Source organism: Tursiops truncatus, chromosome 19, assembly GCF_011762595.2.
Source record: "Tursiops truncatus isolate mTurTru1 chromosome 19, mTurTru1.mat.Y, whole genome shotgun sequence".
In the NCBI taxonomy this organism is placed as follows: domain Eukaryota; kingdom Metazoa; phylum Chordata; class Mammalia; order Artiodactyla; family Delphinidae; genus Tursiops; species Tursiops truncatus.
The window spans coordinates 47,427,531-47,548,912 of record NC_047052.1 but is presented as its reverse complement, the minus strand read 5'-3'; the positions used below and the strand labels follow the sequence as shown (position 1 = coordinate 47,548,912).

Genomic DNA, 121,382 nt, shown 5'->3' with positions numbered 1-121,382 from the left:
CTCCACCCTACTCATCATTTAGGTCATAGCTCAGATGTTTCCTTCTCCAGGAAGCCTTCCCTGATTCTCCTGGCTGAGTCAGATGCTCCCTCTGAGCTTCCCATCCCAGCCTTGATCACTCTGCCTGCTCCTTCCCCATCACGGCTTTGACTACTCTAGGTCATCCGTGTGTTTGATGGGTGTGTTTCCCGTGCTGGGCGGGAGCCCCAGGAGGCAGGGGTTGGGCTATTTCCATCACTACTGAGTGCTTGGCACACAGCAAATGGCCTGTAGGCAAACTAGGTGTTGAGGGAATAAATTGATAAGAAAGACGCTGAGGATGGGGCGATGGTGAACGACAGGCATAGAACTTTTCATCATTTACATCTCACCTAAGGTGTCTCCTCCTTCAGGAAGCTCTCCCTGATCCCTGGTGGGCTTCCGCAGTCCCCTGAGCTCCCCGACTACAGGACCACTCCCTGACCACTCTAGGCTGTCACTGTGTGGTACAGGTCATTTCCTCCCTTAAACCTCTCTGGAACTAGGCATCCAGTCCCTCTGGTTCCCATCTCTTCAGGACCTGGGTGTCCCATCCCAGGATTCCTTAAGGATCCAGATGTGCTCCTGAAACCCCGGAATGCAAACACTCCTTGGGGACCCGCGGTGTTCCTTGGCCTCTACCTCCAGGTGTGAGGCATCTAGATTCTTGGATCATTTCATCCCTTAGCCCCTCTGCAAACTGTCCCCTTACTGGGGCCAGCTTCACGGGCATGTGACTAGTGCAGTTGACAGGTCCCATGTTCAGAAGAGCCCTCTCGGCTTTAATTATCTGTGATTGCCATCCGGAAATTCTTAATTTTGTATTTGAATTTGTGTTTTGTAAGTGAAGTCTGAAGGGTGTGGAGCTTGAGCTGGGGGGACTGGAGCCTCAGCTCAAATGAGGTCCCACACCTGCCATCTCCCACCTCCCCGGAATAGGTTCTGTCTGCCTTCCCCTCCCTGCCTCTGCCCTGTGACTTCCGCCATCCTCCAGCCCCGACAAGGGCCTGAGTGCTCACGGGAAATCCAGGCACTTGTGCCTCTTGGCATCTCAGGTGGGGCACAGTGGCGGGCGGCTGGTGGAAGGGGAACCCAGCAACCAGTTTGCTTTAGTTGTGGGGCAGGGTCTCTAGACACCTGTAAGAGTCTGTGCTCGCCCCACCAGTATCCCTGTGCCTGAGGGAACATGACATTAGACACCGTATGGGGTCAAGAGAGATGCAGGAAGAACGGAAAAGAGCATTTCTCCTTTAGTACATTTCATGACACTCCTTCCTGCCTTTTGAACCAGGTCTCCATATTTTCATTTTGCACTGAGCCCCGCAAATTATGTAGCCAGCCCGGGCCCTGACCCCATCCCTTCTCTGACGCATCCCAGACATCACATCCCAGAAGGAGTGGGTCTGAGGCAGGCTGGGAACATCACTGGGCTCAGAGCCTGCCCTTCCCCAGGGGACACGAAACCCATAGTGGAAATAGCCCCAGGCTTGTCTGAGGCCCTGGCATGAACTCCAGGGCTGGGGACCAGGTGCCTCCACACTGACTCCTCTGTTCATCTCTCTGGGGAACCAATTCTAAACCTCTTTGCAGTGACCCCTGTGGAGGGGAGCTGGGGAGAGTCACAGAGTAGGTTTAAGTAGAGGTCCGGTATTTAAACCTCCCTCTGCTCTTTGGTCCTGGGCCAGGTTTGGGGTGGGGGGGCGGCGGTTGGTGTCAGCACCCGGGATTCGGCAGGCCTGAGCAAGAGGAGACTCTCCACCCTGGGTCCCACTCCCTCCCAAGACACCAGATCTTCTGGTCTGGCCAGTTGGGGTTCCTCCCTGAAACTCTCCCACACGGCTGGGACCTGAAGGGCCTCCTGAGTGCACAATAATAATAGAATTGTAGCCCTGCCTCGCTCCATCCCTCTGGAGACAGGGGGTTTCAGACCTGTTTGGCAAAGGAGGCAGCTGAAGTTCAGAGAGGGAGATGGAGTTGCTTGAGGTCACACAGCAAGAGGATGGCAGAGGCAGGAGTAAAATTTCAGTCTGTCTGACTCCAGACTTAATACTTTGTCCACTGCCTCACTCCACCATGAAAGACTCTCCTCCCTTTATTATAAAACAGACACCTCAGAGGCTCAGAGAGGTGAAGACACTTAGTGGGTCACACAGCAAACCATAAGTGAGGCTGGGATTCCAAGGCTGGGAGGCAGGGAGGTAGGGGGAAGTGTTGAATGACTTCACAGCCACTCACTTTCTCTCTCTGAGCTTCAGCATGATGACAAGCAACCCAACCTAGGTGACTGAGGTGCTAGTCATTATTGGCGAGGGGGGTGCCCCATGGGGTCCGGAGAACAGATAAAACCTTTATGAACACAGCCGCTATTTTTCCGGCCATAGGTAAATCTTATCTGTGAGTCAGGAGAAACAAAGCAAGGCTAAAGCTGTAGTTTAAATAATAATATAATATAAATAATACATAACATTGGGTTGGCCAAAAAGTTCATTCGGATTTTTGTAACCTCTTACAGAGAACCCAGACGAACTTTTTGGCCAACCCAATACAAGCAATCACTTCTATTAGCTTATATATGTGGAAGCTTAGTCATTCTGTGGTTTGCACAGTGTTCTTGTTTTTTCCTGTGTTCAGACACAGAAGGCAGTGGTCCTGATTGTGTCTCACTCCATCGTGGTCACAGTGTGGCCCCGTATGTGTTGGTGCAGGGGTGTAACAGAGCACCCAGACATCGCTGTGAGCCGCCAGCCAACTCCCAGCCATCAGAGGCTCTTGTTCCCTTACCTGGGAGACTGCCCTGCTCCCTCCCCGGTCTCCTGGCCTTCTCTTGCCCCTTCTACTCTTTTCCTTTTTTACTGAGGCCACAATGGCACTCCTCCCCCACCCTTTTCTTTTGGTAAGAATCGTGTACCTTCAGTGAAGTGCATAAATGTAAAATGTACAGCGTACAGCTCGTCGATTCTTAACATGTTTGCAGTTACATGTGTAACTACCACCCAGATGAAGATAGTAGGGGTTCCTTCCTATTACTCCTTTGGGGCAATGCCCTCCCCAAAGTAACTCCTATTTTGATTTCTATCACCACTGATTAGCTTTGCCTGTTCTAGAACTTCATAGAAATGGAGTCACATGGTATCTTCTACTTGTTTAAGGCTTTTTGAGCTCAACATAAAGTTGGGGGTTTTTTTAAGATTTTTTTTTTGATGTGGACCATTTTTAAAGTCTTTATTGAATTTGTTACAGTATTGCTTCTGTTTTTTGTTTGTTTGTTTTTTAGCCGCGAGGCATGTGGGATCTTAGCTCCCCAACCAGGGATTGAACCTGAACCCCCTGCATTGGAAGGCAAAGTCCTAACCACTGGACTGTCAGGGAACTCCCAACATAAAGTTTTTGAGACTCACGTTGGCACCCAGGCCAGTAGTTGGCCCGTTTTCATTGCTGCATAATTCCCTGGGATTAGTGAATTCATTTCTTGATAAGTTTTTGCATCGTTTGCCAGATTGATAGCTTAAAAAGCAAATCTGATTGTGTCTCGGAGCTGATTTAGACCCCGTGAAACATTCTCCATCTTTCTCAGAATTAATTCAAACCTCTCCTCAGGGCCTGGAATGGCCTCTTTTGCCTCAGTTTCCCCCTCACTCCTGAGCTCCAGGTACAGGAGCTCCAGGTACACTGCTCTCCTCTCTGTGTTCGAAGGGTCCATGCTGCTTCCAGCCGAGGTCTCTGCACGTGCTGACCCCTCTGCTTTGCAATGTGCTCTGCCCCCATCCCGACCTGCTTCACTGGCTAAACCTCCAAGTCTTTAAGATCGTAAGGCACCTGGATGATTTACATCCTCAGGGACGCTTCATTGACCAGCCCCCACTTTTAGACGCCACACCTCCTTGTAGCTCCCTACACTTCTTCCTTCGTTGTCCTCGCTGTAAATAACAATTTGTATGATTATTGGATTAATATCTGTCTCCCCCGTCAGACTGTGAGCTCTGTGAAGACCAGCACTGGTTCTGTTTAGTCTCCAGCATCACCCGGCCCAAAGCCTGCACTCACTCAGCATTTACTGAGTGTTGAATGTTGAGTAGACCCTCTGTGTGAGCCTTATATCCTCTCCCCACCGCCACAAACACACAGACTTTCTCCTGGGAACTGCCAGGGAACCTTGACTCCCGCCCTTTCAATCCTTGGCAGTGGTGGCTGACGCATCCGGGGGCGGGTGTCGCGCCCCACAGCTGAGGCTGATTTGGCCTGGTTGGGCAAGGCCAGGGTTGCCTGGGGCGAGGTTACTCATCCTGGGCTCACGTAAGAGGACCCGGGTTGGGAGGCGGCACAGCTAGAGTGGAAGCCGAGAGAGCAGGACGGAACCATGGACCCCGCCAGGAAAGCAGGCTCCCGGGTAGCGATCTGGGCAACGGGCTGGCTGCTGCTGCTGCCTCCGCTGCTGCTTCTAGAAGGTGAGTCTGCTGCCGGAAGGGGGCGGAGGGGATAGAGTGGGAGCTCTAGGGAGGGTTCCCCCACCCCATACAGAGCGGGCTCGTGGGAAGGATCTCCCATCCTGGGCAGAGGGGTCGGGGGAGGGGGTGGGCTGCGGGAAGGTTCCCTACCCTGGGCAGAGGGGACTGTGGGAAAATTTCTTCCATCCTAAGCAGACGGGGGGCTGTGGGAAGGGATCCCTCACCGAGCTGACTTGACTGTGGGTAAAATTCTCCCATCCTGAGTGGAGAACTGTAGGAAGAAGTCCCCCCACCCCCGTCTATGGCAGGGATCCCCCACCTTGGGCATAAAGGGCTGTGGGAAAGATGCTCCCACTGCAGGCATAGGACGTTTGACGGAAAGGGTCACAATGTATCTCCTGGCCTCAGACTTGCGGCTAGGTTTTCCTTACGCCGCCCTGGAAAAGGGTGTGCAATAGGATTGCACAGGGACAGAGGGAGTGGGAACGACTATTTCTCCTTTGGGGGAGGAGGCTTCAGTAGGGATAGCTCAGTTCTACCTGCCTCTGTACCCCCAGGAGCGCAGGCCCTGGAGTGTTACAGCTGCGTGCAGAAAGCCGATGACGGATGCTCTCCGCAGAAGACTAAGACGGTGAAGTGCGCGCCAGGCATGGACGTCTGCACAGAGGCCGTAGGGGCGGTGGAGTCTAGTGAGTGGGGCCTCCGGGCCCTTGCGTACTCCTTTACGCTCCTCCATCTGGGCCCCTCCTCCTTATGGTCCCGCCCCTCCCTCTGAATTTGGCCACACCCCCTTGAACGCAGCCCCATCCTTCCCTTTCAGCCTGGCGTGGGCCCTTCAACACAACCACGCCATTAGGGCTTAGAGGGATGAGGACGGAGAGTTGCGCATGGGTGGCGTGAACTGGGAGAACCCTGATCTGGGACCTCGTCTCCTTCAAGGGCACACCCTATCCATCTGCCCTGGACCACTGAGATCTCCCTACCCACTTCTGTCCCTGCCAGAATCCTCTCCACCCCAGCCTCCCCCATCCAATGGGGCCCTTGGAGATGGAGATCCCTCTAGAGGTCGTCTCCTAAAATCCCTAGGCTGAGGCTCCGCCCCTCGGACCCGCCCCTGTCTGCGGCCACGGCTCCTAGGAGGCCCCATCCGTCTCTGATCCTGTGCCTTTTTTGTCGGTCTCAGCTCCTTCTGATGCTGCTTCCTGCGGTTCCGACTCCCTATGGTCGTGCTCCGTCTTAGCTCCACTCTTGGCCCTCCCGCGTCGATTGTGTCCAGTGTCTATCAGCCTGTCTGTCCCCTCAGACTCCTCTCTTTCAGGTTCCGCCCCTCGGTCTGTTGTTCTTTCCCCTCGGATCGGCTCTTTCTGAGGCCCTCGCCCTCCCACCCTGGCCTATTCTCTGGTGCCGGTCTATTCCAGGCCCCGCCCCTCTGACCCCGCCCCCTCTCCTCTCCGCAGTCCACGGGCAATTCTCGGTGGCAGTGCGGGGCTGCGGTTCGGGACTCCCGGGCAAGAATGATCGCGGACTGGACCTTTACGGGATTCTGGCTTTCGTCCAGCTGCATCAGTGCTCCCAGGACCGCTGCAACGCGAAGCTCAACCTCACCTCGCGAGCACTCATCCCCGCAGGTCGGTGGGGGCAGGGCCGCAAGCTCAGGGACGGAGCCACGTCTGGGCTGAGCGGCTAGGGGCGGTCGCAAGGGGAAGGCGGGAGAACTCCGTAGGGGCTGGGGGCGGGGCCACGCCCTGGGGCGGGATTATAGGCTGAGCTGAGTGTCCGTCGAGGGGCGGAGACGTGGTCTGGAGGGACGCGGAGCAGGGCTGTGCTTCCTGAACCCTCTCGACCCCTTCCTTCCTCCCCGCCCCTCTCGCAGGCAATGAGAGTGACTACGAGCCTAATGGGGTCGAGTGCTACAGCTGCGTGGGGCTGAGCCGCAAGGAGTGCCAGGGTACGGCGCCGCCCGTCGTGAGGTGCTACAACGCCAGCGACCACTTGTACAAGGGCTGTTTCGACGGCAACGTCACCTTGACGGCAGGTGAGTGAGCTCGAAGCACCGGGCCTTCACAGGTTGTGGTAGCCTTTCTGAGGCCTCATGGGTGGTAGGTAGACCTTTACGCAAAGGGTTCCCCCACCTCAGCGCATTCTGGGAACTGAAGGCCTAAGTTCGTGGCTTGTCCTAGAGCATCTTGAGAAATGCAGTCCTATTCCCAGTATAGCACGGGAATAGGAATGCTTTTGTCCTAGAGTTTTTGGGGAAATACAATTTTCATAGAGGCCTGCCAGGTGCAGAATGGGAGGATGTACAATGGGAAATGTATTTAAGCCTCCAAGCTTCTGCCCAGGCATCGTGGGTAGTGTAGTTCTGACTCCTTAAAACTGAAGGGTTAGTGTCCCCACTTGTCCCAAAGTATTAGGAGAGATGTAGTTCAGCCTCCTGGCCTCTGCTTCAGGGAACCATGGGAGATGTTCTTCAAATTCCATCCTCTGCCAGGTGTATTATGGCAAATGTAATTCTGACTCTAAGACTGAATTTTGGTGGGGGTGGTGTGAGGGGTGGGGGGAGAGAGAGGGAGGCAATGGTCTTCTGCTCTTTCCTCCTGTGAGAGGTGTTGTATCCCAGTTCAAACCTTTCTTCCAAGGCATTGTGGGACTTGTAGTTCATTCTACACATTTTTCCTCTCAAAGTACTATGGGAAATGTGGTCCACCGTGTGCCAAAGACAGTGGGACAGTGTTTCTCAAAGTGGGGCCCTAATTGAGACTTTGGGTTTAATGGATGCAGAGTCCTTCTGTCCCCTGTTTTGGGTCTTCTTGCTCTTGTCTTGCCCCTAAGTTTCATTCTGGCTGTGCCTACCCCCTCCCTCCAACCACGGACCTACCTGTGTCTCCCTCCTGCAGCTAATGTGACTGTATCCTTGCCTGTCCGGGGCTGCGTCCAGGATGAATCCTGCACCCGGGATTCAGCGACAGGCCCAGGGTTCACGCTCAGCGGCTCCTGCTGCCAGGGGTCCCGCTGTAACTCGGACCTCCGCAACAAGACCTATTTTTCCTCTAAATTCCCGCCCCTTGTCCTGCTGCCCCGTCCTCCGTCCACCACTCTGGCTGCAAACAACTCTGTCAGTACTTCTGCCCCAACCCTGGCCTCCACTTCCACCACCAAACCCACCCCAGCCCCGTCCTCCACTTCCACCACCAAACCCACCCCAGCCCCAGCCAGCCAGACTTCTCCAAAAGAGGTCGAACCTGAGACCTCCCAGGTGGAGGAATCTACCTCGGCTGGAGGTACTAGTGGCCACCAAGACCGTAGAAATATTGGGCAGTACCCCATAAAAGATGGGCCCCCTAATAAAGGCTCTGCAGCTCCTTCAGTGGGGTGGGTGGCTCTTCTGTTGGCTGTGGCTACTGTCACCTTACTATGAACTTCTCTACCTCTTGCCCTACTTCCTTGGCCATGGGTACCCTCCCTTCCCATTACCCCCTCTTCCACCACTGGACTGGGCTGGCCCAGCCCCTGTTCTCCCTAGCTTTTGCTGCACTGGTTTGCGGCTTTGGGACAGAAAGTTACCATTGTATATATCCTGCCAGGGTGTTCCAGCTTTTTGAGGGCAGCAACTGTATCCCCCTCATCTTTGTCTCTCCCTGGTCTTCTCCTGGTGCCTAGGTCAGAGGGAAGTCAGAGCTGTCCCAGGGAAGGTGGGAGAGACAGTGATAAGCTTCGTATTCGCTTTCTCACAGTCAACCTGGAATAGGATAGATGGGGTCTGAGGGCTCTGCCTCCTGCCCCTGAATCTTTGTGGGAATCATTTTTTGGCATCTTCTTTGTCTTCTTTTATAGACTGTGAGCTCCTCAAGGGCAGGGACCGTGCCTTACGCCTCAGTGTGGTCAATGTCTGGCACATAAGGCTTCAATAAAAGTTTAATTACTTTGTATAGTGTTTTAAAGGAGTTATTTCTACCTCATTGCTGACCTACCTCAGTATAACCTACCTGAGATATTTCTACCTCCTGAAGCTGAGCTAGGGTGGGAATGCCAAGACTGAAACGGAGAAACTGAGATCCGGAGTCGCAGCCCCGAGGGACGTTGGTTTTGAACACTTTTCACCTCCTGAGGTTTAGCCGTGCTTATGGGTGATCCCACTGGTGAGGGGGAGACTGGGTGAGACCGGGTGAGACCATATGAAGGGGTGAATGGTACTCTTAGCAATGTTTGGGAGCAGAGGGGAGCTTTGTTTCACAGGTTTGTACACGGTCCTCAGGCCCCACCAACTTTGCCGCCGGTTTTTTTTTCTTTTAAATAAATGTATTTATTTATTTTTATTTATTTTTGGCTGTGTTGGGTCTTCGTTGCTGTGCGTGGGCTTTCTCTTGTGGCGAACGGAGGCTACTCTTCGCTGCGGTGCACGGGCTTCTTACTGTGGTGGCTTCTCTTGTTGCGGAGCACGGGCTCTAGGCGCGCGGGCTTGAGTAGTTGTGGCACGTGGGCTCAGTAGTTGTGGCTCACAGGCTCTAGAGCGCAGGCTCAGTCGTTGTGGCACACGGGCTTAGTTGCTCTGCGGCATGTGGCATCTTCCCAGACCAGGGCTGGAACCCATGTCCCCTGCATTGGCAGGCGGATTCTTAACCACTGAGCCACAAGGGAAGCCCCTCATCAATCTGGTTTCTTAAGAATCATTGTACAACACGGGGAATATAGCCAATATTTTTTTAGTAACTGTAAATGGAAAGTAACCTTTAAAAATTGTATATAAAAAAATAGCCTAGCTTAATGATTAAAAAAAAAAAAAAGAATCATTCAGTGGCCTGGCCCCGGCATCCCACCTGTCCAGAGGGCTTGTGGGTGCCGCTGTCCACTTTTGCTTCCTCTTGGGGACTTCGGGCCTGAGTCCCACCACCATCTCCTCCAATCAGATGAAAGCTTGGGCGCCCAGGGAGGAAAAGCCTGGCTTAGGAAGACCCTGGCAGGCTTCGGGACTGCTTGATGGAGGGGAACCAGGTGTGCAGAATGGTGAGATAATAGTAATACTGGGAATTCGCTGGTGGTCCAGTGGTTAGGACTCCCCGCTTTCACTGCTGTGGCCTGGGTTCAATCCCTGGTCCAGAAAATACAATCCTGGAAGCCACGTGGCACGGCCAAAAAAAAAAAAAAAAAAGTAATACTGCTGATATTACCATTCATAGTAGGGAGTAGTGTGAGTTAATAATAAAATAACAGTAAATAGTGATTATAGTAACAAAATAGGGAATAAGAGCCTGAGCAACAAACAATATCAGTATCAGTAATAGTAACTATAGTTATGGGAATGTTAATCATTTAAAAGAGTCTTACCAGATGACCGGCTTGGGCTAAGGTTGTTTGCACCCATCATTTCACTTAATTTTCCATTTAAATTCTCAGATGGGATGATTGGGAAAACGCAGGCTCAGAATGGTAAAGTAATTTAACCCACAGCAAGTATAAATTTATTATGTGCCAGATACTGGTTTAAATGCTGTACTTGGATTAACATATTTAATCTACACAACCATCCTATGAGTTAAGTATTAATCATCCGCTTTTTATAAAGATGACAAAACCAGGCCCAGAGAGGTTGAGTAACTTGCCTCGGGTCACCCAGCTAATAAGCAACGGAGTCCAAATTGGAACCCAGGCAGACCGGCCTTATAGAGCATGAACAAGAGGGCTGTAACTTTCCCCTCAGCTTAACTAAACTTTAGATAGACTTGTCCCTGCCTCTAAAGTACTGTCCTCCCTCTCACCCTGGTCCCTGACAGAATCCAGATGACCTAACCACAGATGCCCTGGACCTCCTGTTTCTTAGAGCATTTACTTTAGAAAACTTGTCATTGTAAATTCTTTCTCTGCTCTTTTGAGATGTATATAAATCTGTTTAAAAGCCTCTTGCCAGTTTTACAAGCCAGGAAATGTGTTTCACAAGGACCTGGGAGCTATCTCTTTGAAATATAAACATCAAAGGAGATAGCACCTCTATCTCCCGGTTTCCCTAGAAGCCTGACTTCAATGGGGACCTTTCTCCAAGTTGTGAAACTACCCTTGTCCGGAAGATGCAGGAAAGTTTCCTTTTCCTTCAGGTGAAGCCAATTCGCAAACATGACCTACTACCCCCTCAACCCCCACCCCAGTTCTTTTTTTAAAAAAAATTATTTATTTTATTTATTTATTTTTGGCTGCGTTGGGTCTTCGTTGCTGTGCATGGGCTTTCTCGTTGTTGTGAGCGGGGGCTACTCTTCATTGCGGTGTGCGGGCTTCTCATTATGGTGGCTTCTCTTGCTGCGGAGCACGGGCTCTAGGTGCACGGGTGTCAGTAGCTGTGGCACGCAGGCTCAGCAGCTGTGGCTCACAGGCTCCAGAGCGCAGGCTCAGCAGCTGTGGCGCATGGGCTTAGCTGCTCCGCGTTATATGGGATCCTCCCAGACCAGGGCTCAAACCCGTGTCCCCTGTATTGGCAGGCGAACTCTTAACCATTGCGCCACCAGGGAAGCCCCCCACCCCAGTTCTTAAAAACCCAACTGCCTTGTGTTTCAGCTGCATTGAGTTCAGACTGAGTTCTGGCCTCTGTCTCTTTTTGGAACACTTTGAATGAAGACTTCTTGCCTGTCCAACTTGTCCCGTGCAGTTTTTGCTTTGACAAGCAGGACCTGCTAACCAGCGTGTTAACACTCTTCAGAGGTAACTCCGAGTCTGTTTTTTGCCATCTTGGTGGCGTAGGTCAGAGGACTCCGGGGTTTCTGAGGGTGTTGAGGCTGGAAATCCTCCTTTTATCACCTGTCACTCCGTGCGGGTGTTTTCTCATCTTTGGAGGAGGTGCCAAAGTGGGGAAGCAGGTGAGGAAGGATGATATTTTTTTGGAAAGGAAAATCAGCTCTTATACAGATACAAGATGAACACGTGTCAAAGATTTCATTTCACTCATTTATGAATGAGGGGACCCATACAATGTTACAGCCAGTCCAAAGGAGAATTCCAAGAACACACACAGGTAGGAGCTCGGGAATGCTGAAATAAATTTATGAGTGGCTGTTGAACTGGTCAATAACCACAGGGAAATAATCAACTGTATTCCGCCAGGCAGGAATTTTTTGCATTGCTCTCAGTTTACCATCGGTTTAGTATTACTATCATAGTTTAAGACAGTGAAAGGTGGAGCTAACCCAGAAGGGTGTGCGAGACAGGACACCCAGTAATCCCTTCTGCCCATTACAAAGGCTTTTACCTCTGAAAGCCCCCGGTGTGTTGTGAAGGCCCCGACACAGTCTGTCCTGACACGGTGCCCTGTGAGTTGGGGTGGGGCATGTTGCGAGCACAGATGAGGGACGGAGGAAAGATGCCTTCCAGGTGTGGGTCCCATATTGCTGGTGGTACCCCTCTCACCTCCACATCCATGTAGCCGCCTGATGTTGTCCATTTCAGAGACTATGTTAGTTTCCTCGGGCTGTGGTAGCAAAGTATCACAAACTGGGTGGCTTAAGACGTCAGAAATTTATTGACTCATCGTTTGGGAGGCCGGAAGTCCGAAATCAAGGTGTTGGTAGGGCCATACTCCCTTCAAAGCCTCTAGGGGAGAACCCTGTCTTGCCGCTTCCAGCTTCTGGTAGCCCCGGGCGTTCCTTGGCTTCTTCTTCAATCTCCAGTCTCTGCCTTCTTCTTCACATGGGAGCTCTCCCTGTCTGTGTCCAAATTTCCCTCTTTTTCTGAGGTCATATTAGATATTAGTCATCTTAACTTGATAAAATATGCAAAGACCTTATTGCCAAATAAGGTCACATTCATAGGTCCTGGGGGGTTGGGACTTCAACATACCTCTTTTGAGGGGGGCACAGTTTCCCTCATAACAAAGACACAGTGTAGAATAGAGACTGAGAGGCCAGACTTGTGTCAGACATGTTTAAATCTCAGCTGTGTAACTACTCTATACCTTGTTTTATTCTGAGTGAAACTGAGCTGGGAAATTCTCTCGAAGTCCCAGTTTCCTTATCTCTTAAATGGGGATAATAGTTCCTGCCTTTAGGACTCTTCTGAGACTTGAACTTGTTCATGTAAGTCAAGTACAGTGCCTGGCATATAGTAAGTGCTCAGAATATAGGGAACCAGCAAGATAGTACAGTTAATTCAAAAGCTTGTGGATGAGATGAAGTATATTTAGTCATCGAAAGCAAGAATGCTGAAATAAGATTGAAAACTGAGATTCAAAATGAATTCTGGTCTTACAGGGTGATAAAACCTTAATTTCTGGGGCTTTACTGTTTACTGGGCAGAAATCATTCCATCAGAAAGCATTTGCCTCTTTACCAGACAAAAACCATTTGCAGCTTACCAATCTTCTTATCATTTGCAAAGTTAATATCTAAACTTTATAGAGTTTGGGCCCTAATCAATAATAAATAGTAAGACATATTCCTGTTACCCCCAGAGGATCAGATAATCCCCGAGTGGGTCTGTTATATGTGGTTCCCCTTTTATTTTATTTCTAAGTTTTAGATCATCATGGCCTAACAGAAGTATATTGCAAAACATTTAAATTACATATGTAATTAAAAATTTTTTAGTGTTCACATCAAACAGGTAAAAAGAGAAGAAGCAATGAATTTTAATAAAATATTTTAATGCAAGTATTATTTAAATTTCTAGTCAGTATGAAAGCGTTATTCGTGAGATATTTTGGGGGGAGTTGTACTAAGTCTTTGGAGTCCCATGTGTATTTTATGCTTACATTACATTTCAATTCACACTAGTCACGTCTCCAGTGCTCAATATCTAAAGCTTCAGAACTTTGTATAAATGGAAATATACTGTATACTGTACTCTTTTGTGTAAGGCTTCTTTCACTCAACAGAATGCGGTGGGTTTTTTTGATAAACTTACTTATGTATTTATTATTTAATTTTGGCTGCGTTGGGTCTTTGTTGGTGCGTGCGGGCTTTCTCTGGTTGTTGTGAGCAGGGGCTACTCTTTGTTGCGGTGCACGGGGTTCTCATTGCGGTGGCTTCTCTGGTTGTGGAGCACGGACTCTAGGCGCGGGCTTCAGTAGTTGTGGCTCGTGTGCTTCAGTAGTTGTGGCTCGCGGGCTCTAGAGCGCAGGCTCAGTAGTTGTGGCGCACAAGCTTAGTTGCTCCGTGGCATGTGGGATCTTCCTGGACCAGGGCTCAAACCCGTGTCCCCTGCATTGGCAGGCGGGTTCTTTACCACTGCACCACGAGGGAAGTCCTGAAATGTGGTATTATCCCAGTTTGTTCATTCATTCTTCTATTGATGGACACCTGTTTCCAGTTTGGGGCTATCATGAATAAAGCTGGTATGACTATTCTTGTATACTTGTTTTTATGAACATAGGCTTTCATTGCATAAACACTAGGAGTGGAATTACTGTGTCAAAGAATGGGGGAATATTTAGTTTAATAAGAAACCAGCAGACCCTTTTCAAAATTGGTTATCCTATTTCACTGTCCTACACTATTTTACTAAAATTAGAATTCCTGTTACTCTGTGTTGTCATCAACGTATTGTGTTGTCAGTAGGTCTTTTTTTTTTAAAGTTGTACTTATTTATTAGAATTTTTAAAATTATTTATTTTTGGCTGCATTGGGTCTTCGTTGCTGCGCGCGGGCTTTCTCTAGTTGTGGCGAGTGGGGGCTACTCTTCCTTGTGATGCACGGGCTTCTCATTGCAGTGGCTTCTCTTGTTGTGGAGCACGGGCTCTAGGCATGTGGGCTTCAGTAGTTGTGGCACGTGGTCTCAGTAGTTGTGGCTCGCGGGCTCTAGAGCGCAGGCTCAGCAGTTGTGGCGCACGGGCTTAGTTGCTCCTCGGCATGTGGGATCTTCCCGGACCAGGGCTCAAACCCGTGTCCCCTGCATTGGCAGGCAAATTCTTAACCACTGTGCCAGCAGGGAAGTCCCAATAGGTCTTTTAAATTTTATCCATTCTGGTAGGTGTGTTGTGGTACCTAATTGTGGTTTTAATATGCATTTCCCTGAAGTCTAATCTTTTTTGTTTTGTCTTTTTTTTATTTTGGCCGTGCTCCATGGCCTGCGGGAACTTAGTTCCCTGACCAGGGATGGAACTCACGCCCCCTGCAGTGGAAGCACGGAGTCTTAACCACTGGACCACCAGGGAAGTCCCTAATCATTCAGAGTAATTTTTCACTAGTGTGGTATCCAGTGGGATAATGGGAGGAGCTTTGTGGAGCATTGAGAAGGGATGAAATAGGAAAGCAGGCAAGTATATGGACCCAAAAAGTCTAGGCTGATTTCTAGGCAGAATTAAGGGCTCACTGGAGGTTATATACCACAGATTTAAAGTCAGACTTTTCATCAGGGTTGTGTGATTTTCCTCCAGTGTCAGAGGGAAATCAAAATGGAGCTGGTATTGCTAAGAGAGCTCTCTGGAGCCAGGAGGACGTTAAGGAAGTGTGACTTGTGCACATCTCAGCCTGGGTGAAATCTGATCTTTTGATCAGATCACCTGCCAGAAACTCAAGGTACTTATCAGACCCTACCCTAAAATGACTCGTGGCAGTCTATCTACTTATTGGACTCCTGCCCTAAAACACCTTGTGATTCCTTAAGGACAAACATTTTCTGACTCTCATTAGAGTCCATCACAATTCTCACCAGGCAACTTTTTTTTTAAATTAATTAATTAATTTATTTCCTTTTGGCTGCACACGGGCTTTCTCTAGTTGTGGCGAGCGGGGGCTGCTCTTCTTGCGGTGCGTGGGCTTCTACTTGTGGTGGCTTCTCTTGTTGCGGAGCAGGGGCTCTAGGTGTGCGGGCTTAGTAGTTGTGGCTAACGGGCTCCAGAGCTCAGTCTCAGTAGTGGCACAGGGGCTTAGTTGCTCTGCAGCATGTGGGATCTTCCCGGACCAGGGCTCGAACCCGTGTCCCTTGCATTGGCAGGTGGGTTCTTAACCACTGCGCCACCAGGGAAGTCCCTCACCAGGCAACTTTCAACAGCCTCGTGGCTTTTTATCTTTATGAGCCCCTGACTTTTTCTCTTCCTTGGAACACTCTTTTGGGGTTACCTGAACCTGCGTCTCCCAAATCGCCATTCTTAAGACCCCCAATAAACTCTTTTCTTATTTGCAGCCTCCTGCATTCTTTTTTTTTGGTTGACACCAGCTCTGGTCACTTACATCACTCTGGTACAAGCATTGAGTGGGTAGAAAGTTGGATACTGGCAGATTGCCTTTCTAATAGGACAAAGCCAGGGACTTGAGAGTATATGGCAAAAGGTGTGATTACAATGACGAAGAGTGGAATTTAAGGTCGGAGGTTGGAAGGACCTGAGTGATATGACAAAATTCATTCATTTATTCATTTAACACATTTTCATTTAATACTTAACTATGGGTCAGGCATCATGCTGAGTGATGGGGAGATGGCTTTGAACAAGAAGTCATGGTTTATCTGAAGAAGAATATATATACGTGTGTATCTGAATCACTTTGCTGCACACCTGAAACCATCACAACACTGTAAATCAACTATGCTTCAATTTAAGAAAAAGAATGCCAGAATAAATCCAAACGTGTGTGTGTATATATATTATATATATAAATAAATAAAAAATATATTATACATAAAAAAATATATATATAAGGGTATTCCCTGGTGGTCCAGTGGTTAGGGCTCTGTGCTCTCACTGCCGAGTGCCCAGGTTCGATTACTGATCGGGGAACTAGGATCTCACAAGCCACACGGCACAGCCAAAAAAAAAAAAAGTCATGGAGGCAACATGGTTGAGTGGTTAAGAGCTTGGATTCTGGAACACACTGCTTGCATTCAAATCTTGGTCCTGCCAGCTATCACCAGGATAACTTGGGCAAGTTATTCAACTTCTCTGTGCCTCGGTTTCCCCATCTTTAAAACAGAAGTGAGTTAGAAATAAGGACATACTCAAAGAATGATGCGGGTGTGTCAGAGAGACACAGGAAGACATCTTAAAGAGGCTTCCTATGACCAAATCTGGAACAAGTTGAAGCTCAGATTAAATAATAATAGTAAAGGATTATAACCCATTGAATAAAACAAGAATCCGTGACTACAAACTGATAGAAAATCAATGAAAATAAATAAAAAGGAGAGAGCGCATTCTTAGAGTAAAAACTTAATGAATGATGTGGAAGGAATGATGGAATCAAAACATCACCATTTGGCAACCTTTATAATGGTAATTAATTCAGGTAAGATTCAGTCATAGATGCTGTGATATTGTGATTTATAGTAAGAAACATATTTGGTCTTCATCCTGGTTTCTGGCACAGAGCTCCTAAAGCCCTTGGAAATTTCCTAAGTGATGAGTGTTAAAGGTGTCTTGATACTCATAACAAACCCCTTTCAACCACACCTGAGTTTATGCTTAGGAGGTGACTTTTGGAAAACACCTAAGGATGGGGGATGGTTGCCTGGGGGATCAACCATGTAGTTAGAGGGTTGGAATTTTCAGCCACTCCCCAAGCCCCACCTCCCAGGAGGGGAGAGGGGCTGGAGGTTGAAATCAATCACCAGCGGCCAGTGATTTAATCAATGGTGTCTATGTAATGAAGCCTCCACCAAAATCCCCAAAAAGATGGGGTTCAGAGAGCTTCCGGGTTGGTGAACACATGGAGGTATTGGGAGGGTGGCACATCTGGAAGCTCCCCACCCCCTCCCGGTACCTTGCCCTGTGCATCTCCTCCATCTAGCTGTTTCTGAGTTACATCTTTTTGTAATAAACCAGTAATCCATTAAGTAAAATGTCTCTCTGAGTTCTTTGAATTGCTCAAGCAAATTAATCAACAGAGCGGGTTGTGGGAACCTCTGAGCTATAGCCGGTCAGTCAGAAGCACAGGTGACAAACTGGACTTGTGATTGGCATCTGCAGGTGGCGGGCAGGGGTAGGACTGAGTCTATAACCTGTGGAATCTGATGCTATCTCCCAGTAGATAGTGTCAGAATTAAGTTAATTGCTTGGTGGTGTTGGAGGGACCATACATCCATACACGTTAAAACTAGTGGGTTCAAGTTTGAGGAGTAACAGGATATTTCCCTGGTCACAAATTATCTCTCCACAAGATACTTATTAATTACACAGGGGGAAATAGTGACAAAAATAGGAAAAACCTGGCAGCCACCACTTTCACTAAGTGATCAAAGTTAACATCAGTAGTAAGGGAGCAAACAGACATCACGGGCCTCTTGACATGATGCACTGAGAAAGGACACAGCATCGCTTCCGTGGTCTTGGGCAAAATGTGCACAATCTGAATCTAATCACGAGGAAACATCAGCTAAACCCAAACGGAGGGACATTCTACAAAGTAACCGGCCTCTGCTCTGCAGAAATATCGCTGTCATGGGACACAAAGAATGATGGAGGCTCTGTTACAGAAGAAAGATTTAAAGAGACTTGGAAACCGAATGCACTGCGTGAACAAGGAGTTTCTTTTGCTACAAGAGACGTTACTTAAGCAGTTGACAAAAATCTCAAGAAGGTCCAGAAACTAGACACTTTATGTTTGATGTTAATTTCCTGATTTACATAAATGTACAGTGATTATGGAAGAGAATGTCTTTGTTTTTAGGAAATACACACTGATGTATAATTTAGAGGGAGAGTGGTCACCTGCCAGCCTCTTACTCTCAAACTGTTCAGGAGAGAAAAAATATTTCTATAGAGATAGAAAGAAATGTGGTAAAATGTTAACTTTGGGGAACCTGGTTGAAGGGTATATAGGAATTCTTTGTGTCATTTCTGCAGCTTCTTGATAAGCCTGAAATTATGTCAAACACTTCAAAAAGAAAAATAACAGAAACTAGTAATATTATACTAGGCTAAAAGTAAATGAATAATAACATACCTGCCTCAGAGTAGTTGTGAAGATTAAAAGGAGCATATATATCTATATATCTCTCTCAGGATAGTACCTAATTTTTTATTTTGTGCTTTTGCGGTGTTTATAATCTCAAAACGAAACTAGACAAGAATGGGGGGAGAATTGCACCATCAGACAACACATGTCGGTCTGAATGTCAAGTGCAACAGAGCACTGACCTTGGCCATTGGTCTTGTGCTCATCTTTCCGGTAACTGTTGCATCCTAGCCAAAAACATTCTTTATTATAGTAAGATAATGCCACTTTGGAGAGTCTCAAAGATGATATACTAAGGGAAAGACGACAAAAGCGTGCACTCTGTATGATTCCATTTATATGAATTTCAGGAAGAAGCAAAACTAGCCTCAAAGTAGTGCTTATATCTGTGGCATGGGTGTGGGTGGTGCACAGTCTTGACCGTGAAAAGATATGAGGGAGTCGTCTGGGGTGTAATAAATACTTTATATCTTGATTCATGAAGTCATTACTCAGGTGAATAGAAATATAAATAATGTGTAGGAAATTTATATAACTTTACACTTGATTCATGTACTTTGTTGTATGTCTGTTGCTCTTCAGTAAACATTTTTTTAAATAAAAAAAATGAGCTAGGGCTTCCCTGGTGGCGCAGTGGTTGAGAGTCCGCCTACCGATGCAGGGGACACGGATTCGTGCCCCGGTCCAGGAAGATCCCACGTGCCGCGGAGCGGCTGGGCCCGTGAGCCATGGCCGCTGAGCCTGCGTGTCCGGAGCCTGTGCTGCGCAACGGGAGACGCCACAACAGTGAGAGGCCCGCGTACCGCAAAAAAAAAAAAAAAAAAAAGAGCTAATATCTATAAAACAGGTAAGACAGTACCTGGCATCTAGGAAGTACTCACTAAACGTTATTATTTCTCGTATGATTATGTCTCTGATACCTTACAAAGAGTAGATATTTGCCAGATAAATGCTTGCTCAGTTTTTAAAAGCAACCATTGTTTCTATGTGCCAAGCACCATGGGAAGCACTTTCCAGGCACAGCTGAGTATTCAGAGCACTTTTTCTTGTAAAATAGTATTAGCATTTTGCTTTCCAACATTTATTATGAAAAATTTCACACCTACAGACAGGTTGGAAAGATCATGCAAAGCACATCCATTTGCCCACCACTTATTTTTTATTTTATTTTATATTTTTATTGAAGAATAGTTGATTCACAATGTCGTGTTAGTTTCAGGTATACAGCAGAGTGATTCAGTTTTTTTAAAATATATATATATATATATATATTTTTTTTTCAGATCCTCTTACCTTATAGATTATTACAAAATATTGAGTATAGTTCCCTGTGCTATACACGGGATCCTTGTTGGTTATCTATTTTATATATAGTAGTGTGTATATGTATATGTTAATCCCAAACTCCTAAGTTATCCCTCTTTCCCCCCACTTTCCCGCCTTTGGTAACCATAAGTTTGTTGTCTATGTCTGTGAGTCTATTTCTGTTTAGTAAATAAGTTCATTTGTATCATTTTTTCAGATTCCACATATAAGCCATATATATCATATGATATTTGTTTTTCTCTGTCTGACTTGCTTTACTCGGTACGATAATCTCTAGGTCCATCCATGTTGCTGCAAATGGCATTATTTCATTCTTTTTTATGACCGAGTAATATTCCAGTGTGTGTGTCTCTGTGTGTGTGTGTGTGTGTGTGTGTGTGTGTGTGTGTGTATCACATCTTTTTTTAAAATTGTTCACTTTATTTATTTATTTATTTATTTTGCGGTACGCGGGCCTCGCACTGTTGTGGCCTCTCCCGTTGCGGAGCGCAGGCTCGGGACGCGCAGGCTCAGCGGCCATGGCTCACGGCCCCAGCCGCTCCACGGCATGTGGGGTCTTCCCGGACCGGGGCACGAACCCGTGTCCCCTGCATCGGCAGGCGGACTCTCAACCGCTGCGCCACCAGGGAAGCCCTATTTATTTTTTAAATTTAATTTTATGTATTTAGTTTTGGCTGTGTTGGGTCTTTGTTGCTACACGCAGGCTTTCTCTAGCTGCGGTGAGCGGGGGCTACTCTTCGTTGCAGTGCGTGGACTTCTCACTGCAGTGGCTTCTCTTGTTGCGGAGCACAGGCTCAAGGCGTGTGGGCTTCAGTAGTTGTGGCACGTGGGCTCAGTAGTTGTGGCTCACGGGCTCTAGAGGGCAGGCTCAGTAGTTGTGGCGCATGGGCTTAGTTGCTCCGCGGCATGTGGGATCTTCCTGGACCAGGGCTCAAACCCATGTCCCCTGCATTGGCAGGCGGATTCTTAACCACGGCGCCACCAGGGAAGTGCCTATCATATCTTCTTTACCCCAGGGCTTCTTTATAAGCCCTGGGCTATTTTGCTGGAGAATTTGTCTGTCAATGGACATTTTTCCCTCCACTTAGACTCAAAAAGTTTTAACTTTTATTTATTTATTTATTTTTAACATCTTTATTAGAGTATAATTGCTTTACAATGGTGTGTCAGTTTCTGCTTTATAACAAAGTGAATCGCTTATACATATACATATTAGTTTTAACTTTTTGTGAGGCCCACTTATGGTACTCCATTTAACAGATGCAAACACTGAGGCACAAACAAGATTAAGTTGCTTCCTCAGGGTTTCCCAGAATTAGGATTTGGACCCAGGGAGTCTGACCCTAGAGGGTGCCCCCCAAAACAACTAGTTCTCATGTTAGGTTTTGGGGGACACAGATGGGAAAGCCATGCCCTAACGTCTACATTTCACCATTTAGTGCTGTGCTGTTCAGTAGGTGGCCGCCAGCCACATGTGGCTGCATACATTTAAATTTAAATCATTAAAATTAAATAAAATTTAAAATTCAATTCCTCACTGCTCCTCGAGTGCTCAGATAACCACATGTGGCCATTGTACGAACAGTTTCAGACATAAAGTTTTCCACTATTACAGCTGTCCATGGAAATAATCAATAAACAATCTATAATAGGAATAGAAAATAGTTTTTATTTCAGCCAAACTGAGGACTATATAGCCCAGGAGACAAAGATTCAAGAAGCACTTGAAAAAAAAAGAAGCACTTGAATTCTGTTTCGCTGGACTGCAAAATGCAGGAGGCTCATGAAAGCAAAAACCACAAAATTACGTAAATTATTTGTCAAGAGTCAAGACTGGAGCTGGCAAGAAGTAACGGTGCTTGTTAAGCAAGGATTGGTTGGGGTCAAAAATGGTTGCTTAGTTACAAGGGGACATCTTGAGACCATAAAGGTACAGCTGGCAGCTAGCAGACACTGTTTTGAGAACGGCTGGTGGTGTCCTTGGGTCTGATACAGTTCAGAAAATTCAAATTCTGTGATGCAGGAACATGTCTGAAATCACATCCACGATGGCCAACTGGCTCCATTTTGAATGCCTGAACCACAGTTACTCCATTTTGATTTTTAAATGCATTCTTTTCTTTCATGGTTAAAGCAGATGTACAATGGATCTTTGATAGGCCACAAAACAGGCTGTTCTAATTAGCATAATTTAAGTTAGGTTAGAAATTCCCTGGTGGTCCAGTGGTTAGGACTCTGTGCTTTCAGTCTCGAGGTCCCAGGTTTGATCCCTGGTAGGGGGACTAAGATCCCACAAGTCACACAGTGTCGCCAAAAAAAAAAAAAAAAAAAAAGTTTAAGTTAGGTCATGTATAAGCCAGAATGACTTCCCCATACTTCAATATGTGAACATTTCTCCCATCACAGCGCTGGACTCTAGTGGGTAATATGGAAAAGACCTGTAATTTCAATCCACATGGCGGTGGCGATGTTGGTGAGCATTGCGGTCAGGTTAGAGGGTGTGTCAGCAACAGATTGGGAAAAAATATAACCAGCTGGGTGTTTCCTCCCCTCACTTTTATCTTTAATCTTTTTTTAAAGGCGTTTCATCTGCCCCCATATGCCTGTTATTCTTTCCTACTCTCCACCCTCCCTCTGACCTACCATCAGCATAAATTCAATTGTTAGTCTACTGTAACCCTAATTGCTCTGATCCATATCATGATGAACTTTCCAGTGGGCTGAGTCAGAATTGTTTTTTTTTTTTTTTTTTTTTGCGGTTCGCGGGCCTCTCACTGTTGTGGCCTCTCCCGTTGCGGAGCGCAGGCTCGGGACGCGCAGGCTCAGCGGCCATGGCTCACGGGCCCGGCCGCTCCGCGGCATGTGGCATCTTCCCGGACCGGGGCACGAACCTGCGTCCCCTGCATCGGCAGGAGGACTCTCAACCACTGCGCCACCAGGGAAGCCCCAGAATTCTTTTTATGCTGGAATCAGTGTCTCTCCTTGTCTTGCTTTAGATTAGGTAAATCCACTCACAGGAAAAAGCTGAATGTGGAGTTCGGGGTGGAAAGATCTAAGTTCATAGTCTATATTTATTACCTGTGTGGATTTGGACAGGTGAGTTCACCTCCTTGAGCCACCGTGTCTCATTTGTAAAATGAGCATCATCGCATGTGCTTCCTAGTGGTAGCGTGAGAATGATGACGATTAGGTCTGTAAGAGCCCTATAGCCAGGTAGAGCGTTTAGTAATTGGTAGCTGCTGTTATTTGCAGACACTTTGTTTTCTGCTTTCTCCACCCGTAATTCTTCAGGGAAATGCATACCTTGTGTGGCACAGAATGCCCCATACAGAAGCAGTTTCTGGGGTTTCAAGCCGATGGATTAGAAATCTACAAGGTAGGAGTTCACAAGCACTGTCAGGTATCACGGCCGTGGATTGAAACACAAATTGGGACTGGTGGGCTTTCTTTTCTGCCTTGTTTATTTGAAAAATCTGACAATGCCACTTCAATGAAAACACAGTTAAATGTGTTTAAGAAAAAATCTGATAGAATGTGCTCTTGCATATAATTAAAGAATACCTAGAATATCGCAGTCCCCCCTTTTGAAACAATAGTTGTTGAGCCCTTGCAAAGCAATCTCAAGATTCTGCCCTGTCCAATAGAACCTCCTGTGACCATGGAAATGGCCTGTAGTCTATGCTGTGCAGTGTGGTCACCGAGCTCATGAGTGCATGATTAAAGGTGGTCGGTTGTGAGAAACTGAAGTTTCAATTTTGTTTAATTTGAATTAAATTTAACCAGCCATGTGTGGCTTGTGGCATCCATGTTGGACAGCAAAGCTCTTGATCCACAGACTGAGTGTTGGTGCAAGTGGAATGCTGCTTCTTATAGTTGAGTTTGATGAACAAACAGTGGTTCCTGGTTTGGGATCTAAGCATTGACATCATTTCTCCAAGTCTGTTCTTGGGGACTAGTCTCTGCTTTTCAGAATCAGCCCGGCCATGGACTGGCCATTTAGTTTCTCTGAGCCTTGGTTACCCAATGTGTCATATGAGGGATAATCATATTCCTTTTGCAAGGTGTTGTGAAGTCAGGCTGCAATTCTAAACCAGCTCCACCTTTTCCTGGCTATGTGACCTTGGGCAAATTACTTAACCTTTCTCGGCTTCAGTTTCATTAACTTTAAGATGGGAATGAAAGTTACCTTCCTCATAAGATAGTTGTGAGGATTAAGCAGTATCTATAAAGTACTTAGAACGGTGCCTGGGGCATGATACAACCTATATATGTGTTTGCTCTTGTATTATGCTCGTGAAAAGACTGGACAAAAATCGTAGGTCAGGAAATCAATTTAGTAAGTCTCCACCAGTGCTTTTGAGGTCTGTTTCTTTACTATGTCTCTTGGAATATATTTTCCTGTGTTATGTTAACCATTTATAAAACCATATTTGATATTACCTTTTTAAAAAATTGAAGTTGATTTACAAAACGTTTCAGGTATACATTTTATTTTAAAAAACTTTTTATTGAAGTATACTTGATTTACAATGTTGTGCCAGTCTCTACTGTACAGCAAAGTGACTCAATTATACACATGCATACATTCTTTTTTTAAAAAAATTTGTTTATTTTATTTATTTTTGGCTGCGTTGGGTCTTCGTTGTCGCGCGCAGGCTTTCTCTAGTTGCGGCGAGCGGGGGCTACTCTTCGTTGCAGTGAGCGGACTTCTCGTTGTCGTGGCCTCTCCTGTTGCGGAACACGGGCTCTAGGTGCGCGGGCTTCGGTAGTTGTGGCACGCGGGTTCAGTGGTTGTGGCTCACGGGCTCTAGAGCGCAGGCTCAGTAGTTGTGGCGGACACGCTTAGTTACTCCACGGCATGTAGGATCTTCCCGGACCAGGACTTGAACCCGTGTCCCCTGCATTGGCAGGCGGATTCTTAACCACTGCGCCACCAGGGAAGTCCATGTGAGTCTATTTCTGTTTTGTAAAGAAGTTCATTTGTATTATTTCTTAGGTAACACATATAAGTGATATCATGTATTTGTCTTTCTCTGTCTGACTTACTTAGTATGATCATCTCTAGGTCCATCCGCTATTATCTTTTAAAAAAATTTATTTTATTGAAGTATAGTAGATTTACCTGCTATTATCTTTTTAAGCAAGGATATGTTTTGTTTCATGATACTTCTTTCTCTGGAAAGATCTCAGAGTTACAGAAAAGTTGCAAGTACTGTACAAAGAAATTATTTTTCCTAAGCCATGTAATGAGTTGCCAATATTATGCCCCGTCACCTATGGGTGTTCAGTGTGTTTCCTACAAACAGGACTGTCTCCTACATAACCAAAGTACAACCTCAAAACTAAAAAGTATTAGCATTAAAACATTACTACCATCTAATCCTCACGCTCCATTCAAGTGTCACCAGTTGTTCCATTAACGGCTTTCACAACAAAGGTTCCAATCTAGACTCTCGCATTCCATTTTGTTGTCACGTCTCTTTTGCTTCCTTTAGTCTGGAAAAATTCTTCATTCTTCCCTTGACCTTCGTGACTCTTGTGAACATTACAGCCCAGTCCTGGGGTAGGATGGCCATGGATCTGATATCTTCTCATGAGCAGATTCTGGTCGTGCATCTTGGGCAGGAGCGTCACAAAAGTGGTGTTAGCATCTTACATCCCATCAGGATCTTCTCATTAACGGTGGTGTCTTTCAGGCTCCTCTGCTGTAAAGTTCCCCTTTTCCCCTTTGTGATTAATGTGTTTTCTGGGGAGGTCTTTTGGGGTCATGTAAATACCCTGTTCCTTGTCAGACTTTTGATTTATTCATTTATTTAGTCATGTTAGGATAGACTCATAGCGTCAAGGGATTGTAATCTATTACAGTCATTGTTAATTTTGATGTTCCAGTTGTTTCCAGTTTGACCTGTGGGAGCTCTTTCCAGCTGGCTCCTGTGTCATTTTCGCCTGTCCCCATCATTCTTTTTTTGTTTGTTTGTTTTAGGAGAAGTTAACTGATGTTTTAAAAAAAAATTTTACTGGAGTATAGTTGATTTACAACGTTGTGTTAGTGTCAGGTGTGCAGCAAAGTGAATCAGTTATACCTATACATATATCCACTCTTTTTTAGATTCTTTTCCCATATAGGCAATTATAGAGTATTGTGTAGAGTTCCCTGTGCTGTACAGTAGGTCCTTATTAGTTATGTTTTTTTATATATCCCATCATTCTTTCAACTTTTTTTCTGCTTCCTGGCACAATAAGATGTGCCAGGCTCGCCTAGTACTTTCCCTGTCCCAGTCCTGGAATTAGTCTTTACTCTGGGAAGCCCTGGGCTATTTTGCTGGAGAATGACGTTTAGAAACCAAGAGTTGGGAGTTCCATGTGGCCACTGCTATTGCCTCTTCCTGTACCCAGGCTCTCTCAGAGTGGGCAGAGGTAGGGAATGTATGTGTGTATATGTGTAGATATAGATTTACATCTATATTCCTTTTTTAAAAATTTTAACTTAAAACATACAGATGTGGGTTTATTTGCCAGTCTTTTGATGAGAAGCCTAGGCTTTTCTTTTCTTTTCTTTTTTGAAAAAATCTTTTGGCCATGCTGTGCGGCATGTGGGATCTTAGTTCCCCCACCAGGGATCGAACCTGTGGCCCCTGCATTGGAAGCGCAGAGTCTTAACCACTGGACCACCAGGGAAGTCCCCTAGGCTCTTTTTTTTTTTTTAATTTTTATTGAAACACAGTTGATACAATGTTGTATTAGTTTAATGTGTACAGCAAAGTGATTCATGTACATATATATACATTCTTTTATAAATTCTTTTCCATTATAGGTTATTACAAGATATTGACTATAGTTCCCTGTGCTATACAGTAGGTCCTTATTGGTTATCTACTCCATATATAGTAGCGTGTATATTTTAATCCCAAACTTCTAATTTATCCCTCTTCCCCCCCACCACTTCCCCTTTGGTAACCACAGGTGTGTTGTCTCTGTGAGTCTATCTCTGTTTGGTAAATAACTTCATTTGTATCATTTTTTTACATTCCACATGTAAGTGATATCATATGATATTTGTTTTTCTCTGTCTGACTTGCTTCACTCGGTATGATAATCTCTAGGTCCATCCATGTTGCTGCCAATGGCATTATTTCATTCTTTTTTACGGCTGAGTAATATTCCATCTGTGTTTTTTTCTACATCTGTCTCTCTATAGTGAAAGTCATGAGTTTACACTGATAACTCCAGTTCCAACCCAGCACTACAGGGCTTATTCTTGTTTTCTCCCTTTACATAATTGTAGCTCATCTCTCCAGCAGTGAGAAATCTGGCTCCCAGTGCCCTTAATATATTTACTTATTTATTCGATCCCCCTGAAAGTAACCAATCTCTTATGGCTGCCACTGCCTGCACCCCTGGCCCCTGAGGTGGAGGCCCTGCTCACCACATTTGGGTCCTGACACCCTATTCTGGGTCCTGTGTGGCCCCTGCTCCAACCCCTCTTCCAGACACCTACTTGCTTGTGCTCAGGAAGGGAAAGGAGAGGAAGAGATTGATGTGTTTAAAATAGAATAGATTACTGTTTTGCTCTTCCAATTTCTACTTTGAAGCTCCTAGCTATTCTTTCCTTTTCTTTCCTGTTCCTTGTTAGAAATGCCAGATTCTGCATAAGTTAAGTGTTCTTTTATTGAACTGGACATAGCTTAAAAATGTTTTCAGTGTAATGCTCACCATAACAGAGGTCACAATGAAGGAAAAGGAGGAGAAAGACGATGAAGAGCAGGAGAATATAGTTGCATAAAAAGCAACAGAGAGGGAAATGACGTAATCGCATTCCTGTATTTTTTCCAAGGTTTGATCTTTGAGGTCCCTGGTTTGTGCTTGAGAAATGGATTTCAACATGAGGCAGGGCTCGTTGGGGACAAGGAAGGTGTGACAGGGGACCTGTCACAGGGGAGGCTCTGCCCGAACTGGCCTTGCTGGTTTCTCTTCTTCCCAGGTTTGTGTTTTAAATGAAGGGCTTATTTAATTTTAATTACATAAGTAATACACGAATACCTCCCCACTGTAAAACATTCGAACAATATAGAGAGAGAGCAAAAAGCCCTTTTGAGAAACGGGAAGTCAACCAGTGACAAAGGGAGGAGTTTGGAGGGCAGTGTGGAACTATTTTTCAAAATGACAAATGCACATCACTTTTGACTTGGCAGTTTTCCTCTTCGGAATTTATCTTACAGGCATGGATCATATGGCCAGCATGAGGTGTGCCCAAGTGATATTAATTACAGTAGTGTTCGTAATGGCAATAAAACTAGGAATCACCTAAGTGTTTATTAAAAGGGGTCTGGTTAAGTTAATGATAGTACATTCAGACAGTGTGATGCTCTAAGGGCATTAAAAAAAAAACGAGGTACAGCTCTATGTATTCATCTGGAGAGAGCCTGAAGAGAATCTTAAGTGAAAAATTAAAGTAAGATGCAGAATTGTGTGCTACCATGGTGTAAAAAACATGACCCGTGTGTGAATGCTTGCATATGCCTAAAATATCGCAGGAAATCACTGTATTCTTGCTTCTGGAAAGGGAATCGGGTGGCCACGGGATGGGAGTGGGAGGAGATTTTCCCATCCCTCCTGATGCATCCTTTATATCCTTCCTGTGTGATCTTGGACAAGCCATGTGTCTTCTCTGAGCCTCAGTTTCCCCGTTTGTAAAGGGAGGGTCATGACAAGGGAGACTGGAGTTCTTATTCTGGAGCTGGCACAGCAGATGGGCCGTTAATGAGAGGCCCTACCTCCCCCCCAGTCTGGGTCTTCACAGAGAACTCACTCCAACTTTCTGCTTTATCTGACGATATAGAGACACATGCACCCCGATGTTCACAGCATCATTATTTCCAGTAATGCCAAGACATGGAAGCAACTTAAGTGCCCATTAACAGATGAATGGATAAAGAAGATGTGGTAAAAATATACAGTGAACTATTACTCAGCCATAAAAAGGACTGAAATATGCCATTTTCAGGAACATGGATGGACCTAGAAATTATTATACGAAGTGAAGTAAGTCAGACAGAGAGAGACAAATATTATATGATTTCACTTATATGTGGAATCTAAACTGTGACACAAATGAACTGATTTATGGACAGAAACAGACTCACAGACATGGAAAACAAACTTATGGTTACCAAAGGGGAAGCGGGGGGGAAGGGATAAATTGGGAGTATGGGATTAACAGATGCACACTACTACACATAAAATAGATAAACAACAAGGATATACTGTATAGCACAGGGAACTATATTCAATATCTTGTAATAAACCATAATGGAAAAGAATGGAAAAAATATAGATATATACATATATATATGTATAACTGAATCACTTTGCTGTACACCTGAAACTAACACAATATTGTAAATCAGTTACACTTAAAAAAAAAAAAAGAGTCAGTAGCATTTGCAGCCACCAGTCTGCAGTGAGATGCACAAGGGGATTTTCCTAACTCCTTGGCAATCTCTGGCGGGTGAGAGGCAAGATAACCCAGTCCTTTCCCAGGCCTCTGCATTCCCAACCACACCCCCGTGCTTGGGTCCCCCTGTGGGTCTCCCCTTCAGGAGTCTCAAGAACCATGATCGTTCTCTCCCTACGGAGACCTCTGGTGAGTGGGGAGTGGGCTCCTGTGGGCTGTCACTCACCCAGCCTAGTAAGTGACCTGTGTAGGAGCCCATCTTGGTTCTACATGGCAGGAGCTCCATCACCTGGTCCCAAATCCTGCTCCTCTGCCAGTCTGTGACTTTGGGCAAGTCCCTTCATCTCTTTGTGCCTCAGTTTCCTCATCCATAAAGTGGAAACAGTTCCTACTTCCTAGGGCTGTTGTGAAGACATCCTCATTAGCTAACGTGACTAGATCTGCTCTGTCCACTAGGGTAGCCACTAGCCCCCCACGTGGCAACTGAGCCCTTGAACTGTGGCTGGTCTCAACAGAAGCGTGCTAGCAGTGTAAACTACACACTGCATTTTGAAGACTTCGTATGAAAAATAAAAGAATGTAAACTAAATCGTTCCTGATTTTTATGTTGATCCCATTCTAAAATGATAATATTTTGGATGTGTTGGATGAAAGCATGATTAATCGCCCCCGTTTCTTTTGCCTTTTTTTAATGTGGTTACTAGAAAATGTAGAATTACACGTGAGGCTCGCATTATATTTCTGTTGGATGGCACTGGTTTAGAAAAACTTCGGGCAGCCTCACATTAGCTGCTACTCCAAGCAGCCCTCAGAGCCCATGTTTTGTCCCCACAGCTACTGATTGCTTTTCTCCACAGCTTTATCAAGGTATAATTGACAAATAAAGTTGTATACATTTAAGGTGCACAAAATGATGATTTGACATACATATACATTGTGAAATGATTGCCTCGATCAAGCTAATTAACACATCCATCACCTCCTGTAGTTACCGTGTGGGTGTGTGGGTGGTGAGAACATTTAAGATCTACTCTCTTAGCGATTTTCAAGTAAACAATACATAGTATTAACTATAGTCACCATACCATATGTTGTTAAATCCCCACAACTTGTTCATCTTATAACTAGAAGTTTGTCCCCTTTCACCAACATCTCCTCATTTTGCTTGATTGTTATTTTGATTGTGTTTTGTTGTTGTTTTTGTTTCGTTTTGTCTTTGTTTGTTTGTTTCAGCCGCACAGCATGTGGGATCCTAGTTCCCTGACCAGGGATTGAACCCGCAACCCCTGCATTGGAAGCGTGGCCTCTTAACCACTGGACCGCCGGGGAAGTCCTGGTTGGTTGGTTTTTCTTATTTTTTACTTTTATGTTTCTTTAAACTTTTTAGTTTATATTGGAGTACAGTTGATTAACAGTGTTGTGTTACTTTCAGGAGTACAACAAAGTGATTCATTTATACATATACATACATCTATTTTTTTAAATTAATTAATTAATTAATTTATGGCTGCGTTGAGTCTTAGTTACTGCGCGCGGGCTTTCTCTAGTGGCAGTGAGCAGGGGGGTGCGCAGGCTTCTCATTGCAGTGGCTTCTTTTGTTGCGGAGCACGGACTCTAGGCACGCAGGCTTCAGTAGTTGTGGCTCGCAGGCTCTAGAGCGCAGGCTCAGTAGTTGTGGCGCACAGGCTTAGTTGCTCCACGGCATGTGGGATCTTCCCGGACCAGGGCTCAAACCCGTGTCCTCTGCATTGGCAGGCGGGTTCTTAACCACTGCGCCACCACGGAAGCCCCATCTATTCTTTTTCAGAGTCTATTCCCAATTAGATTATTACAGAATACTGAGCAGAGTTCCCTGTGCTAGGTTGATTGGTTTTTTAGAATAAGAAATTTGGAGAGATCGCCAGCAGGTACAGAATTCTGTGTGACTCTTGAATATCTCTCAAATCTGTTCATGTCTTCTGTTTCTACTGCTTGAGTCCAGGCTTCCTCTTCTCTTGCCTGCTCCCTGCTGTTCTTTTTTTTTTTTAATTTAATTAATTAATTTTATTTTTGGCTGCGTTGGGTCTTTGTTGCTTCACGCGGGCTTTCTCTAGTTGCGGCGATCAGGGGCTACTCTTCATTGTGGTACACGGGCTTCTCATTGCAGTGGCTTCTCTTGTTGCGGAGCACGGGCTCTGGGTGCACAGGCTTCAGTAGTTGTGGGTCGCGGGCTCTAGAGCGCAGGCTCAGTAGTTGTGGTGCACGGGCTTAGTTGCTCTGCGGCATGTGGGATCTTCCCGGACCAGGGTTCGAACCCGTGTCCCCTACATTGGCAGGCGGATCCTTAACGCTGCGCCACCAGGGAAGTCCCCATCAGAGGACTTCTGAGAAGTGGGACGCTGTCTCTTCCGCTCTCTTCCCTTCATTTTTCTATGGGGGAGGGGGGGAACTTCCTTCTGATCCAAGACTTGACAGTTGTCATAATAATTCGTTCCTGAATGCTGCAGGGAAATGGCTGTGGTTTCTGTGGAAAGTTCCAGAGAAATTCTTATTTTCTTGGCTCCTGTAACCAATTCAACCCAGATTTCTTTGCTGAGGCCACCGTCATCAACTTTTATTTTTACATTTTCCCAAACCTTTTTAATGAAAATTTTCAAACATAGAGAAAAGCTAAACTAATTTCACAGTGAACACTCGTGTACCCATCACCTAGATTTGACCATTCCCATTTTACTCTGCTGTTTGCTTTATCACACGTCCACCCGTCTTTCCATCTCTCTGTCTATCCGTCACTCCCTCTGATTTTTCTGATGCATTTCAAAGTCAATGTCACCACTTCCCTCTCAACGCTATCGCAGGTGTAGCTCTGTGCCAGCCAGATTCCTATCGTGAATCAGAAACTTACCATCATTTAGAGGTTTCCTTGCACCCCTTCTGGGTCCGTTTCTGGGTTTCAGAAAGGAGTAGGGGAGATAGGAGTAATGCAGTGGAAAGATGGGGGCTAGACCTTGAAGGCCCTCGTAGACCATGATGAGGAGTTTAGTAGTAAGATCACTACTATTGATGATGATGATGATATACTGGATATTTTTTTGGTTGCTCTTTCAGGTCCGCTCTCCACCTTTCCCTGTCATACTCTTGGGAATAGGATCCAACCTTGGGAGGCTGATCAGTGTGGACTACCATGGGCTTTCTTGACCTCTAGTTTCCTGTGGGTTGGCCAGTGGGGACACTGACAAGAGATTGGAAGGAGGGGTGTTTATTTCCCCAACTCCCTCCCTGATACGGCGGTTGCCTCCAGCTGACTGTGTCTTTCCACCCAAGGCCACAGCTCCTGTCTGGAGGTCCACTCCACACACATCTGGGTTCTTTCAGGCCTGGGGGTAATCAAAGCTCCCATCTTTCTAGACCTGAAGTGCTGCATCACCCTTGTGGTTTCCCTGCTCACTGCTCCATCTTTGGAAATAGTCTTTTATTTTTTTTAATTGAAGTATAGTTGATTCAGAATATTGTGTAGTTTCAGATATACAGCAAAGTGATTCAGTTTTGTGTGTGTGTGTGTTTGTGTGTGTATGTGTATTTTAGATTCTTTTCCATTATAGGTTATTACAGTATTGAATATAGTTCCCTGTGCTATACCCTTAATCCCTATTGCTTATCTGCTTTATACATAGTAGTCTGTATCTGTTAATCCCATATTCCTAATTTATCCCTCTTCCCCCTCCCTTTCCCCTTTGGTAACCATAAGTTTGTTTTCTATGTCTGTGACTGTGTTTCTGTTTTGTAGATAGATTCATTTGTATTATTTTTTTAGATTCCACATATAAGTGATATCATGTAATATTTTCTTTCTCTGTCTTCACTTAGTATGATATTCTCTAGGCCCATTCATTTTGCTGCAAACGGCAATATTTCGTTTTTTTGTGGCTAATAGTAAATAATCATTTTATTAAACTCTCCCCAGTCGATCAGTTTGGATTTGCTGTTTCCTGCTTAGACTCTGAGTGAGGCAGCAGCTAACTGTACTGAGAACATCCTAAGAGACATTCTTCCAAGAGCTTTATAGGAAACAATGTATTTTTTTTAACATCTTTATTGGGGTATAATTGCTTTACAATGGTGTGTTAGTTTCTGCTTTATAACAAAGTGAATCAGTTATACATATACATATGTTCCCATATCTCTTCCCTCTTGCGTCTCCCTCCCTCCCCCGCTCCCTATCCCACCCCTCCAGGCGATCACAAAGCACCGCTGATATCCCTGTGCTATGCGGCTACTTCCCACTAGCTCTCTACCTTACGGGAAACAATGTATTTAATCCACCTGATGACCCTATGGAGAAACAGAGGTCTGGAGAGGTGGTCTCTAGCTCAGCGTTTCAGAACGAGGAAGTGGCTGAGCCAGGATTTGAACCAGCAGGAATCTGAACTGCTAAGAGTAACTAACTGGGAGCCACTGTGGGAGTTTTAAGCCAAGAAGTCAGGTTGGTGTTTCGAAAGCGCCCTCTGGTGGCCGGGAGGAGCACTGTCAGCTGAGTTAGCATCTACCCTGTCTCTGCAGAGAACTTCTATTTGGCTAATGTGTGGACAACATTCAACTAAATCCTGCACCGGAGACCCAGACAAATGGACTCTGCCTGGGTTCCAGGATGTCTTCTTGGAGGAGGTGACGTTGGAGCAGGTGACAAGTAGCAGAGGCCTGAGAGAATCCGCCTTGTTCTGGGAAGAGGGTGCAGCATTGTGTCCGGGAAAGCCCAGCGATGAGGCTGGGGAAATAGGTCAGGACTCATTTGGGAAAGTACCTTGGCTTTGGGACTTTGTCCTATAACTCACTTTGGAGCTTGCGAACCAGCAAATTTCAAAGACAAAATTAGAGGTCAGACATAGGGTGGTCAACTTTTTATTCTGCCAGTTTGGACTTAAAGAAAAAAGAGAGGGAGAGAGAGAGAGAGACCATTTTGTTCATTCTAAAAGCATTTATTGAGTACCTACTGTGTATTAAGGAATGTTCTGGGGCAGGGTCTGAGTTTGTTTTTCCCACTTTTGTACCCTCAGAGTCGAGAGTCACGGAAAGCCCCTAATAGAAGGAATGAGTAAAGTTAAAGGCATTTGCTAGGGTAAGGTCAGTGTGGGAATAAGCTGCTGGGAATGAGGTCAAGGCGTGCGAGGCTGTAGATGAGCTTGGAGATAGAAGGGAATAAATTTGGAAGTCTTCGGTCTTTAGGTTATTATCAGTTTTAAAACTAATTCATTTTATTTTTATGGTTATTTCCTGTATTCTGGGGATTTCATAAATAAAGATGAAAAAGATTTCCCTGGTGAGTCTCTTTCTTCTTAGTTGCAGCAGGGGCAACCATGCCATGGGGATTTTCCTCTTAGGGACTCCGGAACCGGGAGACACTGCATTTTGTGGGTGAAAACGCCAGCGGTAGAGTGAAAGCTGTCACTTGCTGAACACTCATCATGACCCAGGTGCTGTCCAGAGCTCTGTCCACATATTAGCTCATTTAATTGTCATGACAGTAAAATGCAAAGTCCTTACTCTCATGATCCCGTCCCTGCCCCGCTCTCACACATTACCTCCCGCCACTCATATAACCTCCTGCCTCCTGCTTCCTGCCTTTTTCACTGCAGCCTGCTTCCCATTCTTCCTACACACCAAGCTCATGTCCACCCCCAGCCCTTTGCACCGGCCATCCCCTCTGCTGGGAAAGCTCTCTCTCCATCTTTGGACGGCTTCCTCTCCTTCATTCTCATGTCGGCTGGAGCGTGACCACCTTATGAGAAACAGCATCTCTTCTTCCACACCCCCAGCCCTCCAGCCCTCTACTCCTCTGCTTTACCCCTCTTCGTAGCAGTTCTCTCTTCTGACATCCTATTGTACATGTATCTGTTTTTTATGCAACTGCCCCACATGAATGTCAGCTCCATGAGGGCGGGAACTTTGTCTCACCGTCCTTTCCTCCTCACCCAGAGCAGTAGGAGCTCAATAAACATCAGGACCCTGAGTGATGGAAACAATCTGTCGAGGTAAAACTGCTATCATCCCATTTTACAGATGAGGAGTCTAAGGCACAGGGAGGTTAAGTCACTCAGTTGACAAACGGCAGAGATGGGATTCAGATCCAAGCAGCCCAGCTTAAAGATTGGACCAGGGGCCTGCAGGTTTCCCATATCATTTAGCTTTTGCTATAATAATGCTGTGTAACAAACCACCCCGACTCTCAGTAGCATTTATTTAGCTCACGAAGTTTGTGGTGGGCAGTTTCAGGCTGGGCTTGGCTGCATGGTTTTCCTGGGCTCAGCTGTGCTTACCCACATGTCCGGGGATCTGGTGTTGGCTGATCTAGCCTGGTCTTGGCTGGGGTGGCTGGGAGACTTGGTTTTGCTCCACATGTCTGTCCTTTCCAAGAGGCTAGCCCAGGCTTGTTCTCATGGAAGCAAAAGTACAGGTAAAAACGTACCAGGCCCCTCCATTAAGACGTAGGCTGGAGATTGGCACTCTGTCATTTCCAACTCATTCTGCTGGTGAAAGCAAGTCACACAGCCAACCCAGAGTCATATAACTACAAAGTTACATGGTCAAGAGCATGGACACAGGAAGGGGTGAGGAACTGGGGCCAAAATACAATCTACCATAGTTCCCATCCGCTGAAAGATCTTGGGCTCTGCTCCCCAGCAGGAGAGGTCAGAGGCCATTTGACAGAGGGTCCGAGGGAGCTCCCGTTTCATGCTTCTTTGAAGGAGACACTCAGGGTCAGGGTGGACAGGGTTTGTGTGGGGGGAAGGGAACGAAGTAGTAGAGAGTGGATGGGGGAAGAAGCTATTGTGTGTGCATTTCTCGTTTGGGTGTGGCTGCCTAGAGGAAGCTGGCTGGAAACTTGGAAGCCATCCACGTTATCTGGTTGAGGAGTGAGTGCTTTAGTTGATCATAGTCATGGCATTATCTGATTTGAGGTTTTTCATCTAAATGGATTAATTTAGATCTATCTATTTATCAATCGATTATACCTTGGCTATGTTTTTCTGAATTTTTGTCTTTGGCTCAGTGAAGCCTTGGTTTGTAAATAATGGTGCAGATGGGGGTTTCATGCATCCTAAGATCTTTTGAGTCATTTCAAAACCTTTCCTCCTAGTTCTTGTGTAAGCTTTGGGCTTTGCAAACCCGCCTTCCATGCTGCATGCCCTGCAGAAGCCACTTAATCATCACAATAGCTCTATATAGCCAGACTACGATTATTTCCATTTGACAAGCCAGGAAGATTTAGTGGTTTCCACAAGCCAGTTTCCCAGAACTTTTGCTGCTTGTAAAAATGATTGGACCCAGATGATTCTAGAACTTCCCTGGATACAAAAAGCGAGGCTGGCTACGCTGTCACCAGCAGAATAGAGACAGCTGTCCTGGCACAGGGGCATGAGGCAGGAATTCAGACACACTCCGGTTGCAGGAGGGGGGACCCCTTCCAGGGCTCTTGTCTAACACTCGGAAATGAACTGTCCAAGGAGACACATGTGCTGACAAAGCACGAGACTTTACTGGGAAGGGGCACCTGGGCGGAGAGCAGCAGGGTAAGGGAACCCAGGAGGACTGCTCTGCCACGTGGCTTGCAGTTTCGGGTTTGATGGTAATGGGATTAGTTTCCGGGTTCTCTCTGGCCAATCACTCTGACTATAAGTCCTTCCTGGTGGAGCTCGCATCGCTCAACCAAGATGGATTCAAGCGAGGACTCTGGGAGGCTGGTAGGACATATGGACTGGAGTCTCCTCTCTCCTTTTGACCTTTCCTGAATTCTTCCGGTTGGTGGTAGCGAGTGAGTTCCGCATTCCTTACCAGGACCTCCTGTTTAAGAAACTCATGCAAATGGTTACTGTGGTGCCTGGCCAGGGTGAGCAGTTTCAGTCAGTGGTTCCCGTAACACTCCCATCTCTCCAGCACCACAGGATGTAGAATGGCAGGACTGGTCTCTCTGCAGCTGTCATTCTTACAGTAACTGTGGGTGTGTGTTTTTCCTGGTTCCTGGTCTGGAGTAACCTTCATATCCTCAGGGCTCATAGGCTTTGAGAAGCTCAAGTCCGTAAGAACAGTGATCCTTTTACAGCTCACCTGGCAAACCCAAGCTCAGTCTTCCACATTTGGTCCCTCATGGTGCATTTGGAGTGTTAATTAATTTCCCCGTGTTTTACCAATCAGAACTCAATTTTTTTTTCTTTTTTAAAATGTATTTATTTTTGGCTGCGATGGGTCTATGTTGCTGCCCTCAGGCTTTCTCTAGTTGTGGCAAGTGGGGTCTACTCTTTGTTGCGGTGCGCGGGCTTCTCATTGCGGTGGCTTCTCTTGTTGTGGAGCACAGGCTCTAGGCTGCGGGCTTCAGTAGTTGTGGCACATGGGCTCAGTAGTTGTGGTGCACGGGCTCTAGAGCACAGGCTCAGTAGTTGTGGCGCATGAGCTTAGTTGCTCTGCGGCATGTGGGTTCTTCCTGGACCAGGGCTCGAACCTGTGTCTCCTGCATTGGCAGGCGGATTCTTAACCACTGTGCCACCAGGGAAGCCCAGAACTCAGATTTTTTGGTTCTTGATCTCAGAGCACTGAGAGACACAGGTATGTCCCAGCCACTCAGAGATACTATTCTGGCCCAGAGCAAAGAACCTGGTCTAAGTGTTGGGCTTTTGCAACGCTGAAGATGCTCCCAGCTCTCCCCACTCTTATCACTGCATCCCTAAGGGCTTCTTCAGCACTGACCATCGCACCAGGAACAAATGTCCCATCACCCAGCGTGGAGCTGGAAGGACTTTATCAGCCCCACACTCTGTCACCCTCAGCCTGTGCCCATCAGCCTCCTGGGAAGGCTGCCCATTTGTTGGGACAGCCCAATGATTAGAAAGTGCTTCCAGACAGGGCCTTGAGGCAGCTGGCCTCTTGCAGCTTGAGTCCTGAGGGTCCCACATTTCCCAGCTGCCTAGGGGCAATCTTGGCACCCCCAGGCTATACCCTACTCCTGGCTTTCTGTGTCTCTCACAGTGGAGCCGGACTGCTGGGATTCAAATTCTCGCTCTGCACTAGTAAGCATGCTTTAGCATCTTACTTAGACTTTTCTGTGCCTCAGTTTCCTCATCTGTAAAATGGGGCTAGTAAAAGCACTGCCTTCACAGTGTTGTTGTGAGGAAGAGGTGAGTGGACCCATGTAAAGTGCTTCAAACCCTGCTGTGGTCGGAAGCCCTCCATAGATACTGACTGTTGATACTTTAACTATTCATAATGCATCATACTCTGCCAGGCACATTGATACTCACTCCTTCACGCTGTGAAGGGGAAAGATTCAGGGCCCAAGGTGGCTGGGTGTGAAATGCTGAGTCTTTACTTATCCATTCTACTGTTTACAGGCATTTGGATTGCTTCCAAGTTTTGGCAACGACAAATATTGCTGCTAGGAACATTCTTGTAGAGGTCCTTTGGTGGACATACCTGTGCACTCCTGTTGAGTACCTAGGCTGGGCTGGAAGTGCAGGGTTAAAGGGTATGCATATGTTTAGCTAAATACTGAGAAACAATTTTCCACGGTGCTTGGATATACTTACTGAATTTTGAGAATTCAGTATTTGAACCATGAGATTGTATTTCCTGTTTGAATAAAGAAAATTCAGACGTACAACTGCAAACACCACCAAGTTGCCCAGACATTGCTTGAATTGAGTGTATCAGTTTCCAATTGCTGCTTGTAACAAATGACCGCAAACTTAGTGGCATAAAATAACACAGGCTTACTTACAGTTCTGGAGGTCAGAAATCTTAAATAGGTCTTACTGGGCTAAAATCAAAGGCCGTCTTCCTTAAAGAGGTTCTAGAAGAGAATCCACTCCTTGCCTTTTCCAGTTTCCAGAGGCTGCCTGTATTCCTTGGCTCCTGGCCCCGTCACTCTGATTTCCGCTTCTGTTGTCACATCTCCTTCTCTGACTCTGATCCTCCTGCCTCCCTCTTATAAGGACCTAGGTAGTCACACTGGACCTTTCCTGATAATCCAGGATAATCTTTCCATCTCAAGATCCTTAATTTAATCACACCTGCAAAATCCCTTTTGCTATGTAAGGTCACATAGTCACAGGTCCCAGGGATTAGGACATGACATTTTAGGGAGGGCATTATTCTGTCTCCCACACAGAGGCACACAAGTTTGGTACCTACAGAAAGATTCGTGAAACCCTCTGGGCCACAGATTTGGACCAGCACTGGCTGTGGTGGCTATGAGTGGGCCATCAGGTTCTGGAAGAGAACATAGAAACCAGAATGGCATCTCCAGTTTAGCCAAGCTCCCCATACCCAGTTGGTCTCTGAAGAAGTGGGATGCCAGGTCTTCCCTTATTGGTTACTGAGATTTCATCTCTTAATATTATTCAATTAATGACTTTGAGCTCTTCCTTTTTGCCAGGTAATGTTCTAAGAGCTTCATGAAGACTAACTCATTTCACACGAACAGAAACAACCACACCACAAGGTATGTAGTACTATTATTTCCACTGTGTAAATGAGGATACTGGGGCACAGAGAAGTTAAGAAACATTCCCAAGGTCACACAGCTAGGAAATGACAGAGCTGGGATTCAAAACCTAGCTTTGAAAGGGCTACAGTCCTCTGTAGTGAGGCCGGCATCATTATTCAGCATTCCCACCCTAGGCCCATGCTGTCCTTTCCTGGAGCACACAACCCTCCACCACCAGTGATATTTCTAAGTGGGCAATGTCATCTTCAGCTGGTTTTCCCTCCCAGAGACTTGGTCAGAGAGGCTTGAGGGAGGAGAGAGAGCCACCTAGTGGTGAGAGTGGGAATCTAAGAACCTGGGCCCAGTTCTCCATGTGTGTACTCCACCTGACCAGTCCTGCATTCTGGCATTTCTTGTCTTGAAAGTACCAGCATACTAGTCATTTATTCTATTCTATTTATTTAAAAATTAAAAAATTTAAACTTTTTATTGCAGTATAACTTAGAGTACAAAGTGTTCAGCTTGATGCATTTCTATTTGTATACATATGTGTTCGTTCATGTCACTGCCACCTAGGTCCAGATATAGAACATTCTAATCATTCCAGAAGGTTTCCTTGTGCCCTCTTCCAGTCAGTACCACCCAGGGGTGACCACTTTCTGATTTCTCTCACCGTGAGTTGATACTTACATAAAAGGAATCATTCAATGATGTACGCTTTTGTCTTCTTTCACTCAACATTGTGTTGTGAGATTCAGTCATGTTGTTGCACGTAGCAGTATTGTTATTTTTTTAATTGCTGTGAAGGGAATTCCCTGGTGGTGGTTAGGACTCGGCGCTTTCAGTGCTGTGGCCCGGGTTCGATCCCTGGTCGGGGGAACTAAGATCCCGTGAGCGGCACGGTGCAGCCAAAACAAATATATTGCTGTGAAGCATTTCGTCTTATGACGTACCACACTTATTTACACTTATTTATGACGTGGGTTTTTTCCAGTTTTTAGCTATTATGAATAGAGCATCCTTGTCTATGGAGATATGCACTCATTTTTCTTGGGTATATACCCAGATGTGGAATTAACGAGGTCATAGGGCAAACGTATGTTAGTCTCAGTAGGTACTGCCAAACATTTTTTTCAAAGTGGGTACTGGTATTTTTCAACTCCACCATATAATTTTTTTTTTTTTTTTTGCTGAGCCATGCGGCATGCAGGATCTTAGTTTCCTGGACCAGGGATAGAACCAGTGCCCCCTGCAGTGGAAGTGCTGAGTCTTAACCCCTGGACCGCCAGGGAAGTCTCCTATTATTTCTGTCTTTTAAAATGAGTCAGGAATCTGAGTCATTTGTCTTGAGACATGCTGAGAAAATCAAAACACTGCATTCAAAGTTTGTCTTGAACAAAGTTTGCTCATTTCTGACTAGTTCCTTCCCTTGTCTGGAAAGCTGCCACGGTAATTTATTGGTGTTTTAGTTTGCATTTCCGGGGTTCCCAGGGAGGGAAATTGAGCATCTTTTCCAATCTGCTGGCACACTAGATCATTTATGGGTAATGCCATTGTCTGAAGACCTGGGTCCACCACTGGGGGCCACCACCCCAGAGGCACCCTTCACAGTGTTCTGCTCCACGGTGCGTCATTTCCATGCACCGCTGTAGACTGCAGTGCTAAGGCCCTGCCTCTCTTCCGCTAGGATAATTTTTTAAAAATTCAAACTTGCTTTCCCAAGTATCCCATCTGGATTTAGCACCTAAATTTGAACACTGGAGGAATCGTGAAGTGGCCGAGGACACCGTAGGGAAGACAATAGTGACCAAAGTCATTGGATAAATATTTACTGAGCACCTATTCTGTTCCAGGCACTGTTCCAGTCACTCGGGCTACTGCAGGGACAGAATAGACAGAAATCCCTGCTCATGTGGGACTTGTTTTCTAAGGAGGGAGACACTAAATACTGTAAAGTTTGACATATGATGGCGATGAGTGCAAAGGAGAGAAAACAGGTGGGGAAGAGGGAGTGCCTGGGTTGGGGAAGATGGTTCAGTTTTATATAGGGTGGTCAGCGAAGGTCTCCTTGAGAAGGGGACATTTGTGTGAAGACCTGAAGAAGGCATCAGAAGGAACAGCAAGTGCAAAGGTCCTGAGGTAGGAGTGTGCCTGGTGCCTTAGCAGAACAGAAAGGTCAATGTGGCTGGAGTAGACGGGGTAGAGGGGCCCAAGGCATGTGTCTTAGGGGAAGGGGTCAGAGAGAAAGGGGTTGGTATAGAGACTGTAGGACCTTGTAGACCGTTGTAAGAACTTTGACCTTGACTCTTAGCCTTTTTTTTTTTTTTTTTTTTTGCCTCGCTGCGCAGCTTGGGGGATCTTAGTTCCCCGACCAGGGATAGAACCTGGGCTCCAGCAGTGAATGTGCCAAGGCCTCACCCCTGGACCACCAGGGAATTCCCTAGACTTATTTTTAAAAAGGATCTCTCTGGCTGCTGTGTTGAGAATAAAAGGGGATTGGGGAAGAGCAAAGGTTGAAACGTAGAGACCATTGCAATAACCAAGGCAGGAAAATGTGGTGGCTTGGACCAGGGAAGTAGCAGTGGAGGTCATGAGAAATGGTCAGATTCTAGAGGAAATTTGAAGGTTCGATATGCTAATAGGGTAGGAGAGGAAGATCAAGCATAGCTCCAATGATGTGGTTTGAGTAGCACACTTAAAAAAAATCTTGCGGGGCTTCCCTGGTGGCGCAGTGGTTGGGAGTCCGCCTGCCGATGCAGGGGGCGCGGGTTCGTGCCCCGGTCCGGTAGGATCCCACGTGCCGTGGAGCGGCTGGGCCCGTGAGCCATGGCCGCTGAGCCTGCGCGTCCGGAGCCTTGCTCCACAACGGGAGGGGCCACGACAGTGAGAGGCCCGCGTACCGCAAAAAACCCCAAAAAAACAAAAAAAAACTCTTGGGGACTTACCTGGTGGCACAGGGAACAATCCACCTGGTTGAGAATCCGCTAGCCAATGCGGGGGACATGTGTTCGAGCCCTGGCCCAAGAAGATCCCACATGCCGCGGAGCAACTAAGCCCGTGCGCCACAACTACTGAGCCCGCGCACCTAGAGCCCGTGCTCCGCAGCAAGAGAAGCCACTGCCATGAGTAACTCGCGCACCACGACGAAGAGCAGCCCCCGCTCACCGCAACTAGAGAAAGCCTGTGCGCAGCAACAAAGACCCAACGCAGCCAAAAATAAATAAATAAAATAAATAAATTTATTTAAAAAAAAAAAGTAACTCTCAACTTAAAAAAAAATCTTTTATTTTGGACGATTTCAAACATATACATAAGTAGACAAAAATAGTATAGGAAACCCTATGTAGCTACCAATGAGCTTCAACAATTTTCAACTTATGGTCGATGTTATTTCTTCTATGCCCCCACCTCTCTCCATCCCATATTACATTGAAGCAAATCTCAGACTTTGTTTCATGAAATTTGTAAGTCCTTCAGTATATTTCTTCAAAAATATGTCCCCCCCTTTTTTTTGTTTTTTTAAATTGAAGTATAGTTGTATATTTTTGTTTTTTTAAATTGAAGTATAGTTACAATGTGTTAATTTCTGCTGTACAGCAAAGTGATTCAGTTGTGTATATATATATATATATATATGTATATATATATATATGCATGTTATTTTTTATATTCTTTTACATTGTGGTTTATCACAGGATATTGAATATAGTTCCCTGTGCTATACAGTAGGACCTTGTTGTTTATCCATCCTGTATATAATAGTTGCATCTGCTAATCCCAAACTCCTAATCCATCCCTTCCCAAACCCCCTCCCCCTTAGCACCTACACGTCTGTTCTCTGTGTCTGTGAGTCTGTTTCTGTTTCATAGATAGGTTCATTTGTGTCATATTTTAGATTCCACATGTAAGTGACATCACATGCTATTTGTATTTCTCTTTCTGACTTACTTCACTTAGTATGATGATCTCTAGGTCCATCTATGTTGCTGTAAATGACATTATTTCATTCTTTTTTATGGCTAATATTCCATTGTGTATATATACACCACATCTTCTTTATCCATTCATCTGTCAATGGACAGTTAGGTTTCTTCCATGTCTTGGCTATTGTAAATAGTGCTGCTATGAATTTTGGGGTGCATGTATCTTTTTGAATTACAGTTTTGTCCAGATATGTTAAGCCCCCCTTTTAAATAAACATGCCAGAAAAATATTATTATACCTGTTAACAGTTGGCTCTCACAAAGACCACAGAATGTCAGTAGTGCCACAAAGGGGAAAATTAAGTAAGGCTACTTGAGATGGATTTTTCTGTGGCCTCTCCCGTTGCGGAGCACAGGCTCCGGACGCGCAGGCTCAACGGCCATGGCTCATGGGCCCAGCTGCTCTGCGGCATGTGGGATCTTCCCGGACCGGGGCACGAACCCATGTCCCCTGCATCGGCAGGCGGACTCTCAACCACTGCGCCACCAAGGAAGCCCGAGATGGATTTTTCAAAGCAAGGAACTGGATAAGATTAAGCAACGATTATGGCACAATAATGTAGGGTTGGTGAACACAACGAAACGATAGTCTTCAAACAAGCCTTGATAAGCAAACTGTAGTGTAATAAGTGAGTTCTTTGCCTACGTGAGCAATCTGTAATCCTGAAAGGGGAGCTGTTTGCCCAGGTGAATAAACTGTTTGCTTAGATAAATTGGTTCGCATGCATTTCCGGGGGTAACTAATGAATTATTTATTTTTTTTCAGACTTATCCTTCTAGGCAAGACTTTCTTGGAACAAACCATTAAGTCATGTTGAAATGCATGGTTTCAGTTCTCATGTCTAATAGAATTTAAAATACCTCGTATGGTTAAATAGCCAATCAATGAACAGATTTCCTTACCTGTCTCATAAAAATATCTTTTCTTGTCTTTTCAAGTCAGGATCCAAGTGAGGTTTACACATTGCACTTGATTTTGTGTGTTTAAGTCTCTTTTAAGCTGTAGCTTCCTTCCTGTCTCTTTTTATTCCACTAAAATGAACTTTTGACAAAGCTAGGTCACTGTCTTTCAGAGTTCCTGCAGTCTGGATTTCACTGATCGTATCCCTGTGGTGTCATTTAACATGCTCCTTTGCCCCACAAATTCCCTTTTACTTTGTAGTTAGAACTACCGATCTAAGCTGTTCAGCCTAAATAACTATGGCAAACAGTGGGAAGCTGGCAGAGTAAGAAGCACTAGGAATCTGTCTCCCCACCTGGACAACAGTTGCACTGGCAGTGTCTGTCTGATATAACTGTTTTGGAACTCTGGAGTCTGTTGAAGGCTTAACAACTTCCAGAGGAAAGCTTGATGGTAAATTGCGGTTCATTTCAGTCAATCTCATCTCTCAGCACAGTAGCAGCTACCCATCCAACACCCCCAGCCGTGTGACAGGCTGCTATGTTGTGTTCCAGGAGCAATTTGCATGCAGCTTGTGGGAGCTAGAGGGCAGCAAGGACCCTGTCCTCCAAATGTCGGGGATCTGTGCTCTGATCACTGATGGCCGCTTTTTTTTTTTCGGTACGCGGGCCTCTCACTGTTATGGCCTCTCTCGTTGCGGAGCACAGGCTCCGGACGCGCAGGCTCAGCGGCCATGGCTCACGGGCCCAGCCGCTCCGCGGCATGTGGGATCTTCCCGGACCGGAGCACGAACCCGTGTCCCCTGCCGGACTCTCAACCACTGCGCCACCAGGGAAGCCCTGATTGCCGCCTTTGATCGCAGACAAAGAGGTGGGCAGCTGAGGTTGTTGCACCTTCCCCCATTGTTGTGAGCCCCTCTCTCTCCAGCTAAACTGACTTCCAGGCGACTTACCTGGGTGGTACCTTTTCTCCCCCGTTCATTTTTACTTTTTCCTCTTTTGAGAGCCAGACATTAAAAACAAGGACATTGAAAAACAACTACACATATGGGGAAAATTAGGAAGCAACAGTGCATATCCAAGAAGAGGCTCAGAAAAGACCTGAGAAGAACTTAAGTTTACACCTCAGGCTGATCCTCTGCACAGAGACAGCCCACAACAATCAAAACAACAACAACAACCTGAAACTTCCATGAAAACAATAAAAACAACAAACCCTGGGGGAGGGGAAGAATCTGACGTCCAGAATTACCACTTCCTTAGATTCAAATGTCCAGTGTTCAACGAAAAAAAAATCACAAGGCATACAAAGAAACAGGAAAGTATGGCCATTCAAAGGAAAAAAAAATTAACAGAAACTGTCCTTGAAAAAGACCTAATGGCAGATATATTAGACAAAGACTTTAGAACAACTGTCTTAAAATTCTCAAAGAACTAAAGGAAGATATGGAGAAAGTCAAGAAGACAATGTGTGAACAAAATGAAAATATCAATAAAGGGATAGAAAACCTAAAAAGAAACCAAAAAGAAATTCTGGAGCTGAAAGGTACAATAACTGAAGTGAAAAATTCAGTTGAGGGTTTCGAAGGCAGACTTGAGCAGGCAAAAGAAAGAATTGGTGGGCTTGAATATAAATAATGGAAATTATCACGTATGAGATACAGAAAAAAAGATTGAAGAAGTGAGCACAACCTAAGGGTCCTGTGGGATACCATCAAGGAAACCAACACACGAATCATGGGTGTCCTAGAAAACGGAGAGAGAGAGAGAGCACAGTGAGAGAATATTTGAAGAAATAATGGTTGAAAAATCCCCAAATTTCATGAAAGACATGAATATAAATATACAGAAAGTTCAACAAACTCCAGGTAACATGAACTCAGAAAGAGCCGCCCTGAGACACATTATAATCAAACTTTCAAAAGACAAAGAGAGAATCTTGAAAGCAGCAAGAGAGAAGCAAATCATCACATACAAAGGATGCTCAATAAGATATCCAGAAAATTACTCATCAGAAACTTTGGAGGCCAGAAGACAGAGGGTCAAAGGGCTGAAAGGAAAAAAACCTGTCAACTAAGAATTCTATACCCAGCAAAATTGTCCTTCAAAAGTGAGGGAGAAGTTAAGACATTCCCACATAAATGAAAGCTGAGGGAGTTCCTGACTACTAGACCTGCCTTGCAAGAAATGCTCAAGTGAGTCCTGCAGAGTAGAATTAAGACACTAGATAGTAACTTGAAGCTGTATGGAGAAATAAAGATCGCAATAAAGGTAAATACATGGGCAATTATAAAAGCTAGTATTGTAACAATGGTTTGTAACTGTGCTTTTCGTTTTCTACATGATTTAAGGAACTAGTACATTTAAAGAGAAAAACCCCAATTATTAGTAAAAGCTAGTATAACTGTAACTTTGGTTTGTAACTCTAAGTCTTGTTTTCTACCTTATTGAAGAGACTAATGCATTACAAATAATTATTCGTTTATTTAGGGGGCACACAATATTTAAAAATGTAATATTGTGACATTAATAACCTAAAGGGGGTGGGGATGGAGCTGTCAACGCACAGAGTTTTGTGTGTTATTGAAGATAAGGTGGTATAAATGCAAATTAGAGTGTTATAACTTTAGGGAGTTAAATGTAATCCCATGGTAACCACAAAGAAAACAGCTATGGAATATACACAAAAGGAAATGTGAAAGGAATTTAAACATTTTACTACAAAAAATCAACTAAACACAAAAGAGGACAGTAATGCAGGAAATGAGGGACAAAAAAGCTAAAGAGCATACAGAAAACAAATAACACAATGACGGAAGCATGTCCCTCCTTATCAGTAATTACTTTAATTGTAAATGATTAAACTCTCCAATCAAAAGATAGAGATTGGTAGAATGGGTAAAAATATATGATCCAACTGTACGCTGTCTACAAGACACTCACTTGAGATCCAAAGACACAAACAGCTTGACAGTGAAAGGATGGAAAAAGATATTTCATGCAAACACTAAACAAAAGGGAGTGGGGTGGCTATATGGTATCAGACAAAATAGACTTTAAATCAAAAGTTTGTAAGAGACAAAGAAGGACATTATATATTAATAAACGGTTTACTACAGCAAGAAGATATAAAATTATAACATATGCACACCTAATGACCAACTATCAAAATATATAAAGCAAAAACTGAAATTGAAAGGAGAAATAGTAATAGTTGGAGATTTCAGTACTCCATTCATGCTAATGGATAGAACAACTAGACAGTGGATAAGTAAGGAAATAGAGGACTTAACACACAAAAACAACTAACTCTAACAGACGTATACAGAAGGCTCTACCCAACAACAATAGAATACACATTATTCTCAAGTGTACATGGGACATTTTCCAGGATAGACCATAAGTTAGGTGGCAAATGAAGTCTCAACAGATTTAAAAGATACGTACAAAGTATTTATCTTATCTGACCATAATGGGATGAAGTTAGAAATTAATCACAAAAGGAAAACTGGAAAATTCACCAAGTTGTGGAAATTAAACAACACTTTTTTTTTTTTCAACACTTTTAAACAAGCAATAAATCGAAGAAGAAATCATGGGGAAAATTAGAAGTAGTGGAAGCAATGCTAAGGGGGAAATTTATAGCTATAAATGCTTACATTAAAAAATAAGAAAGATACTAAATCAACAATCGAACTTTACAACTTAAGGAACTAGAAAAAGAAGAGCAGACAAGCCCAAAGCTAACAGAAGGAAGGAAATAATAAATATTAGAGCAGAGATAAACAAAATAGAGAATAGAAAACAGTAGAGAAGACCAGTGAAACCAAAAGTTGGTTCTTCTAAAAGGTCAACAAAATTAACAAACCTTTACCTATATGGACTAAGAAAAAAGAGACTTAATTTATTAAAATCAGAAATGAAACTGGGGGTATTACTACCGATTCTACAGAAAGGATTATAGGAGAGGATTGTGAATAACTGTACTCTAACAAATTGGGTAACCTAGATGAAACGGACAAATTCCTATAAACACAAAACCTACCAAGACTAAATCATAAAGAAATAGAAAATTTGAAAAGACCTGTAACTAGTAAAGAGATTGAATCAGCAATAAGAAAAATCTCTCAACAAAGAAAACCCTTGACCTGATGGCTTCACTGGTCAATTCTACCAAACATTTAAAAAAGAACTAATACCAATTCTTCTCAAACTTTTACTAAAAAATTGAGGAGGAGGGAACACTTTCTAACACATTCTGTGAGACCAGCATTAATCAGATACCAAAGCCAGACAAAGATACTATAAGAAAAGAAGACTACAGGCCAATATCCTTATGAACATTGATTCAAAAATCCTCAAGAAAATGCTAGCAACATAATTTATCAGCATATTAAAAGGACTATAAACCAAGGCCAAGTACGAGATTTATTCCTAGAACGTAAGGATGGTTCACCAAATGAAAGTCAATCAATGTAATATATCACATCAACAGAATGAAAGAAAAAAAAACACACACATGATCATCTTAATTAATGCAGGAAAAGCATTTGACAGAATTCAACATCCTTTCATGATAAAACACTCAACAAACTAGGAATAGAAGGAAACTACCTCAACATAATTAAAGTCATATATGAAAAATCCACAGTGCCATAGTCAATGGTGAAAGACTGAAAGCATTTCCTGTAAGATCAGGAACAAGGCAAGAATGTCTGTTTTCACTGCTTCTATTCAATATGGTACTAGGGAAGTTCTAGCAGACCAGTTAGGCAAGAAAAAGAAATGAAAGACATCCAAATTGGAAAGGAAGAAGTAAAATTATCTCTATTTGCATATATGATCTTGTATGTAGAACACCCTAAAGATTACACACACAAAAAAAAAACCTTTCAAAAAAAAAAAAAAACTTTCAGAGCTAACAAATGAATTCAGCAAAGTAGCAGGATACAAATTCAACACACAAAAATCAGTTTCATTTCAATACGCGAACATTGAACAATCTGAAAAGGAAATTACAAAAACAATTCTATTTATAATAGCATCAAAAAGAATAAAATACTTAGGAATTAACCAAGAAAGTGAAGGATTTGTACAATGAAAATAACAGAACATCGCTGAAAGAAATTAAAGAATGCTCTTGGCATTCCTTGCCTTATAGCTGCACCACTCCAATCTCTGCCTCCATCTTCACATGGCTTTCTTCTGTGTGTGTGTGTGTGTGTGTGTGTGTGTGTGTGTGTGTGTGTGTCCTCTCCTCCCCTTATAAAGATACCAGTCATTGGATTTAGGGCCCACTGTAATATTCAGTATGACCTTATCTTAACCGATTATGTCTGCAAAGAACTTATTTCCAAATAAGGTCACATTTTGAGGTTCTGAGTAGAAAAGAATTTGGGGGGGACACTATTCAACCCCACACAGCTACCTTGAGCAACTACTAAAATCAAACTCATTTATGAATCCCTCCAGAATCACAACTTGGACTATTTGAAAGAGAGAGAGAGAGAATGCTTTTCACTGATGGGAAATATTTCTTTATGCAATAACTTTCGGTGTTCTTTCATCTGAGAGGAAAATTCCTCTCTTCTCTTACCTAAGTGCTTCTGTCACTCAACTCCTTCCCATCCTCCAAAGCTTGACAGAGTGTTTATCTCTGGCTTTGATAACGGTGCAACTCACAGGACTTTATATTTGTTTCAAGAACATAGGGCAAGGGCTGTGGAGAAGTATTTCTCTGAGGCCTGACTGGTGTTAGACACAAGAACTGATGCTTAGGGTTTTGGATTGTCCTGAACCATTGCCGAGTGCCAGATCTGTGTGTGTGTGTGTGTGTGTGTGTGTGTGTGTGTGTGTGTGATGTGTGTGACACTCTAAAATGTGCCCTCTTGCCTAAGTCTTGCCCCAGAAAATTGTGAATGCTATTCTAAATTTAAAAAGCTAAAGAGGCGGGGCTTCCCTGGTGGCGCAGTCGTTGAGAATCCGCCTGCCGATGCAGGGGACACGGGTTCGTGCCCCGGTCCGGGAAGATCCCACATGCCGCGGAGCGGCTGGGCCCGTGAGCCATGGCCGCTGAGCCTGCGCGTCCGGAGCCTGTGCTCCGCAATGGGAGAGGCCACAACAGTGAGAGGCCCGTGTACTGCAAAAAAAAAAAGCTAAAGCGGCATAACAACCAAATGCAGTGCATGGACCTAGATTGCCTTTTAGTTAAAACACAAATAAGCTTCAGAAGACATTCTTGGAACATTTGGGAATGTTCAAACAAAGATATATATTCAATGATATTATGAAACTATTGTTAACTTTTTGTTCTTTTTTAATTTGATGATTATGATAATTTTGTCCTCTCTTGCCATTTTATTTTTATAATGCTTATTGAAAGTAGTTTCTGCTACCAGGGATGGAAAACTTATTGCAAGTAACAGCCGTATTGTTTTTAAAGTAATGAAAGTGAGATGTACATTTTAATGAAACGTGTAGAGATTTGGGTTTCCAGAGACTTAATTTTCTTATATGTGATAATGGTATTGTGTCTCTATAGAAGATTGTCCTTATTCTTGGAAGATGCATGTTGAAATGTGTAGGGGTGAAAAGTCATGATGTCTAAATTTACTTTCAAGGATTCAACCACAGTACGAGTGGCAGGGTGGGGAGGAAGAGAGAGCAAGCAAATATGGCAAAAAGTTAATAATTGTTTGACCTGGGTGGGGAGTATATGGGTATGTGTTGTTCTATTCATTAAACTTTTCTATGTGTATGGAATTTTTTTTTGGCATGCAGCTTGTGGGACCTTAGTTCCCCAATCAGGGATTGAACTCGGGCTGTGAACCTAAAACTGCTCTGAAGAAAATAAAGTCTATTAAAAATTTTAAGGGGAAAAGTAGCAAAAGAGTTAGAAGTTTTGAGGACTTGATGAGTTCTCAGAGAGTGAATAGAGTTTTGATTGGAATGACCAATCACCGTTTATGAGATGAGCCCAGGTGGGCACCATACACCTCCTGATTTTATGTAGTGGGCACTGATGCCTGCCCTCCCAGGCCTGAGGATGGGGGTTGAGGCGGGAAACGTCCCTCACACATTAATAATAGAGAAGAAACACCTTGAGAACGTAAAGGTTTGTGCTTTTAGAATTTGTTAAAATGTGTTGTACATCGTTACTGAACTTGGATTTGGGTCTGCTCACCCGATGCACAGCAAAGCCAATGTACTGACACCAGGTTGTGGTGAAGGAAAGTACAGTGTTTATTTGCAGGGCACCAAGCAAGGAGAATGGGCAGCTAGTGCTCAAAAGACCCGAACTCCCTGATGATTTTCAGGCAAGGTTTGATTTTTTTTTTTTTAATTTTTAAATTTTTAAATTTTTTATTTTATTGAAGTATAGTTGATTTACAATGTTAATGTTAACTTCTTCTGTACAGCAAAGTGACTCAGTTATACATACATACATGCATATAATATTAGATATTCATTTCCATTATGGTTTGTCACAGAATACTGAATATAGTTCCCTGTGCTATACAGTAGGACCCTGTTGTTTATCCATCCTATATATAATAGTTTGCATCTGCTAATCCCAACTCCTAATCCATCCCTTCCCAAACCCCCTCCCCCTTAGCAACCAGAAGTCTGTTCTTTATATCTGTGAGTCTGTTCCTGTTTCCTAGATATGTTGATTTGTATCTTATTTTAGATTCCACATATAAGTGATATCATATGGTATTTGTCTTTCTCTTTCTGACTTCACTTAGTACGATAATCTCTAGGTCCATCCACATTGCTGCAAATGGCATTATTTCATTCTTTTTAATGGCTGAGTAGTATTCCATTGTGTGTATATATATATATATATATATATATATATACACACCACATCTTCTTTATCTGTTCAACTTTGATGGACATTTAGGTTGTTTCCATGTCTTGGCTATTGTAAATAGTGCTGCTATAAACATACGGGTGCATGTATCTTTTCAAATTATAGTTTCTTCTGGGTATATGCCCAGGAGTGGGATTGATGGATCATATGGCAACTCTATTTTTAGTTTTTTAAGGAACCTCCATACTGTTTTCCATAGTGGCTGCAACAATTTACGTTCCCACCAACAGTGTAAAAGGGTTCCCTTCTCTCCACACCCTCTCCAGCATTTGCTATTCGTAGACTTTCTAATGATGGCCATTCTGACTGGCGTGAGGTGGTACCTCATTGTAGTTTTGATTAGGCAAGGGTTTTTAAAGGCAACTTTAGGGTTGTGGGTTGCAGGGTGCCTGCTCAGCTGGTGGACATTCTTCTGATTGGTTGGTAGTGAGGTAACAGGATATTTGGGGCATCAACATCATCAACCTTCTGGTCTCAATTAGTCTGGGGTCCATGTGCTTCTAGTTAGCAGTTTCCATCTGGTGAAAGTCTGGTTTCTGTAAAAAAAACCAATAATATGCATCAGACATTGTTATCTGTGTCCTTTAGGGGGGAACTAAAACTCCTGTGACTCTGCTATATGGCTGACCTACTGTTTAAATTGTTACCAGGTTCCTGGCCCAACAGTTTTTCTTTGTTACTACATGTTCACATTTTCCTAATCATTAACTCTTGAGCCAGCCTTTTGAGACTCAGGGGCGGCCTGAAGCAAAGTCTTTTTACTTCAAGAGACAGGGGACATGGGGAGAGTCCCAAAGGGTTGCGCTTGGTTTCAGTCCCTATGAAATGGTGTTTATTGCCTCCACAGCACCCGCAAGTGCAGCACTCATTCATTTGTTTATTAGGTGTAAATTTCCCTGCTATACACCCTGAATACCCAGGTACCAATCCAGCAGTCTTTCCTCTCCAGGAGCTTATAGCCAGCTAACAAAAACAAGGCAGGTTGGGCTTCCCTGGTGGCGAAGTGGTTGAGAGTCTGCCTGCCGATGCAGGAGACACGGGTTCGTGCCCCGGTCCGGGAAGATCCCACATGCCGCGGAGCGGCTGGGCCCGTGAGCCATGGCCGCTGAGCCTGCGCGTCCGGAGCCTGTGCTCCGCAACGCGAAAGGCCACAACAGTGAGAGGCCCGCGTACTGCAAAAAAAAATAATAATAAAAAAAAAAATAAAACAAGGCAGGTGAGTATATTAAAGGTATACTTAGGATAGATTGAAGATAGAAGTTACAAGAAAAAAGAAATATAGTGATGATGAAATCACATCCCTCTGAACATAATGTTAAGAGCTAAAAACTCCACCAACAAAAAGTAGTATTAATATTTTATCTTCTTTTTGAATGTTTATGTATTATGCTTCTTCATTCTGTCCTAGTGAATTATGTCAAATTTCCTAAAGGTGGCGCCCTTGTGTTAGGAGCTTTATGTTTTGTTGCTTTTTGCTTTACTTGTGTTTCTCTTGTGTTTCACCATGACTTATGATGTTGGATGTGGATTTGGAAAAGATATTTCTTAGCAAGTTAAAGGAATATTTTGTTTCTATTTTAAGATGCTTTATTTAATAATGGGGAGTTATTTAAAGCTTATCAAATATATTTAAATAACTATTGAGATTATGTGTATGTGTGTGTATACATATGTTTTTTTTTCTTTTTTCCCCCATTCAGGAATACTTATTGAATGCCTCCTATGTGCCAGGTGCCGTTCTGAGCACGGGGGCACAGGAGTAATCAAAGCAGCCTAACCGGTAGAGGTACTTTTAGCAGAAGAATTCAAGGTATGTTTCTTAATGATAACTATCAGTGTTTTTGCACTGCCTTAAGGGTGTTCACCCACAGTTCTGCTTTGTTTTATACAGAGGGTTTTGACATAAGATTCTATTTACGTGGGCCTCTCACTGTTGTGGCCTCTCCCGTTGCGGAGCACAGGCTCCGGACGTGCAGGCTCAGCGGCCTCGGCTCACGGGTCCAGCCGCCCCGTGGCATGTGGGATCTTCCCAGACCTTGGCACGAACCCATGTCCCCTGCATGGCACGCAGACTCTCAACCACTGCGCCACCGGGAAAGCCCCAAGATGCTATTTTTTAAAAAACAATTCTACTGCTGAAAAGCAAGAACAACAACAAAAACTAGCTCGGCTACTTTACTGTGTGACCTTGGGCAAGTTATATCAACTCTCTGAGGCTTCATTTCCTTTTGTATAAAAAAGTTAATAAATAATATCTTGCTCAGAGGATTGCAGTGGGAATGAAAGGTTGAGTATTAAATGGATAATGCCTGTAAAGCTCTTGGCGTATTCCTGGCTCATTGTAAGTGTTCTGTAAATGTTAGCTGTTATCGCTGTCACTTTTAGTTCTGTGAGTCAGTGACACCAAATTAAAACTTCCCCTCAGCTGATGGAGGAAAAACTGAATCATGTTCTCTCGCGCTCCTGATTTTGTGTGATGTTTGTGTTTAATCTGTTGATGTAATTGCTAGATTTTCTAATGCTGAGCCCACATTTCTTTCCCTAGAAAAATTCAACTTGGATATGGTATAGTCATCTTTTAATATACTGTGGCATTCTCCTTTTCCAGATGATGTAATTAGTTATGCAGAAAATCCAATAGACTTTTTGTTTTTAAAGGGAGGTGGAATGAGAGAATTTGTGAAGGTGGCTTTTCTCCCTTTTGGAAACAAAAGAAAGTGAACTTCCTCCAGCTCTTTTGTCTGAATCTGGGTATTTCTCTGCATTTTGTTTCTTGGTTTAATGTCTTTCTCTACATCAAAGGCTTCTCACTAATTTAACAGAATTAGATCTCCCGAATGCCTATTGCTTCCTTCTCTGCACATTCTCTTTTGTGTCGCTTTGTTTCATTCTTTTATTAGCTGATATTTCTTGATTTCGAGTTTTTACCTTTAATCTGGTTAGAATTCTCTGCGCCAGAAGAAATCATCTTTGAAGTGTCTCTTTCCTTTCCCTCGCTTAGGGTTGCTGTCCTGTGACTTGAAGGTCCAAATTCGCTCTCCCCCACGCATCCCAAGCCTGTCTGACCACAGGTCAAGTACATACCACTGGAGAAGAAAGGATTTATTTATTGAGCACCTTATGAGCGTGTAGAATCCCCACCAATATCTTGCAAGGGGAGTTGGCTGCTCCCGTTTACAGAAGGGAAAACTGAGGCTCATGAAGGATAATTTGGGGGGGGCAGGATTGAGTTTGGAACAGATATTCTTACAGTTACATCACATTATCTCTTTAGTGGTTGGCATCTGCATGGCTTGAATCCATCCTGAAGGGTAGCATAGTATAGATTTAGGATTTGGAGTCTGATCTTCATTTTCACCTTCAGTAGCTGTTACATCCTGGGAAATTTACTTAACTTTTTCTGAACTTTTGCTCTCTTATATGTAAAACGGTGCTATTTTTAGTCCTTCCACTAAAACTTGGTGAGACTCCATTAGGTGATTCAGTGTAAAGTTCTCACCACAGTGTTGGGTACATAGTTAATATTACAGCTCTTCTCTCTCTCCCGTTTCCTTCCTCTTCCCCCTCCCTCTCCCCTTCCTCTTTCCCCTTTTCTCCATCTCCCCACTTTCCTTGCTCTCACCCTCCTCTTTCCTTTCCATCTCCTCTCCCTTCTCTCCTTCCATCACCCATCACCTCCTCTTCTCCTTTTATTCCTCATCACTAACCCCCTTTTCACTTTTTTAAAAATTTATTTATTTTTGGCTGAGTTGAGTCTTTGATGCTGCGTGCGGGCTTTCTCTAGAGCGGGAGCTACTCTTCATTGCGGTGCGCGGGCTTCTCACTGCAGTGGCTTCTCTTGCTGCAGAGCACAGGCTCTAGGCACGCGGGCTTCAGTACTTGAGGCTCACGAGCTCTAGAGCACAGGCTCAGTAGTTGTGGCGCACAGGCTTAGTGGCTCCGCGCATGTGGCATCTTCCCGGACCAGGGCTCGAACCCATGTCCGTTGCATAGGCAGGCAGATTCTTAACCGCTGTGCCACCAGGGAAGCCCCTTTTCACTTCTTTTATTTTGTGAGGCTGCTAGTTTCCTTGAATAGGAGAAATAGTTAATAGGTGCATTCCTGGAAGGATTAGGTGTGGTTGGTGTTGGGTAGAAAGGAGTAACGGTGGTGCAAGGGAGAGAACATGATCAGCTGAAACAGATCCTACGTCCAATGAAAGTATCAGTGACAGAATTGACTCAAGTTAAGGCAAGCAGCAAGGATATCTATTTCTTGTGTTAGGATAGGGGTAATAATTAACGAACAAACATGGCTTTTCCTTGAAGATAGGAATGTGTCAGGGTCCCATGCATTTGCCAAGGGAAAATGGCAAGAAGGAAACAGGGATAATGCTATAGAATTAGCTTCCCAGTTTTGCATATTTTATGTTTATAACTTTTTTATAGGAGTAACTTTTTACTCCTATAATGAGAGGACTAATGTGGAAATCCCACAGTACACACAGTGAACTTTGATCATTCAGGTTTTTTTAAATTAATTAATTAAAAATTTTTTGGCTGCATTGGTCTTCGTTGCGGTGCGCTGGCTTCTCATTGCTTGGCTTCTCTTGTTGCGGGGCATGGGCTCTAAGCACCTGGGCTTCAGTAGTTGTGGCGCACGGGCTTAGTTGCTCTGCGGCACGTGGAATCTTCCCGGACCAGGGATGGAGCCCGTGTACCCTGCATTGGCAGGCGGATTCTTCACCACTGCACCACCAGGGAAGTCCCGATCATTCAGTTTTGAAACTCACATACAACCCATAATATTTGCGTTGTCACACTAAAACATTTCTACTGTATTCCCCTCCTAAAAAAAAATCAAACACTGAAATTCCATTAACCTGAGATCCCCAATGACTCTTTTCCTAGAATCTTTGAGTGTTAAAAATAGCCTCTTGTGGAATTCCCTGGTGTGGTCCAGTAGTTAAGACACCGTGCTTTCACTGTGGAGGCCCAGGTTCAATTCCTGGTCAGGAAACTAAGATCCCACAAGGTGTGTTCTGTGGCCCAAAAAAATGAAAACAAAAACAAAACAAAGAAACACCACCTCTTGCTTTCTGTGAAAGCCTGGACTCACTGAGAAATTTATGCCAGGCCTGAGAGATAGAAATAGATGTAGAGAGAGATAGAGATGAAGGTGGGGTCTGTGGTGGGGGGAGAAAGAAAAAGGAGAGATAAGGTGGTTTTTTTCTTTCTTTTTTTAGTGCGGGGTGTGGGAACAGAAACAGTGAGAGTCATGGCAGATTCCCAATGTTAGGAGGAGGATGGAGGTCTGCAGGTTGCCAGAGAAGTGGACCGTTGATTCTATCCCTTACAGTTCAGTAGTACCCGTAGGATCATCAGGGAAATAGCCATACTGTTCTGATCATCTTCTATTCAGCCCACCTTAAACGGTATGAGAGGACCAAATAAACAACACCCAACACTGCACAATTGAGAATGATAGCAGTATATAAGCCACATATATTCACAGCCTGGGGGAGGAGGACATCGCACACCACACAGGGCCACCCAGGGGTTGCACTTAGGTGCAGAGTGAATAAGCAGGGGCTGTAGGAAGCAGGCTTTGTAGTAATGAGGAGGAGGCGTGACCTGGTTCTCTTAGTTTGATGGAAAAATCCAGTCATGAAAATTCATGAGGTTGATGCAGGGGGGGTAATATGCATATAGATGAATCCCTGGGAGATGTCTAGGACTTTCTGATTAGTATCAAGAACATCCAATCTCTAGAAGAGAAGAACTCATTGTCCTGCTGACTGAATGACAGTCCAGGCCGTGGGACACAGTGTAAGCGCCCAAGAAACTTCCTTCTATTCTTGTTTTTTAAAAGAGCTTTACTGAAGTATCATTTGCGTACTGCTCAAAAATCCACCTGTTTGGTGTATACAGAGCATTGCAGAAAGAAATTAAGAAGACCTAAATCAATGGGAAGGCGTCCCATGTTCATGGATGAGGAAACTTAACATTGTTAAGATGACAATACTCCCCACGTTGATCTTGTTATTATTTCTGCTGCTTTCTTTCTTCTCCTTCTGGTAGTCCCATGTTTGTACGTTGCTAAACCTGATAGCGTCCCACAGGTCCCTGATGCCCTGTTGAATTTTCTTCATTCTTTTTCTTTCTTTTCTTCAGATTGGTTAAACTCTATTGATCTAGCACCGAGTTCATTGATTCTTTTGCTCGCTCACATCTGTTGTTGGGCCCCTCTAGTGAGTTTTTTTAAAATTTTGTTATTATACTTTCAAACTCCAGAATTTCCATTTGGTCCTTGTGAAAAAAAAACAATTTCTAACTCTCTCTTGGTATTCTCTATTTGATAGATCAATATCATCAAACTTTCTTTTAAATTTCTGGCATGGCTTGTTTTTCGTTCTTTGAACATATTCATAATATACTCTTTGGAGTCTTTGTCTGGTAAGTCTACCATCTAAACCTCTGAAAGACAGTTTCTACTGATTGCTTTTTTTCCTGTGTAAAGTACCCTTTTCTGTTTCTTGGCATATCTCGTAACTTTTTGTTGAAATTGGACATTTTATTTTTAACTTTTAAAAATGTTGAGGTATAGTTGATGTACAATATTATATGAGTTTCATGTATACAACATAGTGATTTACAATTTTTAAAAGTTATACTTCATTCATAGTTATTATAAACTAGTGGCTATATTCCCCGTGTATACATAGTAGTTCGTGCCTCTTAATCCTCTGACCCTGTTTTGTCCTTGCCTCTCCCCACTGGTAACACTAATTTGTTCTCTGTATCTGTGAATCTGCTTCTTCTTTGTGATATTCAGTAGTGTGCTTTATTTTTTATTTTTAAAATTATTTATTTTGGCTGTGGTAAATAAATAAATTTATTTATTTATTTTGGCATCATGTGGGATCTTAGTTCCCTGACCAGGGATCGAACCCCTGCCCCCTGCAGTGGAAGTGCCAAGTCCCAACCACTGGACCGCCAGGGAATTCCCTCTTAGCTCACTTTTTTTTTAAAGGTAATGGGGACTCTTGGGATGGTGGAGTTGTTAATATATTTTAATATGTTTTCTTTCTTTATTTATTTGGTTGCGCCGGCTCTTAGTTGCGGCAGGCAGGCTCCTCAGTTGCGGCATGCATGTGCGATCTAGTTACCTGAGCAGGGATCAAACCGGGGCCTCCTGCATTGGTAGCGTGGAATCTTAACCACTGTGCCACCAGGGAAGTCCCTTAGCTCACTTTTAAATTGGGTTATTTGTCATTTTATTATTGAAGTGTAAAAGTTCTTTATATGTTCTAGATACAAGTTCCTTATCTGACACCTGACCTGCAAATACTTTTCTCCCATTCTGGCAGTTTTCATTTTCTGAAAATTAAAGCATAAATTTTGATAAGGTCCAATCTGTAAACTTCTTTTGTCATTTGTCCTTTTAGTGTTATAAATAAGAACTAATTTCTTAACCCAAGGTCTTAAAGATTTACTCATATTTTCTTCTAAGAATTTTATAATATCAGCTCTTAAAATTAAGTCTGTGACCCACTTTGACTTCACTTTTGCATATGGTGTGAAATGAGGCATCCAACTTCTTTATTTTGCACGCAGATATGCTTGTTTCACCATTTGTTGCAAAGATTATTCTTGCCCCATTGAACTATCTTGACATGTTGTTGAAGATCAACTGCAAATGTGAAGGATTAGTTCTGGACTTTCAATTAGAGTCCAGTGACCTAAAAAATAATTATAAGGTTCATTTTCTTCTTTTTTTAAATTGGAGTATTGTTGCTTTACAATGTTGTATTAGTTTCTGCTGTACAGCAAAGTTGAGTCAGCCATATGTATACATATATCCCCTCTTTTTTGGATTTCCTTCCCATTTAGGTCACCACAGATCATTGAGTAGAGTTCCCTGTGCTATACAGTAGGTTCTCATTAGTTATTTATTTTATACATAGTAGTGTATATATGTCAATCCCAATCTCCCGGCTCATCTAAGGTTCATTTTTTTTCTATAAATTATTTTCCATTTTTTCTTTGTCATAGCAGGTGATATCGAATATGTCAGTTATTCAGCATGTATTGTCTGAAATGTGCTAACTTTTTTGTTTGTTTTTGGTAGAAGCATCTCTAGAGATTGGTTTTAAATCTTTTTCTGCTTTAGTAAAAGGCTAAAGATTTATACAGTCTGAGAACCTGCCATTTCTCCCACTTCCTCCTCCATTTCTCTGCCAATGCTTTAGACCTTTCAGCATTCTTCAACTAGGAATGCACGTGTGCGTGCATTGTGCAGGCGTGTGTGTGTGTGTGTAATCTTGCCCTTTTTCAGGTGTGTAAATTCAGTGCCATGAACGAGTATGTGGGGACTTCCCTGGTGGCTCAGTGGTTAAGAATCTGCCTGCCAACACAGGGGACACGGGTTCGAGCCCTGGTCCGGGAAGATCCCACATGCTGCGGAGCAACTAAGCCCGTGTGCCACAACTACTGAGCCTGCTCTCTAAAGCCGGCCAGCCACAGCTACAGAGCCTGCGCTCTAGAGCCCGTGAGCCACAACTACTGAGCCCACGAGCCTAGAGCCCATGCTCGGCAACAAGAGAAGCCACCGCAATGAGAAATCCACGCACCGCAACGAAAAGCCAACACAGGCAAAAATAAACAAATTAATTAATTAATTAAAAAAAAAAACCAAGTATGTGAAGGCTTTGGGATTACATTTTCCCCCGGGGTAATATTTCCTTATAATCTGTTCGGAGAGTCAAAAATGGAAACTTCTTTGGAACCACGAGAGACGATTTTCTGGTCCCCATTAACTGCATAGCCCTTACAGTGTCCTGGTTTCCTTTTATTTATTTTTATTAAATTTTTTTAATTAAAAAAAATTTAATTTAAATATTTATTTTTATGTCCTGGTTTCAAGTGAGGCTCTGCGTTACTGGCTTTAAATCACAGGGGACAAATATTGTACCTCCTCCCTGCACGGTGATGAAAAGTCTGTGTATCTCTTCCCCAGATGGTGACTGAACGTCCATTGCCAGGTCCCATGGATTTATTAGATGGGCACTGGGTGTTTCTGACCAGGATAACATTTAGTGATCAGTCTTTGAGGCACGTCATTATTTCTGACACCTGTGAATTTAACCTTCTTTGAATCAGGCCCCGTTAGTGAGGGAAATGACATTCGTCTAAAATTCCTGTTTGTTTTAAAAAGGAGAGTAGTCCTTTAGAAAAATGCCAAGGATGTGTTGGATTCCGTACTTAGGACTGAGGCCAGGGCAAACGCAGTCCATCCTGTCCTCCCCAAATTACAGTTCCCCAGGGAAAATGGACAGTTTAATTGTAAGTAAAGAAAGGATGAACTGGAAAGACACGATCGGGACTCCTTACACTGGGGAGTCAGAGAATAGCTCCAGGAAGAAATAAAATCTCAGCTAAGTCGGGACAAGACAAATCTTTTATGACAAGGACCAGCCCTCTGTACCCCCTGGGACCCTCCTCCCACCCTCACCTCAAGTCCCACCACCGAGGCTTCAGCTGTCAATCAAGCCCCCAGGAAGGACAATTGTGATGTGTACTTTTTTTAAAAAAATTTTTTAACATCTTTATTAGTGTGATGTGTATTGATGTTCCATCAGGACCCCGAGGAAGGGAAGGGAAGAAAGAACATCCTGACTGATGAACCTGAGCACGCTGAGACCCTCCCATTTGATACATAGGTTTCTTTGTAGGGGGAAAAAAAAAGACCACACCTGCAGAGAAAGTGGTTTATCGATTGGATCCCCACACAGCGGGAACATGGTGGAGATGCAGGGAAAGGATTTCACCTGTCACTCAGAGCATCACCTTCACGCTTGAGATTTCTTGATTTTCTTCACTGAGGTTTCAGAGGCTTGATTGCCTCCATGGCCACGGGCGGATGCACTGGACAGTAATTGGACACAGTCTTGGGGTCAGTGTTAATGAGTCTTTGTTTTTCCAGTCAGTCCCATGGAGGGCAAAGGTCTGTTTCTCCTTTGCTCTCTGCTCTTCCCATGTCGACTCCTGCTGTCTCATGCCTGCTCCAAAGACTGTGCTGTCCTCTCTCTGCCCCTCTCTCACCTTCTCTTGCCACTAATCCTTCCCAGATCCTCTTCCTTCCATTTCTCGTCCTGCAAACTCTCTGGCTTCTTCCCTCTCAGACTCTCCTCTCTCCATCTTTTGCCTTTTGCCTTTGTCGCTTCTATTTACATCTTTTCTCCCCTCTCTCCTCTTCTTCCTCTGTGCCTCACTCTTCCTCCTGTACATATTTACCTCATCGTATCTCTCCACCTGCCTCATCCTTCCTTCTCACTGTGGCACCTGACCCCACCTCTTTATCCAGCTCTGTCTCTTCCCATCCTCCCCGGACGCTCTTACCTTTTTTATTGCTAGCAATACCTCCAAGCTCTATCCTGGTCAAAGTTTGGAGAGAGTGAGCACCAACGCCTCCAAAAAATACTCCCAGGGGCTTCCCTGGTGGCGCAGTGGTCGAGAGTCCACCTGCCGATGCAGAGGACACGGGTTCGTGCCCCGGTCCGGAAAGATCCCACATGCTGCGGAGCGGCTGGGCCCGTGAGCCATGGCCGCTGAGCCTGCGCGTCCGGAGCCTGTGCTCCGCAGCGGGAGAGGCCACAACAGTGAGAGGCCCGCGTACCGAAAAAAAGAAAAAAAACTACACCCAAGACAGTTTAATCTCCTGTATTCCATATCCCACTATTTTCTGGTTGTACCAAAACCAAACAAACAAGCAAACAAAAAACAACTAGCAAATGATTGTATGCTTTTAAAAAATTACACTTAACAAATGGGATGAGGTAGGATTCCTCTTTCTTTTTTTGTTTGCGTTGGGTCTTCGTTGCTGCGTGCGGGCTTTTCTCTGGTTGCGGCGGGCGGGAGCTACCGGTGCGCAGGCTTCTCATTGCCGTGGTTTCTCTTGTTGCAGAGCTCGGGCTCTAGGCACACGGGCTTCAGTAGTTGTGGCGCACAGGTTTAGTTGCTCTGCAAGAAGGACCAGGGCTCGAACCCGTGTTCCCCGCATTGGCAGGAGGATTCTTAACCCCCTGCGCCACCAGGGAAGCCCGGAATTCCTCTTTCTTAAAAATGTTTCTAGAGCTACTAACAACTTGCATTTACAAAGGAGTTGAAAAAAGTATTCCTCTGGACTGTACAAGAAGGGAAACAGGGACCACTGATAAGGCATGGTATGTGATATTAATCAGACTTCTTTTTCTCCTTCTTCATCAGAGCCTGGATTGTCCTTGGTTTTAGTTTCTCCACTTTCTGCAGGTAACTCTTTAGTTTCTTGGTTAGGTACTTCAGCCTGTTTTCTCGCTGTTGCCCTTTTCCCTTTTGTTTGCACTTTTTTTTTTCCTGCCACCTTTTTGATTTCCTTTCCACTTTTGCAGCACCAGGTTTAGCAGACCACCCCTCTCACCTCCTCCTGGGCTTCTCCTTCATAGTCTTGGGCATCATGGCTGTGGGGAGGGTGTGTGCCCCGTGCCTACCTGAAGGGCACGCTGAGGTCCTTCCCAAGATGGGCTGCCTGGCCACTGTGCTTCTCCCACCACCCAAGCTGCTGGGACCCTTGGCCAAGTAGGGTGGTGGGAGAACCAGATGGAGCTGCATTGGACTTGTTATTGAGTTTTTCTTCTTTTTTATTTTATTTTATTTTTTTGCTTTGCTGAGCAGCTTGTGGGTTCTTAGTTCCCTGACCAGGGATCGAACTCATGCCCCCTGCAGCAGAAGAGCAGAGTCCTAACCACTAACCGCCAGGGAAGTCCCTGTTATTGATTTTTAATGTAATTCCATGGTGGTATGAGAACATAACTTCTATGACCTGAATCCTGCCACATTTACTGTGACTAAAGTTTTGGTCCAGAATATGGCCCATCTTGATAAATGTTCCATGTATACTTGACAAGAATTTGTATTCTGCTCTTGTAGAGTGCAATGTTCTATACATGTCAGTTATGTCAGATTGGTTGATAGTGTTATCCAGTTCTATTATATACTTGCTGATCTTCTCTCTGCTTGTTCTATCAGTTACTGAGAGAAGGGAATTGAAATCCTGAACTGTAATGGAGGATTTATGTTTCACTCTGCAATTCCTTCCGTTTTTGTTTCGTAGATCTGAAATTCTGTTATTGAGGGCATCCATGTTTAATAGTTGTATCCACTTAATGAACTGACTTGTTTTTCATATGAGATGATCTTTATTCTTGATAGTGTTCTTTTTTTTTTTTTTTTTTTTTGTGGTACGCGGGCCTCTCACTGCTGTGGCCTCTCCCGTTGCGGAGCACAGGCTCCGGATGCGCAGGCTCAGCGGCCATGGCTCACGGGCCCAGCAGCTCCGCGGCATGTGGGATCTTCCCAGACCGGGGCACGAACCCATGTCCCCTGCATCGGCAGGCGGACTCTCAACCACTGCGCCACCAGGGAAGCCCTTGATAGTGTTCTTTGATGTGAATTACACTTTGTCTTATATTAAAATAGCCTTTCTAACTTTCTTTGAACTACTAGCATGGACGTGGTGAGTTTTACCTTGTTGGGTGCTGGATCTTTTTTGTCTGCCTGTACATATTATTGAGTTTTGTTATCAAATTCAGTTTAGCTATTTGGAAACAGTTGGATCCTTTCGGTCTTGCTCAGGAATTACTGCCCTTTGTTGCTTGATGTCAGGTGTCTTGAAAACAATGTATTTTGTCTAGTTTTTGTTTGTTTCATGTAGGTGGATAAATTTAGTCCCTGTTACTCCATTTGGAGCAGAAGTGGAAGTGTATCATTTTATTTTTAACCTACCTGTATCGTTGTATTTGCAATGATTATCTTGTAGACACCATATAGTTGGTTCATGTTTTAATTTTTTTATTTTTATTTTTAAAAAATATTTATTTATGTATCTTGGCTGCTCCAGGTCTTAGTTGTGGCACTCAGGATCTTTAGTTATGGCATACAAATTTCTCAGTTGTGGCATGCGGCCTCCTCAGTTGCCCGACCAGGGATTGACCCCGGGCCCCCTGCACTGGGAACATGGAGTCTTACCCACAGGACCACCAGGGAAGTCCCTATTTTTAATCTCTTCTGATGATTAGTCTTTAACAATTTAATAATTGGTCTTCCATGGTGTTTTTAGCATTGTTCTAGGGACTGTAATACTTATACTTAACTCTTCACTATCTACTTATAATCAGTATTTTGCCACTTCAAGTGAAATGTAGAAACTTTATGATCGTATAGATTCCTTTACCCTCTTTCTTTATGTTACAGTTGTTAATGGGAGAGGCATTTAATTGAGATTTCACGGTTGGTACAGTATTTCAATGGCATTGTGACAACAAAGAGGGAGACAGAAAGAAAAAGTCATTAGAGGTGAGATGGTTAAGGGTGGAGACCCAGTTACTGAGTAATAAGAGAAAGGATGGAGAGGAGGCAGTGACAAGGGTGAACTTATCAACTCAGGACAGGACTTTTTACAGGGACTGGTTGATGCTGACAACAAGGAAGGGTACCATGTGATAGAGTCTGATTCTGAAGGCATAAAATCAAAGCAGTTGGGAGTAATATTGGACTAGGACCAGAGACTCAGCTTCCTCGTGCTAAAAACGTATTGAAGGCTTCACCGGTGGTGCAGTGGTTAAGAATACTCCTGCCAATGCAGGGAACACAGGTTCGAACCCTGGTCCAGGAAGATCCTACAGGCCGCGGATCAACTAAGCCCGTGCGCCACAACTACTGAGCCTGCGCTCTAGAGCCCGCGAGCCACAACTACTGAGCCTGTGAGCCACAACTACTGAAGCCTACGTGCCTAGAGCCCGTGCTCCGCAACAAGAGAAGCCACCGCAGTGAGAAGCCCTCGTGCTGCAACGAAGAGTAGCCCCCGCTCGCCGCAACTAGAGAAAGCCTGCACACAATGAAGACCCAATGCTGCCAAAAATAAATAAAAATAAAAAAATTTAGTTTAAAAAACCACACATATTGAGATTTTGATTTTGGCTTAGGATGTGGGAGAACATGGAAGACCTTAACTTCTGCAATAACACCAAGAAATATCTGGACATTATAAAATGTCACACATTGGAAAATTAAAGAGAAATGGAAAGGGAATTCCCTGGCAGTCCAGTGGTTAGGACTCTGCACTTCCACTGCAGGGGGCACAAGTTCAGTCCCTGGTCAGGCAACTAAGATCCTACAAGCCTCAGGGTGTGGCAAAACAAACAAGTGGGGCTTCCCTGGTGGCGCAGTGGTTGAGAGTCCACCTGCCGATGCAGGGGACACGGGTTCGTGCCCCAGTCCGGGAAGATCCCACATGCCGCGGAGCGGCTGGGCCCATGAGCCATGGCCGCTGAGCCTGCGCGTCCAGAGCCTGTGCTGCGCAGTGGGAGAGGCCACAACAGTGAGAGGCCCGCGTACCTCAAAAAACAAACGAACAAACAAATGAACAGACAAACCCCCCCCAAAACAGAGAAATGGAAATGGATACAAGAAAGCCCCTCTGGTTACCATAGAAGGGAGCCCTTCATAGGTGACTGGCAAGCCATGGCAGCTTCCTGAGGCAAATCCTGGGTCAGGGAGTTGGGAGGCGGAGGAGAATATCTGTCAAAGACAGAGAGATTTTACTGTGTCCACAGGAAGCCAGTTGATTTATTGGTGACAACAGGAACAGATGGGATGGATTGGAGTCTGGCAGACCACCAAACACAAAATTAGTTTTCTCAATATAATAATTCTCTCCTCCATCTCTACTCCAATTTTATCAAGAAAAGGTAATTTTAGGTAATACTGAAAAACAGAAAAAGTGTTATCAGTTTGTGCTTTTTTTTACAGCTTCATTGAGGTATAATTGACATATAGTACACTGCATTTTTTTTTTTTTTTTTTTTTTTGCGGTACGCGGGCCTCTCACCGTTGTGGCCTCTCGCATTGCGGAGCACAGGCTCCGGACGCGCAGGCTTAGCGGCCATGGCTCACGGGCCCAGCCACTCCGCGGCATGTGGGATCTTCCCGGACCGGGGCACGAACCCGTGTCTCCTGCATTGTCAGGCGGACTGTCAACCACTGCGCCACCAGGGAAGCCCCATTCCTCTTTTTACTGAGTAGTTTTCCATCATAAAGACATGTCATAATTTATTTATTTTTACACTGTTGATGGGCATTTGAGTTGTTTCCAGTTTTTGGCTATTATAAATAAAGCTGTTATGAACATTTGTGTAAAAATCTTTGTATGGACATATGCTTCTGTTTCTTTTGGGTAGTACCTGGGAAAGGAATGGCAGAATCTTATGGCAAGTGTATGTTTAATTTTTTAAGAAATTTCCTAAGACTGGGAACAAAGCAAAGTGTCCACTCTCACTACTTTTATTCATTGTACTAGAAGTCCTAACCACTACAATAAGAAAAAAAAAGAAAGAAAAGGTCGACATGCTGGAAAGAAAAAAAAAAACTGTCCCTATTTGCACATGACATGATTGTCTACTTAGAAAATCTCATGGAGCCCACGAAAAAGCTCCTAGAACTAATAAATGAGTTTAGCCAGATTCAGCACACAAAAATCAGTTGCACTTATTTTCTATACCAGCAATGAAAAACTGAAATTTAAAAGTACCATTTACAGTAGCCCCGTAAAGGTGAAATAAGTATGACTCTAACAACATATGTTCAGGACCTGTATCCTGAAAGCTGCAAAACTAGAATTCTCATCCATTGCTAGTGGGAATAAAAAAATGATACAAGCGCTCTGGAAAACAGTTTCTCAGTTTCTCGTAAAGTTAAACACACTCTCGCCATATGACCCAGCAATCCTACTCCTAAGTATTTACCCTAGAGAAATACAATTTTATGTCTACATAAAAACTCGTACCCAAATGTTTACGGCAAACACTTGGACGCAAATGTTTACTTTATAACTGCCCCAAACTAGACACAACCCAGATGTCTTCAGTGAGTTAATGGATAAACAAACAGTGGTATGTCCATACAATGTAATAATATTTCACAATTAAAAGGAACAAGCTGTTGATATACACAACACGGATGAATCTCAGAGCCATCATGCTGAGTGAAAGTAGTTGGTTTCAAAATGTTCCATTCTGTATGATTCCATTTCTATGACTTTTTTGAAAAGACAAATCTATAGTGATCAGAGAACAGATCAGTGGTTGTCAAGGACTTGGATGGGGGGGATGTGATTACAAAGGAGTAGAACAATAGAGTTTTTGAGATGAAGAAACTGTTCTGTATTCTGACTGTAGCGTTGTTCAGTTAATTAATTAATTAATTATTTTGGCCATGCCAGAATTGTTTTTGGCCACACGTGGCTTGCAGGATCTCAGTTCCTCGACCAGGGATTGAACCCGGGCCACGGCAGTGAAGGCCCTGAATCCTAACCACTAGGCCACCAGGGAACTCCGTGCCTTGTTTAATTTACACAAGTGATATTTTGCTGCAAAGGAAATTTCTTACTTTTTAAAAAAACATAATGCAGGGCTTCCCTGATGGCGCAGTGGTTAAGAATCTGCCTGCCAATGCAGGGGATGCGGGTTCAAGCCCTGGTCCGGGAAGATCCCACAAGCTGCGGAGCAGCTAAGCCCATGTGCCACAGCTACTGAGCCCACGTGCCACAACTACTGAAGCCCACGCTCCTAGAGCCCGTGCTTCACAACAAGAGAAGCCACTGCAATGAGAAGCCCACGTACCGCAATGAAGAATAGCCCCTGCTTGCCGCAACTAGAGAAAGCCCGCGTGCAGCAGTGAAGACCCAACGCAGCCAAAATAAATAAATAAACAAAAAACCAAAAAAAACTCATCTCCCACTCTGACATCGCTGCCCCAAACGAGCATGTGCCCACCTGGCCACTATAACATCATTGACAAAAGAGAGGAATTTTCAAATTCTTTCTGCAGTGCCTGTCCTTCTTAGACTTCTACCTCTTTTCTTGTCTACTCTCTAGAACTTACTTTTTTTTTTTCACATCAGCATCTAGTTTCAGGTAATTGGCTGCAGTTGATGGTGGTTAGTTTTGTTGTTGGAGAGGGGGGTGTGTGCCCGTGTAGTGGACTTTGGTTCACTTCAATAAGCAGAAGACCCATAACCTCAAGTTGCCAGTCACATCTTATGGGTGCTGTTAAGTTGTAAAGCTGTTGGAAATAATGCCTGTCCCTGAAGTGCTGCTACCTTGACAGGGGAGATTATACGTTGTGTGGGAAACTGTAAGATACTGAAGGAAGGCTGGCAGATGTGCTGGGGCTATGCTGAGGGAGATCAGTGGGTGCCAGAGAAGTCAGAAAAGGTCTGCTGGAGTTGGCAGTGAGATGTCTAGTGGGACCCTCTGGGGTGGGTAGGTGGGAAGAGGAAATGGAATTTCAGGGAGGAAGGGACGTGAACACAGCCCTGGAGGGAGCAATGAATATCACGTGTGATGATGGAGTCTAAATCCGGGTGGGTGAAGCACACGTACGGCAGGGTGATATGATGCTATTACTGTTACCTCCCCACGCCTCCATTCTTTGTACTAATTCTCTTGTCCCTTCTCCTCCAGTCAGTCAGTAGGCCTATTACCCTAGAAATGCAAAGAGCCAGAAATACCTTCATGTTCAGCCCTGAAATTTCAGAGTAGGCTATGTAAATTGAAGTTGATGTAATTCCAAAGGCCCAACGTTTGACTTGTTAGACTTGGAATTTTTAAGTTTCAGTCTAAGAATGAAGGCTTTATGGCATGGTTGTTTTGTTTGTTGTGGGATCTCAGTTCCCCGACCAGGGATTGAACCCCAGCCCTGGGCCCTCGGCATTGAGGGCGCAGAGTCCCAATCACTGGACCGCCAGGGAATTCCTATGGCATGATTGTTGGAAAAAGAAAAAGTAGGTTTGAGAAGAATGTGTGATAGTGGTCTGTGTATGGTGGGTGATAAATTGTAGGGTCTAGGCCGCATCTCGTTCTCAAGTACCTTGGGAGAAAGCAAGTCTCTACGAAATTATCTTTTCTCCAGATCTTCAGGAATTTCATCACCTATATGGGATTCCTAGGCTGCTTTAGATTCCTGAAGGACCTCGGTGGGATTTGAGAGCAGTTGGAAGAGGCCCCGAAGTCGCTAAGAGGGATGGCAGAGCGTACAGGGCCTGCGTGGAGCCCATGAATCCCCAGACAGGGTTGAAGATTTCCCAGTGGAAGCCAGCAGGAATGGAAGCTGAGAACCCAGGCATCAGTGAGAACCTGGACATGAGCAACATGACAGGTGAAAACTAGACAGTCACCTCCTGCCCACCAGCACTATAGCAAAGCCCTGGGTGAGGAGAGTGGAAAGGAAAACAAGCCCTGAAGTGACTGAACTTAGATCTGAAATGACTGAGAAAACCCTGACACGACCGAGTTTACTCAGACTGGTTACTCCACTAGGTAGAATGAGGGATTGTTATAAACAAAATTATCATAAAAAAATAATATATTTCGAAACAAAATTATCATAAAAAGAAATAATATATTTAAATAGTTTATATTATATATTTAAAAATTAAGAAAGTCGGCACACTTGAGTTTGTGGACTGAGAAATTTGTACATGCTGCGTAAAGCTCTTTGGCAGATGACAGATATAATTTTAAAAATACCAAAACAATTCACAGGCCAAATTTTTAAAAATTATGGCTCTCCTCCATTTACTCAGGAGTGTCTTCTGCAACTGTCATCGGTGCCATTAAGAAGCCAGTGTCCTATGGGAAACAGCTACTTGGCTTTTTCGGTTCGTTTTTTGTTTTTGATTTTGTGTTTTACCCCAAATAGTATTTACCAGTCAAGGCTCTGAATGCTTGTAATTTCCCAAATTTATATGTCCCCTCATTAAGTTAAAGTTTTATTTGTTGGTGTTTCCGCTCCTTCTTTAGAGAGATTCACCAAACTGACACAATGGAGAACTGGATGCCTGGGAACAAAGATAACGTAGTAGCTGGAGTGGGCCTTTAACTCAAAGAGTTAGTAAGAACTAGAGAACTTTCTAGAAAGAACTTGGCTGGACTATACTATGATCAGACTCCCCTGTCCTTTGTGGGAGGGGTCAACAGTTTGTATTAAAAGTCTCTCCTCCCACTCCCAGTGCAGTTTATTGTATGTCAATTAAGCCTCAATAAGGCTGTTTTTTAAAAAAATGAAAAAAAGTCTGTTCCCCTTTACTCTACCTTTGCTCTATACAGCTCCTGTATCACTGGAGTATTTTACAGTAACATAGACTTTACGTATTCTTGAGTAATAAGTTAAATAAATAAGCATAAGAATGTGAAAAAAGAATCTCCCCACCCAATAGTTTTTCACCAACATTCATCAGACCCTACTGAACCCCAGGTCCCTCCTAAGTTCCTTCTGTCCACTGAGGAGGCATTAAGTAGTCAGCAGAGATGGGAAGGAATGATGTAAAGTGGGCAAGGGACAAACAGGATAGAGGGAGGTGGGGCCACTATAACTGAAGAATTTAGAGTCTGATTTTTCTCATTCTGCCACACCTCCCAGGGAAATATTAGAACCCCAAGGCAGGTGACGTTGGCCTTACAATTGGGTTGGGAGCGTTCTGGAGGAGGACAACATTAGCCTCTTGTCCAGCTAGCAAGACAAGGAAACCTATTAGAGTGAAAGGAAAAACAGACTTCAGGTCAAAACATCAGAGTTCTGGTCCTGGCTCTGCCCATAGCTATGTAAGTGTGAGAAATTCATTAAAGTTTTCGAGATCTTTGATTCCCTTTCTGCAAAATGTGTAGGTTGGAGGAGATGAATTTTAAGGGCCCTTTTAGCTCAATAATGCCACTTCTAGTTTTGAGGCATACACACATCGTGGCAGAAACTTTATTAGAAATGTCAGATGCATCCACTGGGACTGTTCTTCAGGCTTCCACCTGCCCCTCAGCTTGCTGATGACCACTCAGAAGAGATGTCCCGTGACCCGGGACCCGAAGCACCTACTCAATGGACAAGCGCTTGCAGCGACAGCGGCAGCAGTAGCTCTAACCTCCAGACTGAAGTGTGAAGCCATGTGGCCCCACTTTCAACCTTTCGGGGAGAGATAGACCTGAGTGGACACGTTTCCTTCACCCGCAGGGGCCCTATTGTAAAGATCCCAGACATCAGCCTGCAGCCATCTGCGGATGTACAGCCTTTGATCTCCAAAGGTGCACTGAGGTCTCCTGTGGAACAAGGAGGGATGGGGAGACACATAGATGTTTTAGGAAATCAGAGAGGAGTCCACGCCTCCCTCATTCCTGGAACCCTGAGTGTCAGAACCTCTTGGGCTACACTCAGATGTCTGGTTTTCCAGCCTCTGAAACGATCAGATGTTCAGTTTACCTCCAGTGACCTGAAGTTTTCCTTGATAGCATTGATTTGTATCGTTGGGGCAGGAAAGAGAAGGAGCATTCAAACAGGACCCCAAAGCCAGACAGGTTGGGCAGCGGAGGTCTGTTGACCCTCTGGGAGCTGAAGGGGGAGAGAGAGGGACAATTAAGGGCGAGTCCCACCTCTGAGTTGCCTCCCCTTGCTGGCTTCTCTTCCTCCAGTCTTTCCTGCTGATGCCTCTCTACTCAAGGACTGTTACTACCACCTCCCCACCCCTCTCCAACTGATTTCTATGCTGTCAGAACCCCATCCAACATGACTTCCGAACTCTGTGCTTAGGTGTGGAGATACAGATATGAAAAGGACACAGTTCCTGCCAGCTAGGATCACTGCCTTGAAGGAGACAGACATGTAAGTAATTAACTACCATACAATTCAGTAGGCATTGTGTCCAAGGTCTAGTGGCAAAGAAATGGAGGACCACCTAAGTACCTAAAATAATTTGGTTAGGTATTTTCCCAGAGCCGACGCCTGAGTGGAGATGGAGGAAGAACAGAGGTTAGCTATGTGAAAATGGGGGAGGGGGAGGAGGGAGAGGAGCAAGGGAAACAGCGAGGACCAAGGGCTGGAGGTGTGAGCCGGCTTGGTGGATTGGAGAATTGTGAGAAGTTGTGGTGTTGATACTCAGCTGGTAGGCACAGGTGGGACTGGACTGTATTTTTATAGCCAGCATCCATTCTGATTGGTCAGTACCATCTCCACTGTTAAATATTTTGAATCCTAGCCCCAAGTAGAATACAATAAATGAGAGAAGGAAGAGAAGGAAATGAGCTGAAAAGATAGGCGGGGCCAGATTTCTATAGGCCTTGAGGACCAACGGGGGAACTGGGCTGTGGCCATGCGGCAAAGGGGGAAGCAGTGCTTGCTAGATGGACGATGTCACCACCCTGCTCAGAAACCTCCACTGACATTGTATTGCTTAATAAACCCCAAACCCCATTTACACTCCAGCCTTCCCTGATGTCCCTCTGCTCGGAGCAGCGTTTCCAGACCTCAAGGTAACAACTTAGAAAAAGAAAGACAAGCCAAAGGTCTGAGGTCCTTTTGTGTATGGCGCACTTGGGCCTGAGCAGAGTAAGCCCCGTTTTTTCAGGGCTGCATGGAGTTTCTCTCAGCACCCGTCTCTCCCCTCCCAGGGTACCGTCAGTCTCTTCTGTCCTCCATAACTCATGTAAGTCCTCTTTGTTGTTGCAAAAGGAGTCCTCACAGTAGTTACTGTAGGAGATGGCGACTAGGCCAGGGGCTGGCGTGTGCTGGATAATCGTTATTGCCGGTGCCCCGTCTGAGCTGCAGCCCTTAGTGGCCAAAATTGCTGTCTTGGTTCCTGCTGTGAGACAAGAGGGAAGGAAAGTGGATGGGGGGCAGCGCCTGATGTTTGGCCTGGGGAAGGCGGAACTGCGTTAACATGGCCATAATCACCTTCCCCCCTGCCCCTGCCCCACCAGCCCAACGGCCTCGTTCTCATTTTACCAGCCTTAATCATCAGCACGGTTTCCTGGCACAATGCCCCATTGTCACAAGTCTCAGCTTTGTCTGTGGTCCAGTTAAATGTCTCTACCGGATCCGCTTCTAAGCCCACGAATGTACTCTTTTGACAACGCAAGTTTCGTGCCACTGGGGAGAAAATGAGATAAAGATAAGCACTTGCCCTTCTCTGTGGGGCCCCAAACCACTCCTTTTTCACCAGAAATCCATCCTCCGTGACCCAGCCGCTCTCCCCCCACATCCCCAATACATACAGATCAAGGTCGGGGCTCCTAGGAGAAACAGGAACAGTAAAACCTGGAAATGACAGGCTCCCATGGCTTCTCTTAGAGACGTTTGGAAGAACCGATCAGGATCTGTGATTTGATGGAGAAGCAGCTTTTCAACCACATGGAACGAGATTAAATCTAAGTTCTGGCAACAAGTACTGACTTCAGGGCAGAGTTTACGGGTATATAAAACGATGATCTCGGGCTTCCCTGATGGCGCAGTGGCTGAGAGTCCGCCTGCCGATGCAGGGGACACGGGTTCGTGCCCCGGTCCGGGAAGATCCCACGTGCCGCGGAGCAGCTGGGCCCGTGAGCCATGGCCGCTGAGCCTGTGCGTCCGGAGCCTGTGCTCCGCAGCGGGAGAGGCCACGGCAGTGAGAGGCCCGCGCACCGCAAAAAAAATAAATAAATAAAACGATGATCTCTAAAGTCAGTCTGTCCCGATCTAGCTTGTGAGTTTGGGCAAGTTAACTAGTTAACAAGCCCCAGTTTCCGTAGCTGTACTTCTCAGACTCAGCCGCCTAGACCGAGGAGCTCAACAGCCCCATACCCTCCAACCTCTGGATCCGTAATCTGGCCCAAAGGCCCTTCTCCCTCAGACTCCGGAGTCCAGGTTCAAACCTACGCTCTTTCGCGGCCCAAGAACCTCAGTCCCCAGCTCCCAACTTCATCAGAACCCAGGATTCTGAGATCTAAGCCCTGTCCTACCTAGGGATCCAGGAGTTTGGGTTCAGTCACCTTTTCTGTCAGGACACATGATTCTGGGCACCCAGCTTCTCCCCCTCTCCGACCCAAGAGCGCAGGGCCCCGGCCCTCACCCCCCTCAGCTCCAGGACTCCCGCACGCCCCGCCCCGCCCCCCCCCCCGTCCCCCGCCTCTGTTTCCTCAGGACCCAGGAATCTGGGCCCCCAGACACCCTTTTACTCTTTAAGGGACCAGAATTCCTCCTGGCCTCTATATGATCTCACAAGAACCTCCTTGTGCTGAAGGAACGCCCTGGAACGCTCCACTCACCCAGCCGGTCCTTCTCCTTCTAGTGTCTCCGAGGCACGGAAGGCGGGGCCTGCTTCACCGGACAGATCAACTCGAAGCCCCATTGGTCGATACGAAAGCATCTGATGAGCTCATTGGATGAGCCTGGAGGAACGCCACACCCCATTGGCCTATCCCAGGCTGTCTTGCTAGTACGCATGCGCAGGACGCCGAGTGGCTGGCAAGCCGGGGGACCTAGAACTCGCTGGTCTTTGCCGCGCTAGGGCTGCAGGGCGGGGTGGGTGGTGCATCCCCAAATGGCCTTGCTTACACTTTTCTCTCTTTGGGTTATAGAATCCCTACTTCTCCAGCCACACTAGGAAGTCAAACCCTTGGTTTTCACCCACTGAACTTTTCTCCCTGTCCAAATTGCCTCGCATGTTTCCAGCCTGGCCCCTGCCCGAGCACCCATCCAGTGGCCATAGCCACTGGAAGTCGACTTGGCCTCCTGACCCGTCACTTGCAGTGGTTCCTGCTCAGCCCAGGCCTCATCCTCTGAACACGTCATGGCACCAGCCTCCTCCGTGACCTTCTGGAAGGCTGAATAGGGTAATGCGGGCTTCAGTGTTACTTCCGGCACCCCTGAATGACCGATTGCCATCGTATCTAACCCACGTGTCAGTGTCAGTACCATGAACACGTTGTGTCATTCAGATTTCTTGTTCATGGCTGGAAAATCCTATTTCATATATATATATATATATATATATATACACATACATATATATATATATATATACACACATACACACACACATATATATACACATATATATGTGTATATATATGTGTATATATATATAAGCTTTCTGATGTAACATGAAGTAGAGATGTCTTTTGTGTTCTTTCAGACTTGGTACTGTTTCTGTGAGTTCTATGGTATAAATGAATATTTATTTTTAATAGAGAAAAGTGCCCCAATAAGAATGGTGTTGGTAAAAGTCTAAATTTTATGTAAAAATATATTAAGAGTTTTCAGTTGGGGACTGTAAGAGTATTATTAATATGGTTATTACATAAATATTAGGAACAGTTCATATATACAGTAAGAGAGAGTTCTGGTCCCAAAGACCCTGTCTCTCAGGACCCAGGACTCTGAGCCACCCTCCCTTCTTCTTGGGACTCAGGCCTCCAGCACTCACCTCCTCTGAGCTGTAACAGTATGTGGTTTTCCCGGGTCATTGTGCACCTATAGGTGTGGTGCAAGGTCTCAGGTCTTGGCCACAGTTGCCAATGCAGGACCAATGGGTTAGGGGAAACTGGAGGGCAGAGAGGGTGTTTGGGAGCTGCACAGACACCTGCTTCAAGCTCCAGAATGTTGTCTCAGGGCCCTCATCCCTTCCCATGCCTCTGACTGGCACTCACCCTTCCTCTTCTGTCCTAGCCCCAAAGCTGGCTTCTAGCACCTGTAGTGAAGGTCATCTTAAATAATCTCTTGGCCTGTTAATTAGTTTGCTGAGGCTGCTGTAACTAAGTACCACAGGTTGAGAGGCTGAAAGTCCAAAATAAAGGTATCAGCAGGGTTGGTTCCTCCTGAGGGCTGTGAGGGAAAGATCTCTTCCAGACCTTTCTCCTTGGCTTGTAGATGGCTGTCTTCCTCTTGTGTGTTCACATCATCTTCCCTCTATGCATGTCTTTTAAAAAAATATTTATTTTATTTTTGGCTGCGTCAGGTCTTAGTTGTGGCTCCGGGCTCTTCGTTGCAGCCTGTGGGCTTCTCTTCTAGTTGTGGTGCGTGGGCTTAGTAGTTGCAGCTCTCTAGTTGCGGCATGTGGGCTCCAGAGCACGTGGGCTCTGTAGTTGTGGCACACAGGCCCTCTAGTTGTGGCTCACATGCTCAGTAGTTGCGGTGCATGGGCTTAGTTGCCCCGCGGCACGTGGAATCTTAGTTCCCCTACCAGAGATCGAACCCACGTCCCCTGCATTGGAAGGTGGATTCTTAACCACTGGACCCCCAGGGAAGTCCCCTTCTATGCGTGTCTGTGTCCAGATTTTCCCTTAGTATGAGGATACCAGTTGGATTTGGTCCCACCCTAATGTCCTTGTTTTAACTTCATTACGCCTGTGAGGATCCTATTTCTAAATAAGGTCACTTTCTGAGGTAATGGAAGTTAGGACTTCAACATGTGAATCTGGGGGCAATACCACCCATAACAGCCTGTTAGAGAGACTTGTGTTACAGATGAAGCAGTGAGTGCGGAATAGCGCTCCAGGGGCATCGTGCTACCATTTTGTAATTTCTTCTGTGTTAACGTCATTCCTGATGCAGCCTTTGCTTCCCACAGAGGCTACCTTGATGGCTGGTGAGGGAGGGTGTGAAGATGCAAGACTGAGTGGGTATCCCCGGAGCGAGTCAGGGGCTCAGAGGCTCACTCAGGGATTCCAAATAGGCCAGAACAGTGTCCCTGTTAACACAAGGTATATATAGTGCATCCCAGTGGGTCAGTTTGTAGGGGAAACGCCCCTTTCTACCCAAGCCTGCCCATCTGATTCTATTATGAGAAGAGTAAGGATCAGATATAGGTTCAGTTCTTGGGGGGCTGTAGGATTTCTCCTGCCTTCAGGCTTGCCCTGTCTTTGACATCTTTGAGTGATTCCACATCAAAGCATCTGGGAAGAAAGTATCCCCTTTTTCAGCCTGTGTCTGTCCTTCCAGGTCACAGGCTTGGGAAGATGATTCTTAAGTCACACTCCAGGTGACCTGGCCATAGAGTCCCTCCATTTCAAGTTTACAAGGAACCTTGGAAGTGTAAGACCCCTTCCTCTATTCTTCACCCCATTTCTGTTTATATACCTGTAGGGACCTTTCACCACCACCCCTGTGGGAGAAGTGGCTCTGCCGTTTTGGTGTGAGAGAAATCCCTAGATCTTTCTTAGCCTGAGCTGATCTCTTTTCCTTTCTGAGCCTCAGTTTCCTCATCTGGAAAATGAGGTTAGTCTAGAGCAATGGTTGGCAAGTTATTTGTGACATTATATGGAAAATAAAATGAAAACAGAATGAATCGAATGGCTTACCTATAGTGAGGACATCTTTTTTAAACACCAACGGGACCATCATTGTTCACCTGGATTATTGCAATACGTGCTGCCCTTGCCCCACTTCAGTCTATTCCCCTCTTGGCATCAGAGTGATCTGGTAAATATAAGTCAGATTGTGTCACATCTGTGTAAAGCCTTCCAGTGGATTCCCGTTTTATCCCAAGAGAGAGTCTAAGTCCTTACGATGGTCTCTAATGCCCTACTCTGTCCCCACGTCCTGTTCTGCCCTCCCTCGTTCATTCTGCTCCACCCACACTGGCCTCCAGGCTGTTCCAGGAACGCATGGCGGGCACACGCTGACCTCAGGGCCTTTGCATATGCTCCTCCAGCTCTCTGAAACCATCCACCTTACGCCCACTTCCTCCCTTCATTCATGTCTCTGTTATAACAGCACTCTTTGCTGACTCTTGTTTAGAAGAACAGCAGCCCTGTCAGTCTCTGACCCCTTGCTCTGCCTGAGTTTCTTCTGAGCACTTATTGCCTGACATATTATTTGTCTATATTTATTTCTATGTTCATTGACTGCTTTCCCCAACAAGAAGGTTTGGTTTTGATTTGTTTATTCCCTGGTGTATCCCCGGCATCTACGACAGAGCCTGTAATAGAAGGGGCTTGTTGAATAAATACACATCACATTGGGGAATGAGGCTCAAGGAGATGGTGACGCTCAAAAGCGGGGACTAGCACCCATGTCTCCGATTCAGACACTAGGCTTTTAACTGCTGGGCTCTTCCTGACTGTGCCGACCCACCGTTCTCACTGGGACCAGCACCCCTTATGGGGACAGTCAAGGCCACTCATGTTTCAGCCCTTCCGTTCTACTTCAATATGGGCTCTTGCTGTGGCCTATTTTGAGCAATCTATATGTGCTTGTTCCCAGCCCTCTCTGACCCCCAGGCCTTCACAGGAGCTGTTCTATCACCCTGGGATGCCCTTCTGTCCTCTACTTATTCCCTGACATCGTGCGCACCTCCCCCTCTGTTTCCTGGTCTTCCTGATGCTCAGTAAATATTTGCTAAACTGTTGATGTCCAAAGTGTTTTGTCTATGCCTTTGTATTAGGAATTTTTGCTTTATGGTACAATGGCTGTGTGTGTGCGTGTGTGTCTGTGTGTCCATGTGAGTTTGTGTGTATGCTTCTGTCCGTGTACATGTCCGTGTCTCTGTGTGCATGTGTGTGTGTGTCTGTGCATGTTTCTCTGTGTGTACATGCCTGTGTCTATGTTATGTGTACATGTATGGCTGTATGTGTAGACCATGTCTGGGTGTATTTGTATGTGTGTCTGGTTCCTTCCAACTGTGTCTGATCCATCCCTGTGTACCCAGCACAGGATTACAGTGTAGGCATCCAGTAAAAGCTTGCTACTATATAAAGCTCCTATAAACATTCATATAAAAAGACCTTGTTTGGACATATATTCTCATTTTCTAGGGTGAGTGTAGAACTGCTGGGGCATAGGGTAGGTGCATAGTAGGTTTTATAAGGAATTCCCAGACCTTCTTCCAAAGTGGTCCCACACTTTTACATTCTCACCAACAATGTAGGAGAATTCCAGTTGCTCCACATTCTTGCTAACCCATGGTTTTGTCAGACTTTTAAATTTAACCATTCTAGAGTGTGTGTAGTAGTATCTCATTGTGCTTTTAATTGGCATTTCTCTGATAATGAAAAATGTGGAGTCACTTTTCATGTGCTAATTAACTATTTGTATACCTTTATTAGCAAAGTGTCAGTTCCAATCACTGGCCCATTTAAAACTGGGTTATTTGACATGAAAGGATGCTCAACATCACTAATCATTAGAGAAATGCAAATCAAAACTACAATGAGGTATCACCTCACACCGGTCAGAATGGCCATCATCAAAAAGTCTACAAATAATAAATGCTGGAGAGGGTGTGGAGAAAAGGGAACCCTCTTGCACTGTTGGTGGGAATGTAAATTGATACAGCCACTATGGAGAACAGTATGGAGGTTCCTTAAAAAACTAAAAATAGAACTACCATATGACCCAGCAGTCCCACTACTGGCATATACCCTGAGAAAACCATAATTCGAAAAGAGTCATGTACCACAATGTTCATCGCAGTACTATTTACAATAGCCAGGACACGGAAGCAACCTAAGTGTCCATCGACAGATGAATGGGTAAAGAAGATGTGGCACATGTATACAATGGAATATTACTCAGCCCTAAAAAGAAATGAAATTGAGTTATTTGTAGTGACAGGGATGGACCTAGAATCTGTCATACAGAGTGAAGTAAGTCAGAAAGGGAAAAACAAATACTGTATGCTAACACATATATGTGGAATCTAAAAAAAAAAAGGTTCTGATGAACCTAGGGGCAGGACAGGAATAAAGGTACAGACATAAAGAATGGACTTGAGGACAGGGGGAGGGGGAAGGGTAAGCTGGGACGAAGTGAGAGAGTAGCATTGACATATATACACTACCAAATGTAAAATAGATAGCTAGTGGGAAGCAACTGCATCTCACAGGGAGATCAGCTCGGTGCTTTGTGACCACCTAGAGGGGTGAGATAGGGAGGGTGGGAGGGAGACGCACGAAGGAGGGGATAGGGGGATATATGTATACATATAGCTGATTCATTTTGTTTACAGCAGAAACTAACACAACACTGTAAAGCAATTATACTCCAATAAAGGTGTTAAAAAGAAAACGGAGTTATTTGCCATCTTATTATTGCATTATAAGAGTGCTTCATGTTTTCAATATACGTGTTGCAAGTATTTTCTTTCAGTCTGAGACTTGTCTTTTTACTGTTAAGAAAATGGTATCTTTTGAAGAGAAGAAGTTTTTCATTTTGAGAAAGCCCAATTTATCAGTTTTTTTCATGATTCATGTTTTTTGGTGTTCAGTATAAAAATGTCATTTACCCTAAGGCCACAAAAAATTTTTCTGCTATGTTTTTTTCTAGAAGATTTATCATTTTGCCTTTGCATTTAGGTTTATGATCTATTTTGAGTTCATTTTTGTGAATGGTGTGAGGTAAGGATTGAGGTCCATTTTCTCCCTAAATCCACCAGTTCTAGAATCCTTTGTAGAAAAGATTGTCCTTTCTCATTAAATTGATCATATGCATATACATTTCTGGACTCTACTCTGTTCTATTTAACATATACATCTAGATAATACCAGAGTCTGTTGATCACTGTATTTTTTTAAATTAATTAATTTATTTATTTTTGGCTGTGTTCGGTCTTCGTTGCTGCGCCCGGGCTTTCTCTAGTTGCAGTGCGCATGCTTCTCATTGTGGTGGCTTCTCTTGTTGCGGAGCGTGGGCTCTAAGTGCACGGGCTTCAGTAGTTGTGGCACGTGGGCTCAGTAGTTGTGGTGCATGGGTTTAGTTGCTCCGCAGTATGTGGGATCTTCCCGGACCAGGGCTCGAACCCGTGTCCCCTGCACTGGCAGGCAGATTCTTAACCACTGCGCCACCAGGGAAGTCCCGGATCGCTGTGTTTTTGTAGTAGCCTTAAAATCAGATAGTGTAAATCCTCCAACTTTCTTCTACTTTTGTAAAACTGTCTTAGTTATTATAGGGCCTTTCCACTTCATCATAAATTTTAGAATCAGCTTGTCAGCCACTACAAAAGGCTTGCTAAACTTTTGATTGGAATTAGAATTTTATTTTAATTGATTTGAGTTGCATTCAATATGTACGTCAATGTGGCAGAATTGATATCTTCACAATATTGAGTCCTCCAGTCCATGAACATGAGATCTCTCTTCACTTACCTAAGACTTCTTTCACTTCTGTTTAGCTATACTCACTAGATTTTAATGTACAAGTCTTCCACATATTTTGTTAAATTAATTATTTGATATTTTATGTGTGTAGCTGCCTTTGCAAGTGGTATTTTTAAATACTTCACTTTCCAGTTGTTCATTGCTAATATATAGGAATATTTAAGAGTATAGAATAGAGAATAATATAGAATAGTTAAGCTCTGTTAACATGGGTATAGGATAGACTTTACTCTAGGGCTGGTTTAGCTCTACTCATAAATTATAACTTTTCTGGGGTCTCCACTGAATGTCCTATGTGTTCAACAAGGTCTCTCTGCCTGGTTTATTGAAATTGGAATGTTTTCTCTTTCTGTGTGAGCTTTGGACATTGTTCCATATATAGCCCCCTGGAAGGTTATTTTAAGTTTGTTTGCACGGAAACTCACAAGCTTAAATAAGGGGTTTTATCTCTATTCTAAATTGTCTGTATCTGCTCACTTAACCCTGGTCAGGGAGACATGGCATTTTTATTTGTGTGTTTTAAATTAATTTTTGGCATTGTGAAGATGGCCCTAACCCACCTCTAAATAAAGTAACCCTAAGCAGGCATTTTAACGAGAATTAGTGTGGGTTTAAAATGTTAATCATTGATGTAAATAAAGTAAATCTTCCTTTGGGTTCAGTTTTTAAAGCCATCAGTAACTCAGTAAAGGTTCTTAATAGTGACAGTGAGAAACAGGTGAAAGGGGAGTCAATGAATTCATTCACCTTTGCCCTCAAGTAATTAAGATCCCAAAGTGGTCAGAGGTTCTTTAACTGAACGAAGTGTTCTCAGGTCCCTGAAACTCAGGGAGCCGAAGAGAATTCTACAAAATGCCAGGCCTCGGTGTCAAGAGACAGCTACAGAAAACAGAACCACCTCTTCATCTGAAAATCTGTTATAGGTGGTGTATGGGGTAGGTTGTCTAATGGCTACAAATTCCTCCCATCCCTTTGTAATGTGTCTTTGCTGCTCTTCCCATCCAAAGGCAGAGTCTTGTTTCTCCATCCCTTAAAGCTAGGTGGGGCCATGTGACTTGTTTTGGCCAATGGGACATTAGCAAACACGAAGCACTTGCACATTGGGGTTTCCCCTGTTTTGCTGCCTGGAGACCATCACTTAAAGAAACATGGATTAACACTGAGCATGAGAAACCACATAGAGAGGCCTAGCTCACAACCAGCACCAACTGTCAGACGTGTGAGTGATGCCATCTTAGACCCACCAGCCTCAATCAAATTGTCAGACAAATGCAGACACATGAGCATCTCCAAGTGAGAGCAGCAGAAGAACCACAAGCTGAGCCCAGTTCTAGTTGATGACCCATAGACTTGTGAACAGATCAAATGGCTGTTGTTTTAAGTGACCATTTGTGATGGTTCGGAAGGTATCAGTAGATAACTAACATAATATGTTGTCGCAAACCCAAGTATCCATTTGTGGCTAGACCTGCGGAAAACAGCGTTAAAGAAACATCTCAGGTGTGAGATGTGACCACTGAATGTTATTCTTGCTAGCGAGGCCGAGCTGTTGGACAGGTTGGGTAGAAGTCAAATAGAATGGTTTAAAAGGAAGTACAAATAGGAGCTTCTATTCAATTTAAGCCTAAATTTGGCATTAAAAATTAGCAATTGGTTCTTGGCTGGGGTCATAACGTAAATTTGAGTTTCCTAATTAATCTTTCTCATTGGAAAGTTTTTACGAGGTACAGGGGATTCCCTGGTGGTCCAGTGGTAAGGACTAAGTGCTTTCACTGCCGAGGACCTGGGTTTGATCCCTGGAGGGGGAACTAAGATCCCGCAAGCCTCGCCTGTTTGGCCAAAAAAAAAAAAGGTACAAAAAGTCAGACCAAATATATGCCTCTGGTCACCTGAGTTTTACAGTTGTCTCATCTGATTGGTCACCGGCTGGTGCACATCATAGGAAAATTTGGTCTTTTGTATGCCTGGCTCCAGTTTCTTATTTCGTATTAGCTTTCAGTGGCCTGCACCCATTGCTTTTTCTTTTATCACTGTTCTTCCACCAGGAGAATCCAGCCTTCTTTTTTTTTTTTTTTGCGGTACACGGGCCTCTCACTGTTGTGGCCTCTCCCATTGCGGAGCACAGGCTCCGGATGCGCAGGCTCAGCGGCCATGGCTCACGGGCCCAGCCGCTCCGCGGCACGTGGGATCTTCCAGGACCGGGGCACGAACCCGTGTCCCCTGCATCAGCAGGCAGACTCTCAACCACTGCGCCACCAGGGAAGCCCCAGCATTCTTGTATCTTGGGAATTGTAAGTGTTGGTCATCTTGGGTGACTTCTCAAGCCATAATAGGGAGACCCACAGTGCCCATGGCGTCAATGCTCACACACCACACACCTTGGATACTGAGGTGCACATGCTTTCGGCAGTGACCAAACTTGGTCCCCTACTCACACACCCAGAGGTGAGGGCACCCTGACAGGTTCAGTGCTGGAAGGGAGGATAAGAATCTATTCTTTAAGAATCGAGAGCTCAGGGGATCCTTGAGGGCTCTCAGGGCAGGGTATGGCCAAGCCCACGTGTGCATACTCCCCGCCTCTCTCTGGGGTGTGCGCAGTGCTGTGCTGGGACTAACTCCACCCGGTTCATGAGAGCCAATGTTGACATTTTCAGGCATTTTGCAAGCCATTTGCTAAACACAGCCACTATTAAACATTAAATTATGTCAACTTACAACTAAATTATATTAAAACAAAGGTAACAAATACTCAAAAATCGTCACTTCCTAAATTATCTTTCTACATTTCACTATTATCTGTGTTCTGGAGGCTATGTATAGATATTGTATTTGTATAGTAGAAATAATGGTTGTTCATGGGCATTTCTTCCCAACTCCATGGGCAGGGACATCGTGGTAGCTTGAAATCAGCCACAGTGGGAGTATTTATACTATGGGCATCGGCAAATGCTACAGATCCGAGCTTTTATTTCTCCCTTCAGGGAAGCAGTTGTTCAACATTTACCAGCACACCACGAGTGTGCATGGCCTTGTGTTCAAGTGCAGGTTTATGTAGAAGGGAGCTCTCTCGCCCTGTTTCGGTGTTGAGCCGTTTCATACCAGTTATACATCTATGAAGCGCGTGGCACCCCCTAGATGCAGAGCATTTGTGCAGTGCACGGCATGACCTGTGCAGTGGTCACGGTGGTCCTGACTCTTTGTTATATGTTGTAATATGTTTAAAGTATATGAGGGAGTTCCCTGGCGGCCTAGTGGTTAGGATTCTGGGCTTTCACTGCTGGACCCAGATTCAATAGCTGGTCAGGGAACTGAGATCCTGCAAGCCATGCAGCGCAGCCCCCCCAAAAAAGGTTAAAAAAAATAAAATGAAATACATGATTACTCCCGACTCCTGCACAATCCTTTGTGGTTTCCCTGGATCCAACCTTAACAGTTGTAAGCAGTACTCCCTGTAATAAATTCTACTCAAGTTACCCATTTTGGGTATACTCTTCATTTCCTGCTGGGACCCTGACCAATTCAGTAATTAGAATGAGCAGTGTCACCCAGAAAGAGACCAACAAAACTGTATTCTGGGATTAGGTTTCCACCACAGGGAAACCCACACAGAGAGAACCACCTTGATGGGGCACAGGTGAGACGAGGTCTATGGAAATTCACAGTTGCTCAAATTGTTACCTAGTCCAAGCTCGCTCTGCTTGCCGCACAACAGGCCAATACGTCAGAGACGAGATATTGAGGCAAGGAATACAACTTTATTTGGAAAGCCAGGAGACTGAGAAGATGGTGGACTAGGGCCCCCCCCAAAACCCAACTTATCAGGATCTGGATGAGGCAAGAGATAGATGGGCTCCAGGAGAGACATTTACAACTGGCCTCTTGTTCACACTTCCTGGGGTGAGAAGAAGATGGGCTCCAGGCCGGACATTCATTCCCAGCCCCCTGTTTACATTTCCTGAAGCAAGAGACAAAGGGGCTCCAGGACTACATATTTATGACGGGACCCCTGTCTATATTTCGAGATCTGCACCTCAATATAAAAACCAGCAACAGAAATAGGGTAAATAACTAGACATTGGACATTTTTATGGCAGGGACAGAGTGGGACTAAACCCTGTTAAAAGATCAAGAGGGGCTTCCCTGGTGGTGCAGTGGTTGAGAATCTGCCTGCCATTGCAGGGGACACGGGTTCGAGCCCTGGTCTGGGAAGATCCCACATGCCGCGGAGCAACTAGGCCCGTGAGCCACAACTACTGAGCCTGCACGTCTGGAGTCTGTGCTCTGCAGCAAGAGAGGCCGCGACAGTGAGAGGCCCGCGCACCGCGATGAGGAGTGGCCCCCGCTCGCCGCAACTAGAGAAAGCCCTCGCACAGAAACGAAGACCCAACACAGCCCGAAATAAATAAATAATAAATAAATTTAAAAAAACAAACTAATTTGACTTATTAAAAAAAAATCAAGAGGTCATACATTTCCCATCCTTGGGGCAAGGGAAATATTGCACATTCGCAGAAAGGCTCCTTGGGGGTCAAAAAGGAGGGGGCACCACCCCATAATATGTGATGCTAAGGCTGTCCACCGGCCTCTGGGCTGTAATCCATCTGGGAAAAAAGTTGTGCACACGTGTTGGGGAGGGTCCTAGGGCAGGTCAGGTGTGGAAAACGAAACCAGATAATTGGCCAGAGGTAAACAGAGACCCGGAAGAACTGCCCTCTGTAAGTGACTTAACCGCGTCTCTACTGCGCTCCTCCTCATTGGGGGGATGCCCACACCCTTTCTCTCTGGGTGTGCATCTCTGCCTGCTTCTGTCTTAACTAAACAGTTTCTCTGTGTGCTCTCCCACCTGTTGTTGTGCTATGTCTCTAATAATAAACTTTGTACCTGTTTTTACAGTTGTTGCCTCGGTGAGATATGCATTTTTCACTGAGGGCAAGAGCCAGGGGGTGTGGTGGCTAGGATTCCTGGTTTCATCCAGGCAACCCAGGTTCAATTCCTGGGCAGGGAATTAAGATCTCGCTTCACACCACCACTCACTGCTGCCTCTCCGAGATCATGGATGCCAGTTTCTTTTATAGAATCAGAGAGGAAAGTAAAGTAAAAAGGCAGAATAGAGAGGGAGAGGCGGGGAGGAAGTAAAGTAAAAAGGGCCATCAATCTTGCAAAACATCTCCTGGAATGGCCATCCTTGGGGAGGGGACGTGTTAATTTCTTCTGTCTTGCAGCCATTTACAGGCGGGTAGGGTTCCCTGAGGCAGGCCATTATGTATGATTATAATAACAAAAGCAAGGAAAAGCAAAGCCTAAAGTCAAAGAAACAGATCTAACTTGGAGCCAAAATTGGCTCTTCCCTGTTACAAGATTATCACTGGTGGTGACGGTGAAAGAAGTGCAGGTGGAGAGCAAGGTATCGGGAGTCGATGTGGGTGTGGTACTTTGTTACTATGGCCGCAGTGGTGCCGAGGTTGATTGTGGAGTCAGCTGGTTGCTACGGATGACCCTAGAGAGCAGACGTGGGGAAAAGGAAGATGAGACTGAAAGATGAGACTGTCCAAATGGAAATGTGATGGACACTCAGAGAGCTCCCTTAGCAGAGCGTCCCTTGTTTCCTGTAGTCACAGGGCACATACGGCTGAGGACGAAGCCCAAAGTCCGAGTGAAAGTGTTACAGAGTTGCACTGCCAGGTAAATGTTCAACCCTGCCACTTTGTGCTAAGGAAAAGGCGCTGGGGGAGAAGACAGTGTGACCCTCATACATGGGACAGAGTCCCCTTATAGGGGACTGCTTCTCCTCCAGACCCAAAAGAGTGAATTTCCAACGTCGTCCAGAGAAGCACGGGGCTTGGTCCGGCATGGGCGTGCCACACACTGAGAGCGTTACAGGACCTCACCAGTCTGTACTGGCAGGAGTCCTGGAGCATGTGTGTGAACAGACTCTGTGCCGGTTATCCATTTATTGCCTCTCAGCTCCAGATCCACTCTTCGTTGCCCTGCTGGATCTTGCAAGCATTTTTCATCGTCTCCCTGGCACAATGTTAGGCTTTGCCAGTAGAGGGTGCTAAACGGACACTGCAGGAGGAAGAGCTTGTCTTCCAGCCCCAGGTATAGAGGTTGCTCCCTAGATCTGCTTGCTATTCTCTTATCTTTTAAAGTTCTCTTCACCCTTCTTTACCCGTTAGTAACCCATCCCCTCTTAATCGTCATCCCCTGTTACTAGTTAATGATTCTTTCTTTTTTTTTTTTTTTTTTTTGTCACGCCGAGGGATCTTACTTCCCTGAGGACTGAACCCAGTGCCCCCTGCAGTGGAAGCACGGAGTCCTCACCCGCTGACCACTGGGCCGCCAGGGATTCATTAATGATTCTTTATATTAACTGGGTTCGATCCCTGGTCGGGGAACTAAGATCCCGCATGCCACGTGGCCAAAACACCCAAAAACCAAAACCAAAATACTTTCCCCTGGGCTTCCCTGGTGGCGCAGTGGTTGAGAGTCCGCCTGCCGATGCAGGGGACACGGGTTCACGCCCCGGTCCGGAAAGATCCCACATGCCGCGGAGCGGCTGGGCCCGTGAGCCATGGCCGCTGAGCCTGCACGTCCGGAGCCTGTGCTCCGCAACGGGAGAGGCCACAGCAGTGAGAGGCCCACGTACCGCAAAAAGAAAAAAAATACTTTCCCCTTTAAAATTGGTGCGTGTTCCCTGGTGGCACAGTGGTTGAGAGTCCGCCTGCCAATGCAGGGGACACGGGTTCGCGCCCCGGTCCGGGAAGATCCCACATGCAGCGGAGCGACTGGGTCCGTGAGCCATGGCCGCTGAGCCTGCGCGTCCGGAGCCTGTGCTCCATAACGGGAGAGGCCACAACAGTGAAAGGCCCGCGTACCGCAAAAAAAAAAACCAAAAAAAAATACAACTTTCCCCTTTAAAATTGGTGCATGGTTCCTGATGCCTGCCTGGACCCTGGCTGATACAGATTCTAAGGGTGTGAGACCAGATAGGACCAGGAGAAAGGCTTCATGGGGCCAAATTCTTTCACATGGGATATAGGATTGCAGGTGTGGGTTCAAGCATCTGGGAATATCATTATGAGCCTGCTAGGTTAGTGAGTTCCTATCTGGACTCAATGCTAGAACTTCTCCAGCGTATTGGAGAGAAAGAGAGTCCCAAGTTTGGGGACCAGGGGAAGCTGGAAACAGTCCATCTTGTGCAGATGGACTCCTCAGTCACCTCCTTATCCTATCCCGTGGGAAGGCATCGGACGAGGGGACATCGAGAGCGCTGTGGTGGCAGAAGAACCTCTGAGGCAGAAGATGCTTATGGGAATGCTGGAAAAAGAGGATTTGGGAGCCGCCAGGTGGTGTCACTGGGTGTGCAGGACAACGTGGCCCCAATCACTGGGACAAGCCACAGAGCAAAAATGTCATCAGAGTGTTTTGACAGGTGGGGATCCATGGCAAAGCTAAATGACCGGGGGTCCCTAAAGGTGCAGGGAATTTTCTAGCTCTGACGGGAAGAGATCTCAGGTCACCATGACAGGGACTTCTTATCCAATTCCCAGACTAAGCCAGTTCATAGACCTGGAACCCCGTGAATGAGCAAGGAGGCCGGGCCCGTTTGAGGACCCTGCAGTGCAACCATGGGTGTAGGCGGTGAATCTTCCCCCAACACCAGAAAGACTGGTTGCGGGGGGTGGGGGGGGGCGTGCATGTATCTGGAGGACTTGGGCGCTGGTCAAAGGGAAATAAATGCTCAGACCTTGAGAGGATTACTTGGATGATAGCTCTGGAGGGATGCCTATCGCCACCGTGAGCCAGGTGAGGGTGTAGACAGACTTCCGGCTCCAGTCCCTTTCCCAGTGGGCTCCACAGACCACAGACTCATCCTGTTATTTATGTCATCCTAGAATGTATAATAGGAGCAGGTAACTGGAAAAGCCCTCACGTAGGTTCCCTGACCCATGGAGTGAGGGCTGTTATGGTAAGAAAGACCGCATGGTGCTTCTGAAACTATTACCACGCCCACCAAGATGGTAAGTCAGAAGCTATAATGCACCCGTGGGGGAATTTCTGAGATTCATGCCAACACCACAGCATGAGAGACACAGGGACCTCGGTGCCTATCGCATCTCGGTCTAGAGCATGACGACAGTTTCTGGCAAATGGAAGTGGCAACGATAATTGCAGCTACGGTTCTGGTTGTGGTTTCTTACAGATCTAGCAATTCGTTCTGTATTTGTTGGCAGAGATAATCAGAAGCATTTATATTTCAGGGACAAGAGGACACCTTCACTTTCTGGCCTCATGTCTTGGTCAACTCTCCTGCCCTCTTGTTGCAGAGGGACCTTGATCGTCTGATTTTCTACAGAACATCACACTGGTCCACTTCATTGATGGATTTATGTTATTTAATCAGTGAACAGGGAGTCGCAGGCGCCCTTGATGATAACACACGTGTGCCACAGGGTGGAGGATAAACTGCGTCATCTACTCCCCATCCCATCACACTGGTGTAAGTCCTAGGGGACTATAGGTCTGGGGCATGTCTCAATATTCCTCCTAAACTGAGAGACAATTTGCTACACCTTGTGTGGCTCCCTTTACAGAAAAGATCAGTCCTTTAGGAGTTGGCTGGGGGGGTGCAGCACATGTTGACATCCTACTCCTACTCATTCGTGAGGGAACCCATAAGATTGCCAGTTTTGAGTGGATCCTAGAGCAGGAAAGGGCTCTGATGCAGGTTCAGACTGGAAACCTAGCTGCTCTGAACCTCGGGTCATCTGACCCAAGAGACCCAACGTCCCTGAAAGTTTCTGTGACATAAAGAGATAATAGGATAATCATAGTGCAGAACCTTGGGGTTTTGGAGCAAAGGTATGTCTTCTTCTGCAAATAACTAACCTCCATCTGGGAAACAGCTCCTGGCTTATTACTGGGACCCAGTAAAGTTTGAATACCTGACCATGGGACACCAAGAGCGTTGTGACCTGAACTGCACACCACATACTGGGTGTAGTCAAGTTACCAAACCACGACGTTGGGCACGCACAGCACCATCTGCCATCCATGGAGAAGGTGTGTATGCGATCAGGGCACAGGTGGACACCCCAGCAGGTGGCTCAGGCACCCATGGCACCCACTCGTCCTGCCTCTTCCCCACCCACACCTATGAGCTCATGGGGATTCCCTGGGATCTGTTTACAGAGGACAGAAAGCACAGACTAGGTGTATGGATGGAACTGCAGTGTGGGCTGGCGCCAGGCAGAAGTGGGTAGCTGCCGTGTTAGCACTCGCACGTGTGGTCCTGAAAGAGCGATGTAGGAAATCCCTCAGGCGGCAAAACTTCAGGGGTCCACTTTGTGGGAGGGAGAGAGGTCCTCAGGTCCACTTCGGCATGGACCCCTGCTGAGCCATTTGATCAAGGACTTGATAAGAAGAAAGGTATCAAATGAAGACGGGGGGATACGTGTGAGGTCCTCTGGGGATGGGCACAGAGTGTGAAGATGTTCACGTCCCACACGAATGCCCACCAGAACCCATGCCCTGAGCATGGGTACCCTTGGTATCCTGTGGACAGTGTCAGGCGGCTTCTCTCCCATCAGTGCTCGCACACTGGGCCCATGTGCAAAGTGGCCATGTGGGCGGTGGAGGCTCCCCATAGTGACGACAGATGGGCTAATTCTCCCCAGGGTGACCTGGCTGTTGACCGTACTCAGTGCCCAAACCAACAGAGGCAGAGGCCAACTCTAAGCCTGTTACGGCGTCTTTCTACAGCAGGACTACCCAGGACACACCCCACCCTCGAGCGGACTGAGCTCTCTCCCCACACTGTGGGTTCTGATTTGCCTTCCTCGTACTCAGTGCTTCTGTCAACCCTGCCATTTGGGAACTTAGAAGATGTCTGTTCTATTGCTACAGTATCCCATGAAGTATTGCTTCCAGCTAGAGGACATTATTTTAAGGCAAAGGAAGTGAGGCAATTAACTCCCATCCACGGAGCTCACTGATCTTCCAGGTGCCCCACTACACAGAGACAGTTGACTTAGCGGAAGGGTGGAATGGCCGTGATGGTTGATGAGGGCACTGGGTGAGAGAAGGCACCCTGCCACCCAACAGGAGATGCTGTATGTCTTGAACCAGTGGCCAGTCTATCGTGTCACCTCTCCCAGAGCCAGAATGCAGGGGTCCATGAATCAGGGGAGGAGAAGGGAGTGTCCCCTCCCACTAGTACACCTGACAACCCGCTTAAAGAAGTTTTGCTCCTGGTCTCTGTGACCTTGGGCTTGGTGTGGGTGAGGAACCCCATCAGAGCTCTAATCAGTCGGAAGCCAGGACTGCCCCCATTTTGTGCTCCTTGCGCTGCTGAAACAACAGGCAGAGACGAGGGCCACTCTGCTGATGGCCAGAGGGAACCTCACCACCAGAGGGAGGCTGGGTTGCTGGATCAAGGAAGACTATGTTTGGAAGCCAAGGGACGCGTTGGCGGTAATATCTCCTTGGCCGGTGGCCCTGTTCAGCAGAAAGTGGCCAAGAGCCAATAAGGACAAGACCATTGAACTTACTTCCCTTAAGAATGAAGATTTGTGTCACACCAATTGTCCCGAGGAGGTGTTGGCAGGTGGTAAGAGAACGTAGAATGGGTGGTAGGAGAGGGCAGCTCTGATCACCACCAGCTACACAGTCAGGACCTTTTCATCTTCGTTATATGCTGTTTTTCCCCATCTTCCTCTCACTGTGGTACATGAAGAACTGGTTGTCTAACGCTGTGGGTGTGTGACCCATTATCGTTAGCACAATATGGTAACGGATGGGAGTTGTGTCTTCTGTATTGAGGACTCTGATTTTCATGTGGACAAAGGAGAGGGGTGACTGTGCTGGACACTTTCTGTTCCCTTTTTCAAATTCACTCTCTCAGCTTCTTCCCCTGCCCTGTGCTGTGGGGACTGTCAATGGGATCTCCTGCCTTCCAGCTGGGTTCAGTCAATGGGGAGACCCAACAGGAGACCAGAGGGCGGACACTGAGTGAGGTTGGGGTATTAATTCCCCAGCTCCCTCCCCATAGTGTCGCTGTGGGCTGGATGGGTTTTCAGCCTGGGGTCAGGGATCCTGTCAGGCAGCGTTCTCTAAACACCACCCCCTCCAGATTTTAGTAATGGTCATGACTTCTCCTCAGTGTTTCAGGCCTAGGATGATAACAGCCCCAATGATATCAGCCTCAGGAAACTGTGCAAAGCCTCTTGTTTCCCTGCTTCACACACACTCTTAAGTTATTCAAGTGGGGTGAGCCGCTGTTGGTGCTGAGGCCCTGGCTACTGGGATAGAAGCCTCATTGGTGCACCTTCGCCTCCCAAGTCATGGCGATGCCCAAATACTTTTACTTGCAGCAACCTGAAGACTCTGCCGCCACCCAGTGGGGTCCAATGGGGATGTGGACCAGATCAGTAAAGGACAGCCTGAGATGGTGAATCTGTCACCGGATTCCTCTCCTCCCTCATGCCAGATCTCTGGGAGCCCTCCCCTCCCCTCACGTAGGGAAACCGCAGCATTTGGGGGAAAGGACAGTGTCTTTATTTTCACACACACGGGGCCACTGCTTGAATGTCCACCCTCCCGCAGGGCAAGTTCAGCTGCTCCGAGGCCCTGTCATCAGGTCATACAGTACGTGGGGTGGGTGTGGGTGCTAACTCGTGTAGAGGACTGGGAAATAATTCAGTGTCCAAGGCTGTTTAGTTATGAGGTCAGAGGGGGGGTTTGGGCTAGGGGGTCAGCAAGGGCTAAGAATCATGGGGAAATGGGGTCAGCAGGGAGGGCGCCCCACACCAAAGGGCTAGGGATAGTCCCAGCCCTGCCACCCAAGCCAGGTAGGGGGCAGGGGCAGCTCCATCTGGCACTGGGGTAGGGGCAGCTCCATCTGGCACTAGGGTAGGGGCAGCTCCATCTGGCACTATAGCCTCATCACGGTCCTCAATCACAGAAAAGACCCCAATATTCTGGGTACCGTTCAATAAGGAGCTGGAAGGTTGGGCCATGCAGCCCTGGATGCCCACTGGGGAGCTCAGCCCACCTGGAGAGTGAATATGAGTCAGAGAGGGCTCAGGTTTCCTCAGCTTAAATTCCTAAACCCTAGGAGTCCTAGACCCTCCCCCGCTCAGACCAAGAGACCAGGCTCTTAGGCCCCTCCTCCCTCCGACCTAGAAAATATGGGTCCCCAGCCCCCTCCACCCTCAAACGCATAAGCCAGGGTCTCAAGCACCCTCCCGCCTCAGGACCAGTGAATTGAGGCCCCCAGCCCCTTCATCCCTGGGACCTGACCTTCAGCACTCACCTCCCCTGAGAAAGATGTGACCCTGGTAACAATGACTGGTGCCCTTAGGACACGTCACAGTATCAGAGTTTTGTGTGCAGGATCCAAAGGACAGACAGGTGGGACATTGCAGGTCTCCTGGGGCAGGGGCAGCTGGGGAGCAGAGAGAAAGTTGGGGGCGCACAGCTCTGCTCTTAGCTCTTAGCCACCCTCCTTGAGCCCCAGAGTGTATCTCTGGGGCCCCATCTCTCCCCACCCCTGGTCCCACCCAGCCCGCTGGGGTCCCACACCTGGACGAGGGAGGGAGTTCAACAGGACACTGCTGCTGGCAGCCGAGTTGCACCTGTCGGAAGTGCAGAACCGGGCAAAGGAGGCGACGAGCACTCCGGGCGGCCCCGAGTGTATGGAGATAGCCTGGGAATCCGGTGTCCTGGCCTTGCTGCAGCCTTTGCTCCCCACCAGGAGCGATCTGGGTCCTGAGGGGTGACAGAGTGAAAGCTGGGTGGGGGGAGGGGAGACTCGGAAGGCGGCAGAGCCAGGGGTTCCTCGCACAGCAGGCAGAGGTGGGATGCGGGTCCTCTGAGGACGGGAGCACAGGTCCCGGTGAGTGCACGGGGAAGACCGGGGCCAGAGCCTGGGTCCTCCCCCAGCTCTGCCACCTCTCAGTTCTCGCTCAAATGTCACCTTCTCACTAGAGCATCCTCAGAGAGCAAATTACCACCTTTACCTCACTCTCCTGATCTCCTTTCCCTGCTGGATTTCTTTCCATAGCTCTTACCTCCATAGGCGTATCTTACTCTTTTTTTTTTTTTTTTTTTTTGCTTCCCCACTGGCACGTAAAGTGGCAAGAAGGCAGATGCGATGGGATCTACAGCACCTAAAACAGTGCCTGGCACACAACGGGCAGCTCATTAGACCTTGAATGCAGTCACTGAGGTTACTCTGTGCCAGCTCTCTCAGCCCTTTGCCTGGACTACCGGATACAGCCTAGCGACCACGCAGCAGGGTAGGTACTACGATTGCCATCACCTCGGCCCCAGGTTTCAGAAGGGGAAACCAAGGCGCAGAAAGAGGGAGAATTGGGTTTGGAACTGCAAGCATGAGGGGAACCTGGCAGGAGATTCAGGGCACAGAATCCAGGGCAGCGAGACGCAGGACCCCGTGCGGGGGTCTTGCCCTCTTGGGCAGCCCACACACCTACATCTATGAGCAGAAGCGTCTCCTGACACACCTCCCCACGATTACACAGCTGCTCCGTATTCATGGACCACGTGACAGGTTTCTGAGCCAGGTCTTGAGAAGTCTGAAGCATGATCCCCCGATGACAGGTCAGCATAGCTGCGGAGAAAGAATGGCCAGGGTCTGGGTGATTCAGGGGCCTGCCTTGTCCTGCGCTTGGGAAGATGATCACGTTCTTGACTCGCCCTCCAAGCCTTCTAGCCGCTGGGTGCCTCCGCCTCAGATTAGCAGGGACACAGGAAGTCCGAGCCCCACCCCCAGTTTTTCCCCTGTTCTTGCTGGAATATCGCGGGGGCTTTTCCCAACCCCCCTTGGGGACGGCTGCTCCTCCCTTTGGGTGTGAGAGAGATGGATGGCTCTTCGTTAGCATGAGCCAATCTCTACTTCCCTCTCTGGGCCTCAGGGTCCTTATTGGAAAATAAGGAGGGCAGCCTGACACCGCAGATTTCTTTTAACTGAGAAACCCTATGTTCCAAACAAAAATACTCAGACGCTTCGCGCGCCCTGAACACTTAACTGAGGTGCCCGGCTGCCATGACTACTTTCCAGGGATTAACCCGTTTAAGCCTCCCAAGGAGTTGCCTCGCCTGGATTGGCTCATTTCCTCCTGGCCCCCTGGCCCCTGCCCCGCACCAAGCAGGTGGTGTTATCCTCGTCACCCCCATTTCCTTTTCTTTTCTTTTTTTAAATATCTTTATTCCTCTTGATCACTCTGCTGGAGCCACACTGGCCTCTGGATTCTTCCTTGAACACATGGCGGGCACATACCACCCCAGGGCCTTTGTATACTCTGCGACCCCTGACTGTCTGGGGTTATCTCCTCCTCCCTGAACTTGGCGAAAGAGGCTCAAAGAGGTGGTAATCCTCAAACGCTGGTTCAGCGGCAGAGCCCAGACAGAAACCCACGTCTTTCTGACTCACACGCTCAGCTCTTAAAGGCTGTGCTCTCCCTGACTGTGCGGCCCACTGCTCTCACTGGGACCACCATCCTATTCCTTAGCGGGAGAGTCAAGGCTGTTACAATCCCAGCCCTTTGGTTCTTCTTTAGTATGGGCTCCTGCGGTGGTCCATTTTGCACCCAGTCCTGGCACCCCGTCCTCTCCTAACCCCACGCCTTCCAGGAGCTGTTCTATCTCCCTGAGATGCCCTTCTGTCCTCCACTTACTCCCTGACATCTTGCTGTACCCCATCTTCTCATGCCTGGCCTTGCCGATGCTCAATAGATATTTGCTAAACTACCGAACTGAACTTAACCAGGGAAGACAAATGCACCGTCCAAGATCCGGCTCTGATGCTGAAAGCCAACAGAATATGGACATAAATTAGGGATATCCATTTGTGGCCTGATGGCTGTGTTTTATGTGACGTGTGTGGTTTGAGAGCGTACATATATGGGATGTGTGTAGATGTGCAGTGGGTATGTGGGGTGTGTGGGGTAGTATGGGAATGTGTGAAATGTATATGGTGTGTGTATGGTATGTGATGTGTGGTGTGTGTGTACAGTGATACAGTGTGTTGGTGAGGTATGTGGTATATGTTTGTTGCATGGGTGTGGCGTGCTGTGTGTCCCGTGTACCTGTGTTTTGTTTGTGTCTGCTGTCTGCGGCATGTGAAGTGTGGTCTGTGTGCTGGGTGTGGCATGTGCTATATGTAGTGTGTGAAGTCTGTGGTGTGTGCGGGATGTGTGAGGTTTAAGGAGGGCCGTGTGCAGTATGTGAGGTGTGGTGTGTACTTGGCACAGTGTGTGTTTGTGTCTCCTGAGTGTATTGTGTGCGTTATGGTGTGTGGTGTGCGTGGCGCACATCTGATCTGTTTCGGAAACGCCTTCTGAATTATGAATGTTACCTAGTCCCAGAGACGAAGGCCAGATAAGTAAACCAGCATTAATGAGAAGGAAAGATTCAGACTCTGTTCTCCTCTGCTCAACACCCTTCCACAGCTCCACTGCCCTCAGCAGAAAGGCCAGCCCCTCAGTCTGGCTGGGCAGACACCTGACCCACCACCAGGACCCCCCGCCTACCTCTCGGCTCCCCCAACAATATCCATTCCCAAGACACAGCAGGGCGTTTCCTGCCTCCTTGGCCTGGCACCCGCTGTTCCTTCCTCCTGGAAAACTTGTGATCACCCACCACCCCCAGCTGCACCCCATCCTCTCGATGAGCCCCTCCTCAGGCAGAGCCAAGGGACCCCTCTTCAAACCAGCGGGCTGCCCCCACCTCCAAGCCTTTGTCCATGCTGTTTCCTCTGCCTGTTCGTGTCCTTTTCCTCTTCTGTGAATAAACTGCAGCTCACCTTTAAGACACGGCTCATAGGTCACTTCCTCTGTGACGCCCTCCCTGATTCGCCCCTCCCAGGACATCAGTATCATCCTTCTCTGAGGCCCCCCCAGACCCACTTCCATGACAGCCCTGTGACCATCTGTGTCTGCGATGTCTCCCTTCTTGGTCCTGGAAGCCCTTTAGGGCAGGGCCAGGGTCTGAGTCCTCTGGGGTCTCCACAGACCTTGGAATCCTGTACAAACTCACGTCAGCAAACGCATCCTGGGTGCCCATCCTCAGCCAGCCCTTGTGCTGCCCGAGGCTGGAAGCCTGGTGTCAGTGACATCTAGGCTCTGTCCTCAAGGCTCCCAGTCCAGCCAGAGAGATCCAAACAAGAGGAACGTTTGCTGAACTCACTCAACTCTCTCCCTGAAGCTCGGACAGGGAAGACCCTTCTCCCACTTTCCTAAGACCCCACGCCCCACCTTGCCACGGCAGGTGCTTCACAGCAAGACGCTCTAGGCCACTCTCATCCACCGGTGTACGGTTTGGCTGGGTTTCCACGGGGAAGTGGGGACCCTCCCTGTGTCCCCGTCTGGCTTTTACTTTTCCTGTCACACCTGAAGCACCCTTGATATCCTCGCTGATCTTTTATCTCTGCAGCATGGCTGCTGGGGTGCTCCAGTACCATGGGTGGGGGATGGGTGACGGTGGTCAAGGGGAAGTGGAAGACCCAGGGTTACCCAAGGTCGGGGGTGTGGAGAAGTAGAATTGGAAGCAGCAAGTCACTCCCAGCAAGGAAACCAGCCGGCACACCTGCACTCACTTCTGCAGCCAATGGACAGAGTGGCACGCGAGGCAGCCCACCCTCTCTGCCCCTCTGGCCTTCCTCCCTGCTCCCCTGCCCCTCTCCCACCTGGACAGGCCCAGCATCATTTAAAACACCCACCAGGGGCTTCCCTGGTGGCACAGTGGTTGAGAGTCCGCCTGCCAATGCAGGGGACACGGGTTCGTGCCCCGGTCCGGGAAGATCCCACATGCCGTGGAGCGGCTGGGCCCGTGAGCCATGGCCGCTGAGCCTGCGCGTCCGGAGCCTGTGCTCCGCAACGGGAGAGGCCACAACAGTGAGAGGCCCGCATACCGCAAAAAAACAAAAACAAAAACAAATAAAACACCCACCAGTGGACTCCTGTCCTATAGATATGTCCCCTGGACCACGCACCCTCTGTCTCCCCTTAAGCTGGACACCTCTTACTGGCATCCTCACCTGAAGCGCCTACTGGGAGAATCCCTTACATCACATCCGCCTGAGTGAGTAATAAATATCTGAATGACGTGATGCTGGCTTTGGTGGGATGTGTTTGGATGTCCGCCTTTCACAGGGTCATCGTGGCCCGAGGCCGCGGCGCAGGGCATTTGGTCTTGTGGGTATGACACTCACCTTCAGAATCACAGGTCTCCTGCAGACTGATGGGCCCGATTTCCTGAGTCCCATTAAGCAGGTTGCAGCCTGCTTGGGACATGCACCCCTGGACTCTCAGATGGGTGGAGCGGTTCCCTGTGGAAAGTGAGAGGAGGGGAGAGAGGGAGACACTGCTGCTGGGACCATCCATCCCTCATGCGGGAGGCGCAGCTCTGGGAAGCCAGGCCCACCCTCCGGGTCCCAGACCTCCTCCGGGTCCCAGACCTCAGCTCCCTTTCCTCCCCAGAGACTCAGATCTCGGTCCGGCTCACCAGCACGGAGCAGAAGGTGCCCACTGTAGCAGTGCGTGCTCTCGGCGGGGCAGGTCAGCTCTGCTGCAGACCGGCAGCTTTGGGCAGACAAGCAGACTGGACACCGCACAGACCCCAGGGCTGGGGAGGTGACAGAGAAAGGGAGGCAGGACTGAGAAGGCTCTGAATTCAGACCGTGTGCCTTCCCTCCACCCCTCCCCCATTTTGCTGGTCCCCAAGAATCAATTCCCTAGTGTCCCCCAAATGTGCCCTCCTCGAGCTCTTCTCATGAAGGCCTGGGGTGCGGGGCATTTGGAACATGAGCTAGAGAGACAGCAAGGTTGAGGAGGGGACGTGAGATCTGGGAAGGGGCGTCCGGGACTGAGCGCAGGAGGTGGTACGAGTCGGGGAGCGGTGCCCGGGGAGGACCCAGTGGCTTCACCCACAAGTTCCACTAAACAGTCCAAGAAGACAAGACGCCCGTGTCCACAAAAGATGCCAAAGAGTAGAGAAACGCAGAACACAGCCCCAAACCCGATTTACGGTCTCAGACAGAAAAAGACAGTGGGAAGTCACAGGCCCGTTTCACTCAGGAGGAGGAAATGCCAGAATCCTGACTAGAACACGCGTGGACCAAATCCAGCGGGATGGAAAGAAGGAGCTGGTACCAGGTCAGGGCCGGAGCCAGAGTCGGAGGTGGGTGGTTGAACATGGGAAGAGCGGTCCAGTTTTCTGCTCCGGGACTGTTAGAAGGAGCTGTGCTGGGGAAGGTGGGCAGGGAGGGATTCTAAAGGAGCATCCCCAGCGTGCTCACCCCAGCGCCTCAGCCCCGTGGCTTCCCTCCTCCCAAACACCCTCCTCCTCTCCCTCCGGCACCTGTGGGTGGGTGCGGGGCCCAGAGAGGGAGGCTGGTGAACAGGTGGTTGCACAAGTCCTCCCGGCACACCCGGGTGTAGGAGGCGATGGACAGGCCGGGGCCTGCCCTGTGCTGGGTGATGAGGTCCTCGTGATCGGCTGCCTGGGTGCAGCCCTTGATGAGCACCATGTACACGTAGGGTCCTGGACCAAGAGAGAGAGACGGGCCAGGGTGAGGTCATGACTAGAGGGCGGATGTGCCTCGTGCTCTGGGGTGAGAGGCTGCAGAGCAGGCCACTGGGCAGCCGAGGAGGGAACAGCTCCTGGTACTGGGGGGAGCAGGCTTTCGAGTTTGTACACAGAATATGCCCTAGGAGCGGGGGCGATAGGAGCGTCTCTGCACAGAAGAGGGTGGGAGTCGGGCGGGGGCCCACGGGCCCTCCTTACCGTTCTCCATCAGCATCAGAACCTCCTGGCAGCTCCAGCCTTCCTCACAGTGCTTCTGGCCAGCCGTCCACTGGAGGGGCAGTTCCGATGCATTCTTCACAGACATCAGTGTCGCCCAGTAGCAGATCAGGGCCTGCACTCCTGAGATGGGAAGAGCCAATCAGTCTTAGCTTATCCTCCAGAGTCCCCTCCCGTCTGAGGTCCTCACTCACCGGGCACGGTGATGCCCAGGAGGGCCAGCAGCAGGAAAGGGCTCATGATCAGGGCAGCTGGAACCCGCACTCCTGCTCTCTCCTCCTTTTTATATCTCGCCTCACTCAAGGCAGTCCAGGAAAGGGGTGGGGAGGGGAGGGACTTGCTAAATGGGGCCTGGGCCTCCGTCTGAGTCTCAACACCTTAAAGGCAGCAGGGGTGGGGAAGGGTGGGGGCTGGAGGGTTGGCGAGTGAGGTCGAGGGGGAGTCTGGATCCTCCCTCCTTCCCCAGATCCAGGAGTCTGGGCCCCCAGTCCCTCCACAGTTAGAGATGGAGGCATCCTGGCTCCTAGACCTCACCAGTCCAGGTCCCCAGCCCTCTTTCCTCCAGAGCCCAGCTGTGGGGGTCCCCACCCACATCCTGTTTCAGGACAGTTTGTGAAGGCGGTTTCCTCATCTCATAGCACCTTGGCCACCTTCTGGCCCCAAGTGAGGAAATGGCCCAAGTGCCCGTGAAGACACTGTGAGGTGAGTCTTGGCTGGTCGTTATGCTCTCCCTATCCTAACCTCTGCCCTCCTGCTACTTCCCTTTTCTTTCTCTTTCCTTTCTATACTGCTGTCCTTTTTGTTCTCTTTTTCACTTACTTCCCTCATGCTTTCTCTTCTTCTACTGTTCTCTCCCCTCCCAGCACAACACAGGCCCTAGAATCTCCATCTCCCCGCCACCCAGGAGGGAGCTGAGGAATGGTGGGGCGGGGGTAGGGGTAGAGACTGAATCTCTATCAAAGAATTAGGATATTCCTCAGCAAAGCCAAGTGTCTTTGCCAGAAATAGATGGCACAGTGGTGTGCTAGAAGACCAGCTTTTCAGAAAAACCGCATCAACAAACCCTGCCTCGGAACATCGGCCTATTTCTATGGTGTAAATACTCCTACCATGTCTGATTTTAAGCTACCAATCATTTAACAACCAGCTTGCAAAATTCCTAAATATTTAACAATCGGCTTTTGCAAGCCTGCACAAACTAGCTCTAGCATGCTGGGTAGGAGGGAGACAGGGAAGAATCAGGGGTGTCTGTCGGTGGCTGCAGAGGCCAGATGTGGGTCTGTGAGAAAGAGAGGGGAAAGGGAGAAAAGAGTGAGAATAGGGCTTCCCTGGTGGCGCAGTGTTTGGGAGTCCGCCTGCCGATGCAGGGGACACGGGTTCGTGCCCCGGTCCGGGAAGATCCCACATGCCGCGGAGCGGCTGGGCCCGTGAGCCATGGCCGCTGAGCCTGCGCGTCCGGAGCCTGTGCTCTGCAACGGGAGAGGCCGCGGCGGTGAGAGGCCCGCGTACTGCAAAAAAAAAAAAAAAGCTAGAAGAAGGAAGAATTTGCTCTCTGCTTGAGCTGAGGCATACATCTTCTCCTGCCCTGGGACATCAGCCCTCCTTGTTTCAGGCCTTTGAACCTGGACTAGGACTTATACCCTTGGCTCCCCTGGTTCTCAGGCCTGAGGTTTGAACTGGTGCTGCCAGCTATCCTGGGCCTCCAAGGTACAGACAGCAGATCCTGGGACTTCTTAGCCTCCATAATTTCATGAACCAATTCTTCATAATAAATCTGTTTCTATATATTCATATACACACTACTGCTTCTGTTTCTCTGGAGAACCTTGACTAATACAGGCACTAATCCCATCATTAGAGTTCTACCCTCATGACGTAATGACCTCCCAAAGACCCCAGCTCCAAACACCTTCATACTAGGATTAGTGTTTCCAGTGCACCAGGTACCCAGACTCCACTGGGGCCCAGTAATAAGCCTAGAGCCCCTTTCCAAATGTCTGATTGCAATCTTCAGAAGAAGGCGTAGATTTTCTCCAAAACATGGAGTTCTGCACCGTGATTATCCTATTGGACCTTGTAAGATGTTCCATATTGTAATATACTGGGTTTGAAACATAGACACTGTTAATGCCTTTATTTTCTAAGTACAATCACCCAGGAGTTATTTAGAAAAACTTTTTTATATTTCCAACTGGGAGATTTTGGTGGAAGGAAGCTAGGGTTAATTTCTAGTATAATTCTTTTGTGGTTTAAATGGTTTGTTCTTTTTTATAATTTATGGCTACTCCCTATATGACCTATTGCTTACTAACCCTACTGTTTGATATTAAAATGTATCTGCATTTATCAACACATGATTTTACTTCTTCAGAACCAGTTGATTAGCCAAGATTAGCCAAGTCTGATGTCCTCTTACAGGAAGTTAAGGGTTTTGCCTAACTGTACTTGTGAAACAACGTTACAAGGTTTTAAAAATCAATTTCCGATAAATTAATTTGCAAACTGTGTTCCGGCTTCTCCTCTTTTGTAATTGAATAAAGTTTGTTCTGTTCCAGTCCTCCCACCCACCCCCCAAAAAAAATCAATTGCAAGTCACTGATTCATTGCAAAAAACAATCAACTGTGGGCTAAAAAATAGTATCGGAATTTAGATTTTGCGTATTTATTTGTAGAGCCTTGAACTAGCTAATGCTCCTTTGGTTTCTAAATTATTCATGTTGGGTCTAAAGTCAATTTCAGTCAAAGAAATAACTTTTAAAGCTGTTTGCATTCTTCTAGTTTGAGTTGCAAAGATAGAGGGGAGAGAAAGGGGAGTTAGGAAAAAGAGAGAGGAGAAAAGAGAGGAAGAGAGAGAGAGAGAAATGAAGAATAGAAGGAAAGAAAATTAGCTACAGAATGGAGAAGGAGAAAAAAAAAGTAGAGACAGAATGAAGTTCAGGTTTGTAATATCTAAAGATCAGCCTGTCTCTTCTGGATATCGACCCCTAATCAGATCCCAGAACCAGACTGATTCTTAACTCTGACCCTATACAATCCCACATTCTAAACCTAAACATCTCATATCAGTTCCTGACCCTGAACAAGCTAAGCCCTAACCCTGACCCTAAACCCTGATTCTGTTACTTGCACTGCAGATTTGAACTTTAAAGAATCGAAAATATTCATTCCCCAAGTGGACATTCACATCCAGAGATGGTGTTTCATGGGCTTACAGTGGGTTAGGCAGCCTGTGGCCTTTCAGCCTTCAACTTCCCCCTCTGCATTGGTTTTGTCACCCATCCCTCACAGCCTCTAAAGACACTGACTGAAAGAAAAACACTTCCTTGGTCTTCCATTCCTTTCAGTGCCTCTTCCCTTCTCAGTCAAGCATCTTCAACTATCTGGACATATTTTCTTTGCTTCTATTTTTTCACCTCCCACTCACTCCTCCATGCTCTCTTTCCATTGCCTCTTTCTCTAAAATTGCTTTTACTGGGCTTCCCTGGTGGTGTAGTGGTTAAGAATCCATCTACCAATGCAGCGGACATGGGTTCGAGTCCTGGTCTGGGAAGATCTCACATGCCACGGAGCAACTAAGCCCGTGAGCCACAACTTCTGAGCCTGTGCACCTAGAGTCTGTGCTCCGCAACAAGAGCAGCTACCACAATGAGAAGCCCGCACACCGCAACAAAGAGTAGTCCCTGCTTGCCGCAACCAGAAAAGCCTGCTCGTAGCAACAAAGACCCAACGCAGCCAAATATAAATTTATTAAAAATTAATTTTTAAAAATTTATTTAAAAAAACAAAAAAATTTATTAAAAATAAATTCATTTTTAAAAATAAAATAAATAAAGTAAAATTGCTTCTACCAAGGTTGAGATTCTGGGGGAGGGTAAGAGTCCAGTTGAGGTGGACATCACACTCCAGGTTGCAAAACTACCTCCAGTCGTGATGATGTGAGAAGTTTATTTTTCCTTCGGATAAAGCAAATTAACTAATACAGACAATCACCCCCAATTACCAGACGAATTTAGGATATGTGACAAATGGTGCTGTCAAGTCCTCTTACTTGAGGACTAGTTACTGTTTACCTTAAGAACATGTATGTGGGGGTTGTATCTGTCTGGCTATATAAGGGAGTGAGCTTTCTTTCGTTCTTTCAATTTCTTAGCAAACTGCCTGTAGTGCACATCACATTCTGGTTTAATGCTGTAATAAAACTTTTTCTTTTTTCTCTTCTACCTGTGTGGAGAGGTTTTCTGGGTTGAGAAAAGCCTTTGTTTTTCTTTTTTTTTTTTTTTTCTGTTTTAAATTGAATATATTTGACATATAACACTGTTTAAATTTAAGGTATACAGTATTTTAATTTGATACATTTATATATTGCTCTGTGGTTGCCACTGTAGCAATATTTCACACCTATATCCCACTACATAATTATCTTTTCTTTTTAGTGGTTGGAATAATTAATTTCTAGTCTTTTAGCAAGTTCGATGATTATAATAAAATGTTGTCTCTGTTCACGTTAGAGCTCTATGGCTTATTTACTACTTGTTGCAAGTCTGCACCCTTAAACAACATCTCTCCTATCCCCGGCAAGCCCATCTCCCTGTTACCGACCAAGGTTCCTGGCCTCCTTAATCAATAGAAATTGATCAGAGGCCAGCCAAGAAATTCAGGCAAGGCCTTATTGGGGTCCCTGCTGCAGCAGGGGGGAATGAGAACAAGTAACAGGTTTCCTTGCTGGCTCGCTCTCTGAGGGGGCTGCGAGCTGGTCCCTCACATGGGGGGAGGGGAGGGGTGTGTCCAGCGGTGGGGCTGGAGGAGGGGCTGATGTGGTTTGCCCACCCCTCAGGTGGTGGTGTGTGCAGGGGGCATGCGCAGTACCCCGATTTTGCTCCCGACCCCCTGCTTTTGCTGCCAGCTCTTTAGAAGTGGCAGTAGGGCTTTTTGGTCCCTTTGTATCGTGTCCGGATTTTGCCCCAACTGCGCATGCACGCAGTTATTTTTTTTTAGCCCCTTATAGTTTCTTTGTATTTTGTTGCTCAAGGAGACGTTTGTCCAGGTGCAAGCGTTGCAGCACTGCAGCATAGGGTCCGCGTCCCAGCCTGTCTCCTCCTGGTAACCACCATTTTTACTCTCTGTTTTTATGACTTTGGCTTTTTAAGATTCCACATATAAGTGATATCATACAGTACTTGTCTTTCTTGGTCTGACTTAATCTCCCTTAGCATCAGGAGCTCAAGGTCCATCCGTGTTGTCACAAATATCTGTAGCAGGATGTCCTCCTTTCTCGTGATGGAATAATATTCCATTGTGTGTGTATATATATATATATATGTATAATATATATATAGGTCTATACCCCAGAAGTGGAATTGCTGGATTTCATTTTAGTTACATTCTCGAAACACCCCCGACCTTCTGAATTTCTAAGACATCACCTTGCTGGCCAATCCTCAGAGAGGAGGTGCAGCCCTCTCCTTACAGATCATCAATGAAGATAGCCCCATGACCTTGATCACCTTTACAGAGCTCACTGGCCCCAGGGGTGGCTGAGACCTCTGAGGAAGGAGCGTGGCCCCAGGCCCCTGACCTATTCTCAGTCAGTCACCTCCTCTGTTTCTCCACAGGCCCAGTGGCACAGCCCTCCATCTGAACCAGCAATACCACAATCACAGAACATAAGGACCCTGCCATCCTGACCTGCCTCTCAAATGACGCTGGGATCTCCATATGCTGGTTCTTCAATGGCTAGAGTCTACTGCTCACAGAGAGGATGAAGCTGTCCCTGGACAACAGCAACCTCTCCATAGACTCCGTCAGGAGGGAGGATGCTGGGAATTATCAGTGTGAGGTCTCCAACCAGGGCAATTCCAGCAGAAGTGACCCCCTCGGGCTGGATGTGAAATGTAAGTGACCACTCGCCCCATGCTACATCTTCCCGGGAGGATTACTCTACAAACAGTGTGCAAAATGGATAGAGGTCACAGGGGGCAAAATAGCAGTTAAGAGACCATTATAGTAAACAGATGGCAAAATCTTAATAGCACCATCTCTGGAAAAAATACAATTAGTTTCTAATCCTGGGTCTGGCATTTACTCTGTGACCTTGTACAACATTTTTTTTTCTGGCACACTCTCTTTATATGGTAAAAATTAAAAGTATGTAAGATTTACCATTTAAATGATTTTTAAGTTTATAGCTCAGTGGCATCAAGTACATTCACATTGGTTTGCAATCATTACCCATATACATCCACTACATTTTGGTTAGTATTGTCATCTGAAAATATTATCTTCCAGTCCGTGAACACAGAATGTCTTTCCATTTATTTATGTCTTTAGTTTCTCTTACTATGTTTTCTCCTTTTTGAACAATTGTTTTTCAGTTTTTCTGTGTACAAGTCTGTCACTTACCTGGTTAAGTTAATTCCTAAAGGTTTTATTCTGATTGATGCTGTTATAAATGGAATTTTTAAAGTTTCCTTTTCATACTGTTCACTTTTCATGTATAGAAAATACAACTGTATTTATGTGTTGGTTTAGTATCCTGCAGCTTTGCCAAATTTGCTTATTAGCCCTAACAGTTTTTTGTGACATTTTTAGGGTTTTCTATATAAGGTCACATCATCTGCAAACAATTAATTTTGCTTCTTCATTTACAATTTCGATGTCTTTTATTTCTTCTTCTTCTTTTTTTTTGCCTACTTGGTCTGACTGTTACTTTCTTTTTTTTTTTTTTTTTTTTTTGCGGTACACGGGCCTCTCACCGTTGTGGCCTCTCCCGCTGCGGAGCAGAGGCTCCGGACGCGCAGGCTCAGCGGCCATGGCTCACGGGCCCAGCCGCTCCGCGGTATGTGGGATCTTCCCGGACCGGGGCACGAACCTGTGTCCCTTTCATCAGCAGGCGGACTCTCAACCACTGCGCCACCAGGGAAGCCCTGACTATTACTTTCAATACTATTTTGAAGAGAAGCGGCAAAAGCAGGCATCCTTATCTTGTTCTTGACCTTAGCGGAAAAACTTCCAGGCTTTCACATTTAGAATGATGTTAGATATGGGTTTTAATATATGGCCTCTATTATGTGGAGGTAATTTCCTTCTATTCTGAGTTAGAGTGTGATGAAAGGATTTTGAATTTTGTCTAATGCTTAAACTGATTTAATCTCCTTCTTAGTTATAGGTCTATCATATTTTCTATGTCTTTGTGATTCCACCTTGGTAGCTTTTGAGTTTCTAGGAATTTGTCTAATTCATCGAAGTTATGCAACTTGTTGGCATATAATTATTCATAATACTCTTGTAATTCTTATTATTTCTTGAGAATTGGTAGTTATGTTCCCACTTTCATTTCTGATTCAATCTGAATCTTCCCTTTTTTTCTTGAGCATTCTAGTTAAAGGTTTGTCAATTTTGTTAATCTTTGTTAATTGAAGAACCAATTTTTGTTTTTATCGATTTTCTCTATTATCTTTCTATTCTCTGTTTATCTCCACTCTAATTGTTATTATTTCCTTCCTTCTGCTAGCTCACGGTTTGGTTTATTCTTCTTTTGCTAGTTCCTTAAGTTGTAAAGTTCGGTTGCTGATTTGAGATCTTTCTTTTTTTTTCAATGTAAGCATTAACAGTTATAAACTTCTTGCACAAGATTATTAACTACTCTGAGCCTCAGATTCCTCAACTGAAAATTGCAGTAAAAGCACCTGCTTCATGGCATTATTTCAAAGATTTAATGTACTATTAAATTAAACTCTTGGTAAAATGCCACACACAGAGGAAAATGTTCCATAACTGTTAGATGCTATTACTACTACTATTACCATTAGGCTCTATAAAATCAGGTACTCCTACAGTCAAGGACTACCTGACTCTAGATCCACCTGTTAGCTGTATGACAATGGGCACGTTTTTTCACCACTGGAAGCCTCAAGTTTTTCACCTATGAAATGGAAATAATGTCGATCTGGCAGGGTTACATGAATCAAATGAGATATATGTAAAGTATATAGCCCACGCGCCTAGAGCCCATGCTCTGCAACAAGAGAAGCCACCGCAGTGAGAAGCCTGTGCACCACAAGGAAGAGTAGCCCCCGCTCACTGCAGCTACAGAACGCCGGCGCGCAGCAACGAAGACCCAACACAGCCAAAAATAGAATAAATAAATTAATTTTTTTAAATGGATAACCAACAAGAACCTACTGTATAGCACAGGGAACTCTGCTCAATGTCATGTGGCAGGCTGGATGGGAGAGGAGTTTCGGGGAGAATGAATACATGTATATGTATGGCTGAGCCCCTTTCCTGTTCACCTGAAACTATCACAAATTTTTAATTGGCTATACTCCAATATAAAACAAAACGTTTTAAAAAAAAGAAAATTTATTCCTTGAAGGAACAAGGAATAAATTTTGTTTTGTTGTTTTGCAGAGCACCTCCCACTGTAAAATAATGTCACCTTCATTGACTCTTCGTTTTTCTTTCGATGACAGTTGATTCAACACAAGGAAGTTCTTCTGGCCTCTCAGGTGGTGCTTGCCGGCATTGTGATTGGAGTCCTGGCTGGCGTAGCTCTGAGAGCACCCCTGGTGTATTTCCCATATATGAGATAGACTGAAGGGTATGATGCCTTTCCTCTTGTTCTGCTTTCTCTGAGGCTAATCGTCATGCTCGGGAGAGGGAAGGAGACTTCATCTCTGTCTCTGGACATGGATCTGCTCCTTATGCTTCCTAAAGCCCTGCTTCTTGGCACTAATTCTGATGGGTCTCTTCTTCCCTGGTCTTCATGCTTCCTGTGCCCTACTCTGTCTTGGGCATAGTTATTCCCAACCCCACCTGGTTTAGAGGGAGCAGAACCAATTATGTCCCTCTGTCCCCAGTCAGGGAAGCCAAGGTCCAAGAAGGAAAACTAATGAGGAAATGAAAGAAGCAGGAGGAAGGGGGTCCTGCGCTCTGTCGACAACAGTAGCAGGAGGAGGGGACAGGACAGGAAGAGAACCTAAGAAAAGCAGAAACAACCAAAGGCCTCCTGGGCAATAAATAAAGTGACAAAGAAACAGCATCTACCTACAAAAGGGGAAAGGTGTCAGGGTAGAAATAAGCTCAGAAGCAGTTGGCATGAATGGCCCCAAATGTGAACAGCCAGTAAGCAGGAGAGGAGTAAACACCAGAAGGGATGATGGGTAGATTGAAGGAGGAGGTCCTCAGAGGAAAGAGGACCAACCAAGGTATAAATGAACACTGAGGAGCCCCAAGGAGTCATGCTGACAGGGTCCTTCCTAATTCAAGGAGCAAAGGTCCTGTGCCTGGGAATAGCAGTTACAGTGTCTGATATTTATTTAGGGCAAGTGACCAGCGCGATCTCACAGAGCACAAATCCTCAGACCACAACCAGAGTAAGTAAACCTGGGGTCTGGACCGCAGACTGAGGGAAGTGAATTCCTTAAGTCTTAATCATGGGCCACCCCCCCACCCCACCCTCTCACCACCTGCCCCCTCCTTCAGCTAGAAGCACAACAGCTTAGGAACACCGCGTTCTGAGGCCATAAGTCAGCTCTGCATTTTCATGGGTTGGTAACTTCTTTTGCTTCCCCAGATCAGGGCTAAAATTCACCCAACAAGCCAGTTTCATTGGCTCTTTTTCTCATGAAAATATCTCTGTGTAGAATGGGTTATTCTTGAAGACACAAATGGGAGATCAAGTTTGGATCAAAGTTCCTTACTGCAACAACAAACAAAGAAGTATTGGTTAATCACTCCCATGGGTCTAATTCATGCAAGAATGTTGACTTTAGAATTTTTCCCATCCTGTATTTCAATCCTGGCTGTGACCTTGAGCAAGTAACTTAACCTCGTTGATCCTCAGCTTTGCCCTCTGTAAAATGGGCATGCTGCCTACTTCAAAGAGAAGGTCAAGGAATTAAATGACAGAAATGTAAAGCCCTCATCACAATGCCCAGCTCGAGAAAGGCACTAGATCATTCTCCTTCCTCTGCCTCCTATCCGATCCTGCCCTTACTGTCAAATGATCATTTCCATTCTAATGGGTCTGAGGCCTTAGTTCCTTTACTGTCTATTAATAAATTTTACTGAATATTCTCATCTTAACCTTCAATAGAATATACATACATACTGAAAAGTGCTTAAATCATATTTTAACAATCTGAACAACCCATGTAAGTAGCACCCAAATCGATAAATAAAACATGTCATTCCCCCCCGCCAAAAAAAGACCTCCAGTTACTTCCCTTCAAAGAGTAACCACTATCCTCACTTCCAATGCACTGGACTAGTTTGCCTGATTACGCTCTTACATAAAGGAAAAACACAGTATGTCCTTACATGTATCTGGCTTCTTTCATTCAAAATTGTTTTGTAAGATTCATCCATCTCATTGTATGCCCTTGTGCTTAAGTTATTCTCATTGCTGTATCATCGTATTTCACTGTAGCATTCCATAATCTCTCTCTCCGAATGATCATTCAACAGGATGTTAGTAAGCAGAGAAAATGGGTAATAAAAGCCCTTCTCTGAAGCTAAAAGTTTCAAAGTGGTGAAAGCATGTGGTGCTGAATCACACTGGACAAGGTGAGGGCCTGGCCTACGACACTGATTTAATTGACTGCTGTTCATTCCTTTCAGATTGACGAAGGTGCATATTCTGCCCTGAACTTCAATGCCCAGGAATCAAAGAAACCAACTTCAGCCTCCCATCCCCAACAGCCACAGAAGTGGTTTACTGAGAAGTTAAAAAAAAAAAAAAGAAGAAGAAGTAGTGTTCCCTGCATTACTGACTTATTCCAAGTTTCTCATCCCCATCGCTAGGAGATTCTTTCACCCTTAGGGAAAGTAGGAAGTGTGTCTTCCGCCCCGCACCTCCCTAATGACGCACATCCTGGCTGCCAGGTCACAGCCCCTTCCTTCAGTGTCAGTAGATGAAAAGGTACATCCAGGAGGAGGTCTGGAGGAAACCCAACCTTCCTTGTCATTGAACTTTGGCAAAGCAGACCTTGGGAGAGAGTTGCCAGAACGTCCACCCCTCCCATTTGCTGACCTAGACCAGTTTTATTTATTTATTATAAATTTAGTTATTTGTTTGTTTTTTATTTTTGGCTGTGTTGGGTCTTCGTTGCTGCGCGCGGGCTTTCTCTAGTTGCGGCGAGCGGGGCCTACTCTTCTCGTTGTGGTGCACGGGCTTCTCACTGCGGTGGCTTCTCTTGTTGCGGAGCACGGGCTCTAGGTGTGTGGGCCTCAGTAGTTGTGGCTCACGGGCTTAGTTGCTCCGCCTCATGTGGGATCTTCCCAGGGATTGAACCCGTGTCCCCTGCATTGGCAGGCGGATTCTTAAGCACTATGTCACTAGGGAAGCCCTAGACCAGTTTTAAACTTGCGTATTCAGAGCACACTCATTCCTTCCCACCCCAGTCCTGTCCTATTGGAGTCTAACTTGAATTTGCCATAACCTTGAGAGTTATGTCCTTATGCACTGAAATGCATGTGCCAGAAAAGAAGAGAGAGAAACAGGAAAAGGAAAAGCTCCTCCTAGCTCTTCAAAGTCCAGTATAAATCCACAGGAAAATACATATATAACCAATTTAGGACTGCAAATTCTACACCTTTGTCTACCGTCAGGATTGTCTACCTACAGGATCAGGGCCTAAACACCTTGCTGCTTACCTAGAACACCACCTAGGCCCTTTGGAAAACTCTTCTTCAGAGAACCTACTAGAAGAAACTAAAAAACTACTTGTCTAGGTCCATAAGTAATTCCTAATAAAAAATGCAAAAAATGCAGGTACGTTTAAATAACTTTATGGGCTTTACTCCAGGAAGTGCCCACAGAGGAAGGGGTTATTGCTTTAGGGGGCAGTTGGCTCTTAACACATACAATCTGCTGGGACTTGGGAAAGGAATCAGAAAGCTACCCTTCAGAGATGATCTAAATAATTGCTAAAGAATGCACAGTTTGTGGTACTGAGTTTTTCCCCTTCCTTCTGAGACATTCTGCAATTTTAATTGTTGTAACTCCTTTCTATGTGAAAGGGGTTGTTTACTTAATTTGCTGTGTAAGCCAATCTGACTGCCTTAGGTGAAAGACGCCACCAAAACCCCTCAAGTCCCTCTGGCCAGAAGCTCCTCAAGCCTTTTATGTCAGGGGCTCCACATAGAAAATAAGAAGAAGCAGTTTTCTACATTCATGGCCAGAAAGGGATCTCGCTCAGTTTCTAGGCACCTCAGACCAACCATCAGCACCATTCTATTCCACGTTTCTGCCTGTGCACGTTCCATCTGCCCCACTCACCTTCTCAGGAAACCTTGGCCTCTGCTAAGGTGTGTTTGGTTCTTGAGAAGCAGGAGCACCTGAAGGGGACACGACCACCCATGCAGCTGGCCTTGTTTACAACCTAGAAAGCTGCACTGGTGCTGATGCTCCTTAGGACACAAGGGGAGGATTATAGCTCAGCTCTGGGCTTCGTGAAAGCCTCTGAAATTTGTTTTCTCCCATGGGGTCTATGAGACCCAATGTGTCAGCATAAAAAGGACAAGCAGGAGAAGGAGAGGCACGTCTACTTCCCACCCAGCCTCCTTCTGCATGGATGGAACCTCCTTGAGGCTGTTGAGAGAAAGGTTTTATTCCATATTCATTACTTGATCTAATGCTGTGTGGAACTGGCCCCCTCAAAGAGGGTTGGTTGGGAATTCTCTGTACTCAGGTACCCCTTTCAGGGTTTTTTAACCCTGACACAGACTGTATATACCTCCCCTCATCCACGCTATTCTGTGTAATTTAATTTTGCCTGGCTAAGGCCGCTTCTGAATTATTTGTAAAATTTGCTCTATATTTATAATAAAAATTATATATCAGGCATCAACATGCTGCCTCACAGTTGGTACTATTTTCTACAATGTTTTCTTTACAGGTAGAAGAAACAGGAATTGCTTAATAGGGAGTCAGCGTGAGCCTATTTCTAAGTCCACATGGTATCTGATCCAGTGATCAGAGAATTCGCTCAATTCATTTGCACACCTGCTAACAAAGTGCGTCTCTCTAGAGCAACAAGCCACAGCTCCAACCTGCCTGGGAGAAGCTGCCTGTCTTCCTCTGGGACAGAAGATGACTTCATGAGTAGAAGATCTCCTGGCCTCTTTACTAGGGACAAATCACACTTCCCACGCAGGTGGCTCCAGTGAGTCAGATGCAGCGATACAGCTTTCACTCCAACAGTCTCCACGGCTTCAGGGGTATAGAAATCTCTCTAGCACCCTCTCTTCCTTGTACCCTGTTCCTTTCTTTCTGCCCCTCAGAGGGTCAGAGCTCTTCTAACCTGGGTAACCTTCATTCCTTAATTAGCCTGTTATCTCATTTCCTTCACTTCCAAGCAATTGAAGCGTGTGCTGTCTTTCTCCTTCCTCATGCCCTGGTTTCTCCTGGCCCTCTGCAGTGCTGGCTCCCTTCCCAAGACCACAGGAAGCAGCAGCAGATCAGCACCCATCTCTTGGCCAATTCAAAGGTACTTTCACCGTCCTCACATTGTTCACTTTTACCACATCTGAGACCACACACAACTTCTTCCTTCTGGACACTCTCCTCCTACCAGCCCCACCTGTGCATTGCACCCCGACCTCAGATTTCCTACTCAGACCTGCTCGTCTCGCTCCACACCACCCTCTTTCCACAGCTTCCATGACCTCTCTGCAGGGGGCTCCTTCATCTATATCTCTAGCCCGTCTACTTCCCAGAACTCATGACACTCACATCCAAATACCTTCTGAAATTGCTCCCCATCTGAACTGGCTTTTCCCCCAGAGGTCACTCATTCCTCTCAGTGACGCCACTGCTTCCTCAGCCCTTGCTCTTTCGTTTTCTAGATTCAATACATCGTCGAAGCCTGTTGATTCCTTGTTTAACTTCTCTCAGTTATGTCATTCTCTCCATTCCCATACACCTAAATAACCCAGGCCCTCAACACCTCTGCTGGAAATACTGCTTCCAGTACTGAATTCTCATCTTTGGTGTCTACTGAAATCTCCCTTGCACACTACTGCCTCATTGCCTTCCTACAAACTGGTCCACTCTCCTACGCAAGAACCTACAGTGACCTCCCCTGGTCTACCAGATGAGTTCAAATTTCTTCCTCTTTACTAATACTTCTTACTTCCTTTCCCACTACTCTCTAGTATTATTCCTCCATTCTAATTAGTTCTGTCTCCTTATCCATCCCTGATCCTCTTCCCCATACACACATAGAATTCTTAGTCCCAATAATATGCCTGAAATCAACTACCAAACAGGGCAATGTCCTTTCTCTTATCTCATGGAGCAGTTACCCACACCAGTCATCACAAGCAAAAACTCCAACCGTGGGGAAGATGAGGACCCTGTAGCATTAACGTGTAAACCTCAGATTCCTGACCAACCTGTGATCGAGAATCTTTTCCTGATGACCAATTTACGTGTTCACGGAATCCTTATGGAGCACCTACTGTGCTACAGGTCTCAGTGTTAGACCCCATGAAAGATACAGAAGTGAGAACTACAGGGTCCCTACCCCAGGGAATATAAAGCAGAAGACAAGAGAGAAGACATAAAAAATCATAATACAGAAGTAGAAATGGAAAATGCCACAAGAGAAGAGAGGGAGAAATCCAATGGGAAATAGGACTACACATGAAACGACTGGGAAAATTTTAAAAACAACTGGTATTCAGACCACACCCACAGATTCCATTTAATTGGTGTGGGGTGGAACCCAGGCACTGGTAATCTTTAAAGTTTCCAAGATACTTTTAATGTGTAGCCAGGATGGAGAACCTCTGCTATAAGAAGTAAGACTTAAGTCTAAAAGCAGTGGGTTTTAGTTAGGAGTATAAATCAGAATTACCTAGGGAACACTTTCCACATTCATAAGCCTATAAACCATCACTAAAGAAGCTGATACAGTATGTCTGGAGTGAGACCTGGGCTTTATATTTTGAAAAGCTCCCAGGTGATTCTCACATGTATTTTATGTTAGCAAACACCTAAAACATAGCTATGATGGATATACAAAAATAAACTCAAAATGGATTAAAGACCTAAATGTAAGACTGGATACTATAAAACTCCTAGAGGAAAACACAGGCAGAACACTCTTTGACATAAATCACAGCAATATTTTTTTTGGATCTGTCTCCAAAAGCAAAAATAAACAAATGGGACCTAATTAAACTTAAAAGCTTTTGCATAGCAAAGGAAACCATCGTCAGAACAAAAAGACATCCTACTGAATGGAAGAAAATATTTGCAAATGATATGACTGATAAAGTGTTAACATCCAACACATATAAACGGCTTATATAACTCAACATCAAAAAAGCAAACGACGCAATTAAAAAACGGGCAGAAGAACTGAATACACATTTTTCCAAAGAGGAAACACAGGTGGCCAAAAGGCACATGAAAAGATGCTCAACGTGGCTAATCATCAGAGAAATGCAAATCAAAACCACAATGAGGTATCACCTCACGCTTGTCAGAATGGCTATCATCAAATAGAACATAGGGACTTCCCTGGTGGCCCAATGGCTAAGACTCCATGCCCCTAATGCAGGGTGCCTGGGTTCGATCCCTGGTCAGGGAACCAGATCCTACATGCCGCAACTAAGAGTTCACATGCCACAACTAAAGATCCCTTGTGCGTCAACTAAGACCCGGCACAGCCAAATAAATAAATATTAAAGGAAAAAAAAGAACACAAAAAAGAAATATTGGAGAAGATGTGGAGAAAATGGAACCCTCCTACACTGTTGGTGGGAACGTGAATTGCGGTAGCCACTGTGGAAAACAGTATGGAGGTACCTCAAAAAATTAAAAATAGAATTACCATATGAGCCAACAACTTCACTGCTGGGTATATAACCAAAAAAACTACAAAAACATTAATTCGAAAAGATACATGCACCTCAATGTTCATAGCGGCGTTATTTACAATTCCCAAGGTATGGAAGTAACCTAAGTGCCCATCAACAGACGAATGGATAAAGAAGAAGTGATATATATATATGTACACACACACACACACACACACACACACACACACACACACAATGGAATATTATTCAACCATAAAAAAGAATGAAAATTTGCCATTTGTAGCAACATGGACAGACTTGAAAGGCTTTATGCTAAGTGAAATAAGTCAGAAAGACAAAGACAAATACAGCCTCTCTTCATCCATAAATCGGGGGAAGGAAGAATTAATCTAAATGACCTCTAGGCTTTGCTATTCAAAGTGGGGACCAATAACCAACAGAAACGGCATCATCCAAAAGCTTATTAGAAATGCAGAATCTCAGGCTCCGCCAGAAAAATCAGATTTGTATTGAACAAGATACTCAGGTGATCTGTAAGCACATTAAAGTTTGGGTCACTTCTCTAAAGTGTCTGCCACTTCTACGATGCAATGGTTTCAGACTCACCTCAACTCTGTCACTTAGCAGGGGAAAAAAAAAAAATTTACCTCATCACTTCACTTGCGCCCTTTTCCTGATCCTAAGCAGAGCTCTCAGGCTTGCCCGTATCCCTGTAGGGTTTTCAGAAACACGGATGGGGCAGCGCTGCCGCCTTGTGGTCATGATCAGTAAATGCACGTGATCTTACCGTTCTCACCTGGAAAGGAGGCGGGAGGGTTGGCAGAGGGGGGTGACGTCTAAGTCACAGATGAGATAAGAGAATCACAACCACCCACAATGACTGGAAGTAACTGTCAGACAGACCTGGGCCTACATCATAGAGTAATGTCACATTTCAAAGGGCAGATTTTATAATACCTAATAAAATGTGGTATTAGTGGGAATCCAGACCAAGCTCTACCCTTGGAAACTTCAAGAAAAAAAAAATCACTGTGACAGTTATTTTCAGACATCCAGCCCCCACCTGAACTCCATCAGTAAACTTGTAATATTCCAAGGAAACTTACTTTGCTCTGACAGTTGTCTCTCACCCTGAGCCAAAGTGTGTCTGATGCAGACTCACCAAGCCTGCGGCCACTCTGTGTAGGCACAGAAATAAGCCTCATACCTTTCACACAACAGACCTTCATATTCTTGTGAACAACCACCATACGCCCTTCCATCTCCCCTCAGCCATTTCCAAAAGGACATATTCGGAAGTTCCCTGTACTCTCCTGTCACCTTCTGAAGGGCAAGTGAAGTGTGTCAACCAGAGCAGAAACTCTGAGTCCTGGGAGTGTCCCAAGCACAGCAGCAGAGGAACAGGACGACCCACATCCCCATTCTGAGCACTTCACCTGTATTTAGAAAGCCAAATCCCACGTCAGCTCATGTGAGGAGATGGGTTCTCGACTTGTGCTGCTACCCAGTCATCCCATAGCTGTGTAGGTGTATACTTTTTGTTGTTTTATTTTTTATTTTTTTTGCGGTACGCGGGCCTCTCACCGTTGTGGCGTCTCCCGTTGCGGAGCACAGGCTCTGGACGCGCAGGTTCAGCGGCCATGGCTCACGGGCCCAGCCGCTCCGCGGCATGTGGGATCTTCCCGGACCGGGACACGAACCCGTGTCCCCTGCATCGGCAGGCGGACTCTCAACCACTGCGCCACCAGGGAAGCCCCTGTTGTTTTATTTTTAAGAAATATCTATTAGAGCCTGCGATGCACTATGCGCTGGAGACACAAGGATGAATCAGACCTGGTCCCTGCCCTCACTGAGGGCCAGGTACGGAGGGAAACCAGTCCAAAGCCAGAGCATTGCGGTTACATGAGAAACACTTTGACAGAGGTGAACACAGACGTGGGGGCCCATCTCGTCAACCCCCTGTGAAGACTGTCCACTCTGGGTTTTCTGGGCTCCCGTTTTCCTCATTTCAAGCTCAAAGTGAAAAAGAAAGAGAACGCAAGTGTCCCCGATTTTTGCAGTCAAGGTTCAACCAGACATTTCTCTCTGGATAATCCAAGATGTTGGTGGGCTCCCACTTTATTCTGATGTCCTCTCTCTCCTACCAGAGCTCACCACACCAGCACATGCAGCAGCCCGGCAGCCGCATACTAGCAGACATTCCAGCGAGTCAGGAAACTTGAGTTTTTCTTCCCTGGCTTTGAGGATAACTGACTGTGATCTTGAACAAGTCACATAACTTCCCTGAGCTTTCATTCCCGCTTCCATAAAGTGGAGCAGCTGGACTAACTCTCCACGGGTCTATGTGTGTAGTGGGAGCTCCTTAGAGATAGCGTCACACCTTCTTCTTCGCGGGAGTCACCACCTGCAAATACCGGGCATACATTATGGACTCAAATGCTCACTGAATGTGTGTATGAATAAATGACTCTTCTTAGAGCAACAGGAAGCATGGAGTCAATCAACAAGCATTTGTGAATGTCTACTACATATACTGTAGAGTGGGGAAACCAAATAACAGTGGGAAAATGGTTATTTCTCCCACTTTCCCCTTACCTCCTTCCTGGAGGGGGAACTTTGTAAGTCACAAAGACTGTGCTTACACAACTAAAGTTCTCAAGACGAGCTCTAATTAGTTGTCAATATTAACAAGAGAAGAGTCTGACTCTTTTCCAGGGAGAAGCCACATCGGTGGTTTACATCAGACCAAGCGCAGACCAAGCCTCCAACTCGAGGACAATCTCCACTGCCTAGCACAGTGCCTGCCGCCTGCAGATGCTTTATAAACTTTGTAGTAGCAAAGCCTACAATCAACCCTCCAACATGTCCATAGGCAGAAATAATCTGAAATTGAGAGGGTAAGAATGAGCAAACAAAAACCATGCCTGGCCTCTTCCCTCCTCTTGGCTGGAACAAAAGTCACATCACCTTTACTCACTCCTGCCTGGAGGAGCCAGGGAGGACTTCCTGTTAACCTTCCCCTCAGCCCCATAAATATCACCCAGCACTTAAGCCCAGCCTCCCCCCATCTTTGAACCCATTTCCTGAAGCCTCTGGAATGAGTCACACTCAGTAAGTGCTGGTATTGTGTACCCTCGATGTTTGCTCCAAGTAGTATCACCTCCTTGCGCTTTGGACTGTTTCCAGACAAGGTCTGAAACAAGAGCCCCAGCAGCCTGGGCAAACACCTTCCCCGCTGTGGTTCCTGTTCCTCAAACCCTCTTGGACATGAAGCCTTGAGGGTCTTCCACCAACCCAGTTCCCTCTCCTTTAGGCGGGAGCCACGAGCCCACAGCCACCTGCCTGACCAACAAGGAGGCCTGCTTTGACCCGGTGCTCCAGGCCAGGGTTCGGGGCAAGAGAGAAGAGCCTCTCCTCCTTGATCCTCTCTGCTTACCTCCTTACATGGCCACGGAATTGGAGGAAATTGTAAACAGTGGGGACACAGCAACTTCCCAAACAACACTGCTATTGCTGATCCAAGGACGGGAGTGGGGAGGACAGAGGGGAAACACGCCGTGTGAGTCTCTCTTTGCCAGCCCTTAGCACTCTCTTTCCTGCCAGATACTAAGCTAGAAAATGTCACTCACATGTATTAGGAAATTCAAACAAGGAAAAAGACTTGGGGAAGAAATCATAGCACACTGGCGGGTAGGGAGGCGGGAGGGAGGACGGGAGGGGCTGAGAACTGCTGCCAAGTTATCAGTCGCCCTCCCTTGTTCCTAAGAATATGCTTCACTCCTTCTCTTTGGCCACCTTTACCTTCCAGATTCCCATAAATCACATGGTCCAGTTACCTAATGAGACCAGCGTCACTTGGCCGTTCTCACCCTCTAGTGGGAACACTGGCCTGGGAGTAAGGCTCAGACCCCCAAGCCACGTACCACGCACGGCCTGAGCCACTCCAAGAACTCGGGACCCTCTCACTGGGAACCTTCCACACACTCTTCAAGCAACGCACAGCAGCACCAACAGTTGAAATGAAAGTTCTAATCTCTTCCCTCCTTCTGTTGCTGCCGCTAATGCTGGTGTCCACGGTCCGCAGCAGCTCAAATACAGGTAAAAAAAATTTTCTTTTTTTCTATGAAAGATAAAGAGGGGGGAGAAACATGGCAAAACAGAAAAGAACGTGACCACACATGCAGTAAAATGTAGCCCCTTTAGGTTACAGGGATTAGGGGCAAGTTAGCCTGTCTCAGTGCCTGTTTCTTCACTTACAAAAAGGAAAGAACTGTACATAAATCCAAAGAGTGTTGGGAGAGTTAAAGAAGCCCGTGTGTATGGAAGTGTCTGCAACTGTAGCTGGCGGGGGAGAAAAAAATAATGGCCCAACAAAGATTTGCTGCCTCACCTGCCCCCCAGTCCCTGCTCTAGAGGTAATGAATGTCCCCAGGGCCAGGCTTG

General features: G+C 45.9%; 4 protein-coding genes and 1 long non-coding RNA gene across 9 annotated transcripts in view; 3 read left to right on the top strand and 2 right to left on the bottom strand.

Annotated features, from left to right (window-relative positions):
* Window positions 1-3,946: 3,946 nt before the first annotated feature.
* Window positions 3,947-8,390, top strand: LYPD3 (LY6/PLAUR domain containing 3). The gene is made up of 5 exons (XM_033845681.2): window positions 3,947-4,463; window positions 5,021-5,152; window positions 5,921-6,091; window positions 6,337-6,498; window positions 7,361-8,390. Exons 1-5 carry the CDS (start codon window positions 4,376-4,378, stop codon window positions 7,879-7,881), a joined length of 1,074 nt encoding a protein of 357 aa, XP_033701572.1. The 5' UTR covers window positions 3,947-4,375; the 3' UTR covers window positions 7,882-8,390.
* Window positions 8,391-30,454: 22,064 nt separating this feature from the next.
* LOC117309185 (uncharacterized) lies at window positions 30,455-86,459 on the top strand. 2 transcript variants are annotated; one of them, XR_004523450.2, is made up of 7 exons: window positions 30,455-33,570; window positions 33,648-34,558; window positions 39,511-39,576; window positions 54,021-54,130; window positions 62,034-62,254; window positions 70,306-73,041; window positions 75,482-86,459. It is a non-coding gene; the product is annotated as an uncharacterized lncRNA (long non-coding RNA). The 2 variants fall into 2 exon arrangements; XR_004523451.2 differs by lacking the exons at window positions 30,455-33,570; window positions 33,648-34,558 and adding an exon at window positions 34,566-36,897.
* TEX101 (testis expressed 101) lies at window positions 72,262-75,464 on the bottom strand. Of its 4 annotated transcripts, none has more exons than XM_073795919.1 (6): window positions 75,459-75,464; window positions 74,430-74,531; window positions 74,161-74,304; window positions 73,832-74,017; window positions 72,643-72,771; window positions 72,262-72,482 (listed from the first exon to the last, which is right to left on the bottom strand). In XM_073795919.1, exons 2-6 carry the CDS (start codon window positions 74,491-74,493, stop codon window positions 72,262-72,264), a joined length of 744 nt encoding a protein of 247 aa, XP_073652020.1. In that variant the 5' UTR covers window positions 74,494-74,531; window positions 75,459-75,464. The 4 variants fall into 4 exon arrangements, with proteins under 4 accessions (XP_073652020.1, XP_019788492.1, XP_073652019.1 ...); XM_019932933.3 differs by lacking the exon at window positions 75,459-75,464 and adding an exon at window positions 75,153-75,224; XM_073795918.1 differs by lacking the exon at window positions 75,459-75,464 and adding an exon at window positions 75,183-75,218.
* A 7,274-nt stretch (window positions 86,460-93,733) lies between the features above and the next one.
* Window positions 93,734-101,209, bottom strand: CD177 (CD177 molecule). The gene is made up of 8 exons (XM_073795917.1): window positions 101,091-101,209; window positions 100,665-100,847; window positions 99,810-99,929; window positions 99,517-99,633; window positions 95,776-95,916; window positions 94,869-95,054; window positions 94,600-94,731; window positions 93,734-94,338 (listed from the first exon to the last, which is right to left on the bottom strand). Exons 1-8 carry the CDS (start codon window positions 101,194-101,196, stop codon window positions 94,049-94,051), a joined length of 1,275 nt encoding a protein of 424 aa, XP_073652018.1. The 5' UTR covers window positions 101,197-101,209; the 3' UTR covers window positions 93,734-94,048.
* Window positions 101,210-120,728: 19,519 nt separating this feature from the next.
* CXCL17 (C-X-C motif chemokine ligand 17) overlaps window positions 120,729-121,382 on the top strand; it is an 11,290-nt gene continuing 10,636 nt past the window's right edge. The window contains exon 1 of the mRNA XM_033845069.2: window positions 120,729-121,037. Within this exon, the coding sequence (XP_033700960.1) occupies window positions 120,959-121,037 (79 nt within the window). The 5' untranslated portion in view covers window positions 120,729-120,958. The remainder of the gene's footprint in view (window positions 121,038-121,382) is intronic.

Excerpts from the sequence above, each read along its gene's own strand:
- LYPD3 (XM_033845681.2), top strand. The coding sequence starts at position 4,376 with ATGGACCCCGCCAGGAAAGCAGGCTCCCGGGTAGCGATCTGGGCAACG. Across the intron at positions 4,464-5,020 it reads TCCGCTGCTGCTTCTAGAAG|GAGCGCAGGCCCTGGAGTGT; the intron begins GTGAGTCTGCTG and ends CTGTACCCCCAG. Across the intron at positions 6,092-6,336 it reads GCGAGCACTCATCCCCGCAG|GCAATGAGAGTGACTACGAG; the intron begins GTCGGTGGGGGC and ends CCCCTCTCGCAG.
- CD177 (XM_073795917.1), bottom strand. The coding sequence starts at position 101,196 with ATGTCTGTGAAGAATGCATCGGAACTGCCCCTCCAGTGGACGGCTGGC. Across the intron at positions 100,848-101,090 it reads TCTGATGCTGATGGAGAACG|GACCCTACGTGTACATGGTG; the intron begins GTAAGGAGGGCC and ends CTCTTGGTCCAG. Across the intron at positions 95,917-99,516 it reads GGAGACCTGTGATTCTGAAG|CTATGCTGACCTGTCATCGG; the intron begins GTGAGTGTCATA and ends CTTTCTCCGCAG.
- TEX101 (XM_073795918.1), bottom strand. Across the intron at positions 74,305-74,429 it reads AGGAGCCCCGACCTTGATCT|TGGCACGAAACTTGCGTTGT; the intron begins GTATGTATTGGG and ends TTTTCTCCCCAG. Across the intron at positions 74,018-74,160 it reads CGTGCTGATGATTAAGGCTG|CAGGAACCAAGACAGCAATT; the intron begins GTAAAATGAGAA and ends CTTGTCTCACAG.